Source organism: Carassius gibelio, chromosome A1, assembly GCF_023724105.1.
Source record: "Carassius gibelio isolate Cgi1373 ecotype wild population from Czech Republic chromosome A1, carGib1.2-hapl.c, whole genome shotgun sequence".
NCBI classification, from domain to species: Eukaryota; Metazoa; Chordata; class Actinopteri; order Cypriniformes; family Cyprinidae; genus Carassius; species Carassius gibelio.
In genome coordinates this window covers 5,798,534-5,919,814 of record NC_068371.1, presented here as the reverse complement: position 1 = coordinate 5,919,814, position 121,281 = coordinate 5,798,534, and the positions used below count along the sequence as shown (strand labels likewise).

The 121,281-nt window shown below is 36.6% G+C and overlaps 4 protein-coding genes, 1 non-coding gene and 1 pseudogene across 6 annotated transcripts; 4 read left to right on the top strand and 2 right to left on the bottom strand.

The window, feature by feature from the left end:
• Positions 1–21,376: 21,376 nt before the first annotated feature.
• Positions 21,377–23,989, bottom strand: LOC127969068 (fibroblast growth factor 20-like). The gene is made up of 3 exons (XM_052570727.1): positions 23,096–23,989; positions 22,572–22,675; positions 21,377–22,351 (listed from the first exon to the last, which is right to left on the bottom strand). Exons 1-3 carry the CDS (start codon positions 23,370–23,372, stop codon positions 22,106–22,108), a joined length of 627 nt encoding a protein of 208 aa, XP_052426687.1. The 5' UTR covers positions 23,373–23,989; the 3' UTR covers positions 21,377–22,105.
• A 4,461-nt stretch (positions 23,990–28,450) lies between these two features.
• On the top strand, positions 28,451–50,085 carry LOC127983659 (calcium uptake protein 3, mitochondrial-like; annotated as a pseudogene).
• Positions 50,086–53,746: 3,661 nt separating this feature from the next.
• LOC128021268 (small nucleolar RNA U3) lies at positions 53,747–53,962 on the top strand. Its single transcript, XR_008185503.1, has one exon. It is a non-coding gene; the product is annotated as a small nucleolar RNA U3 (small nucleolar RNA).
• Positions 53,963–54,765: 803 nt separating this feature from the next.
• Positions 54,766–61,835, top strand: LOC127969003 (vacuolar protein sorting-associated protein 37A). Its single transcript, XM_052570591.1, has 12 exons — positions 54,766–55,211; positions 55,986–56,060; positions 56,142–56,259; positions 57,069–57,166; positions 57,273–57,483; positions 58,511–58,581; positions 58,774–58,901; positions 59,190–59,248; positions 59,447–59,515; positions 60,357–60,500; positions 61,155–61,238; positions 61,344–61,835. The coding sequence occupies exons 1-11, from the start codon at positions 55,102–55,104 to the stop codon at positions 61,227–61,229; spliced, it is 1,158 nt and encodes a 385-aa protein (XP_052426551.1). The 5' UTR covers positions 54,766–55,101; the 3' UTR covers positions 61,230–61,238; positions 61,344–61,835.
• Positions 61,836–64,887: 3,052 nt separating this feature from the next.
• LOC127968921 (myotubularin-related protein 7) lies at positions 64,888–78,056 on the bottom strand. 2 transcript variants are annotated; one of them, XM_052570411.1, is made up of 14 exons: positions 77,812–78,056; positions 77,172–77,291; positions 76,492–76,654; positions 75,877–76,034; positions 75,202–75,330; positions 74,139–74,273; positions 73,423–73,555; positions 73,224–73,333; positions 72,879–73,004; positions 70,962–71,011; positions 70,114–70,314; positions 69,458–69,592; positions 66,437–66,563; positions 64,888–66,006 (listed from the first exon to the last, which is right to left on the bottom strand). In XM_052570411.1, exons 1-14 carry the CDS (start codon positions 77,833–77,835, stop codon positions 65,680–65,682), a joined length of 1,938 nt encoding a protein of 645 aa, XP_052426371.1. In that variant the 5' UTR covers positions 77,836–78,056; the 3' UTR covers positions 64,888–65,679. The 2 variants fall into 2 exon arrangements, with proteins under 2 accessions (XP_052426371.1, XP_052426432.1); XM_052570472.1 differs by having other exon boundaries at positions 65,795–66,006; positions 66,409–66,563.
• Positions 78,057–85,179: 7,123 nt separating this feature from the next.
• On the top strand, positions 85,180–119,271 carry LOC127968862 (microtubule-associated tumor suppressor 1 homolog). Its single transcript, XM_052570275.1, has 15 exons — positions 85,180–85,326; positions 91,099–92,601; positions 93,947–94,094; positions 96,434–96,625; positions 97,816–97,956; positions 99,181–99,285; positions 107,958–108,184; positions 114,101–114,167; positions 116,203–116,417; positions 116,714–116,819; positions 116,939–117,012; positions 117,143–117,238; positions 117,853–117,969; positions 118,418–118,515; positions 118,632–119,271. Exons 2-15 carry the CDS (start codon positions 91,261–91,263, stop codon positions 118,837–118,839), a joined length of 3,135 nt encoding a protein of 1,044 aa, XP_052426235.1. The 5' UTR covers positions 85,180–85,326; positions 91,099–91,260; the 3' UTR covers positions 118,840–119,271.
• The last annotated feature ends 2,010 nt before the right edge of the window (positions 119,272–121,281 follow it).

The window sequence follows — 121,281 nt, the reverse complement described above, 5'->3', positions numbered from 1 at the left end:
CCATGTAGTGTGACAACATGCCCCATCAGCAGCTTGTGTAGATACAGTGGAAAAAATCAGTAGGTATAAATCAAAAATAAACCTATTATTCAGTAAAGTAAAACTAGCAGCAGTCTGTCTTGCCTGTATATCAATATACATTTATAATATAGGCCTACTACTATTCATAATATTAGTTTTTAATATTTTTTAAATATTTGATATTTTATTATTTTCATTGTATTTCATGTAAAACAATAGCTTATTTATTTATTTGTTTGTTTGTTTGTTTGTTTGTTTGTTTTTATTTTTATTGCAGTTCTGAAATCCAGTCCTGAAATTTCTTCCACCTCCTGAAAAGACAGATCCAGTTGCAGATGTGTCTAAAAGTAACTGTTTCCTGCTTTACAAGTCATTCAACAGCAACTGATTTATTTTCTTTCACACTACTCCTCATTCCTAACTAGGTCTGCTTTTTATTTATTTTTCTCAAACCACCAGATGGCAACAAAGCCCTTCCAAACTTTTACTTTACATCAGTTTATGCAAAACTGTTTGAGCAATGAATAAATACAACTCAACATCTTACATTTAAAGGGTTAGTTCACACAAAAATGAAAATTAAGTCATTAATGACTCACCCTCATATTGTTCCAAGACCTCCGTTCATTTTCGGACCACAGTTTAAGATGTTTTAGATTTAGTCCAAGAGCTTTCTTTGCTGCCAAAACTACTCCCTTGAACATGTTGCCTCTGAAAATGGGAATTGTGGGATTGTTTGTAGCATGCTTGACTGATAGGTGAACCAATTTGCTTGATAATACTATGCTTATATTGCTAATATCATCACATCTGTATAATTAGCATTAAGCTAAATCTTAAAATACTTACCTAAGTTTCCAAATTTAGAAAGTGGCCTTGGTTTGGCATTCCTTGTCACTGAAAAAGAAAACAAGAGTTGTGGAATTTAGTATACAAAATGCATTTTTTGATATGCGTTTCTGTTTTCGATGTGTAATTGTCAATACACTTAACTTGCATACTATTTAGAATGGAAAGTAAGCCTGTGCTGCCATCTGCTGGTTTGGATTATTACAAATTATTCAATGCGTTGCTAAAATTTAGAAGCCTTAGGAATATTTCTAACATACTTGACAGTGTTGACTCTATTATTATGATTTAAAATTTTGAACAATTGAAAATGAATCAATGACATTTTTTTGTGTCTTGTAAAAAAAAAAAAAAAGAACTATATCTCCTCCAACAGGAACCAATCAGTTCAACATCTCTCATAATCTCTAAACCTGCCACGTCCATGGCATGTCTATGGCAACGTATCAAATAGCTGGGCAGGAAACCATGTTACCGAGATGTAATGAGGCAGCAGGGTCACAGAAAAGAGTGGATGAAGTGTGAAACAGGAGGAACGCGAGAGAGGGAGGACATGGGTGGTTAGGTAGGTCTTCCCCCTCATTTACTGTTCAGTAATTGACAGGAAGAACGGAACAATGGCCTGTTTTAGAAAGGTGGCTGACCTGTTCTCAACTTACATGCAATATACAAACGCGCTCTCTCTCTCTCTCTCTCTCTCTCTCTCTCTCTCTCTCTCTCTCTCTCTCTCTCTCTCTGTGTGTGTGTGTGTGTGTGTGTGTGTGTGAGTGTGTGTGTGAGATCAGAGCTAGAAAAAGCAAAGGCATTCATCTTCATAATGGATTAAGACAGGCAAGGGCAAAACAGACAGAAATATTAATCTCTGACAGACAGTGTGGTCATCAATATCTTCCTTTAAAGGGTACCTCTCTATTTCTGTATATGGGCTTTTTTTCTTTCTTTCTTACTTACTTTCTTTCTTTCTATTTCAGTGTATTATTTTAAAGCATGTGACTTCAACTTTTTAATTCAACTTTTATTTTGTTTTTTTTTAATTATGTGTGCTAATTTTATTTCATTTACATGACCTTTGCTATCATCTAATGCTCACTTAAAGTTAATTTGTTGCAAATATCATAATGTTGTCAATTTTTCATTCACTAAAATACCATGTACCCTAAATTCACTTTGGGGTATTTAAAATAATAATAATTATTATTTTTTATTTTAAAAATTAATTATTTTTTAAATAAAGTTACATTTCCAGCTTTTGGTGTCTCCTGGAATTTTAATATCTGTGCCTATTTATTTGGCAATTGTGATGAATGAAGCTATATCTTGGTGGCATTTTAGTCAGTAGGATGAGACCAGCATTTGAAATTAGCATTTGAAATTAATCTTTTAAATTTAACAATTTAAGTTTAACCGTGGTTGAGCTAGTAATTCCAGAATTGTTTTAAAAAGGAAAAGGTTCTTGTCAAAAACTAGAGTTAAAGAAATAGTTCATCCAAAAATTAAAATTCTGACATCATTTACTCACTGTAATGTAATTCCAAACATGTAAGACTGTGTTTTGTATTATATGTCATGTACATATTTTAAGAGATTTCAATGGGAACCAATACAATTCCTAACGTTCTTTCTTCTTTTTTTACATTTATTCCACAGAAAGGTTTGGAATGACATGATGGTGAGTAAGTGATTTTTCATTTTTGTGTGACTTAAGATGATTAATTTCAGTTTAAAACACTTGTATTTTCTTTTTCCTCTCTTATTCTTCCTCTGTCTCCCTCAGCCCTTTATCTAATGTCCCTAAGTATCATAACTGTTATCTAATGATTCTGTTATCTCATTCTGTCATACTTTCACCCAGTCCTTCCCTGCCTGAAATGATTTCTATCGCTTGACGTCAAGACAATAAAAAAAATCCAATATGCAGGCACCTCCTCAGACAGCCATATGCCACCCATTGGAGGTCAGAGGGAGTTTTGTGAGCTAGCACACGTTCTGTCAGTGTTCCCAGACTCAATGAGGGGCCTCACATGCAACCCAGTGCTCAGGCTAGGACAATAACTGCTCCTGAGGGACATATCAAGGGCGGGAGTCTCCTGGCCCACCCAGTAAATCAGACCTTACTGTACAATATGGAGGGGAGGAACAGGAAATGTCTGCGAGGGTTTGCAGAGGTATGTGTTCACAGGAGGCTAACGAGGAGTCAAGGTCTTCTGAAGAGGAAAGGAATGGCTAGGTCAAAGAATTAGTTCATCGGAAAATTTTAATTTTGTCAGAATTCTCCAAAGCCATATGACTTTATTTCAAATGGAGCAACTGATGTGCAACTCAGTGCAAGTGTTTTAGCCTGGTTTCATACTGGAAATACCGCAGTGAATCAGTCTTTCTTCAGATTTGTCTCTGATGAGGCTCCAGGTTCCCATCTTCTGTCTCACATGTGTACACACTCTCAAGCACACACTTACAAACGCTCACAGTACTCCTCAATGGAAACCATTTACATTGATCCAGCCTGATCAATAGAGACAGAGAGCTACTGCTGTTCAAAAGGTTTTGCTAATACACTCCATGCCAGCCATGACCTATACAAACACACACACACACACACACACTGTTCATAAATTTATACCGGGGTGTGCTTGTCCCAGGAGGCTTGAAGTGACTCGTTTTTAATATGCTTATATAAATTATAAGTATTGGTTGATAGTTTATATAATAGCATAACCTTTTCCAGGCTAAAAACTTCTGGATAGAGAGACAGATCGGGTACCGACTGTTACTATTATATAAACTACCTTTCAAAGGTTTTGTTAATTTGTATTTATTTTCTTTTTCAGCAAGGGTGCATTAAATTAATCTAAAGTGACAGTAAAACCATTTATAATGCTACAAAATAATTGCTGTTCTTTTGAAGTGTCTGTCCATCAAAGAGCACTGAAAAAAATGTATCAGCATTTCCTTAAAAATATTAAGCAACACAATGTTTTCAACAATGATAATAATAAATTGTAAATAATGTTTTCTTAAACACCAGATTAGAATATTAGAATGATTTCTGAAGGATCATGTGACACTTTAAGACAAGAGTAATTAATGATGCTGAAAATTCAGCTTTGTCATCACAGGAATAAATTACTTTTTAAAATATACTGAAGTATGCTATATAAATTGTAATAATATTACACACTATTACTGTTTTTACTCTATTTTTGGTCACATAAATGCAGCTTGTGTGAGCATAGGAGACTTGTTGTTGTTGTTGTTGTTGTTGTTGTTTCGAAAACATCTTCAAAAACTATTACCACTCCCATACTTTCAAATGGTACTGTACATTTTGCAAAAAATATACCTTTATAATAATCATTATTGATTTACAGAATCATACAATTATGTTTTGGTAAATTGCACATGAAATATACCTGGAATACTCATTTATATTGGGATAAAATATGACAAGATGTATATGTTGCTTTTGCAAACAGCATAATTTTTATATTATTATCAAATGTAGTATACAGTATGTTTTTAACAGTTGGATCAGCACTCAAAAACATTAAATGAACCTCTGAGGTGGCATCAGCCAATCAGGGTTGTCATCATCTAAATCTCCAGAATTTACAGTATGATAAGTCACATGACGTGCTCTGGTGATTGGCTACAAAAATCATGTATTTTTCATTGTGCATACAACTGCCATTGAGATGAATGGGAATTATTAGGATAGTTTGCTCTAGGTATTATAGACTTCCTCGATTTATAACCACAATCTATTCCTACTTGAACCCACAGTGGGGCAGCACTGAGTGTATGAGATCAGCTCCAGTTCAGTGTGTGTGTGTGTGTGTGTGTGTGTGTGTGTGTGTGTGTGTGTGTGTGTGTGATCCTCTGACAGAGATTTACATCTCTACTTCATCTGTTTGTATCTCCCATCAAAGAACCTCATCATGTTGGCCTGCGGGAGAGGGAGATTACCAGCATGTGAGTGTGTAAAATCACGAGAGAGAGAAAAAATCACTAGCCTGTGGGTAAAAGCAAACCTCTTCAGTAATGACAATCCACAACTCCCATTTCTATTCTGAGTCATAATGTGTGTAAGTGAGCGTCTGTGTCCCTGTACATCTGTATGTCTGTGATATGGGTGTGCGTGTGCTTGTGGGAGGACGGCTGTAGCCAGGTGGGTGGGCAGTCGAGGCTCTCTGAGAACACACTCAGCCCAGCTGTTGATGTGATCCTGGCTCTCTTTGAAGTGCGGCTATCATCTGCCCCTGCACACACCCTCATCCACACACACATACACACACTCACTGGAGAAACTTCCAGACCTCTCCATGCCAGTCAAAGCACTAATAGCTGTTTTGACGTTATGTGCAGTTTTGCATGTGCATGCATGTGTTTCGGTTTGTTTCTGTGAATTTGTGAGTCATGTGTCTGTCTAAAGGATAAATTACCACTAGTGTTTGGGGGCTGTATTAATATTGGCTTATATTAATAATATATAAGCCTAATGGCTAATATTGACACTGAAAACTTGTGTGATGACCTGCCATCAAATTAATAAAAGATACTTTAAAATATAGTTAATATTAAAAACGTGTTCCATGTACAAAGAACATTTACACAAATACTTCTGAGAAAACTATATGCATTTAGTTTAAATGGGGGGTGAAATGCTATTTCATGCATACTGAGTTTTTTTACACTGTTAAAGAGTTGGATTCCCATGCTAAACATGGACAAAGTTTCAAAAATTAAGTTGTACGTTTGAAGGAGTATTTTTGTTCCAAAAATACTCCTTCCGGTTTGTCACAAGTTTCGGAAAGTTTTTTTCGAGTATGGCTCTGTGTGACGTTAAATGGAGCAGAATTTCCTTATATGGGTCCTGAGGGCACGTTTGCCGGAAGAGCGCGCGCTCCTGTATAGCAGAGCACTGAGAGCACAACAGACTTCACTGATCAGAGCGAGAGCATCGCGAAATGTCACAAAAGGAGTGTGTTTTTGGTTGCCAGGGCAAGACAACCCTGCACAGATTACCAAAAAAAAAAAAAAAAAAACATCAAGGGACCAGTGGATGGAGTTTATTTTAACAGAGCATCAACGGAGTTGTGCAAGTTTTTGTGTTTGTTCCCTCCATTTCTAAAATGTTTGTTTTACAAACAAAGCCCAGTTTGACGACGGATTTGCGTATCGTTTATTTCTTAAGGATGATGCAATCCCAACGAAAAAGGGTCACGATTGTGTGTTGGAACCACATGCGGTGAGTAAAACTGCTTAAAATATCTCTGCCTCCTTGTTAGTGCGTCCGCCTCCCATGCCGGAGACCCGGGTTCGAGCCCCGCTTGGAGCGAGTCGTTGCTGCTGCTGCTTTCCTTCAGTTTCAGCCTTCACAGCTGTCACAGCTTCCAAACGCTCTCAAAGCAAAAGCCTACTGGCGCTCGTGATTCTTTAGCTCCGCCCACACGTCACGCCTTCAGGCGCTCGTGTTTCTCCGGGAAAAATCGGTACAGACTATCTTTCTCTTATGAATATAATAAAACTAAATACTTTTTGGAGTTATGAAGGATGCAGTACTACTCTATAGGTACTCAAGTTTAACATGATATTGAGTGAAAACAAGCATTTCACCCCCCCCCTTTAATGACCCTTGGTCTAATTAGAGATACACTGTGACTCCTTTCCATGAGTTGGTAAGATATGTTCAGGTCAGCAGTGTGTGTGTAGTCTGTCCATTCATGTTGCTTCATGCATGCATGTTTTTGTGCACATAATTATGCTCTTAGTGTGTCCTTATTCCCATTTCCATCAACTGTATCTGCTGCTGAAATCTCTCCATACCTTCCAAGCATTAGGGTCTTATCATGTTACCATGCGCTTCCAAAAACTCTCTTATCTCCCCCTCAAATTCGGCACTAGCAGTGCATGCTAATGTAGCTTTAAAAAGCTCTTCTCTGAGCCGACATGATACCTGGCCTTACCTGGGCCCCCTGGCTCCCATCTGCCAGTGGTTCCCAGCCTTCATAACCCCATTGAAGAGGCCTTTTGTTGGGTCGATAAACCCATCATTGTCTCCCATCCCTCTGATTTGTGAACCACCGGGGGTATCAGCATTCAGTCGCCCCCCTTCATCCACAACAAGCAGGATTCCCTTGTTGCCTCTGCTTCTTTTTCACATTCACCCGTTCCCTCCAGAACTCTCAGTCCAACAGGAAGTGATGATGAGATAGAAGGGTAAGGAGGGAATGAGAGAAACATGTCTGTCACAGGCCTTACGACAAGTACCAATGGTGTACCATGATACTCCAAAAAAACTTCATTACCATGCTTACTCCTTGACAGGTAAATCCAGTGGATTTTTAAATCACACACACTTCTCAACAAACTGAACAGTTAAGTATGAGCAATATTTAGGTTGACAACATAGCCTCTTTTTCTTGGACATGTCCTTGCCACAATTCTAAATTGCCTAAAATGTCTGGGTTTTGGCTTTGTTTTCCTATTGTTTTCATACCTGCTAAGGGTATCTATGAGGAACTGTGAGAGCATGTCAGTGGGAAAACAAAGCCAAAACCTGGATATTTTAGACAATTTAGAAATTGCAGCCAGGACATGTTTGAGTAAAGAGAAGACATTATAGTATATTTTATGCTGTATAGCCAAAAGAGGTAGTTGCTGATTGGTTGATTACTGTGAAAGATATGCCTATGATTATGATTATGATTATGTTGCGGATCAAGTTAGAACCAAAGATCCAGCTTGCTCTTAGTTTGCTTTAGCTGGCCTTAGAAAATTGGCATGTTGTGACACAAGAATTTTGTCAGTGTGTGTTCCTGGCTTGTGGTAGTACAATAATGCAACTAATGTATCATGTTAGATATTTTATATATTGTTGAACAAACTTATTTTGGTATTATTAGGAAATAATTTTTCTGTGCAAATGCATTTCTATTTAGAAATAATATAAAAAAATAATAATTCAACATGACATTTGCTGTTGTTTTCTGGTTTAGCTAGTGTCAAGTTAAACATTTTATACTGATAAATCTAATAATAATTTAATGCAAATACAGTTCTTCGAAAATGTGAATATTACTGCATTTCCATGTTATTTGTCTTTGTTTATTTTTGTATCATTAACTACTCTGCTGTGTTGGGTCACCACTTGATTAAAATAATAATAATAATCAGCAGGTTTAATTGAATAGCTTATTCTGTTTCAGTCATTTAAGAATTTGGCTATTCTTTCTCAAAATCAATCTAAATTTACACCTCCGTTTGACCTCAAAAGCCCCAGTTGAAGTCATTGCAAGGTCAAAATTCACAACATATCACAGCCCCATCAAACTTTGCAATCCCAATACTTCAAAGCAAATAAATCCATACATGTAACCAAGACTGATCACTTTTGGCATATCACCCATACTCCTGGAGGAGCCCCACTGGGCATAGACTGTCAGTAAGACAGATGTGTTTAACAGTCTTTTCCTTTTGTGAGTGACTAGTACACTAATGTTTGGAGGACATTTGACACTGTCTGAGTCTTGCTCACTCAGCGTTATTGTTATACGGCTGAACAAGTTCTGCTCAAAGGCATGAAGCATGCTGGACGTCTCTCAAGAGTGCGCAAGATTGGCATTTATGCCCTTGGGTGACTGTTATTGATAGGTGCCTTGTCCAAAGAAATTAAATATTAATGATTTCAAATTGGAACTCCATGCATGTGTGTTTTCAGCCATTGAATTTCTTGTTGCCTACACAAAGCTGTCCCCACCCTCCAGAAGCATCTACAAATTTCCATCAGCATAGCATGTTCTTTTGTATATTTCCATTAGAGCAGCTCTGTTGTACAAGATATACATATTCCCTTGTTCTGCTCATCCTCGGGCTTTGATTTATGTGTGTGTTTAAATTGAGATCTTTAAAAGCACTGTGTGTGTGTGTGTGTGTGTGTGTGTGTGGTTCATTACGGTTTGTTTTAAGATCTGCAGCTCTCCAGGGCACCAGGAATTTCCCTTTAGACACTGATGTACCTCCTTCTCCCTCCCTACGATCCTTTCTATCTATCTCTCTTCCTCACTTCCTCTGAGTATTTGCATTGGTGGTTTGGCAGGCTGCTGTGTTCTTGTATCTGTTTTCGGTGTGATTTGTTTGTGTCTGTGTGCGCTAGGGTGCATGCATGTGTATAAGATTCTCGCAACATGCCGAGACCGTGCTGAGGAATGTTATGCGTTCCAGTCAATAACACGTAGCCATACACACAGAAAGCTGACATCATTGCTCCTGAGAGACGAAAAGTGTGATTTGCAATGTTGTTTGAGTGCTTGAACTTCTTGAGTGGTTCACTTAGCTTGACCTGCAGCAAAAAGTCTGGTCTTCATTGCAGATAATTTTTTATTACACTTGATTGACATGGAAATTGGCCAATCATGGTTTCTTCTGTTTTTATGTGCCATTTAGGGGTGGGGGTTGTCTGAGATGACACAAATAGACAGGCAAAAAAAAAATATGGATGCACAGATGTTTATATTTTATCCATATTATTTAAATAACACTACTGTTACTGACTTTCCCACGTTCCCATGGCTCTCGGCCCCGCCCCACTCGTCAAATACCTCCATCGCCTCTCGCTGGCCAGGGGGTACCCACAAGACTGCGCTCTACTACCCATACCCCCCTCCCCCCACCCCCATTCACTGTGGCAGTGTGAAAACCTGGGGGTAAGGACAGACAGACGAGGTGAGAGAAAAGGAGATGAGGAGCGACAGAGACGAGAGAGGAAAAATAAATAAATGATTGTTCCAGTTCCCAGACGCACCGCTCGACCCTCCACCAACTGGCTGAACTACTCCGCGGTGCCTGGCAGTGGCCTTGGACGGCCCTTAGTGGACGGCATGACACACCTCCGCCGCCCGGTGGAGGGCAATGGCTCTTCCGGTTTTGGGCAGCCGGAAGGAGTCACCCGTTCCCTGCTCCTCCCCATCATGGCGTCCCTCTGGCGAACGGCACCATCTCCTCTGCTCCCTTATGGACGGCAGCTGCCCCTCCACTTCATGGGTGGCCGGCAGCGAGTTCGCCCGTCCCCGGCAACTTACTCCAGCCCACTGCCTCGCTCCGTTCCCATGACTCTCGGCCCCGCCCCACTCATCACAATTACATATAACTAGCTGATGTTATTGAAGATACATTTTAAGTAATAAATTATGACAGTTTAAGTGTAAATATAGACTGACCATGAACAATTAAATATCTATAATCGACCAATAAATCTACAAAAAAAATAAAAAAAATAAAAAAATATTATATTGGCCAATAAACAATATTTTATTCACCAAGCGTGTATAACCAATATATCGTGCACCCCTTAAAAATCCAAATAATCATTTCAAATACTGTTAACAATTGAGAAAACTGAATGTATGCTTCATGAATCCAGTGATTCGTTTTCCTGAAAAGAACTGTTAGAATCTGCACTCTTACTCCCTGAAGTTGCATAAAGCCAGCCAATCAAAACAGAACTGGTGATTTCAGCCAGCGCTCGCCATTTCTGTGTGTGTTTTGCATCAGAAGGGCAGTGAACTGACTGTGGGTGTGCCGTGTGAGGCTGAGACCTCTGCGTACTTCACTTCAAAAAACTGTCTGCGTATCTCTGTGGTCTCTCAAAATCGCTGTCCTTTTTTCTCATCTCTATTTTGATCTTTCTTTTCTTAACCCCATCTTTTGGTCTTTGTCTCCCTAGAGTTCTGTATCTCTCTCTCACCCGCATCCTGTCACCTCTTCACTGCTTGTCTGTCTCGGCAGCCGCATCTCTCTTTGATATCTGAGACCAGTGAGTCTCCTGCACAAACAAAGGCCTTCTTTGTGTGCTTGTATGTCTGTATTCGCAACTCTGTCCTTCTGTCTATTTGTCTGCAAGTGCGGTCCAAACCCATGCTGAAACACAGCGGTCCAGAATCACATAATATCTAAGCTGCATGGGAGAGCTGCTACCGAGCAAGATTGGGATCTGGAAGTGCACAGTCTGAGCATAGAGGAGTGTGAAGGAGGTCAGACCACACCACTGTGTGTGTGTGAGTGTGTGTGGTATAAAATAGAAAAAAATAGTATGTATATATATATATATATATATATATATATAATTATTATTATTATTATTATTATTATTATTTTATTTTATTTTATTTTATTTTATTTTATTTATTTATTTATTTTAATGTTTTCTGAAATCTGTTTCGTTGCCGGAATTAATTTCTTTAAAAAATTACTTTATTGACGAAACATTTTCACTCAGAAATTTCTAGTAAAACATCTTGAGCAGCAAGTCAACATATTAGAATAATTTCTGAACGATCATGTGACACTGAAAACTGGGGTAATGATGCTGGAAATTCAGCTATCACAGGGATAAATTACACATTCAAATGTATTCAAATGTGTTTTTTAATATTTAAAATAGTTTTATTTCTGGATATTCTTGTTTTGCTGTATTTTAATAAATTCAGACACTTCTATCCCCAGTCCAGTCCGAATGAGTTCATGGAATAAATTATGTTAAATAATTGTATTGATTAGAAAATTATTCCATATATAGTGTTAAAGTTAATACCTCAATGAAACATATTTGATGATGTCATCAAGTAAGAAAAACCAATGTTTGAGCCATCTAAATTTCCTTTAAGTTCATGCTATGCAAAACATTAGAATAATCAATAGGTGTTCAGCCTCTAATGTGTGTGAATGATGCAGAGAAGGAGGACGAAAAGCACATTGCTTTGACTGTCTTGTTTGATCTGAAGCAGTTTCACATGGTTCATACAAGCTCTCTCTCTCTCTCTCACATACACACACACACACGCAAGCTCTCTTCCCTGAGGCTAAAGGTTGTGCAGAATGGAGGTGGAGTAGTGATGCTGAGCTGTTTGCTTCCTCTCAGATAGACATGTTTGTTTTCACACGGCAGGGCTCAGTTTGAAAAGACCTGTACTTGTCAGAGCAAATATAACGTTTATCCAGTCTGTCCTCGCACACACACACACAGGTACTCACGCATGCCAGCACACAAGCATGCACTCACACTTGGATTTCTCGCAGTAGTTTGAGTTCAGGAATGTGTAGCGGGATCCAAAGGTCTGAGTGTGCATTGACAATCTGGGATTCGATATTTTATGCTATATATAGTTTAGATCTGGACATTTCAAACTATTTATAGGTTACTAATTGAAGTCAACTAAAGGGGTCATCAGATGCAAAATTCACTTGTTGTTGTTTGCACCAATCCCCGATCTGCCTAAATGCATCTATGTTCACACAAATCATTCATGATCGAGCTTCATCTACAGAAGAACTGAGCCTTTCTTAATAATGTGCTAGTAAGAAAACAGAACTGCTCTCACCCCACAGAAGAGAGGGGCGGGGTCATGAGAGCTCATTAGCATTTAAAGCAACATGCACTAGAATGGCTTGCTAAAAACAGAGCTGATTTTGACAGGATAAAAAATGTGTTTTTTACACTGCCATTGAGAAATTTGAACCAAAGTATATTATATACTTTTCATTAAGATCCTAAAGTACCATATCAACGACTCCTTTAATTAACTTCAATTCATTTAAAATTAGCATCATTCTTAAATCATTTTGGATAACATAATCATCAGGTTTTACTCAAACTTGTTGAGTTCATGCAGCTCAAGTGCTGTTTTTTTTTTTTTTTAGCAAAATAAAGATAAACCAAATACTAATCCTGAAATTCATGATAATATTTCAGTGAGACAATTCACAAATTTTATGCTAATGCATATTTTATCCTATATACATTTTTGTTTTGACATATTTTATATAATGTATTTTTCAGATATATTATTACAGATATTTATTACATATATATATATAATGTGCGTGTGTGTGTTTGTGTGTTTTGGAGAACTATCCTGCATGTTTATAAAAATAAAAAAAAAACAGTGCCACGTGCATTGAGAGAGATGGAGCGTGTGAGAGATGTTTTCTCCACCTGGCTCTTTGCAATGCCTTTGGAATGAGATGACAACATCAAATAGGGATGGCCACTGCATAGCTGTCAGGGCAAGAGAATGGAAAGTGTGGTGCTTACTCGGGTTTATGTGTGTTTGTGCAGGAAATACACTGGATGAGCTAATGTGGGTGTACGTCAGAACAAATGCATACAAAGGGTTTGTGATTCAGGTCCTTTGCACACTTCTCTATCACACTCATCATCACTTATGTGTTTGAGATATATGACACACAGAAACACAAGCGTGCACTCGCACACAGCACACTTACACACACACAATCAGTGATATCTTTGTTGCTTATCACAACATCTAATTGTGAGTGATCCTTGGTTTTCCCAACCAGGGAATTTCCTCTTCTTGCTGCGGCTTCTTTGAACAAGTGTGTATGTGTCTGTGTGTAAGTAGAAGCGGCCGCACGCCGCACCACCAGATGCTTTTGAAGTGCACACACACTCACACACACACACAAACCGCATACAAATCTGAACCAGATAATGTTTGCTTTCCGACAGGTTACAGCAGCCCCTTATGGTACATGTTGTTTCCCTTTGCACTCGCTGACACACACACACACCTTTTTAAAGAAGTGATGACACACCATGGCAGGAGCGGTAAAAAAAGGCTAGAGCACTTCTTTTTCATTATTCCTCTCAGAATTAGTTGCTCTCCCATGTCACAGCATTTATTGTGAACAGTGCCTGTCCTCTTAAAACCTTCTGTTATTAATATATTTTAGACAAATTTTGCCCGTCCCAATAATGTTAGATAAGAAAGAGTCTGTAGTTACCAGATGCGTGCCACAATTAGTGTGACTTATAAAGTGATGAAGAAAGCATGCACAGGAAGAGTTACCTGCGTCAGCTGTGTTTCTGCAGACTTGCTGAGACTCGCCCTCCACCCCATCCCCTCCTCTCGCTCGCTCACTCACTCTCTGATTGTCTGATTGATCTCAGCACTGTCTGCACGAGCTTTCATTACTGACTTTGGGGCCATCCACATAGGACATGTTCTTTAAAAACAGCTAGACGCAGCACAGCGGAATAGAATTCAGTGCAGGTTTCTCAAGACATGTTTTGAGCTCCCTAAAGATACCAAGAAATCTGTTCCTTGTGGTGAAATTTAATAGCACTAGAATAAATGATTTACACAGTTTTTTTGTAAAGGTGAATCAAATATGATTCAGTCAGCCAGCTGATGCTATTTGTATTGTCTGATCAAACAAAATACATGCATATAATAGGATACAAGTTTCTATTTCAAATGTTATGCAATTTTTTTTTACTTTCTATTCATCAAAGAATCCTAATATAATGTATCACCATTTCTGCAAAAATGTTAAGCTTAAAACTACTTTTTAAAAAAGTAAGAATTTAAGTATGTTCCTGTGGCTCAGTGGTAGAGCATGGTGTTAGCAGGATGTGGTTTTGATTCCCAGGAAACACACAAACTGGTTAAAAAAATAATTATAGCTTGAATGCACTTGAAGCTGCTTTGGATAAAAATGTCTGCTAAATATAACTATTTCTTGAGCAGCAAATCAGACTATCTGACCATGTGACACTGAAAACTGGAGTAATGGCTGCTTTTGATCAAATAAATGCAGCCTTGGTTAGCAAAAGATACTTCTTTTAAAATATTTTAAAAATCTAATATACTTCTGAATGGTAGTGTATAAAAACATGCTACTGAACATTTTCATAGGGATCTGGAGGGGGTTTCCTAAAACCTTTTTTGAAGTTGAACTACTTTCAGTTTGACACACAAAAAATCTTAAAAACACAACCCCTGCCCACTTAAAATACATGCTTGTGTCATTTAGCAACACCAGTATTCCGTAGCTTTTTGCATGTTTCGCAGCAGTTTCAAAGTGAAACTGCATGCTGATGCAATATATGTATAACTTGCAATATATGTATAACACACTTGTGAATGCTTGACCTCACAAGTGTGAGGCTGGTGTGATTGTCTTAGTTTTAGTGCATCTAGAGTTCATTTCAACTGGAAACTGCAGGGATTTGTATGCATAGAAAGGTTTTTTTTTTTTTTAGTTTTGCAGAAATGTAAGGTAGAGGCATGTATTTCCAATCAGCCTGGATAGTAAAAACATGGCGCTCATTGTTCAAGGTGCTTAAAAAACAGCGATATGCAATGCAATGAGTACAGACCTCAATCTATATTATGTCAACAGGCCCTTGCAGCTTTTGTCACACGCATTCGCATGCGGGTTGTTGTCACCTTTTCAGATTTGCTTCTTGATCTCACTGCCCTGATAAACTGCAGGCCAGCAGAAGTAGAATCCTAAAGACAGTCTAAGTAGAGGATATAAAGACAAAGCAGAAATAATTTTATTTGAACATTTGAGTTATTATTCCTAACTTCTTATTGCAGACTTGGGTATATTGACCGATTTTATTTATTTATTTTTTTTAATAATGAAGATTGAATTATTATTATTTTTATATTTTTTTGTAATACGACATACACAGTTGAGCCAGAACTGGTCCCCCACATTTCGGGACATTACAGCTTTACTGAAACTGTTGAGTAGAGAAAAAAGGAGTCAAAAGAGAGCAAAAGACTCCACATTCTCTCCATTTAAATCTCATTTGTATTTAGAAGAAACCACTGAGATGTTAAAGCAAATCCCATTTGTGATTTTCTTTTTTTCTTTCCTGTGCGTAAATGTACGTGTGTTTGTGTGTGCAGATGCAAAAACTCCTTAGTAGCATTGATCGGATAATTGTAAGGAGAGAAAACGCTCCACAGAATCAAAGGTAGATGGTTTGAAGGACGTACAGATGATATACTCATATACTTATGAAAATTCAGAACAAACCTCTTGTGTTAAAAAAAAAAAGAAATACTATGCATGCACAGCTATATGTGTATATACATTATGCATGGAATTACTTGAACCCCAAGGGTAAACATATCAACTCATACAATGTCATACACACACACATCCACATGTAGAGACACACTGCAGCAGCTCTGAGATAATGCAGCAGTGAAAGGGTACTGTCTGCAATCAATATACCCTTACAAGCCATCACTCAGTGGGGAGTGTGTGTGTGTGTGTGTGTGTGTTTGTATGTTTGTGTGTGGGAGAAAGACACAGCGAGAGAGAGAGAAAGAGAGAGAGAGAGAGAGAGAGATGAGTTCAATATTCTTCAGTCCCCCTTTCACTCTAACTAATTACTTTGTTTGTGTGTGTGTGTGTGTGTGTGTGTGTGTGTGTGTGTGTGCGCGCACTCATCAGAAGCTTAGACAGGTGCCTCAGGACACTTCTTATGAGACTGTTTATTCTGCTGTGTGAGAGCTTCAGTATTTCAGGTTGTTTACTGTGATCAGAGAGGAGGAGTGAATAGGAGGACACAACACAATATAAAAACAGAACAGTGGTTGTGTAAAACCTCTTCTGTCCTCTACACATCCTCAATTCACTCCTAGATGCAACTTCAACACAAAAGGAGAAGTTTAGCAAAATGTTTAAGCTGCTCTTTTCCATAGGTCTCAAAACTGAAAAACTGTATGGATAAATTACTACACGTAAAGTTAAAATTTCACATTATTTATAAACTATTACAGTATTTATTACTACTTTGGATTAACTTTATATAATAATTTATAATTAATAATAATTTATGCATTTAGCAGATGCTTTTATCCAAAGCGACTTACAGTGCATTCAGGCTAAAAAAATTTCACCTAACATGTGTTCCCTGGGATTCGAACCCAAACGCAATGCTATACCACTTGAGCCACAGGAACACCAAATATATATACAATATTTATATTTAGCTTTATTTTGTTTATGTTTCAGTTAAGTTTAATACTTAGTTATTATATTTCAGTTAATGTTCCATTGTGCTTACGTTTTTTTAAGTTTTAATTAATCTTATGTTTATATTTTATTTTATTTCAACTTTAATAATTTCAATTAACATTAAAAAAAAAATTTAAATATGGAATCATGGTACATTTTTCTGATCTTTTTTGCACACTCTTTATATCTATTTTAATACTTAAACTCCTTCACAATTTACAGATTTCATACCACTTATATAAAAAATATTTTTGAACGTAAGATAATTTGAATAATTAATAATTTGAAAAATAAAAATAAAAATTATCATAAGTTAATACTTTTGCTTTGAAACTACAATAAAACTGTGTAAAAGTAGTCCATATGAGTTATGCACTATATTTCACATTTTCTGAAACCATATAATATCTTTATGTAATGAAGAAACTGAAGTCTTCCCCTCCTTTGTAGCTCTTTCAACATATTAGATTTTGTGTACATGATGTTGTTGACATCAAAACTGGTGCAATGCACGTTGCAATGCCATATTTGAATATTGCATGAATGCTGCATTGACACAAGGCATGTTCTCAATAAGTCATGCAAATTAGAGGATGGTCTTATGGGAGTGTGGTGTCAATTAAACTGAATCCCCAAGGCAATACTCAATCTCTCTCTCCTACCAAAGCCTAAAGATGAGTTCAGGATGGGGAGCACAGACTTAGTCTTCTTCATCCATCATGCTAAAACTGGCACTGTCACAGCCACAGCCAACTTCCTCTCTTTAGATAAATTAAACTTCTTTATCACTGTACGTCTACATCTTTTGGATTAAATTTATCTTCAAGGCAAAATATTAAGCTGTGATTTCTTGATAGTTTTTATTGGGTGGTAGAAATTGACTAATCATTCAAATAAAATCTTGCTGAATCTAAGCATTTTAATAAAACAGATGTAAAGTCTGTGCAAAAAAGAACAGCAAAAAGTAATATGGTGTTACAAAGATTTTTGGACATCCATGGTAATGTCATGTTTTTGGGACAATGTGTAATGGAAGGGGGTTTATTTATTTATTTAATTATTTATTTTTGTGAACCCTATAATAACCATATTAATAGTTTATTTTTTTTCTTTATTTTTTTTGGACATTAATCAGGGTAATACCTTTTTTAGTACCATGGTAACACCAACTTAAGTTACATGCATAGATTGAATTTAAGTAGAAATGTACAAAAAACAAGCAAAAAGTTATTTAACATGATAAAGAACATAGTGATTTAACGTGTGTCTTGTGTGTCTTTGCTTTGGGTGGGTGTGTGTGTGTGTGTGTGTGTGTGTGTGTGTGTGTGTGTGTGTGTGTGTGTGTGTGTGTGTGTGTGTGTGTGTGTGTGAGCGCACGCTAGATGAATTAGTGGTTCCACTAAAATCATAGAAGATATGAAGGCACAAACAGTGATTATGTTAACACTGAACATAACTGCACTAATGAGCTTGTCAACCTCAAACATCTACAAACATTGTGGCAGAATGAGGAACTCACTCATTTGTTTAGTTTTTTTTTTTTTTTCACTTTCTCTCTGTACCTTCTCAGAAGACATTATTATAGCATCAAGTTTTCCCCTAAACATTATTTTTCAGAGCTCTTTTAGCGCATATAAGAATTTTTTTTTTTTTTTTTTTCTCAGAATAATCTGAGAACACACAATTTAAGCAGAAGTCTCCGTCTTATCTCCATTGAATTGCTGTCTTGGAGATACAGCTGAAAGATTAAAGATCCCGTTTTTGTGTGTGTTTGTCTTAAAATTGTTTTAAATTAGTTCTTTTTTCTTTCTTTTTAATGTAACTTTTAGTAATTTGAGATGCCTTCATTATGCTGTTTAAACACAATATAAAGGAAGCAAACATTTTTTTTTTTAAATTAAAAGGTAAGTATATATTTTTAAAAAGTTAAAAGCTTCAGAACATTTTTTTTTTACTTTATTTTACTTAGTCATTTAAGATGTCTTCATTTTATTATTTATATTTTTTTAAACAAAATAAATGGTACCGGTTTTAAACTGATAAACAAAAACACAACCTAAAGAACTGAATTTTCTGCTTAAGAGCTTCCACTTCTTTTCTCATTCTCATTATCAGTGGAGTGTGTATGCGTGTGTACCTTTGACGTGCCTCATGAACAGCTGTGCAGATTTTACCTGAACCACAAAGTCATGCAGGTGAAAGATCACTCACTTCAACACCTATCTTAGAACAACATGTGTGTTGTAACTGTCTAAACACACACACACACACACACATTCTCACAAACACAGATATGTGTCTACAGTGTCTCTCTCCCTCTCTCCCTCTATCTCTCTCTGAGGTGAAAATAATGAAAAGTAGATCTGTCGATCTGGCCACATCAGCCTCACCACATCTTTTAGCTGTAGGGAAAGCCCGTGTGTGTGTGTGTGTGTGTGTGTGTGTGTGTTTTGTAGGCTGGGGTGTGTGCAGGCAGACTCATTTAGGAGAACCCCTGGCTCATCATCACAGAGATTTAGACATCACACAACATACAGAGCTTGCTGATATGCCTGCGCACACAAATAGAAGTATCATCCCACCCTCCAACGCCCTAAAAAGGGGAAAAGGCACACAGTTCAGACACTCTATACCCCACATAATGTCAGTTATGTAAGTTGTAAAGTTCTGCTGTCAACCTTTCTTTTACACTGCAACTCATCATTTAAAAAAGCAATGTTGAGATAGACTCAACAACTCAGTAAAACATAGTAACCTGTAATTGCTACCTTGAGGGATAGTTGTGTCATGAAAATGTTGCATTTGATTTACTTTTACTTTTATTTGAGGCATAATTAATGTTAAGTGGCTGAATTGGTATTATTAGAATTTTCATTTGATATATAACAAACAAATAGGTTTTGTTATATTCAGTGTATGTTTTGTTTCCTGTCAGCTCTTTGTCTTTACTATACTTTACTTTCTTTTCTTTTTGTTTCCAAAAAGTTATTTTTTTTCCTCTTTGTAATATAGTTTGATCTTGTAGGATCATTAAAAGCTAATATTGAGAAATATCCTCTCCAGACATCACTTTTGGCCATTACTGCTTTTTATACACTACCCTATATACACTATATACAGTATATACTGTATATATAATTATTATTACTATTATTAATATTATTATTTAGAAAGAATAATCTCTGATGCTCACAAATGCTGCACTTATTTAAACTTAAATGCAGTAAAACCGTAATATAGTTAAATATCATCGCAGCCCACGAGAAGATCCTTCCCTTAGAATAAAGAAATCATTCTAATATGCTGATTTGCTGCTCATGAAACATTTCCTCATATTATTATCAGTGTTAAAAACAGTTACTTAATATATTTGTGGGAGCCCTGATGCATTTTTATAACCAGGAGTCTTTGATGAATAGAATTCAAAGGAAAAACATTTATTTGAAATACACATTTTTTGTAACATTATGAATGTCTTACTGTCACTTTAATACATCCTTGATGAATAATACATCCTACACTGACCCTTAGAACAGTATAGTGTATTTCTTTCTTTGTTTTCAACCATTTTATCTGCTTTTTTAATTAATTTTATTCATAAATGGCATAATTTTAGTGTTCCAGCTGGCCCCAGCAACTGATAGTAATGCACGTACTTGCACTTATTTACACTATAGTATAGATATAGTATATTTCAAAACTATTTAAATGTGTAGCATTTAAAAGTGGAAATATTTTATAAAAGTTGGAGAGAATGCAAAAAAAAGGATTACAGTGCTCCCCATCTCCCCTATTTCTCTGTGATCAAGAGCCCTTATACCAGTGTTGTTTTGGAAACGCATGTGTGCCCCAGAGCCACCTCTCCCCTTACACTACTTAAAAAGTAACATTTCCTTCCTTAAACATGCATACAGTCACCTCACTCTCACAGACAGTCAGATTGACAGGCAGCCAGCTCATCAGGTGTCATCAAAGCCAATGAATCACAACCGTAAGGGGGGAAAGGAAGTGAAAAGCATCAAACAAAAAAGAAATAAGAGATGGGAAAAACACAAAGCACTTGCAAGCCAGTGTAATTTAGGTGATTCAGACCACACGTGACTCTGCCTGTCTTGAAATGACCTCATGCTTCCTAAGAAAACTTCCACCTGCACTGGCTCAGCAAATGTATACCCCACAATCCTGCATTCTACAACAGATTTGAAAGCTCCTAGTACATGGCATTCAAAAGACACTTAGCAAAAGAAAAGGCCACTTTGTGCAGGGCTTCCTGCAGGCCAGAGGTGTCACTTGAGAAGGTTGCCTTAAGAAGAAAACGGGAGGGGAAATTGTTTTTAGGTCATTGTGTTTTAATTTTAGCATTGTGCTGCCTTTTTAACAGCAGGGTAGAGAGAGAGAGAGAGAGAGATGGAAAGATCCTGAAGCATGAAATGAACATTTTTAGCAAATTGTATTATTGCACACTGTTTAGCATAACAGTTTAGGCTTTTAAGTGATTTGATTTCATTTAAGGCAACGGGATCAATGAGAATCGGACAGCTGAAGACACCTGCTGTCCCTGCTTACGTTTCCCTAAAAGTCGACCTTTTTCATCCAAATAGAAATTCAATAACCATTCACCTCTGACAGGTGACCTTATGTTTCTACTGAAAGGACAGACACAACGAAATGCAGTCATTTGAACTGTTTAATTCCCCAGTGAATTCTGGAACATTCTCAGGCTCTTAAGGATCTGGTTTAATGACATGAGAGATAAACAAAAATGGAGGGACACCATGGTGGATCACATACAACCAAAAACACCAAAAATACTTTCTTCAGTAGTTCTGTCTCTAGAAGTCATGTCTCTATAGTGTTAGAAAATAAAGCTCTCATGACGTTCCTGTTACATCTTGCATATATTCTTGTAAAAATATATTTTCAAAATAAATAAATATATAAAATAAATATCTTTCAAAAACATAAATTAAAGGACCTAAAGAGATATGTTTGGAGGAGTTTGTCTCCTGTTTGTCCATGCCAGTGTTTGGAAGAGAAGAAAATCTCAAAAGCATTTCACAGAATTCCTTCAGAAGCCTTTTGGTATTTTCAGTAGTAGCAGATATCCATCATCCTCTGGCAAGAAGTCCACCAGTGCTCTCTTTTAATCCAAAATCCCTTGTGTCCTACAAACAGCAGGTGTGAATGGATCTGTTCATCAGGAACTATCCAGACATTTGGTCCCTGCAACTCCAATCCAGGGCTTTCCATCTCCTGCTAATGGTCCAACTTCAGCCCGCAAATAAGGGCCTCTTTCCCTCCTCGTCTGAGCAGCTTTCTCCTGACACAGGTTTGTCCGAGGGGGATAAGGAGCATGCAGGTGCTTTTTGGAGGGGGTTGAATTTGAGGTTCAGTGGCTTCAGCTGTGACCTAGTATCTCCTTGTAAAGCTCAGGAACACGCTCTGGATCCACAGGCCGAGGCAAGAAATGCGTGAAACGCTGGTGCCTCCGAGAACGAGCTCCACCTCGAGACGTTCCATCTTTGTTGAGGGCTACGTAATAATGGGATCCTCGCTCGCCGTGTCGATAAAGGTTAGAAGAGTAAGTGTTGTACCAGTTCTCCTCAAACTGCTCCCTGAACACACACTCCGCTGTCAGCTTTTCCTAAGAGAACAAGAGGGAAGGCAAGGGTTAATCACACTGCAAATGCAAGAATAAACTGTGTCCAAAGGCTATTTGAAATTACACCATAAATCACTCTCTCAATTCAGCACGGCCACGATATGAATGAAATGAATTGTTGCATTACTCAAAATAATATACCAGTAAGAGGAAGAACTGGAAACTATAAGAAGAAAATATATTGGAGCATTGCTATACTTACAGAGCCATACAGTTCGCCACTGATGTTCATTCCCAGATACAGTCCGCTGTCCACACCACGGATGCTCACCATCCCCACAGCGAGGCTAATGAATTCCAATATACCTGTGAGAAAAGCACAGCTGTTAGTTCCCCGTTGTTGAGACAGCAGGATAAGCACATGCAATAGTGGCATCAAACTACCCTATACTTAATTCATGACGTCTTTCACACTTAATCACTGTGTTTGCAATATGGTACTGTTATTGGAACACAGGTTTATGAAAATAATAATAATCACTGTCTTCATAATAATATAATCAGAGTTTAGATTGCATTGCAATTATATATGCATATTATATGTTTTTATTTAAATGTCTTAATATCAGAGTTTTAACCATTAAAATAATCCTCAGTCCTTGTCAGTCTCTGCATGTGCAGTTGCGTTATGGATATGCTTGTGAATGCACAGTGTTGTATGGTTTATTACTATAGTATATTAGCAGCACTGGCTGTATTAATGAAACAACAGTAAATAACACTTACCAAATCTGCTGTGGTCTTTTCTCGTGCCTTGCACCGAGCCGTTCGGTAATATCTCGAGGTGGTAGCCGGTCCTGCAGTAGAGCTGCCGGCGGCGGAGGATCCCTTTCAGATGCGTCAGGTCCGGTGGAGTGCTGCGTGACAGGCGCTCGGCGGAGAAGATGTGCTCGTTCATCGGAGCACCGGAGTCCCCGGGGGGCGTGAGGACGAAATGAGACCCGTGCGCAAAGCTTTCCAAGCCGTGAGAGAAGCTGCCCACCAGCTCGCCGACTGCACCCATCACCGACACTCGAAGAAAAGTTGCCGCGAGGAGAACCCCTGTGGTTTCCCTTTCCCTAGTGTTTTGCGCAGTCACTGCTTGCGGCTTTGACAGACAATGCGTGTTTACATCCGATTCTCTCTCTTTCTCTCTCTTCTGGTTTTAGCACATGCTCTCTCGACCTTCCAGGCTACTCCCCTTTGCTCCGGTCCCCTGTGTATCCAATACTCTCTCTTACGCACTCCAGCACACAAGCTTATGCGGCTTCTCTCCTCTTGTGCTCTCTGGATGCGACTGGCTCTGCTCTGAGACACCAGCTTAAATACGGCCCTTATGTAAATGCCCTCTTGACATATGCTAATTGAGTCCTTTATAGATTACTGTTTGAAACAACTCCTGGATCGTTTGATCCTCTTCTTGCGTCTTCTTTAATTGGTCGGTTTCATCTTCCTCCACGCTTTCAATCCATTGATGGATTATGATAAAAGTGCAGAAAGCAACATTGTGGAGATCATTATAGTCATACAATTCATTGCATCGAGGAAAATAAAAGTGCAGTTGGATGGAGAAGAGGGATGCTCACTGTGTACCGATCCGTTCCGATCCCCGGGGTTTACGCGCTCTGGCGAATCTCTAGTGTGAAGCAGGTGGAAGCCAAGGAGGGGAAAAAAGGAAAAGAAAGGGGGCGGTGCTCGATGGAGAACGAGAGAGAGAGAGAGAGAGAGAGAGAGAGAGAGAGAGAGAGAGGCAAGACTTCAAGGTGTGTAGTAATATCTGCGTAGGCTATGCGTTATCATTAGCAGTTCGTTCCCTAAAGTGTTATCGCAAATCACGATGAAAAAAAAAAAAATTATAATCTTTTTTTTTTCAATTAGAAATGTTCTAGTTAATTAATTATAAAAGAAACGGCACGTATTTCATTGAATTAAACGTGAAATTCTTAAGCTGAAATACTTCTATATTCTAAAACGCAGCCTACTTTTACTTACAACTTCGAAAGGTAAAGTGTATCGTCATTCTTGGATTTAAGCTTCGCTTGGCTGCCTCAGCCAGGTGTAAATTTATATGTCCTATAAAGCGTGCATGTAACTGGCTTTAAAAGAAAAAAAGAAGGAAAAGTCAAAACAACCTAGCTGCACATCTGTGCAAACGCGATCACTGCTCTGTCAGCCCTTACTGATGTCGAAGTGCCTTTGAACAGTGCAGCATAACATGAGATGAGATGAAGTATCAAAGATATCAGAGATCAAAGATTCATTACGCACAAAAGAAGGGTCATTAACACAAAGGAAACGAACTGTTTGATGGCAAATCGTTGATACTATGAATGATTGATATAGAAAATTTTCAACCCAACAGCTTAGTGCATGCCTCAAAGTAGATATTACATGAAAGATAATAGGTATTGATCTGATGTTTTCTTGTGAATTAAAATTGACTGCTCTTAAATGTAGCCAATGCATTTTGTTCATAGTATAATGTGTCTGTATGTATATGTATATATCATTTTTGCAGTATAACTGTATATCATCTAAACATTTAAGTGCCAAACCCCTTGCTATCTCAGGATAGATCACTTTAACGTAGGTGATTTATCAACGGTTCTCTCAAGAGATACGTTCTCCCACGTCGTCCCCCTTAGCTCATTAGTATTTATGATCTCCAAAAATACCATAAACCAAAATCAATGTGGTCAGCTAGAGCAGGATCAATCCACAGGCGCAGTGGATCGATCACTTACAATAGAGATGTCAGTTATGTGCCAGATTTCGTGGTGACATTGACAGTTTGCTTAACTGTCATCCTAAAACAAGTCAAAGGAGTTTGGCGTTTTTCATAAAAGATTCATATAGACTCTGATCAGACTTTGGAGTCGAACTCCAGATGTGCAAAGCAGATGTGCGCATTCGACTTCAATGACTGCAAGAGGCGAAACTGTTTGCGTATAACACTGCAATAGGGGTTGTTGAAATAGCCTATGTGTGAATGGATGTTACAATTGTCTAAACATGAAAAGGCCTAGTTTTTTACTTAGTACAGACTTCTTAAATACATTTCTGTCACTAATATACATTTTTAGTACATTTGCTGAGGTTCATCTCTATATTATAGTTCGTTTATATTATCTGTTATGTGTAAGTATATAAGTAAAAATTATTTGTATTATTTCCTGTTGAACGCGACTTGTTTAGCTCTTTTTAACATAGATTAAACATAGATATAACTTATTTGAAACGCATACTTGTTTGTAAAAGAGACAACCCAAACTTTTATTTTGACTACTTTTGAGGGGTTCAAGCCTGGGAGTTAGACCCGCCCCATAATTATAGTCATACATGTGAGTTACCAATCGCTTTCATTACATTTTATGTACATTTTTCATATAGGTTTAAAAATGAGCAGAGATAGCATACTAAGTGGACTTTCTGCTGCTCTGGTCTGGGTGATACCGGTGAGGGAACCACAAATCTCGCGATGTATGAATCGGTAATCTTGTACAAATTCTGTCATACCAACAATAATGGCCGCTGTGCGCAGACTGGGAGTCATATTTAGGAGTTTGTTGGTGTCGTCGGCTCCGCGGAATGTGCTTTTTCGTTCTCCAGTGAAGGATAACCGATGCAGACGCCGAGGAAAAGCGGTTGTTGCCGGAGGAGCGGTGTTGTATTATGATTTCTCAAAAATGAGCGGATTTAGAGGGAGGGAAGCCCCGATAAATGAAATAGGCTGTCGGGCTCTGATGCCCGCTGTAGCCGCAAAGAATAAGGTATGACTGTTCCTGTTCTCAGTGCCTTGTAAAACTGCTTAGTAGTTTTTCTATTTCCTATTACTTTTCCTCTTTTTTTTTTTTCTTGTGCACTCAAACAGTCAAAGCTCGGATGACAGTGCGCATTTGTGTGAAGCTGCAGCAGGAAGAAGGGCGCTTTCCTCTGTCATGGTGCTGAAATGACCAGTGACTCACGAGTGACTGTTTCAGATCACATATCTAAGCGTTAAGGTTGGATAAAACAGTTATGCACCTATCTGTGATGCATCACAGAGACCTGTCAAACAGTAATCTGGGTAACACTTTAGAATAAGGTTCCATTAGTTAATGTTAGTTAACTACTTTCGTTAACATGAACTAAGCAAGAACAATCCTTCTACAGCATTTATACGTCTTAGTTCATGTTAATTTCAACATTTACTAATGCATTATTTAAATCAAAAGTTGTGCTTGTTAACATTAGTTAATGCACTGTGAATTACCATGAACTAACAATGAATAACTGTATTTTCATTAACTAACATTAACGAAGATGAATGAATACAGTAATAAATGTATTATTCATTGTTTGTTCATGTTAATTAATACATTAACTAACATTAACTAATGGAACCTTATTCTAAAGTGTTACCGTAATCTGTATAGCCTGTCCGCGTTGAGCTGTCGTATCTAAGTAGAATTCTTTAGCACGTGCATCTAAACATATTTTTTGGGATTTTTGTTCCTTTGGCAGACAGTCAGGTTTGGTTTCCATGAGCTGCCAGATGTTTTCATCTGACTGTTCCACTTAGTAACTAAATGTTTTCCTGATTGGAGTAAAATGTTGCAGTTTAAGTGCTGTGTGTGTTACCCTTTAAATAACAAATTTCTTTGACTTTTGACTCTAGTCCATAGAGATAAATGATTATGATTTTCATACATATAAAATTCAATGTGTTTTTCAAGTGTTGTTTGATCCTTTAAAATGTTATGGTCATTTTACACCATACAAATACTTTATCCTAAATGACAGCATAATGCTGTGGTCATGTTTTGATGCATTAGTGTATTTCAGGGCAGAACATATTAACACCTTTTATTTTTAATGTATATATATATATATATATATATATATATATATATATATATATATATATATATATATATATATATATATATATATATAAAATGATAATTGATTCCATAGATAATTCCTTATTCAAAAACATTTTGAATGTTATTACAAAAAAACAAACAAAAAAATCCAAATACTTAACTTTAGTAACTTTTATTGTATTATAAAGGTTATTTTATAAGGGATCCAGGTATTAAAATATTATTTGCTTTAATAAATAAAATCTAAATCTGGGTATATTTTATACTTGTGTGTATAAAAAGTTCTTTTAAATTGTATATTTTATTTTATAACTAAATCTATGTATTTAAGTATTTTAATATGACAGACACTTTTATCCAAAGCAACTCACAAATTAACAAGAAGGAGATTTCCAGGTGTCCGTCTTTGACTACATTATTTAAATAAGATAAAAATGGTAAAACGACAATCATTATGTAGGCATGCTATATAAATGGAAGATATGACTGTCCCCAGTACTTCATAGTGCACATTAAACAGCATTTTTGTTAAATATTACAATTTTTATGTAGATCTGATGTTTAATTAAGACATCATTATGAATTAAATGGTTTGTTGTTGGGCCTTAATCTAATAAATGATTTGCTAGTGGGCTAATTAATACATATTAGAAACAAACATCATTAACGGTTCTTAATGGAAAAGACCAAAGCTGTGCAAGAGAGCCACAGAAGTGCTTAATTATTACGTAGTTGCACATGCGTCTGTGGAATAGTCATTAAGACATTTACAGTTTACAGGTAAAGTCACTGAAATAAAAAACTTAAGATATTAAAGAGACCTACTGACTCTGACACCCAGGGTCTCTGATCACCTGCGTAAACATGCTTTAGTCCTGCTATGGGGTGACATGAGGACTGGAAATGTGGCCAGAGCAATACAAGGAGACAGGAAGGATGGCTCATTGTACTTGAAGTAAAAATCTCCATATAATCATGTGTCCGACCAGACATGTTCTAGACCTAAAAGTCTTGGTGGACGATTTTTTTTTTTTTTTGATAGTTGCATTGTGTCTGAAGCAAAGCCTGTAGGACAAACTGAGCCTGGCTGGTTGCCATGAGACTGTTTAGCCCAGCTCTCCCTCTGTACTCTGACAGTGAACTGCATCTGCTCAAAAAAGGAAAAAAGGCTACACCAAAAATCTTGTTGTTTTGTCTGATTGATAAATATTATGGTATGAGACCCCCATCCTGATCTTATCTCACCGGCCACCCTTTTTCTGTTTCTGTCTGTCTGTTATTCTTAGTGAAGAAATCTTGGAGGTCCCTCACCAAACAGGTATGTTGTAAATGTATTTGTAATGCATGGTGTGTAGATATGATAGCAAAGTTCAATTATTATTTATAGGTAATATTTAGATTTGCATTTCATTGTATGTACAGTCCTGAGAGTGAATCATTCATCCCATATAGCATGTTTTGTCATGTTTTACAGGAGTTGGAGAAGATCTTGTCCGACACTCCACCAGTGTGGAAAGGAACATCCAAGCTGTTCCGGAACCTTCGGGAACAAGGTGAGTTTTGCATTCCAACTCATTAGAAATTAAACACTTTACAGGGGTCATACGCAAAAAAAAAAGTTTATGAGGCTGCATCTATGCATCTATCAAAAATGTAGTAAAATGGTTTGGGAGTCTGACTTGTAACCCAAAGATCGTGGATTAGAGTCTCGGTACCGGCAGGGATTGTAGTCCTCAGTGTCACATGATCCTATATAAATTATTCTAATATGCTGATTTGAACAGTATAGTGTAAAATGATATTATGTAAAAAAGATTTTGTTATTATGCTGTTTTTAAAAGTACCATGGCATTATCATTCTTTTTTGTTTGTTTGTTTGTTTCTTCACCACAATATCTTGACCTTCTTTGAATTATCTATTCATATACCAAGTAGAGACCATGGAATATGAATATAGAATTCATTTAACCTTTAGTATCAATGTACCGTGATATTACGACCTGATCAGTGTACCACAGTATCATCGTTTTATTTTATTTTTTTATTTATTTAAAGAGCATGAGAAGAGAACAATAGGGCTAAAAATTATTTCTCAGTGTAGTGGTGGCTGTACAGAATCATATGAAATCAAAGCCAGTCCTTCAGAGTTTAAATTGCCCATTCTTGTCTCTTTCTCTTTCTTGCTTGCTCTCTCTCAGTAGGTACCAGTCAAGCACAGGCCTGAGGCTTTCACTTCCTGTGAGCACTCCTAAAAATAGCTTGGTTCACTCTCTACATCTCGCTCTCTCTCACTCTTTCCATTTCCTCTCTCTCATTCTCTCGCTAGGTCCAGTGCAACATACATTCTCCGGGCAAAATACCTGCTTGCTAGCCAAAATGAAGATTGAAACCTAAAAACAGGGTGCAGAATTGCATTAATACTTAAATATTGTTGAAATAACAGCAGAAGCAAGCAGTTCTTCAGCAGCACAGCCACAATTAAAGGATTTGCTTGTGGCATGCGTAAAAGAACTTGCTCACACCACCAGCTAATTCCCAGTGGTGATAATTATATACACACACACACACACACACACACACTCCACCCTCTTACACTACAGCACGACTTTAAAAATAATCCCTCTGAATTCTGTTCTTCCTTGTATTATAGTTTTTTTAAATCATCACCTTAAATTGGCAGCAGTTCATTTATCTTGTTGGTTTCACTGATGTGGAGCCATGCATCCAGAAGATGCCCGTGCACAAGAAGCTTTTAGTTTGAAACAGCGTCAGATCTCAAGCTGTGGTAATGATAGCAAGCAAATGTTAATTGTGGAAGCTATGCTAACAAGATCCGTGAATGTGCTCAGGTCTCTAAGGAGCAGTTTCTAAGAGGATGCAAACTAAAGGGAAATCTTGGTGTAGAACTAAAAGGAGGCATGAGAAGTATGACTTTCAGTATGACTTCAGTATGACTTTGAGAAAACCATATAGTTAGGAAATTAATACAAATTAATGATTGTTCTGGTCCCACAAGCAAATACATGTTCTGTTTCCAGATTTTATTTTATTTAAAAAAATATTTATTTGCATTATTTTATTTATTAAATTGTTTATTTATTTAGATTTTATTGCAAACCATAAATTAATAATTTTATTGCAAACCATAAATTAATAATTATTAATATAAAATAAAAAGTTATGCAGTTATGCATTGATATGATAACTAACTAAACAGGCTTTTTTAAAGAAATTATGAGAAAATACTTCATGTCAAAAGTCATTCATCCATTTAAATGGTTTGTTTGGAAAAAATCTATCAGTTGCTATAAACCAACCAACCAAAGTTTCTGCAGGTCTTAAAATGCAGGTCCAAAAATTAAGGCCCTAAAATGTGCACTGCAAATAAAAATAATAATAATAAAAAAAAAAAAAATATATATATATATATATATATATATATATATATATATATATATATATATAAATGTCTTCCTTTTTGTTTTGTTTTCCAATCCAAATATCTAAACATTCTTAAATCAAGATACATTTTCTTAAGATGCAAAAAAAAAGACATGAATTCTTGTTTCCTTAGAAATTAAACAAATTTGATATATGCTTAAAACAAGAATATGAAAACTTGTTTACTCTTTGAATTAACTGTATTTTGTAACCACACTGGCAGATATTTATTCTTGCTTTAATAATAAACTCACTTTGTTTTAGTCAATTTCTCAGAAAACAAGTATTCTTATATACTGTAATTTTTCTTCTGAAGGTACATTGATTTGAAAATGACTGAAAAACAATTCCTAAATACCAAGGAAGAACATCACTTTTTGCAGTGTAATCAGAAGGTATAGAAAATATTTTCCATTGATGTTGTTATGCATCAAGTTCGGGATCCAGACCATTCTTCTCATGCCAGTGTTTTTGCATTGTAAATTGAGAACACTCGGTATGTGAACCTTTAAAAGTACGAATCATCTCATACAAACACATCAGATTTAGCATTTAAACTTAATGCATCTCTAGGAGCCAGGCTAAGTATTGAGACTGTGTTGAACAAGAATGAATAGAATGTAAAACAGCGCCAACGAGACCTGCTCAAAAAAAGATTTACTACATATGTAAGCACCATGTAAACATTAACAAAATTTCTACAACTAAATAGCAATGTTTTACTAGTTTAAAGCAGCTTTAGACATATATTGATGTCTTTAAATTTGTTTTAGATCTCCAGTGATAACCTTTGACCCCTAGTCTTCAGCTCTAATGTCAGCCACAGAATTGGCAGGGTACTGTAAAGGAATAGTTGCCTAAAAACAATTATGAACCCTGTTTTATTCCATGAAACACAATAGTAGATGTCAGTTTCAATTAAACATCTGGTCTGGCAAAAGGGAATAACGTCTTCTAAGGAAACTAGTAATTATGCCCAAATGTTCTAATCTGATTGTCTCTTCTGGCTCGAGTTGTCTTGCTCAGTGGACTTTTGAATGGCTCTGTATTGCTTGAGTGAGTGTGTGAGACTGCGGGTGTTGGGTTGAATTTTCAGTGTCAGGTTTTCCTCCCGAAGGCGCCCAGGCAGTGTCCCGTAACACTCAGTCCACTCACCCTGAACTATCTCTATGCCTGCTACTGTCTCCATGTCCCCCTTCACACAGAAGCTGTGGAGAGGAATACTTTCAGTGGAGGTGTAGGGAAATGTACCCCTTCTCTCTGCCCTCCCCCAGAGCCTTTACATAACACAACTTCCATCTTTCCATCAGCCCACCTCGCTTTGTCTCTTTTTGGCTTTTTCTCTTACCCTCTCTTTCCTTCGTACTATACTTTGCCGCTTTTCTCACGAGTCTAACAAAAGCAAGGACAGTTCCCTGTCTAAATGGGGCACATCTCCTGGTCCTGACGGATGCGTCTAGAACACCCTTATCCAAACAGAAGCCTTTGAACGCATCCTCCGTCTCCATGGCGGTCACACACAGTGTCAAAGTCTTCAGCTTGAGTGTGTGGGCCAAACGCAGGGCAAATGTTGCCTAAATGTAGACGGACACTTTAGCTGAGAGGCACCTTTTTAGATGTTATCATCATGAAAGTTGGTATTACTTGTCCATTTTTTGGAGCAGGAGAAGAAGGGAAAGGGGTATGTGACTCCATCTATCTCTGGAGGCCCCTAGCTTTGAAAATCAGTAAACATTTTAATCCAAGCTTCAGATGAGCCGCCTCCGGAGGTTTCAGTTTAGACAAAGAGTCAAAGAAAAAGGAGAGATTATAAAAAGGGAAGACGAGGCCATTTGTAGGTTGTTAGTGTGTAACTGTACATTAGGAGAATGGATGTGACCCTTTGATTTTTTCTTTTTCAGGCATCATCGCTTACACTGAGTATCTCTTTCGGCTCTGCATTCTGACAAGTGAGTATATGACCTCTATCCCTCTGTCTCCCTCCCTTAAACTTGCATTCTTATCCCATGCTTTATTTTTCCTTTGCCCCTCTTTTTTTAAATAAGCACAATATGCATGTATCCTATTTTAAGCATGAATTAAAGATCATCTAGTCCATGGAGGTTTTACTTCTAGTGGCTCGCAAGGCTTCAGACTTGACTTTATTTAAAAGGAAGATTTTACTTCTCAGGTTGCAGAGTTCTTAGGAATATCTTATTTAAATGTCAAATGTTTCTTATAAAATGATCTGGAAGAAATATAAAAAATATATTTGTTTAAACAAAAGAATATTCCTAAATTTACACATTTCCTAGTGTTTATCTCCAATTGTCAGTTTTTTGGTGTCTCGCATAACTATTTTAGATTCTTATATATCAGTAATTCAGTATTTCATATCACAAAATTTAACTAGTGGGGGAGAAAAATGTAAATTAAATATTGCATTTGTAAAGTATGCATTTTGCCTTGTGCACATATAAAGTTTCATGCACATTTATCATAGACACAAATGACACCTATGTTGTATTACACTAACTAAGATATGTGCATATGGATAGAATAGCCAAGATAACTTGATGGAAGAATTCCATGTTCATATTGAAATCTCAAACTTTGGTGTTATGTTACATTGTTGAGATCTAATCTGAAACTTTTTTTTATTTTATTTTTTTTTTAAGATAAAAAAATCTGCAACGCAGGAGGCATGATTAAAAGTCTTCATGTGATCTCCATTCAGTGTTTAGGAATAATAACTGATTTTGTTTAGTAAATCTAGTTTATGATTTTACATTCGTGCAGAGTTGTCTGATTAAGCTAGTGGTAACAGAAACACGCATGTTCTCACTGCTGCTGTTACTTGGGCAACATAACAAAGTGAAGACATGTTGCTCTTGACGGGTTCAAAAACATCTGAAGAGAGTGATGAAAGCTAAAGTGTATTGCGAGTTTTCAGAGCGATAACAGGTTCATAGAAATGTGGGCCTGGCCTCTGATTAAGCCACCTAGTGGTTGAATGTTTAATGGTGGTTGGCAAATTGACTGCAACATTTCCAGTGCTTGATGATATATATAAAATCTAATCTTTGGTTAAATTCATGCCGCAGCTTATTATAATAATATGACATTCTTTTCTCAACTGTTCTTCAGAGCCTCATGCAGGCTTTAAGATTGCCTTTAACATGTTTGATGCTGACGGTAACCAGATGGTGGATAAAGGGGAATTTCTTGTGGTGAGTTGATAGAGTATTGATTCTGTCCATAGATGTTTGTTTTTAAAAATAATATTTTAACTGACCATTATTTTTTTCAGGAATTTAGTTTATGATAATATTGTAATCTGTTTTACAGTCCCAGTTCTCCCAAAATGTAAATAAAAAATCACAATCCTGTATAAAAATAGTAACGTTACATATTTGCACATTTATAAAAACTCTTGAACATGATGATCAACATTTTCAGAAATGTTTTCCTCCTGTCCCTGAACCATTTGTTGGGGGGGATAAAAATCTTTGTTTACAATAGAAAGTGTCATAAACAGTATTTAAATATAAACAGTATTTAAGTGTTAATAATTATTGAGGTGTTGGCATTATCTGATTGGAGCATATTTATTTAGTCAGAAAGGGATTAATAGAGATACAGTTAATGTCTTTATAAAGCTTGTAGTTTGTTGTGCCAAATCATTAAAAGCGACCGCGTCGCTTCCATTGTGAGCGCGCATACCGCGCTCCTACATTTGAAATAACGAACTTGAGCACGCAAAAGACGCGATATGTGAACGGCCCCTTATGCGTGTGCATGAGCAGCGCTCGTTCTTGTTGTGTGTGTATGTGACTGACAGACAGCCCCCTGTAGCATGCATGAGATCTCGCAGATTTCACGGACAAACGTCTTAATAATATCGCAAATTAGAAATGTTTGGTAAGATAAAATGTGCATTATTACGCAAATCTTTTCATCATCGTCACTCTTTATTATTAAGCGGGAGTTTTCATACTGTTATGTCTTTGCATGGGCCGCACTCGTTGTGGTGTGTGTGTGTGTGTGTGTGTGTGTGCCCATCCCTATATACAGGTCCTTCTCAAATATTGTGAAAAAGTTCATTATTTTCCATAATGTAATGATAAAAAATAAACTTTCATATATTTTAGATTCATTGCACACCAACTGAAATATTTCAGGTCTTTTATTGTTTTAATACTGATGATTTTGGCATACAGCTCATGAAAACCCAAAATTCCTATCTCAAAAAATTAGCATATCATGAAAAGGTTCTCTAAACGAGCTATTAACCTAATCATCTGAATCAACTAATTAACTCTAAACACCTGCAAAAGATTCCTGAGGCTTTTAAAAACTCCCAGCCTGGTTCATTCAAAACCGCAATCATGGGTAAAGGCTGGTTCACACGGCAGGATAATTGGGCCGATTTTAGCCCCGATTCAGCCCTTCCGACAATCTTAGGATGCTCCGATTATCGTAAAATAATCTGATCAAATATTCCTGCCGTGTGTGGTGTGTTAAGACTAATCTCCTCTGCTCGGAAGAATGTCGGGACCGCTCCGATCTCAAATCGGGGATATCCAACATGTTGGATTTATTTTGCCCGATTTCTTCTCGTGTGTGGTGTCCCCCGAGGACAAATAATCACGCAGCCTGTGGACTGTGGCGTGTAGCCAATCAGAAAGCGAGGTGACGAGGCAGTGATAGTACCGGGAAACAAAATCAAAACAGCCGGCGTATATAATATAACAAATACAAATAAAGTCGATGGGCATAACTACATCCACAACTGCAGTCCACCAGAGTACATGGAAACTAATATATGAATGTTTATTTCAACGGTTATTAATCTGTGTAGTACGTAACAACATTTCTATGAGATAAAACAACAACTTATCTCCATATCATGATATAGCAAGTATAGTCCATGCTCGCGTCGTCTCCACCTCTTTGACCATCGCCTTTTCTTATTTTTCTTATGTTTTTTTCCCCGTTAAAAACAAAGCACAAACAATGGCCACTGCATCCTCTTTGTCCGCCATTATTGTTTACTCTAAAGTCACGTTTGATCTCGAGGGATTTTGCGAGATTTCCCGTCTGACCTGGGAATGCTCGGGAGTCAAATCGGTTCGTGTGTGATGTGTTGATATTGCCGTGTGGCTGCACACCACACACGGAGCGACCAAAACTGTTAGACCCGTGATTTTTTATCGCCGTGTGTGGGGTCTCTCAGGTTTGGAAAATCTGCCGACAATTTTAAAATCGTCCCGTGTGAACCAGGCCTAAGACTGCCGACCTGACTGCTGTCCAGAAGGCCATCATTGACACCCTCAAGAGAGAGGGTAAGACACAGAAAATTTCAGAATGAATAGGCTGTTCCCAGAGTGCTGTATCAAGGCACCTCAGTGGGAAGTCTGTGGGAAGGAAAAAGTGTGGCAAAAAACGCTGCACAACGAGAAGAGGTGACTGGACCCTTGGGAAGATTGTGGAGAAGGACCGATTCCAGACCTTGGGGGACCTGCAGAAGCAGTGGACTGAGTCTGGAGTAGAAACATCCAGAGCCACCGTGCACAGGCGTGTGCAGGAAATGGGCTACAGAGAAGCAGCACTGGACTGTTGCTCAGTAGTCCAAAGTACTTTTTTCGGATGAAAGCAAATTTTGCATGTCATTCGGAAATCAAGGTGCCAGAGTCTGGAGGAAGACTGGGGAGAAGGAAATGCCAAAATGCCTGAAGTCCAGTGTCAAGTACCCACAGTCAGTGATGCCATGTCAGCTGCTGGTGTTGGTCCACTGTGTTTTATCAAGGGCAGGGTCAATGCAGCTAGCTATCAGGAGATTTTGGAGCACTTATTGCTTCCATCTGCTGAAAAGCTTTATGGAGATGAAGATTTCGTTTTTCAGCACGACCTGGCACCTGCTCACAGTGCCAAAACCACTGGTAAATGGTTTACTGACCATGGTATTACTGTGCTCAATTGGCCTGCCAACTCTCCTGACCTGAACCCCATAGAGAATCTGTGGGAAATTGTGAAGAGAAAGTTGAGAGACGCAAGACCCAACACTGTGGATGAGCTTAAGGGCGCTATCGAAGCATCCTGGTCCTCCATAACACCTCAGCAGTGCCACAGGCTGATTGCCTCCATGCCACACCGCATTGAAGCAGTCATTTCTGCAAAATGATTCCCAACCAAGTATTGAGTGCATAACTGAACATAATTATTTGAAGAAAAACATGGTTAGGCCCTAGGCCCAGAGGTTCTTACAAATGCCAGCACTGCAACGATTGTGCTAATGTAAGACAAACCAAAATTTTTCATGATGTTGGTTCTCAAAAGTAATTCACTATTAACCATTTTATAAACTGCCAAACTACCTTTGTCATTTATAGATTGGAATGTCCTATGTGTGAAGTCTTTTATGTAGGAAGAACTAAGCGGCGTTTATTGGACAGACTGGCTGAACACAAATACGCAATTCGCACAGGAAACACCAACTATCCCATGGCAAGACACTATATGGAACATCACAATAGTGACCAATCCACCTTACAGGTCTGTGGGATTGACCACATTCCTTTGTCCTTAAGAAAGGGCAATAGGCAAAGGTAGCTGAATCAACGGGAAGCTTTCTGGATATTTCACCTACAGGCTACGAAATATCCAGGCTTGAATGAGGAACTTGGCCTTAGTGTATATCTTTGATGTTCTGTTGTTCTATGGTGGTTTGAAATTTATATACTATGCTTGTATTTTACTTTTATGGGTCACTGTGTTGGGTACAGGTATAGTCCTTTCATGAAGTTAGTTTTTGTGTGTACTTAATTGATTTGTTAAGAAGTGAAAATGATGACATCTGCTGTCTCTTGTGTGTACTAACAATTATAACCTTAGCACAACAGTTGATAGATGGAGGCTTCTGATTGGTGGACTGTTAATTCATAAGAAACTTTGTTTGTTTGAGATCTGTTTAACTCCCAGAAGAAGGCATGTAGCCGAAACGCGTTGGAGTTTTTTAGAAGGTTAATGTGACCAAGCCATAATAATAAAGGCTTTTTTACTTTTGTAATTGAGAGTGCCTTGGAGTTCCTTTTTCATTTATAATTATTTGAAGGTTGACTGTTTTTGTATTAAAATCACTTTTCTTCTATTGGTCGGATGAAATATGCTAATTTTTTGAGATAGGAATTTTGGGTTTTCATGAGCTGTGTGCCAAAATCATCAGTATTAAAATAATAAAAGACCTGAAATATTTCAGTTGGTGTGCAATGAATCTAAAATATATGAAAGTTTAATTTTTATTATTACATTATGGAAAATAATGAACTTTTTCACAATATGCTAATTTTTTGAGAAGGACCTGTATAAGTCGCATTTATTTAGAACCAAGCACCAAGAGAAAACATTACCGTCTACAGCCACGAGAGGGCGCTCTATGTTTTCAGTGTAGACTACAGGAGCACAGAGCAGCATAGAGCGCCCTCCCGCGGCTGGAGAAGGTAATGTTTCCTCTTGGTTAATTTGTCTTAGGTCATTTCTCTTTGTTCATGTCATATTAATTTTGATAAATAAGTCGCACCTGAGTATAAGTCGCAGGACCAGCCGAACTATGAAAAAAAGTGCGACTTATTGTCCGGAAAATACGGTATATCCTGAAAACATCAATTGGCCACCCACTGTAAACTTCCTCTAAACTTATATTTGTTTTGCCTGTCCCGGATGCATAACACTTTTTATCTCATTCACATGTCCAGTTTATCAAGGGCTGTCTGAGAGGGAGCATCATCCTCTCTAGGAGGCTTGCGAAAGTGTGCCGGCTGTCATGTGGTTAAACCACTTTCTACCCTTTGCATGTTTAACCTGTCTTTGTCCATCTCTTCTTATGTTATTATCTCCTTCCTCTCCTCTTCCGCATGCTGTGACCTCTCCTCTCGTCTCTGTGTAGAGTATACAGCTCTGTGGATATCAGGTTGTCCCTGTAAACAGCGTATGTATCTCCCCCAGCTCTCTGACCTGTGAACTATAACCTCTGTGTGAATTTTGGATGATGGGTAAATGAGAGAGATCTGCAGATGACTGAATGAAAACGTGGAGGGAGGTGGAGTGGACCTCAGAGGTCAGAGAGCATGTGTGTGTTTTGCCACAATCAGTCTAATTTGATTCTCATTGATTTTAGTTTCTTTAAACACAGCGTGTCAGTTACAAACTTCATCAGTGGGCTATAAAGAACAGGTTAGGGTAAGAGTGGGTGAAGATGTTGGTGTAAAATGTGTTTTCTATTGAGTTAGCTCTGGAGTCTTTCACATTCACTTACGTTTAGTCACTTGTATTACATCTCTCTTGTTCACTGTGTAATGTTTCTAAATTCAAAATATCCCTGTTGGGACTTCTGTCAAATTTAGCTCACTTTAGTGGACAATTCTGTCCACACAAAAACACATAATTCCACTTTCACATTTAACTCCTGCACAAACGCTTTTGTATATCAGTGAATCTGGTACAGAAAGAGAGACAGATTGAAAGACCTTGGTCCATTATAGTGACTCCTTACAGCACAAGACTGATGTGAGAAATATATTTCCTGTTTTCCTTATCCTGATGTGACAGTATTAGCCTCTCAGCTTTTGTATTCAATAAATCGGTACAAAATAACTGACAACAAATCAATTGTTGAATACTTGAATGCGCTGCCATGTTGTGAAGCACATATGAAGTCATTTGTTTTAATTACTCAAAAGTTCAGAAGCAGTTATTCTGCTGATATCATGGTCAATGTGTATCACACACATACACACACAAACACACAAACTACACACCATATAACCACATACAATTAGCATTTGGCTAACATCAACAAGTTCCCCCTCCTAGTCTTCATATTAATCCTTATACAGTATATTTGACTGGTTTAGGTTGCTGAATTTGCTATATTTTTTCATGGTTGAGAAAATGACTGAGAGACCACCCGACACATCCTCTTATTAACCATGTCAAGAAACTAACATGATAACAGCTTTCCATCTCATGCTAAACCCTCTGCAGGTGCTAAAAAAAAGAGAGTCAGGAGTTAGTGCCCAGGAGCTTCTGGGACATGCTGAGACGTGGTGCGAGCCAAGCCCTGTTTTCTGACCTGGCAGAGGTACAACCATAGCCCTCTGTCCTCCTGTCTCATTCCATGTTTTTATTCATCCCTAGCTATCCCTAACACAGTGTTCTCACCGGTAAAAAAAGGTACATCATATCTGTCATTCCTCCTTTTACCTTATAAAACATCATTGTCATTTAATAACCCTGGAATATTCTTTTATTTAATAAAAAAAAAAAAAATCAGTTTCTTATTGTGTATTTTATCAACTGCTGATCTGCTAGAAAATATGTCTTTGATGCGCCATTCAAAATAAATAAAAACACGACAAGAGATGTTTGTTACTATAAATTCATCTGTTAGAAAAACATTAGACTGTGTGTTTGTGTGTGTTGGGGGGGGTGTTTCTTTCAGTGTTCATTTAGTATTATTTTTACATAATAATGCTATACATTTTATATATACTTTTATATACACCCTCAAAAAAAAAAGGTTCAAAAGTTGTACCTAAAGAGTCAATATTAAAGTGTACCTTTCGAAAAAAGATAAAGATAGGTTTAATTATTATATATATTTTTGTTCCATTTACATTTTAGTTTAATTTATTTTTGAATTACCTGTAAATAGTTGCATTACATTTTAATTTTAGTTTAATAAAAAATTTTTATTATTATTACTATATAGGTTTAATTTTTTTTTTATTCATTTATGTGTGTATAATTTGTAAATATATGCCATATTTCAAAAGGAAGTTTTGATTATGCTGAATACTAAGAAACAATAAAAAGACCGGTTTAGGTTTCAGGTTTAATATGATTTTTTACAGAGAATTTTGCAGAGAATTGCTGTCTTTTTTAATACTTCATCATTAACAGTTTTTTGTCATCTCAGCTTATCGATTTCAGATTTTTTTTGCATGTGCAGTTTTTGCATTTAATCGACTGTGAATCATAACAAGCTCATATTGTATGCTCTCAGCGGTGAGGCACATTAAAGGCCTTTGTTTATGCACTGATTCAGAATAAGTCTGCTCATCCTGACGGTGTGTTTGTGATCTGATGGCTAATAGAGGGCGTCAGTAGGAAGCAGGAGTTTTAATGATTATGGAGAGCTGTGTACAGATGCCCTGTATTTACTTAGTCTGTTTTTCACAATGAAAGGGTCATTTCAGCTTGGCTTCCTCAGATGACACAGCAGTTAGACAGGTCTGTTTGTCTGAGTTGACAACTGCAGGGTACCAGACATTGTGTATCTGTGGGCTAAAGGGCGCATGCTAGCATGTGTGGAAGTGTGATTGGGGTTACTCATCTTAAAAGTCGACAGCAGTAATGACTGTTTTTATCGCTGTTTTTAGATCAAAGAGTAAATCGCTTCAGGCAATGTCTAAGTCACACTGTGGGCCCGGCTGTGGTGCTACATGGAATGATGACCTCACATTAATGGTTTCCTGTAACCACAGTGTTGTGATGTCACACTTCCAGCAGATTGATGATGAAATTGTGAAAAGAAAAAAAATAACAGCTGTAAATGTTTTAGATAAATGAAAGATTCATCAATCCATCTGTTTCAGTCACATGACTTTTATGCTTGCCTGCCATAATTATGACCATCAGCGAACAAAGTAATAGGGTGAAAACAAAAAATGCATGAGCAAAATACCAAGAAAAAATTAAAATTGGACTTGATCCATTCCTGTGTATACCTACACTTACATATGCATCACACTAATAATGTTCTTTACCATAAACTCGTCTACAGTTGTATGTACAATGTACAATGTTGCAATATGGTGTTTTTTATTAATGTTTTTTCTTATCATAACACTATGTTGATAAAACAGAAAACATCTGCAATATGTGTCTGAATTGATCTGGCTAGTGAAATGGAATCATTCCTTCTGTCATTTCCTGTCTGTCTTTAACTTTCCACTGATTGTCTCTTCATGGATAGGATTTTAAGCTAGAGGTACAGCAGTGGCATGGACTTGCATTCTGGCTGACTTCATTGCACTGAGGCCCATGGGGAAAAGAGCTGTTTAGTGTTTTTGGCTGGTTTTACCTGGTTTCAGCATGATATGCTCTTCTTGCAGATGAGGGTGAAGCATGAAAAAAAAAAATCAACCACCTAAACTGGCCTTGCACTTTTCAGCCACCTTCCTCCAGAGGTTTTATTGCACTAACTTTTCCTGAGCTATGCTTGAAAAAGGAATCATGATACTTAAAAGATCGCTCAAATTGATCTTGAACATTAGCTTTAAACAGTTTAAACAATCTGAAGATTAATTCCAGAGAAGTAAAGGTGGGATTTGCTTACATGTGTGCATTTCCTTCACAAATCTCTTGAACGTTTGCTGGGGAATTGCATGCGATATGGATGCTTTGTGTATCTTTTGTTGTCATGTCTTGGTCTATGTGCTCTACATTTCCCTTGGCTTGACACTGTGTACACCTGGTATTCATGTCCAGTCCTTACAAACGATTTTAGTGAACGGCTCTCTTAAAACACATTCAGCGGTAATTAAATAAAACAGATGTACACAGGGAGTCTATATAAGTGTGCACATCTGGCATGTTTGTGTGCATTTCTGTGTACAATTGCATCTTTGTTGTGTTTCTTTTTCAGTCTAATATACAATCTTTATGCCATTCTAATGCACGTCTTCTCAAAACATGTCCTCTGTAGGCTCAGGAGAGAAAAGATAAATGAATGCACAACTTTAGGCTCTGGATGGCTGGTACTCTGAATGGCTACGCAAGCCTGTGATAGACTGATTTCTTATTCAGACACAAGGATTTTGTCATAGTTACTTCTTTCTTGTTTTGCTCTCTTTATTGCCGCTCCTCACCAATCACAGCGTGCCAATGAGAACATGATGATTGACAGCAATCTGCTTGTGCACTTCTTTGGCAAGAAGGGGAAGGCTGAGCTAACATTTGAGGACTTCTACACGTATGACAATTTTAAAAAAAAGCTCTAAAAACATGACATTTATTCATCTCCATTTGGCAAGGATGGATGCATGACAACTAATGTCCATCAAGCAGGTAGAAGGAAATGCTGTCGCATGAAAGCTGGATGTGGCATGATAAAATGAAAAAAGTCTTTAAAGACATGTCTCATGCTCACTACAGCTGCAAAATACAACAGAAACAGTATTGACATAAAATATTATTACAATGTAAAATAACTTTTTTTATTTTAATGTAAGACTACAGACTTTGGTTTCATCATTCTAATATGCTGATTAACTTTCATTATATTGATATATATATGTTTTGTAAGATCGTCAATGTTTTACTATTTTGTTCAATTTAATATATCCTTACTGAATAAACATTTTCATTTCTTTATTGAATAAAAATGTAAAAAGACTTACAGACCCCAAACTTTTAAATGGTAGTATAAATGTAAAAGGTACATTTATCATGGCCAGTCATTACAAATGACAGAAAGTTCAATTTCATTGGTCCACATAAATGTACGTTAAACTTTTTAGATTTTTACATGGGCAAACACCATCGACATTTTTAATTCTTTCCACTCTGACTTTTATTGCGGTCATTGGTCTTTCAGATTCAAGGATAATATGCAAACTGAGATGTTAGAGATTGAGTTCCTGGCCTATTCCAAAGGCATGACCACCTTCAGCGAGGACGACTTTGCACGAATCTTGCTGCGCTACACTAACGTAGAGGATATTCGCAGCTATCTGGAGAATGTGCGCCAGAGTGCATACCTAATGAGAAGGTAATGAGTATTGTCACCTAGCCACTAACTTCTCCCCCACGCTCATACTTTCACCCCTTCAAACGACTCATGTTTCCCCTCCTCCAAACAGCTTTACATGTACAAGAAAGTTTCTAATTCAACACTTCTGTGCCCTATACAAGGAAATTCAATTATTAAATTAAAATTAAATTAAATTAAATTAAATTAAATTAAATTAAATTAAATTAAATTAAATTAAATTTTAATTTTTAATTTAAATTTAATTCAATTATATTATTAAAAATAGACCTACAAATTAAATTTACACATTTACACAAATTTGTTCTATCCATTTATAAAATTATCTTATCCAGAGCAAAACTGCACACATTCCCCCAACTTGAGTGGTCATGCACCCTTGAATGCTCAAATGCCCCATAGTGAGTGTGTGACATTTACATGTGGAACGCAGTTTAATCTTATAGTCTCTCTATTCTCAACCCTCCACAACTAATGTAACTCGTTCATCCTGTGTATAGTCATTTTTCTTAATATTACCATGTTTGTATAAAGGATCAAGTATCAATATATGAAATTCCTTTATTTTTAAGTGAAGTGTTCAAATCCCTTTCTGGCCCACTGTAGTTGTGTAGGTGTGGTGAGTATGTGCTTGGGGCAAAGTTTGTGTTTGAATACAGATTGTGATGCTGTCCATCTAGAGGGTCACCTGATGTCGGTTTCTCCATGCCTGACTGCTCTCTTTTAGCTCTTTCCCATCCCATCTGAGGGAACTGTTTGTGTTGAGGATATCAGGTTTTGGGGCCCCTTTTTGAGCAGTTTGTACATTTGGCTAGAATGACTTCACCCTCCTCTGGAATTCCCACGGAATAGACCCCTAAACTCACCTTTATGGTATTTTATGGTTTTCCAACTCAATCCAACAAAATCCAGCTTTAAATATCAAACCTATCCAACAGTTAAGCCTAATATGTAACTAGAACTATGTTAAATACTCACCAGAGAGGTTTATGTGGATTACCGTACCTGTGACAAGACTTTCCTGTGTTTAAGGTATTAGCTACATAATAACCATTTATCTTTTTTGCAACCAAAAAGCAGGTCTGTGTTAATACATCTGACACCCTCGGGTGAAAGATTTAATAACTAGATTTTTGTTTTGACAGGCAGGACAATATGCTGCAGGTTTTGGTTCACTCAATTCCAAAATGCAAAAAAAAAAAAAAAGAAAGAAAGAAAGAAAGAAAGAAAAGAAAAAAGTATCATAAATTACTCACCCTCATGACATACTTGTTTACTTTTCTTTCTTCTGTGGAACACAAAAGACGATATTTTGGAAAACGTCTTGGGTGTTTTTTGTCCATACAGTGGAGGTCATTCGGGTCACATGTCATTTGGATATAAAGTTCTTCAAATTGTTTCGCAGTACAAAGATATGCAGGTCTTCAGGGTGAATGGCGACAAATTATTTTGGGGTTAAATATAGCAAAACTTTGGGGGTCAGGATTTTTTCATTATTGCAAAATTTTCTGTTTCAAATATTAAATAGCACAACTGTTTTCAACACTGATGATAAATATTTCCTGAACATCAAATCACCATATTAGAAGGATATCTGAAGGTTCATGCGACAAAATATGCAGCTTTGCATCACAGGAATAAATTACATTTTAAAATATATTCAAATAAATATATAAATAGATATTAGTAATTCACAGTATTGCTATTTTCATTCAAATAAATGCAGAATAGGAGACTTCTTTTAAAAAATCATACTGACTCCAGATTTTTGAGCAGTGTTTTTAAGACATTCTTGTATTGTGTTGTCAGTCAAATTCTAAGTTATCTATTGCTTCCAGTCTATGATGTCATGGTTTTTGGCTGACAATTTTATGACATTGTGCTATAAAATGACTCATGCCTTTCATCATTGCATGTGTCATTGTGTGCTGTGTTGTGCACACACATCATCAAACAAGCATGAGCGGCACAGCATCGGAGTCCTTGTGCATACAGTATATAAAAAAGTTGATTTATTTTTGTCCATCAATGCATTTGTCTGTTCGGTACAGATTTGGTTGTATATGAAATGAGAACTCTGCTTGTGTATTCTGCATGATGTCATGTCACTCACAGATGGCAGCTCTGTCTGTTTGATTGAATATCTCAGATTTTAAGATATAATTTCCCACTATTTCCTATCACTTTTCTTTTGTTTCATGATCAGGGCATCATCTTTGATGAGTTCAGGTCTTTCTTCCAGTTCCTCAATAACCTTGAAGACTTTGCCATTGCCATACAGATGTTCAGCTTTGCCTGTCGTTCCATTGGACGAGGTGAAATACTTACTAATACTTAATAGGGATAGTTCACCCAAAAATTACAATTCTGTCATTGATTACTCACCCTTATTTCATTACACACCCTTTATTCATCTTTGAAACACAAATTTGAATTCACAAATACCACTGATTAATGAAAATGTAAAATGCAAGTGTCATGATTCTGCCCTCGTGTCCTTGATTTTTCCTAGTCTTGAGGCAGGATCATGACAGACCCGTGTTTTGTGTACAAGCACATGGCCTTGCCTTTGGGCCATGTGCTTGTGTTGTCTCGTTCCCTTGCCCCGCCCCCCTTGTTAACCTAGTCGTGTCTTGATTGTCCCATCTGTGCCACCTGTCGTGTCTTGATTGTTTCCCCTATTTAGGTCTCCAAGTGTGCTCTGTCTTGCGTCGGTTCATTGTGATTTGTGTACCTCATATGTGGTCATCATCCGTGATTGTACTTTGTCCTTGAAACTCCTCGAAGTCTTTTGTCCTGCAGTGAGTGTTTGTTAGTAGTTAGTGTTCAGTCTTTGTTTACCTTGTTTATTGTGTTTAGTAGAATTATTTAGTGTTTACCCTAGCCCTTGTTTTCCCCCTCGTGGGTTTTTATTTTCCCCTTTTTGTGAATAAACCTGTTTGTGTTGTAAATCCTGTCTGCACCTGAGTTCCTCCCTTACCAAAACCCTGACAGAATGAACCGACCACCAAGGAACTCAGCAGACAGGAGGCAATGCTGGATGGCATCAGCCAGCCAGCGAGATTGTTTTGAGGGCTCTCGCCTTGTGGTGTTCCGGGGGACCAGGGGAGGTCGTTCCGGAGCGAGCGGGCGAGAGGAGGAGCCCCAGAGGTCCCCACCTACCCAGCTGCCGGCGATCCCGGAGGGTCGTGTCCTGGCCGTGGCAACCCTGGGGGGTCAGGCAAGCCCCTCCCAGAGTCCTGAGGTGCCCTCCTCAGCCAGCAGTCTCCCCATGAAACGAGGGAGACGGTTTTCATGGGAGTCAACTTCTGAGTCTTCGGCGTCCGAGACTGCCCTGCCCGAGACCAAACTCCCCCAACCCGCCTCTGACCCAGCTGTGGCCTCTGCACCGCGCCCAAGGAGGAAGAGGAGGAAGAGGGGGCCTGCCGGTCCTGTGACCCTGTCTCCTCCCGTGCCAGCAGCGGAGAGCGCTGGCGTGCCCGTGCCAGCAGCGGAGAGCGCTGGCGTGCCCGTGCCAGCAGCGGAGAGCGCTGGCGTGCCCGTGCCAGCAGCGGAGAGCGCTGGCGTGCCCGTGCCAGCAGCGGTGGGGGCTGGCGTGCCCGTGCCAGCAGCGGAGAGCGCTGGCGTGCCCGACCCAGCAGCGGTGAGCGTGCCCGAGCCAGCAGCGGAGAGAGCTGGCGCGCCCGTGCCAGCAGCGGTGAGAGCTGGCGCGCCCGTGCCAGCAGCGGTGAGAGCTGGCGCGCCCGTGCCAGCAGCGGTGAGAGCTGGCGCGCCCGTGCCAGCAGCGGTGAGAGCTGGCGCGCCCGTGCCAGCAGCGGTGAGAGCTGGCGCGCCCGTGCCAGCAGCGGTGAGAGCTGGCGCGCCCGTGCCAGCAGCGGTGAGAGCTGGCGCGCCCGTGCCAGCAGCGGTGAGAGCTGGCGCGCCCGTGCCAGCAGCGGTGAGAGCTGGCGCGCCCGTGCCAGCAGCGGTGAGAGCTGGCGCGCCCGAGCCAGCAGCGGTGAGCGCTGGCGTGCCCGAGCCGGCAAAGAAGAGGGCAGTATGCAAGTCGGCAGTCGTGAGAGCGCAGGAGAGTGCCGCGGCCGACTCTGCAGCAAAGACTTTAGTTCAGTGTATCTCATCTCGTAAGGAGATGCCAATTGTCTTAGCGGCTAAAGCCTTTTCTGATTATTTGTCTAGTCTTGTCCGTATCCTAGAAGTCCCCGTCAGTCCTGTCTTGTCCTCAGACCCTGTCCCCAGAAATCCCGAGTGTCCTGATGTCGTCTCCCCGTGTCCCGTGAGTGTTGCCCCGTGTCCTGCTGATGAAGTCATGTATCCTGTTGATGTGGCCCCGTGTCCCGTAGATGTCCCGTGTCCTGTTGTCCCCCCGTGTCCAGTAGATGTTGCCCCGTGTCCCGTAGATGCCCCGTGTCCAGTAGATGTTGTCGTCCCGTGTCCAGTAGATGTTGTCGTCCCGTGTCCAGTAGATGTTGTCGTCCCGTGTCCAGTAGATGTTGTCGTCCCGTGTCCAGCTGTCGTCTCCCCGCGTCCCGTAAGTCTTGCCCCGCGTCCCGTAAGTCTTGCCCCGCGTCCCTTGTCTGCTCCTATCATGCCCCCTGTCAGTTGTCCCGAGACCCCTCCCCGCCCCTCACCACCCAGACCTGCCCGTACCCCCCGTCGTCAGCCTTCGTCCTGTCCTCCTAAGATTCCTGCACCACCCACCCACCCTGGTCTGTCCCCCATGAACTTTGTGGTCCCGCCTCCTCCCCTTCCCTGTTTGTTTTTTTTGATTTGTCACCCTAACCCTGCCGTCGTGTATTCATGTCTGCCTTTGTTATTATTTGTCATGTCTTGTTGGTTTGTGTCGGTGTCCCAGTCCGTCATGTCTCGTGTTTGATGTTCCCTTGAGGAGCGTCTGGAAGCCGCTCCTTAAGGGAGGGGTTCTGTCATGATTCTGCCCTCGTGTCCTTGATTTTTCCTAGTCTTGAGGCAGGATCATGACAGACCCGTGTTTTGTGTACAAGCACATGGCCTTGCCTTTGGGCCATGTGCTTGTGTTGTCTCGTTCCCTTGCCCCGCCCCCCTTGTTAACCTAGTCGTGTCTTGATTGTCCCATCTGTGCCACCTGTCGTGTCTTGATTGTTTCCCCTATTTAGGTCTCCAAGTGTGCTCTGTCTTGCGTCGGTTCATTGTGATTTGTGTACCTCATATGTGGTCATCATTCGTGATTGTACCTTGTCCTTGAAACTCCTCGAAGTCTTTTGTCCTGCAGTGAGTGTTTGTTAGTAGTTAGTGTTCAGTCTTTGTTTACCTTGTTTATTGTGTTTAGTAGAATTATTTAGTGTTTACCCTAGCCCTTGTTTTCCCCCTCGTGGGTTTTTATTTTCCCCTTTTTGTGAATAAACCTGTTTGTGTTGTAAATCCTGTCTGCACCTGAGTTCCTCCCTTACCAAAACCCTGACAGCAAGTCTGGGACTTAAAATCTAATTTTAAAAGAAAAAAATTAATACCAGTTTTTGAAATCAGTGTTTCACTTAAATAAATACACCTAAATAGTTTTAAAGCAAATGGAAAATATTTTGAAATAGAAAAATTCTAATTATTTATTTATTTACCCCCCCCCCCCCAAAAAAAAATGTAATGTTTTGACCTGCCATTGTATCCTCAAAATGTATTACAAATTAAGAATGAATGTGATTTATGAATGTGTGTGTTTGTCTTTTTCTGCCTTCCAGATGAGTTTGCTCGTGCGGTATATGTCGCAACAGGCCTCAAGCTGACCCGTCACCTGGTTAACACCATCTTCAAGATATTTGTTGTGGATCATGATGATCAGCTCAGTTACAAAGAGTTCACTGGTATCATGAAGGACCGGCTGCACCGTGGAGGCAGGGGAAGAAAGAGGTGTAGGGGAAGAGCGGTGCATCATCCTTTTTGTGCTTTCAAATTTCATTGTGATATAAGGACAGTAGCAGTGCAGCTGTAGCGCCACCTAGTGTTAATTATGTGTATTATGTGTAATCTGAACAATGAAACCTATAGCTCCCTGTAGGTTTTTCATTATTATTAGGACTAGTTCTAAACCCACTGTCAAGTAAACATAACATTTTCTTCGGATATTCTACTAGGCATAACAGCATTATTATTTTGTTGTTGTTGTTGTTGTTGTTTCTTGTAAAAAATATTTTTTATGAATTAAAAAAAAAAAACGTTTCCATTTAATATAGCTAGTTATTGTTTGTTGATAATAACAAATTAGGATTTTTTAATAGTCATTTTGTCAACTACTGAAGTAATGAATAATTCTCTCTTTTTGTTCCTGCAGGGTTATAAGGCTGTAGAGCGTTTTACTTCATTTAAACCATGTCTGAAGAAGGAACTGGCAGGCAGATCTACGTTTTTCCAAAAAAGTATCTCATGACTGTATTTGATCAAAAAATTGTAAATCTGTAATATTGTAAAATATTTTTACATTTTAATATATTTTTCTTTTGATTCTTGAATTTACTGCAATCTTCAGTGTCACAAGATCCTTCAGAAATCATTCATGCTGATTTGCTGCTAAATAAACATTTCTTATTATCAATGTTGAAAAACCGTTATGCTGCTTAATATTATTAAAGAACATCTTTTATTGGAAATAATTTTTTTTTGGAACAATGTAAAAGTCCTTACTGACACTTTTGATCAGGTAAATGCATCCTTGCTACATGAAAGTATTAATTTCTTTAAATAATACAAAATAAATAAATAAATAAATTTAATGGTAATGTATTCTCACCACTTATCTCACCATCTATTTTATATATATTGTACAGGAAAATCTTGATTTAATGAGTGAATATATAGGTTTAATTAGCCCCCCCCCCCCCTTTTTTTTTTTTTTTTTTTGCACAAGGTGAACGGTGTTCAGGATGTGTCTTTTCTTTCTAAGAAAGCAACTGATTTATCTGCTCTGCAAATGTTTGAGAGAGGTTCCCTCATGAAATCTACCTCTTCTTCTTCTGATTTTGAAACCTTGGGAATGAGATGATGTCCCTGCGATCATTGCTTTGCACTGCTTGTTCTAGTATCTGCACAGCCCGGCTTGATCAAACTTTATTCTGTAATCTGCTCCAAATACAGTATGCTTATAACCTGGGAGCTGGTACAAGTTCAATGTTTTGTATGTATTAAAGTTTCACGTGGGTGTTTTAGAAAGGTAAAGAGATTTTTAAATGCATTTGTAGTTATTCATTAAGGCCTTTTATTCATTATATTTATACTAGGCTATTATATTGCATTGTACCTTATATTTTATTATGCCAGTTATAAACAAAGCTATTATTATTATTATTATTATTATTATTATTATTTTGTCATTGTCAGGATTGTTTAAATGTACAGAATCATCCTGTGTGAAAAGGGTAATACTTTATTATCATAATCATAAACTGGGTTTATAAGAGATTATGGGGCTCGTGTAGCATTAATTCCAATAGCATTGCCTTAATCTTAAATTTTTTTTTTTTTTTCTCACACAATTGACTTATTTTTAACAAAATGATTGTGCAAGATTGGTTTGCCATCTAAGGCAATTAACATCAAAGTATTGCATTCTTTTTAAGACTTTGGAGTGTTACCCCTTACAAAAGGAAAATATATACCAAAATATTTCTTAAAATATATTGTGATATATTGTAATATATTATTTTCCCTTTTTATTTCCATATATGTTATATATTTGAATACATTTAATAATATATTGATGATACATATATAATATATAGCAAAATATACAAATGATTGCCGCTTTCAATATATTGCAATATATTGGAAAAAATAAATATATGCTTAATATATTACATGATATTTTCCGATATACTGCAATATATTTTTGTTTCATAAGGGACAAGCTCTTGGTGCATGAATAAGATCAATAAAGTTGCGAAGACTAAAGTCTCAAATCCAAAGAGATATTCTTTATCAAACTAAAGACTCTGCCACGCCCCCTAAAACGGCTCATTCAAACACGCCCCACATATCTAAGTCAGTATGTGGAAATATTTGTGTAATGCCGCCCAAATGAAGAAGGCGCGGTTTCAATAACCACAGTGTTGAATCATACATGTCAGGGAGATGCTGTGTTTACCTAGGCAAAAGCAAAAGAACTTTTTGGCCTTCCGAGAGTACATGCATTTAGGAATCTTTATGGTTAACGTACTTACAACAGAACAGCAACACATTTTATGGACGACCGTTTCGTGAACCTAGGAGAGGAGGTAGCTAATTCTGACTTTGCTTGCTACGACAATCTGACGCTTCTGAATCAGCTACTGTAAGTATGTTATTAGTTTAAGTATTTGATATTGACCGTTCAAATGCGGAGTTTTGTGCGTCGTGTGTGTGTGTGTGTGTGTGTGTGTGTGTTTGTGCGCGCGCGCAATAATGATCTGTAAAAAAAAGCATCGCCCTTATGAAAGGAAAATATATTTACCAATATATTTCTTAAAATATATTGTGATATATTGTAATACATTATTTTCCCTTTTTATTTTCTAATATCTTATATATTTGAATACATTTAATAATATATTGATGATACATATATTATATAATATATTGCAAAATATACAAATGATTGCCGCTTTCAATATATTGCAATATATTGGAAAAAAATAATATATATAAGAATATATGCCTAATATATTACATGATATTTTCCAATATACTGCAATATATTTTTGTTTCATAAGGGCGTACCCATTTAAGATGGATGTCTTCAATGATTCTGCGTGACATATAATACCCATATAGTCGGTAACGTTACTTAAATCCTTATTATAATATAATTTAGCCATGCATTCTGTCATCTGTGCATATTTAAATATAATTTATAGAAACAAATCATTTCATATTTTTATAGAAAATTTTGAGAAGTGAATGATTAACCTACAATTATTATGATTACAATCACTAACTGAATAAAACAATTCATAAAAAAATATGCCAACACCCTGATCATAAACTTCCAGATAAACGACATAATTCGACATAAAATAATTTGCAATGGCATAAACAAGTATGTTTTCATTAACTTTCACAATAAATTTTTCATTTGTGTTATACGTTTTCTTTTACTGTCTATGTTTGAGCCCCGTCCCTGATTTTTGAAACGTGCCGTTGGCTTTATTTGGATTTTACATTTATCTTAAAGAGTGTCTTCAGAATAACGCAAGGTCTGTTTTCTGACTTATAACAAATATTTTTAAAAGCTTAACTGGATGAAAACAAATCTAAACAGAGAGTTCTTTCCTCAGAACCTTTATAAAGAGTGTTCGGTTTCTCTCCGGACATTTGTTATTGCTGTACCTGCACTGTACCAGAAATAAATACAAGGTTTTTAATTTTGTTTTTATATTTATTTTTTGGTATTTTTAAAATTCATTCACACATTAGTATTGTGTTATAGAAATTTAAATGTGTGACGTTCTATTCGGCTTTATTTGAATTTTACATGTATCTTAAAGAGTGTCTTCAGAATAACGCAAGGTCTGTTTTCTGACTTATAACAAATATTTTTAAAAGCTTAACTGGATGAAAACAAATCTAAACAGAGAGTTCTTTCCTCAGAACCTTTATAAAGAGTGTTCGGTTTCTCTCCGGACATTTGTTATTGCCGTACCTGCACTGTACCAGAAATAAATACAAGGTTTTTAATTTTGTTTTTATATTTATTTTTTGGTATTTTTTAAATTCATTCACACATTATTATTGTGTTATAGAAATTTAAATGTGTGACGTTCTATTCATTTTTATTGAGAAACGCATATGCTCTCTCTTGATTGGTTACTTTTGTCTGGCGCTGTATCTTGAGCTTGACGTGCATTATGGGTAACTGTATGGTTGTTAATAATATAAGTTTATATATATTGTTACTACTTTAAAAAATAAAGTATTTAATATTGTTTATATTTTATATATATTTATAACAAGAACGATTAGAACCATTTTAATAATTCCAATAGAATTTGGTTTTGACTGTTGTTTTTCTCATCGATGATTAAATGTGAGCTCATCAAATATGTGGAAATGTGTCATTTTAACAGAGAAACCGTGTTAATTTTATGTGAACCGACATAATAAGTCAATATTTGTGTTATTTACAAGTGTTTTATGCTTCCATGATTATGAGAATGCTTGTGTTTTAGATGTTACTTTCCTCACCGCTGTTTCGTGTGCAGTAAGGTCGCTCGACCGTTGAACACCGTCTGTGAGACTCGGAGTATCAGGATTGACTCGAGCTGCTTCTGCTGAGTGAAGATTAAGACTATACTTTCAGGGATCATTTCTATAGTTCTTAACTAGGAAATGTGTTTCGAAAGTGATGCGTCTCCCACACCACGATGAAGAGATTGGATACTTTCTTCTGAGCGTGAATCGGATGTAGAGTAATGATTTGGTTCATACGCTTTACATCATTGATGAACGTTCCTTGCTGCAGTCATGCGGTTTGGAGGAAGAGAGTATGATCAGAGTGGTTTGCTATTGGTTAAAATAAGAGTGAACTATTATGGCTATTAGTTTTAATGGGAAAATCTGAAAGAAGTGTTAACTGATCAATTTGACGTAAGCTGTTACATTGTTTCAGTTGGCGTGTTCAGTAAGAGCATGAAGTTAAATACGTACCGATGATTTTTTTTAAAAACTCATTGCATCGAATTTGATGCATATAGAAATTGGTATAAACACGTAATTCGTGAAATAGAAGCTTTACATACAATTAAGAATGTTAAAGAATTTCAATTATTGTAAACATGCACGGGTTATAGAATTATTCTAACGAGATATATCTAAGTAATGTTTTAAAAGAAGTAATTTCTGTATTATATGAAATATAATTAATGAATAAAAATATTGAAGACAGAAATTATATGGAGAATTTTAAAAGTAGGAATACTTAGGAAAACGTACATTACTGCACTAATGCGGTCTGGAGGAAGAGGGTATGATCAGAGTGGTTTGATAGTTGTGTTTGATTTGAATGTACGTAATAATTTATTAGTAAAAGTGTATGGTTAAAATTAATTATATGATCACACGTGTGAATTATATTGAGTGTTATAATCGTTGTAATTTGGATATTTAATTTAATTAGTTTGATAATTCTGTGACTATTTGGAGTGGATATAATGCACGTGATTTAGATGTGCCTGCGGGTGCTTGAATATCCATTTAGTAATGTTTTTGGCATACCTTAATCTCTGTAATGCCATATATCTATATATCCATATATATCCAGACACGGGCCTAGATAATAACAAATTAATTATCTAGGCCCGTGTCTCTTTAAACTGCTCCCTACTGAGAGTGATGACGGGTGCAGCTGACGTCACGATCACACGGGTTGTTTTCCTGCGAGCCAGTGTACTTCAGACTACACAGTGTTACTAAAACTCAACATATCTTATTCAGCAGTCATAAGCGTTTCTTTTAGATTACTGTTCACCAATTTAAATGACTGTTAGGTCGCTAATATTAATACAAGGCTAGAAAGGGTAGTAGCTAATGCTAATGGTGGCGTTGGGTATTTCTTGAATATTCTGTTTGACATCGTCAGGCCTCTTCAAACTGACAACGCCGAGACATTCAAGAGTTAGTTTTCGTTTTGGCCGGCGAGAATGAACTGGATTTTCCCCCTGTCCAAGGGCTCTGGATCGATCCCTCCTCTTAACAGTCTACAGAAACAAAGACAGAGACAGATCGAGTCGCTCAAAGCTGCCCACTCCAAGTAAGTCTCTGAATGGCTGTGTCCCAAACCTAGAGAGACGAATAACGTTACCTGGGACAGCGATTAGGTATTCAGTATAGCAGTTGAGGGCACGCTAAGATTTGAGACAGCCTAAATGAACTCTACATCACGATTTCAGGCTTGATAACATGTGCTCAATGGTACGATCAGTGAAAAGAATCATCTGGAAAACCCGATTTGTGTTGTTGACCTTTTTGTTGTTGTTGTTGCGTGTTCTGGATGTGCTGTCCATGTTTCAGATTAAAGTATTAGCTCTTCATAGTTTATGAGATCCCTTCTTACTCAACAGGGCGTGTTAAATTAGTGGCATGTTACACCTTGTATCATATTTAACAGAATGACAGAGCCATTGTCTTCTTGAGCAGGTATAACTTCCCTAAATCTGATTAACTTAAACTTAGTTACCAGTCATTAAAAACACACAATTTTTGACCCATAAATGCAATGGTGAGTTCATCAAAATCTGAACTATCTATCTTTCAGTTTCTAATATGAAGCTGCCAATGTAGTTAACCATATACAGTGATTTCTGCGCCAAGATACCAAAATATAATGTAATACCAAATATATAATGACTGTTTTCTAACACGTTTCCCCAAACACTGCTATGTCCTTCATTGGTCTGCCAAACAAGCAGTCCCACATCCAAATATCACAATTGGCTGAGACGTGGATGTCACACTCATTTGTTGTTATTTTAAGTGAAATTCTTCTTTATTTGTCTGACTTAATTCTTTTCATGATGTCTCCAAGTCTTGCAGAAATTCAGAAGGATGTAGAGTACAGACTTCCTTTTACTGTCAACAATTCAACTATTACTGTCAATATGTAAGTATAAAAATAATTAGTATGGTGTATCGTGGTTTTGAGTGTGTGTTATTATAATTTGATATTTGCTGTCACCCACAGCTTGCTCCCACAACAGTTTCCTCAGGAGAAACCAGTGGTCAGTGTTTTCCCACCAGTAGGTCATCATTTAGTAGACAGTAACAATGGAACAATGGTTACCAGTCCACTTATAACTAATGTAAGTTTTTCATCATTTTAAATGACTTGGTTGGAATCTGAAAGTGTTTTTAAAGTCAACATTACAACAATGAAAAAAGTTTGTCTTCAGGATCTTTCATTTGAGTACTACAATACTAATTAGAATTTTCTGCGATGTCACCTTAGCCAGTGTTTCCCAACGTAGGGTCCGCTTGAAACTTTGATTTCAAATATGGATGCAAATTACTTTTCAGATGTAGTTCTTAACGGGGTGTTTGCACAACAGTTTTCAACTTAAAAAAGAAAACATTTAATATATTTCGGCTGTTCATTTACAGGACGATGACGTTTCGGGTGCCATTTTCATAATGATATCTTTTGAAAATGGGTTTCAAAGTGCCAGTTTTTCAAAAACATTGTTATTGTAGTGTTTTTTGTAAACGTGAATCTGTGAAATCAAAGACATCATATGCATGTGTATTAGGTGTTCAATAGGAATAAATATGTGCATAAGTTCATAGTGTGGAAAGTACATAAAACTTTTCAAAAATGCAAACGAAAATCGTTGTGATGTAAATGAATGAACCCTACTGATCAAAACATGCTGATAATTAATTATTTTGATTCGATGCATGCTGTCTCAGCTTGCTGATCACACACAAACTGATCAGATTTTTTCATGATTTAAAATGAATCTGTCAATGTCATACAAATTGAAAAGCCAGAAAATCAAGTCACATGCTGTTTTTTGCTGACTTTGTCTATCTAAATTGTATTACAGAACATTCAGAAAAAAGTTCCATAAGCTCAACTGTTATACATTTATTTCTTTTTCCCTTTCTAATCAAGTTTGGAATGCATTCAGATTTAGGCAAAGTAATTCAGAGTTTGCTAGATGAGTTTTGGAAAAGTCCTCCTGCCTTGATGTCGGGTCCCACCTTTCCTTAGTGAGTATTTTTCACCATTTTACTAGAAGTTAAATCGAAGTTAAATGATGTCTACCATAATAAAGAAGTTAATGTGTGCTTTTGTTATCTTTGTCTTTTGGCTCAGTATGTACAAACCATCGGGGATGCCTCCTTACCCAACTCAGAGCTTCCATTTTGTTCCTGCCTTCCCACCACAGGATGGTCAACGGCCAATCGGCCCTGTCCCTGTGCCACATACAGGGATGGAGCCTCAACAAGCCCCTCCCCGACCAGCAGCACCAGCTTTTGGACTCATCACTGACCTTCCTCTTCCGGTACCAACTGCTGACTCACAGGTACCTAACAGGCATTCAGTCCTAAAATCAACCAAATCAGTCTATTAAGATTACAGTTTCTGTATTTTTACACAGCTCTGTCTACTAGAGACACTTGCACACACTGTATGTGTTGCTGAGTACTTGTGTTCTTCTGAACAGTGAAAAAAGACTACTTGAGTTGAGTTCTGATCTGATAGTTCAGACTGCACCTGGCTTTTATACAATAAATGTGTTTTGGCTTGATTTGGTAAAATTAATATTTTTTGTTCATTTCTCATGTTCAGACTACAAAAGTAGGATTCAGGCTGTAATGCACAAAATAAAGCAGAAATTTAGATTTATCTCATATTTATGACTTATGAACCATATTAAGAAGTTACAGTATTCACACTGTTGGTTAAAGCAGAATTTAGCAAAAACTGTTGATAAATAGGACACTTTTTATCAACATATCATTTCAATACTCTGTTCAGTTTGATATCCCTTATGAAGGGCCATTTCTGCTACATGTGAAAAAAAACATGCTTTTGTAAATTATAATTGATAAGTAGAAATTATGAGATAAAATTTGTAATTAAGACAAAAAATAAATATTTTATTATTTCAGCTTTCTCATAATTCTAATGCTTTATATGGCATACTTTTCATCTGTTAATCTGACTTTCATCTGACTTAGTTTGCCATACCTTTTTGTCTCGTTATGTTTTAAAAAGTCAAAATTATTTAATACCGAGTCATAGTTATGAGATAAGTCAAAAGTATGACTGAGAAACCAACTGTCCATGTCTCAAAATGAATACACAATTGTGACTTGTAATTTCTTATCTTAGAATTTCAAAATTTTTATGATTGACCAAAGTGTGATGGAATAGAAATGAGCTTCCTTAAAGCATGTACCACTGAATTTATCAAAGAAAATGCACTATATCTCATTAACCAACAAAGACTTTTGCAATATGACATGCAAAAGCCTGGAAACAGGATCATATGTAATTAAAGCCACAATAACCCGTGAAAGCTCACTTTTGATGTTCTTCCTCTGTAGTCCGGTCTGAATGGACACATATACAAGATGCCTGAGATCCCAGATACCTTTCCAGAACTGTCTGAGATGAGGTACAACATGTCAGGGCATTTGTTTGTTAGGAGAATTAATTAGATCTGATTTGTCTGATCTGTTTCAAGTATAGTATTTAAAATAAAAAAATATCTGAAAATATATATGTATATTTTTTTAAATAACATGCATTTGACATTCGTCTCATTCTCTCTTCTTTCTGGTGGGTTTGTCTGTTTGTAATCTGGTAGTGTTTCTCAACTGAAGGACATGAGCGATCAAGATGACATGCTCTTGGAGTTCTTCATGTGTCTGCCTCAGCTCAAACAAGTAACCTCTGACAAAGAGGAGCTGGTCAACAACATCGTAGAGATAGCCAGTGAGTTTCCTGAGCAGTTTTGGACTAAAGTGGGATCAGTGGAATTTTTCTTGTAAACAAATATTACACACATCATTTGAGTCAAGTTTACATTTACATTTACATTAAATCATTTAGCAGATGCTTTTATCCAAAGCGACTTACAAATGAGAACAATAGAAGCAATCAGATCGATAAGAGAACAACAACAGTATACAAGTGCCATTACAAGTCTGAGTTAGTCTTTAAAACAACAAGCTCATACTCTCACACAGTTCGAATAACAGATGAAATATGTCTTGCTTGCAGAGAAGAACCTACAGCTCGAGCCTCAACTGGAGGGCAAGAGACAAGAGATGTTGTGTAAAGTACGTACTTTCCCAAATACTGGCCAAAATAATTGGGTCCAGAAGTCTGTGATTTAAATGTTCAATTCAACTTCATTATGTTCCATATGTTGCATAATTCAAAATAGTAGCATTTTCACAAATTGTCTCAGACTTTTGGATCCCACATTACAGTCTTGTCAATATGCTAACGGTTATCTGCTGTTTTATTTTCTGTAGTATGAACAGTTAACCCAGATGAAGTCGGTATTTGAAACCAAAATGCAAAGACAACATGAGCTCAGTGAGGTAAAACACACATGCACATGATTGGGACAAGAAGCCTGTTGGACAAGGAAATGGAAAATATAGTATTCTAGTTGTCAACTATGCTATTATTGAACATTTCAAACCTTTTTTACATACCAGTGTTGTGTTTGTGGTTTTTCTGCTTCCGTATTGCATCTTTTGCCTTTTTTTTTTGACTTTCAGCTTTTGTTAATCCAGGAACATTTTGCCTCTGGTTGTTGAATGGACTTGACAAAATATTATTCATTTATTAACTTATTTAATCAAAAATACAATAAAACAGTACTATTTTTATATATTACTACTTATTTTATATTTTAATATATTTTAGGATGTAATTTATTCTTGTAATTGAAAAGTACCATTTTCAGCAGCCATTACTCCAGTCTTCAGAATTTGTGCTTAATAATTATCAGTTATTGCTCAATTATTAATAACTAATTATTAATAAATATATATATATATATATATATATATATATATATATATATATATATATATATATATATATATATATACATATACATATATATTTTAGCTGCTTATAGGGTTTTTTGTGAAAACCGTTATGCATTTTTAAGATTCTTTGATTAAAAACATCATATTTGCTGTCAATTTTTATTTATTGTGTCCTTAATGAATAGTAATTATATTTTTTTTTCTTATTTTTTTTATGCACAACTGTTTTCAACAATGTTAATCATGAGAAATGTTTCCTGAGCATCAGATGAGCAGATTAGTACAATTTCTTAAAGGATCATGTGACACTAAAGACTGAAGTAATGGCTGCATTTCCTTTTTTTTTATTTTTGTACTGTTTGATGTGATTTTCCTCTGCCAGAGCTGCAGTCTGAGTGCGCTGCAGGCCAGGTTAAAGGTGGCAGCCCATCAGGCTGAAGAGGAGTCTGAGGAGACAGCAGAGAACTTTCTGGAAGGAAAGACAGAAATCGATGACTTCTTAACCAGCTTCATGGAAAAGAGAACGGTATTAAAGCAATATTATGTATGAAACAATAAAAATATTTCTAAGCATGTCCAGTAGAACTCTATAGGCAATTCATACAATTTTGAAATTATACATGACTTTATACATCTCCGTGCAAGGAACATTGGATACAGTCTCTTTGCCAGACATCCATTTACAGCAAGCCTTGTTTGAAACTAAAAATCAGTTAACAAAACTGTTTTAACTAAAAGGCTTCTGAATGTCAATTCAGATGACCATTACAAGTGTTATTGTACCTAAGCTAAATCTTCCTGAGAAGTTAAAAACCTTGAATTGGAGACTCTCTTATTTCTTACTTGCGATATCTCTCGAAAGCACAAAATCATAATGTAACCAATTATTATGATTAAATGGAATAATGAATTGATTAAATGAATAAAAACAAACAAAATAAAAACACAGATGTATGTGTGTTGTCTTGAAGAAATACACCGGTTCTATTGAGAATTGTTAGATTCGTACATTTCATAAGACTAGTGTGATGCTCTCGAGTCTTATGACTTCCTGTTACAATAGAAAGTTATCACAGTTAACTTGTCAACTCATTTCACTGGATCTTCTCATAAGGTCTGAAATTAAAGACTTGTGCACTTCCTGAAAATTAACACAGTGATCTAACTTTCTTTTTTTTAGCTTTGCCATTGCAGAAGAGCCAAAGAGGAAAAGCTCCAGCAATGCATGACAGTTCCCTACCATACTTTAGATTAAATGCCCCAAGTAGGTCATTTATATTTTCTTCAAACTCAATAGACTGATTTACTGATATTAAGAAAGTGTTTTTATCTCTGGTGTTAATAAATAACATAATATTCTTTATCACAGGTTTGGGATCAATCTACCAGCAGAACGGTGAGCTTAAGACAAGCAGCTCATCATGTGGCCTACAGCCTTGAGTGGGCAAACCTAGATACGTATGAAAAAGAGATTTCAGCATCATTTCCTGAAATCAAAGTGATTTTTGCACAGAATTTCCAAAAGCATCACATTCCCCTGGTCGAGTAGGCCAGATGCGAGTACGTCTGGATGTGGCCAGTCTGGCTGTGACTCAAAAGCTGTAATCAGAGGAGAGCAATCTGTTCTTAATCGTGTTCAGAAACGGGATGAGTTCTAAGCTTATTAGTTCGGTTTGAGTTTATGTGACAAATGGGGTTGGGCCTTGTACGCACTTGAAGATAATTTTGAAAAATGTTAATGCTGCCGACAAAAACATACTGTATTTAATAATGTTGATAAAAGCCTTCATTATAATTAGATATTGTATTATATGTTTATTTAATTTGATAGGTTAATAAAACATTTATCTGAAAAAATCAACTTCACCTACTCTATGTTGTGATGCATAAATTAATATGTAGCATTTATCCCTTGTGCTATGCAAAAAATGATTGTTCCAGATGAAAAAATTATATTTTAAAACCTTCTTGTAAATCTTTCATTATGCAATTATCTCAACTTTTTGGATTCAGTCTTTTTGCCAACTTTTTAATTTAGCTAATTAATTTAGCACAGATTCTGCTTCATTGATCTGAGTTTATGCACCTCAGTTTTTGACTGAACATTGCCAAAATGATCTACAAATTATGCTTTTTTGAACTCAAAAACTGAGGCACATAAGCTCAGATCAGTGAGGCCTATGACCAATAAGTTCCAAAAAACACCTATGCTTAACAAGATTTATCCAATATTTGGTTATAATATATCACACAAAATTCATAAGTGTTATTTTTTGAGTGTAGTCCAGGCATTTCTGACCAGGAGTAACACACACACACACACACACACAAAATCAACCTTTTTATGGGAAGTTTTATACCCCATGTGAGAAAAGTCACTAAGTGTTAGTCCAATGTGATTACTAATCCATTTTTGTAGAAAATAAAATAATTTTCTGGTCAAAAATTACTAGAGCACATCTTGAAGGTTAAAAAGGAAAGGGTGCTTTTAATATATGTTAACAAAAAAAGGTGAAATGTGCCATTTTTCATTGTTAAATTGCTAAAGATAAGTATATGTAAGACATTCGTAGGTGTCTTCATGAAGTGTGTGAACACTTTGTAAATACTCCTTTCAAAGCACTGCAGGGGTGTGTTTGATTTATTTGATCAACTGTTAAAGATAAGATGGAAGTGTTTAGAAAACTACTTCCACATTAAAAAAAATTATGTTGATCAAAAATTGTAAACAACAACAACAACAAAAACAGTTCCAGATATCCTGTTATTTTGTTTGCTATTTGGCAAACATTTTATTGAGAGCATTTGCCTTAGAAATGTAGATATTCATATGTTCTAGACAAATTCTAGAACATAATTTACTGTTGCAGCTGAAAGGTAATGACAGTGATGTGATTTGTGAGGGATTGATTGTCTTTATGTCTGAGTATGCCTACAGTTAGAAATGTAAAGTAAATGTAGTGTGGGTGCCATATAGCTCTTGATTCCATATAGTTCTTGTTTTCACATGTACAGCAAATTCTCATAATTTCGCACACAGGTGGGAATCTGATGGTTTTCAAAGGCAAAGGCCAATTTCCATGAAGATCTGAGCTAGAATTGGAATGGAATACTATACTAGCATACTCTACTTTGCCTATTGTTTTTACAAATAACATTACATTAGAATTAGCATAATGCCGTCCAATATTGACAAATAAAATGGTTGCATTGTATTTCCAAACCCAATTATATATATATATATATATACATACACACACAGGTGCTGGTCATATAATTAGAATATAATCAAAAAGTTTATTTCACAAATTCCATTCAAAAAGTGAAACTTGTATATTATATTAATTCATTACACACAGACTGATATATTTCAAATGTTTATTTCTTTTAATTTTGCTGATTATATTTGATAATTAAGGAAAATCCCAAATTCAGTATCTCAGAAAAATAGAATATAACTTAAGAACAATACAAAGTAAAGATTTTTTGAAATCTTGGCCAACTGAAAAGTATGAACATGAAAAGTATGAGCATGTACAGCACTCAATACTTAGTTCAGGCTCCTTTTGCCTGAATTACTGCAGCAATGACGCGTGGCATGGAGTCGATCAGTCTGTGGCACTTCTCGGGTGTTATGAGAGCCCAGGCTGCACTGATAGTGGCCTTCAGCTCTTCTGCATTCTTGGGTCTGGCGTATCGCATCTTCCTCTTCCCAATACCCTATAGATTTTCTATGGGGTTAAGGTCATGCAAGTTTTTTGGCCAATTAAGAACAAGGGTACCATAGTCCTTAAACCAGGTACAGTAGCTTTGGCACTGTGTGCACGTTTAAAGTCCTTTTGGAAAATGAAATCTGCATCTCCATAAAGTTGGTCAGCAGGAGGAAGCATGAAGTGCTCTAAAACTTCCTGGTATACGTCTGTGTTGACCTTGGACCTCTGAAAACACAGTGGACCGACACCAGCAGATGACATGGCAACGCAAACCATCACTGACTGTGGAAACTTTACACTTCACCTCAAGAAACATGGATTGTGTGCCTCTCCTCTCTTCTTCCAGACTCTCGGACCCTGATATCCAAAGGAAATGCTAAATTTACTTCGATCAGAGAACATAACTGTGGACACTCAGCAGCAGTCCAGTCCTTTTTGAAGCAAGATGTTTCTGACGCTGTCCGTTGTTTAAGAATGGCTTGACACAAGGAATGTGACAGCTGAAACCCATGTCTTGCATACGTCTGTGCGTAGTGGTTCTTGAAGCATTGACTCCAGCTGCTGTCCACTCTTTGTGAATCTCCCCCACATTTTTGAATGGGTTTTGTTTCACAATCCTCTCCAGGGTGCAGTTATCCCTATTGCTTGTACACTTTTTCTACCACATCTTTTCCTTCCCTTCGCCTCTATATTAATGTGCTTGGACACAGAGCTCTGTGAACAGCCAGACTCTTTTGCAATGACCTTCTGTGTCTTGTCCTCCTTGTGCAAGGTGTCAATGGTCGTCTTTTGGATAACTGTCAAGTCAGCAGTCCTCCCCATGATTGTGGAGCCTACAGAACTAGACTGAGAGACCATTTAAAGGCTTTGCAGGTGTTTTGAGTTAATTAGCTGATTAGAGTGTGGTAACGGGTGTCTTCAAAATTGAAATTTTTCACAATATTCGAATTTTCAGAGAAACTGAATTTGGGATTTTCCTTAGTTGCCAGTTATAATCATCAAAATTAAAAGAAATAAACATCTGAAATATATCAATCTGTGTGTAATGAAAGAATCTAATATACAAGTCTCACTTTTTGAATGGAATTAATTAAATCAATTGATGATATTCTATGACCAGCACCTGTGTGTGTGTGTGTGTGTGTGTTTATATATATATATATATATATATATATATATATATATATATATATATATATATATATAATAAATAAAAATTGCTTTGCAGGACATAGTATTTTTAAATGTTGTATTAATTTTGTATAGAAGCTTCCATCCTGTAAGAAATTTCCATCGTGGGATAAAATAATAAAAAAGGTAATTGCAACTTCATCTCACAATTCACATCATATCTGATTCAGAATGGCAAGTAAAAAAAAAGTTGTGAGAAGAAATTGTGGCAGAAAAAAAACTGATCTCAGTTTTTAAGAGAGTAAGTAAACTCAGAATTCTGAAAAATAATGTAGTTTCTTAAAATTTTCAGAATTGCGAGAAAAAAAATGTCAGAATTATGGCATGAAGTTGAAATTGTAATTTTTATATTTTGTGTCTGAATTGTGATGAGAAGTTACAGTTACCTTTTTTTTTATTGTTTTTATCCCATGGCTGAAACAAGCTTCCATACTACTGAGTATCTGATGTATGTTCTGTGTATTAGTGTGAGAAGTATGATAATATGCTGTTCCGAACATACAGACACTATGGAAAATTTCAAGACTAAAATGACCAAGGGCTTGAAGGATCAGACAGTGAAATATACAGTCAAACCAAAGCTTAAAATACTATAGAAGAAATAAGATTTTACTCTAATGGAATAAGATCTTATTGCCAGACCATCTTGGATATGTGTACTTGTTAACATACTTAAATATAAATTCACACATATATAAAAAAAAATTCAAATGACATTTAAAAAATAAAAAAAACAGCAGTTCCTAGTTTGGTACCCATTACTGTGCTTTTATCCCTCATTGCCACCAGTTCTGTTTTAGTTCAGGTGTTTGATTTGACCGCCTCATCTGAGTCGTGGTCCTTAGTGTCGTCTCCAGCACTAGAGGAGTGGCTGCTGAGGTCAGCCACACCTGACTCGAAATCACTGCAGGTTGAGAGGTCATCAGGGTCACCGTTCTTGGGTGGGGCTGCTAACTCTAGTGGCAGTGTGAAGGAAGGACTGTGTTTCTCACTTCTTGTGGCGGTGAAGTAGTCTAGTGGGCTGCTGAGTTTGCTCTCGATTGGAATTGGACGGCGGACACGTTCAGACAGCTTGTTGGTCTTCTTCCTCCCCCCTGAAGTTTTCTTCTCCTTCAGTTGGGCAAGTCTCTGTAGAGGTAAGTTTGAAGAGGACAAGGTTGGTGAGTTTTACATTAGTGTAGCAAATAGAAGGAACACATTTGATTCTCATGGCCTAATGTTTGAAATTAGGGTGACCACACATCCTGTTTTTTCTGAACATGTCCCTAAGTGCCTGGGTTTTTGGCTTTACATGTACAATCCCTGCAGGCTATTAGTCAAACTACTTTTCAGCCATTACCTTTAGCAAGTATGAAAGCAATAGAAAATCAAAGAAGACATGTGGTCACCCTATAAAAAAGGAATATTAGTATTCTGCATAGTGTACTTGTAGTGTGTGGGAATGGATTATGCATCCATCCCCTACTTCTACTTCTGCATTTTAAAATGCTTGATGATACATATGTGATATTTATGCATGCGTGTGTATGCCTTGTCCAGCGTCCGTCTCCCGTGGTACCTCCTGGTGGGCGCTAAGCTCCTCCTCCAATTGTTGTGACTCCTCCCTCACCGCGTTCAGGCAATCGGCTGGAGACTGGTGTGAAGCCACACTTTTGTCGGCATGGCCGTACATCCCCTTCCAAAACCTAAACCATAATTTCCAGTTGGTAAATCCACCAATTGCACAATTTTAAAAAAACAATCAAATTTTATTCATTTTACTAAAACATTATGTATTTAGGATGGCTGTAAAATGGTTAATAATGCAGGAATGACTGGGGATGGGGGAGAGCTTTGTCTTGGTCACAACGTCATTTTCAAATGTTTATGCCACGGTGCACAATGTGCAGTTTTACTGATTTTCAGTCTTCAAATGTGATTAGGATTTTCTAAATGAGTTAACAGAGAAAAATGGTAGGTAAAAATGGTTGTTGTATTCTGTTTATCTCATAGACAGTAAAAGAAATGGACACAGCGACCCCATTGGAACTCAATTGAGACAAGTGAAGCCCATTTTTAGCTATTTTTAGCACTTCCATTTCTGACGCGCAGACTCAAACTAAGCTTGACGACGTCAGCAACCTGTCTGACATATGTAAATCTTCTAGTAGCTGTGCGTGCAAACTGCCATCATTAATCTTGCAGAGACGGCGAGCTTGAGCGGGGAGTTCTTTGGCGTGAGTGAGCAGGAGTAGTATTCTGATTAATTATTTTGTATAGTATTTTAAAATGTAACACCAGTATGCCATATTAAGTTAATTGCCTTTGAGCTTTTCCTCCTGTCTGTATGGTAATTTCTCTACTGTGCGACAGAGAGTCGAGTGGTTATGACGCAATCGTTAGCCTATTTTTACAAAAACTGTTTCTACGGAGCCATAATGAAACATAGAAGCTAATGGAGCACTTTATACATTGTTGTGTATCTTTAGAAATAAATAATGGACAAATGAAGTCTTTAAATGCCTCAGATGTAAAGTTATTCGCTGTCAAAGTGATGCCAAAATGAATGGGAGGTCAATGGGATGCTAACACAAGTGAAGTTCTGCTACAAGATGGTGGCACCCAGCCGACTTCAACTTCCGGTCGACTTCCTTGCCGCCTGGTTTATCTAAACTGCTAGACTTTTCTCCCATGTTGGTGTGTTGTTTAAGTATTATTTACTATTATAATGTTATTACTATTAGTACTATTATTCTATTATAAGTCACACTTTAGTTTGAGGACCAATTCTTACTATTAACTAACTATTAAATATGGCTTGCCTCAATTAAGCTAATTTTCTGCTTATAACGTGCCTAGCATTTTCGACTCGTACATTACATGTCATGCCCTGATGTCACGTGTCGTTACGAGATCTTTACGTGTTGTGTGTGAAAGCATGCACATATCCCGGGTAATCACTGGAAGTGTGAAAGTGCAAAATCTAGCGACCCGGGAACAATTCCCGGAACACTTTACCCGTGTATTTGCCGGAATGGCAGTGTGAAAGGGGCTTTAGTAAGGATGTTTATGTATGGGGTAGGAATAAGGGATCTAAAATATGGTCATGCAGAATAAGGTATTAATATGTACTAATTAACAGCCAATATTGTATATTGTTTCTTATGATCTGTTAAAGGGGGGGTGAAATGCTATTTCATGCATACTGAGTTTTTTACACTGTTAAAGAGTTGGATTCCCATGCTAAACATGGACAAAGTTTCAAAAATTAAGTTGTACGTTTGAAGGAGTATTTCTGTTCCAAAAATACTCCTTCCGGTTTGTCACAAGTTTCGGAAAGTTTTTTTCGAGTATGGCTCTGTGTGACGTTAGATGGAGCGGAATTTCCTTATATGGGTCCTAAGGGCACTTCTGCCGGAAGAGCGCGCTCTCCCGTATAGCAGAGCACTGAGAGCACAACAGACTTCACTGATCAGAGCGAGAGCGTCGTGAAATGTCACAAAAGAAGTGTATTTTTGGTTGCCAGGGCAAGACAACCCTGCACAGATTACCAAAAAAAACCAGTGGATGGAGTTTATTTTTACAGAGCATCAACGGAGTTGTGCAAGTGTTTTTGTTTGTTCCCTGCATTTCGAAGATGCTTGTTTTACAAACAAGACCCAGTTTGACGCCGGATTTGCACACCGTTTATTTCTTAAGGATGATGCAATCCCAACGAAAAAGGGTCACGATCGTGTGTTGGAACCGCAGGCGGTGAGTAAAACTGCTTCAATTATCTCTGCCTCCTTGTTAGTGCGTCCCCTAACATGCCGAGACCCGGGTTCAAGCCCCGCTCAGAGCCAGTCGTTGCTGCTGCTCTCGTTCAGTTTCAGCCTCGGGATATGATTCTGGATCATAAATAAACGGCTGAATCTGACTGTTAGCCATGGTTTTTTTGGATGTTTTTTTCCTCACGGTAATGCCACAGCTTCCAAACGCTTTCAACGCAAAAGCTTACTCGCGCTCGTGATTCTTTAGCTCCGCCCACACGTCACGCCTCCAGCCGGTCGTGTTTTTCCGGGAAAAATCGGTACAGACTATCTTTCTCTTATGAATATAATAAAACTAAAGACTTTCTGGAGTTATGAAGGATGCAGTTCTACTCTATAGGTACTCAAGATTAACAGGATATTGAGTGAAAACGAGAATTTCACCCCCCCTTTAAGCATGCTTTCAGTTCAGATTTTAGCCTAAATTAAGTAATTAAAAGTTAGAAAACACCTTAGTGGTTAAGTCAAACGGCAGCTCTTATAAAGTAACAGTCTTTCACAAGTCCACTAAAGTGCCTTGGTGGAAAGTACTAAATTAACAAGTGTGTTTATTCCCATTTAAAGAAATCAACACCTCTTTCTGTTTCTACATTAGCTGAAAAAAAATTAAGTAAAAAAAAAAAAAAAAAAACATGAAAGTGACACTGCAAGCTATTTTGTGTCCAATATACTTTCACTTCACTTTCTCATTCTTACAGTATGGACCTTTGTCATCTCTCAGCCAATTCAGCAAAGGGTCACAAGAGGAAGTCTAATGATTGTATAGAGGCCATTCTGATCGGTTGACTTACTTGAAGCAGTAGGCAGTGGTGAGAGGTTTCAGAACCCCCTGTGTCTGGCTGTGGTCTGTCCTGTACAGAGGGTTAGTGTATTCGGCCCTGTTCTCCCATAGGTGCGGCCACAGAGAGTGTGTTCGCTCCTGTAACCTGCACAGTTCACAAAGAGGGAGGCTGGGTAAGTATACTAGCGCATATAGGTAATGAAACCTACATAGTCCAAGTTATAATGAGAAGGTTCATCACCTTTTGTTTGGAACAATATTCTGTATCAAGGGCTTACCACAACCATAAAAAAAACTAAACATTGGTTTTGTCATTAGCAAAATGTTTTGGATATTGTTTGAGATAAGAACCCCTTTTTTGAAGTAGGTATACTTTTGGCATGTTTATCTGGTCTACTTTGGAGGTTAGTCTTTCAGGATTCATATTAACCCGGTACCCTTAAAACATGATTTGGCTTCCTGGCTGGATCAAGCCAGTAAACAGACTGTGGTCCATCTTTACCACTACATCTATAACCATCTCAGTTTAAAAAGTAGTTGATTTCTAGCCGTTTGCCTACATACATACACTGACATGTAGCTGCAGGTGCTGAAGCAGCTTGTACAAGTAGAAGCTTTCTCTCAGCAATCCATTTTCAGAAAAATGGCCAAATGTGTTTTTTTTACCTCAAATCTCTCCTCTCTTTCTGGCAATTGCCGATGAAGTTCCCGTACTGGCAGGAGTATATATGTGTGTGTAGCTGTATGAGGAATCGCTCATTAAACTCAAACGCACAGGGGAACTGCTGCATCAGCTGCCACACACATTCCAGAAACTGGTCCATGACCGGAGAAACCTCCTTGGGGTCACCGTCAAGGTGAGCGTACCTGTAGAACGTGTTATTCATAAATGAAGATGTAAATAATAATGATATAGTTAAACATCCAAAATATCTGTCATCGTTTAACCTTATTTAATTCCAAATCTCTCCGATTTTATTTCCACTTTTGGACATTCCAGCTTGTGTGACTGTGTCAAATTACAAAACAAGTGAGAACAGTGGTTTGTAGTCACTGACATCACACCAAGACATGCCAAGTTTGAATATGCACATAGGCAAATCACTTTCGATCAGTGAAAAACAGTTTAAACATGACACCGAATTAACGTATGGCTTTAGAAGACTTGCTATATGGAAAAAAGCAGCTTGAACATTCTTCAAAATTTCTCCTTTTATGTTCCATGTAAGAAAATTTTCATATTTGTTCACAAATTTTCATTCTTGGAGCATAGAGGCTCACCTAAAGCTTAGCGATGCAGAATAACATTGTGCACTGCATGACTGATGGTTTAGTCACAGCTTTGCTATGGACTTTTGAGGCTTTTCTGGTCTCGCATGTTATCCATACACAAGCTACACTGTAGAGGATATTCACAGAAAGCTTCAATTCAAGAACTAAAATTAACTGCAAGTTGGTCGTGGTTTCCATCATCTGAGGCCAGAAACATGCAAATTGAAAGGAAAAACACAAACCTATGAGAAAACTTGTGTCCAAATGAAACCCATTCCTTCTCGATCAGAACCTACAAGCAATGAGACTTGTGTTCAAACACTGGCAAAAACAAAAAAAAGTTACACATTAAGTCTTAGATGATGTTGGACTAGGGATGTCAAATTTCGATTATTTCCATGATCGATCGTCGTTTAAATTAACGATCAATTAATCGATTAATCGTTAACCATAATACTGCAAAATGCGTCTATTGCAGGCACACAGTCAGCGGTATGACAGGATGTGCAAAAGCCACACACACACACAAAACGCTTTCTCACTTGAATTAAAGAGGTTTTAGTCTGAATAAAATGCTAGTAGCAGGATTATAAAATGAATAGATGCGATTATGATCATTTGATAAAATGAAGAGAGCGCGCCATACTTTTGAGGTCATTTTACTTTGTTGACAGTTTCCAATCCCGCACGGAGAACGCTGAACGCGCCTCTTTAAATGGTTTTGTGGTGCTCGTTGTTGTATTTTAAAGCACAATTGCGATGTTTTCAACTGACATTATTGTATAAAATTATCCGAAATGTGGAGCGCGTGTGACTGCGCTGCACATTAAGTGAACTACATCGGCGCTGCTGCACCAAAACACAGTTGCTCACATTAATTTGATCCTGCTGGATTCTGTCCTAGAAAATGTCTGATTTTTAAAAATCCGGCATACAGCGCATTAGATCGTGACAGTGCCTGCGTGCAGTCGAGGATGAGCGAGCGCGGATTTGGCTAGATTTATTTGGAGGTTATTGCTCATGTCTCATTCGGCACAAATCGAAATGTTTCCATATTCGCAATGTATTTGAATGTTAAACTATTATTAATAATGTAAACTAGGCTTGTACTTAAGACGCATTCGCATATAGACGGAAAAGATGATCCTCTTCATATGAGCAAAAACGTCCTTGGCATAACAGCAGAGTGGACCGGTATACTACGGTCTATTTAAACTGAATGCTCCAGGAATGTGTCGGTCACAGCGCCTATTAATCGCTGTTTTGAATCCAGCAATTATTTATTTAGAAATGATAAGATCTGATTATGACAAGTGTGGTATAAAAGCTTTGTTTATTAGAGGAATAATAGGTTAACTGGAAAATGTTACATCGCGACCATGCATTTGGACCCCATAGTCTTCATTTACGCGGCTTTGTTCTGGTTTGCCGGTTGGTCACGAATTTCCACAAATTCAGTATATTTAGGCATATTTATTTTTCTTTTCCTAAATCTTCATAGTCTAACCCTCTAATTTCCCAGGTTTATTTTATTATCTTTCGCTTTTAATAACTGTTTTCGCATCTCTTACTGTGGTAAAAATGGGAAGGGAAATTAAAGATTTCATGAATTAAGAATTCGTTCGATTTATTAATTTGTTCCCTTATTTCACTTAAATCATGGGTTATTTAGGGAACAAAATTAATGAAACATGGACAATTGCCACATTAATAATTCGTAGGAATGAATTAACAAGTTGTAGGAATGAATAGACTACCTGTCCTGTCACTGTGTCCCGCAGCCCTGCAAAGCGCACGATATAAAACAGTTATCTGATGAAAGGATTAGTAACTACATTTCTATTGCATTTAATGTTGAAGAACTTTTATGTTGTTTCTATTTTAATGTACTTTAAAGTTTAAATCACATTAAAAGCTTAATTTGTACATTGTGAATGAATGATGATGCTTTTATATATCGTCACCGTCACTCACAGCCGCTCGCACGTGTTGAGTGCGCATGAGCCGCACGCAGCCCAACATTGAATCGGTTAACCGACCATCGATAGCCTTAATCGATTGCATCTCTTATCGACAATTAATCGATCATCGATTAATCGTTGACATCCCTATGTTGGACTATAGCAAAATGGATCGGTCGTAATCAAGGTTATGATTACCATCAGTCCTTTGATAGTTCTGTAGTATGGATCTAGTAGTACACTAGCCAGCGAACAGGCCTGAGCGGTTCTGTCCCAGCCGTCTGAACAGTGCACCAGAACACTCACCCCATCCTCTGCCACGGCCTGGAGACAGACAGGAATACAAGAATACATGTGGGATTATATCAATCATACTTAGGATTTCTACTATTTTTTTGGACATGCTTCCAACATGATAATGCCATGTTTTTAGACATGTCTTAGCAATGAATTTCCATGATTTTTCCACGTCTTTTCTAATAACTTCTGTTAACAGAGATTGCCTTTTTAAAAATCATCTTAAAACTTTCTGAAAAGTCTTGCCTTTGCAATAAAGACTCCAGCATCTAGTACAGCTTTGATGTGTTTCAGCCACCCAGAGTTCTCCAGACCCCACAGGAAATCACTCATTGAGGGAGCCGGGAGTTCGCCAACTGCAAGACAGAAAAGCTTTCAGTTTCCATGTGGACAGCAAGTGAACACCAGACAAGTATCTGCTGGTATAAAAGTAGTACGTAATTACCATCTACAAGCTTCTGTTGGCTGTTCCTCATGACATGGATGTTTTCTATGCCAACGAACTGCAGTTTTATGTTAGTGTAATGGTCTTCATTCTCGTAGCCTTTCCCTGTAGCACGATTAGCCATGGCATTTAGCTGGAAATAGTTACAAACAGTGTAAAAAACTGGTATTTATGATTAGTTACAAGATATCAACATTATATTAAAGAATAGTTCATTATAATAATTGGAATGTCTTGAAGTTATATGGACCAAGCCAAAGCCAACAAACATGTCTGGATAGAAAAATGTATAAATAGGCTACTTCCATTTTAAAGTTGGTGGTCAGTATGAATTTGTTTTTGTTTTTTTGGGGGGTGGGGGGGGGTGTTTGTTGTAAAAAAAACTTACTTAGCAAGTACAAATTAAAATATTATGAAGCATATTAAAATGAGTTTTGAAGGATCATGTGATCATTTCAGCGTTGCCATCAAAGGAATACATTTCTTAATACATTAAAATAGAAATTTTTGTTTTTTAATTTTCCTCTCCACAATATTAGTTTCCACAGTTGAAAAGCAGCTTTGGTGAGCATCAGATATTTCTTTCTAAAGAAAACATATTAATAAATAATGTTGACCCCTTTTGCATGGTAGTATATCAGACAACTTTCAAATTACTGCATCTAAAACCGATTGTCCAGCCTTTCCATCCACTTATTTGTTTTGTGATCTCTCACCTTTGGCCTTGTGTCCACCACATACATTAACTCGCTGACGGGGTTTGACTTCATAATGGCGTGTAGCATCTGCTCATCGTCTGCGGAACGCGCACTGAAACCAGAAAGAGGCTGACTGCTCCGACAGATCGACGCCTTGAGAACCAGTGGTGTGTCAATTCAAAGAGAGAAAAGTGGGGAAGTGAAAACAATGAAAAGTTCTGGTTTAACATAGCAAGCTTAACATGCGTGGGAACCGGAAGTTGCTGCCCGCTTTTATTCAGTATAGTGATGTACTTCCAATTGAGATTAGATTAGATTAGATTAGATTAGATTCAATTTTATTGTCATTGCACATGTGGGCACAAGGCAACGAAATGCAGTATGAAATGGAATGGAATGAATAGAGGCCGGGGTTTTATTTTAGCACTCCACCTCATCTTTCATTCATAGGAAACTAACGGTTAGATTGAGGATACCCTGCCCAAGCAGTCAAACAGACGTCATCGGAGAAGGAATGCCATTCCAGAGCGGAAGCGAAGGTTCAGATTTTGTTTAAAGATTACCAAGACAAACTTATTTTTTCTTTCAGTGGATAAACTTGCACTGATTAATTGTTCACCTCAAGACTAGCAATACGTGCTAATAAAGTAAACAGAGTACATTTTTATTTCGTGAGGACTGTAATATAACCGTAAAGGTTACACTTTATTTCAATAGTCCACTTTAGACATTCTACTGACTATAAGTAATTTTGTAACTACATGTCAACTACATATCAACTAAGTCTCAGAAATTTGCAACTACTTGTCTACAAACTCTCAGAGTAGACCGTTAGGGTAGGTTTAGGGTTAGTGTTAGGGGTAGGTTTAGGCTTAGTATAAGTTGACAAAGAAAGTGTTAGAAGATATTAAGCAGACAGTCTACTAATACTCTACTAACTGCTAGTTGACATGTAGTTGCAAAGTTACTTGCTGCTAGTAGAATGTCTAAAGTGGACTATCAAAATAAAGTGTTACCAAAGTAAAAGCCTGCAGTGGGTTGATGCTGATCTCAGATGAGTGTTATTATTTGTTGCACTTACACTGGTGTCTCTGTGGAAGTAGGAGAGAACAGGAAGACGTCCTCGACTCCGGAACTTGGCACTGCCCACAATGACAGCAGGAAAGGCTGACTTTGGCACGAACAGCTCTGACGGGTAAGTTTCACACAACTGCCAATCAAAATATTCTGATCAGAACTATTGTTTTAGGTTCTTATGGTCAAAAGTGGCCCTGTTTATTTAGTAACACACATTCTTGTGCTTTTTGAGAAAGGCTCATTGAAAATTCATTAAAATATAATAACTTGCTCTGCTTCTGAAACAACTTTTCTTTTATGCTGACTTTACAAATCCGAATAACGCATGTACCTTTAAATACAGACCTGCTATCAGCTCTGAAATTGCCAAGCAATAATAATATTATTTTGTAGAAGCCACATTTCTATGTGAATCCATTAAATAGCCAAACTTCCATTGAAGAAATGTGTCACAGTTACTATAGAAACTTATAGTTACTATGGAAGTCGCATAGGTTCGGAACTACATGAGGTTAAAACTACACGTTTTGGGGGGAAGAAAATACACATATCATGTTTAATATTGTTTTTCACTGTAATTTTAGACATAAACTCAAAAACCGATTTCTGAGATTTTTTGTGGGTAAGGAAAACATGGTTATTGACCCGGAGTATGAACAGGCATTTGGGATAAACTTACTCTGTACTCATGGTTGGCTGCTGTGACATGCCAGAGGTTGCTGGGTATTCCCATTCGACTGAATTCTGCCTTCAGGTCGATGAAGCCCCAGGCCTTTTCCCTTAACTCTTTATCCAGGTTGGGGTTAAAAGAGAAACAAAACAGCTCTCCATAGCATTCTGCAGTATAAAGAGAGACATTAGTAAAAATTAATGAGTGTACCGCTCACATGGACAAAACTCACAAAGCTGCAGCGAATTGTGCTCTGACGTTGTCTGGTGTATTATTATAATGAACTATGATGCCACAGCTAAGACCTTGCATTGTCTAAGCAATGTGCAAAGCCAAAATGGTCACTATTCAGAGAAGAAAATGCTAAATGCCAACGCACACACATTTTCTTTTTAACCATACATTTAACAGGATATGATTATTCAACTAACATACTTTGACCATGAAAAAAAAAACACCCTAAATTGCATTTCAGTGCTAAATTAAAGTAAGATGAATGAAAGCAAGCATATATTCCACATAGCCTATTCATTTGGCTTTTTAAGAACACTCTGAAAGCAACATGTTTATGGCATTTACCACTCTTTTTTGATTTTTCCAAAGTATAATATACATTTACATCACCTGGGCGTGAAAGTCGAGTGAGGGAGGCCAGCACATCTAAACAGTCCTTCTCTTGTGGAATCAGCAGTCGATAAACATGGAAGTTCTTACAGCGGATCAAGAGAGGACTTCCTGATGGGTTTGTCGGGAGTCTCTCCACATTATACACCAAACTGTGCAGAACCTAGAAGAGCAAGAGAGATCCTTAGTGGCTGCAGAACTCTTCGTGTTTAAAAACAAAGTTTAGAATTTTACGATGAATTAATGGCTCAAATAAACAATTAATAACAAACTAATATATATAAATCAACTGCTTGATTGCTTGTAAGTCACTAAATGTGAACTATATTATCGCCCACCTCTGATATGCTACATGTGACTATAAAGCATAAAGATATTAATTTAATTTATTATAAACATTGCCATCATGATTTTTTTTAAAGCTGCTTTAAAATAATTTGTATGTGAATAGTGAATAGATCTCTAGACAGATAAATTGAATTAGTTTATATTCAGCAAAAAAAATAAATAAATAAAAAATAAGATAAAAAGCAGATAAAAAGCAGAATAAGGCAACAACAAATGCAGTTGATTGTAGTAATTATCCAGATAACAGTGACTCGTGACACTGTGGTTTTAACAGTCGGGGTCATTTTCAAGAGGAAGCTTGATTGTCTGCATGAAAGGGTTTCAATTCCTACCCAAGTCTCTTTGCGGGCCTCCGAGTTCTCTACAAATATAGTGTGAGTCGAAGAGAGGTATAATGTGCCCACCGTAGATTTTCTGGGGGTCAGTCTATCAATCATATGCACATTTTCCACCTGGAAGAAAACAATGTAGTATTTTTTCTAAAAACCGACCTTGTGATGTACATAATATGTTGTCAATTGTAAAACAATAGCTTACATATATATATATATATATATATATATATATATATATATATATATATATATATATATATATATACTCTGAAGGTCATGTTAATTATTGTGCAATCATATAACAAATTAGCTTGGCATTATTCTGAAAAATGCATGTAGTAAATATAAAATGAGGGCTAGCTAGAGACAGATCACATTGTCCTAACCTCAATTAATGTGCTCTTGAATACACTGATATAGTCAGATCTTGTTACAGTGCTCTAGATGAAGGAAGATGGGGGATGCATTGTGGCCTATGATTTGGGCTTATTCTGTCAAACCATTTATTTTACATAAAATTAATTAAATATTAAGCATATGACATTCAAAACGAAAGAGATCTAGAGAATGAACGCTGTATTGCGAGCGTTTTTTTTTTTTTTTTTTAATAGCCAAATATAAAGGACATCAGCAGTACCTTCGGTGTTCTGATGTGCTCCATCCTAGAGACGATTGTCCAGATGATGCGCAGAAAATGAATCCGGACCGACCGGGGTATCAGGTCTTTTTTAGGTCAAAAGAACAGAGCAAGTCGTCGCATGTTGGTTAAAAGACCATCATTAGATAACGAAAAGGCCCGTAGTTGCTGTAATTCAAGCCATAGTTGTGGTCTAACCGTGCGCTCAGACTGGTACACTGTGGACAACACAGAGCGCACACGCACATTACGGACCACACTATGGCGAACTATCGGCTTATGAATATTAACTAAATTTTGTGACGTTAATCCAGTAGTTCTCACTGATTGGTTGAAAGGCCGACAAAGATAGGCGGGCTCTAGTCAGAGGGAGAATTAACTCTTCTCACTTTGAGGATGGTTTGGTTGATTAATTTTCATGAAGGTACGTGACTGGCCGCTTTAGGAAGATAACCACGCAACGTCACAAATGACTGTAATATTTATGACACAATCCCTCGCCATAGTAGGATTCGTATTTTGCGTTACCTTGGATTATTTTACAACAGCGCATGCGCAAACATCTCGTCTATATCGTCCTTGAGCAGACAAGGTGATAGATGATAGTTGTATTTTAAGTGACACGGTAATGAATTAAGAGACCATTTCAGGTGTTTATAAATATATATATATATATATATATATATATCTGGAAACAGGTTATCATATATATATATATATATATATATATATATATATATATATATATATATATATATATATATATATATATATATATATATATATATGATAACCTGTTTCCAGATTTTCTATGATTTCCGATAATTTTATTAACATTTGCGGTCACACGATTTAAAGAATCAATCACAGGGTTACAGTTTTGTATTTTATCATTTGACTTTGCTGTTGCATTTGTAGCCTACATATTGCGATATGCATGTTTCACTATTTAACTCTTATGTAAATTCTCAAAGTTTCTTTAACTTAAAAATAATTATTTTTTCATAGAAAAATCTCAATTTACGTGATTACGATATAGAGTATTGTTTTGTAGTTACAACATTTGTCCAGAAGGTGGTGATAAGTTACCATTATGATGTATTCTGTTTGAAACCGTGAGAGGCGATTTCAGACAGACCCATTTGTTGTTTACACAGGTGTATACTGAATGAGGTAACGTTTTACCTTTTACAAAATGTTATTAAAAGTTATTAAGTTTCACCGTTTTTAATTGAAATTAACTCCTTGCCAGGCGAATTTCTTCAACCCAGTACCCAGTTTATTATTATGGGGCAGCAAAACTGGTAATAAAACAGCTTATGGCTGTTGTTGTTGTTGTTTGTTTGTTTTTCTTAATTAAGATGCAATATTTATTTATTTATTACAGAGGTTTTACGTTCCTGTAAAACGAAGAGACTGCAAGATTGCTTCAGCTGTGGGCCGGACTGTGTGTGTGTGTTTGTGTGTGTGTGTGTGTGTGTGTGTGTGTATGTATGTATGTATGTATGTATAGCTCTTCATGCATCTCGTTTCCTTCTGGAGCATCAGTGAATGTTTGAATCTTTTTAAATAGTTGTGTTTGAGTCCCTCAAATGTCCTCAGTCTGAAAAGATGTATTTCAAAATCATACAGTCACTGCTGGAAAGGGTTCAAATATGCAAAGATACTGGAAAACTGAAGAATCTGCAGGACTTTAAAGATTTTTTTGAAGAACGCTGCTCAGTTTAACTGTTCAGAACAAACAAGGGACTCATGCACAACCATCACAAAACAGAAAGACAGTCGAGGATCATCAGGTAACAGAACACAGTATTAAGAACCAAGGGTTCCCAAACTTTTGAGTGGGGTTATTTTAATAATTTCAGCAATTTTTTTGTCTTGTGGACTAAATGTTAATATCTTTTATGTACAATATCTTACTCAGGACAGTACCAAATAAAAAATAACATGCATTTAGTATGATCTCTCTTATTTTTTGAAAATTACTAATATTTTCACAGATTCTGCAAGGGGTGTCCAAACTTTCGATCCCCACTGTATATATATATATATATATATACAGTACAGACCAAAAGTTTGATCACACCTTCTCATTCAAAGAGTTTTCTTTATTTTCATGACTATGAAAATTGTAGATTCACACTGAAGGCAACAAAACTATGAATTAACACATGTGGAATTATATATGGAATTATATACATAACAAAAAAGTGTGAAATAACTGAAAATATGTCATATTGTAGGTTCTTCAAAGTAGCCACCTTTTGCTTTGATTACGGCTTTGCACACTCTTGGCATTCTCTTGATGAGCTTCAAGAGGTAGTCACCTGAAATGGTCTTCCAACAGTCTTGAAGGAGTTCACCGAGAGATGCTTAGCACTTGTTGGCCCTTTTGCCTTCTGTCTGCGGTCCAGCTCACCCCTAAACCATCTTGATTGGGTTTAGGTCCGGTGACTGTGGAGGCGGCACCCCATCACTCTCCTTCTTGGTCAAATAGCCCTTGATGCCTTCAGTGTGACTCTACAATTTAGATAGTCATGAAAATAAAGAAAACTCTTTGAATAAGAAGGTGTGTCCAAACTTTTGGTCTGTACTGTATATTTGATATATAATGCATCTCTGGCCCATTGTGCAATAGAAGATGACTTAAACATACAATCTCTATATACAGTTTCACTGTGAAAGTGAACAGGCCCTGGCGATCATTTTATTAATGACTTGTTTTTGGTTGAGTAAATATTTAGTAACAATCTGCTGAAGTCTGTGGTCCGGTTGAATGCCCATGTCTACAGGCTCCTGAGAGCACTGATGTTTCTATACAGGTTCTAATACAGGGAGCCTGGGAAACACATGATCTGCAGGCTACTGCAACGTGTGCATGGGTGGTCAAGATTGTGTCTGTGTTTCCGTTCTATGTTTAAGTGAAGATGGATGCTGCTATTTCTTAACAGAATGTAGCAACCAAATACTTTTGAATAATTTTAGAGATTGGACTTAAAGAGTGTTGTGTATGAACCCAGGTATCAGGTTATTTATATCTATCTCTTTAAAACAGAACTAGCTATTGAATGTGTCTGAGTGCATTGGGTGTTAAAATGCTTTGGACAGATAAAGAGTGATATTAAAGCCCTGCTATCTTCAATGTTGGCTCCATGCACAACACACACACACACACACACACACACACACACACACACACACACACACACACACACACACACACATAAATCACAAGTGTGTCCAGGCATGAAGTGCTGTCCTGACTGTGAAAGCAGATTCTCAAACATGGTTACACAAAACCACTTAAATAAATTATACACAATGAAATATATATTTTGATTACTTTTATCTCTACTGACATTGGAAATATTAGGTTAAGAATTCAGAATTACACTTATGTAGTAAAAAAATGTTTTTTTTTTTTTTTTGTTTTTGTTTTTTTAAATGAATCAACACATTTATAACCAAACAGTACTTTGCATCTGCTTGGTTGCTAATTCTAAATTTTACTGCTTGATCAATATGTTTGACATTTAAATTTTTTTTTTATGTACTTATTAATTTCTGTCTTTTAATAAATACATAAATGTATATGTGTGTGTGTGTGTGTGTGTGTGTGTATACAGTACAGACCAAAAGTTTGGTCACACCTTCTCATTCAAAGAGTTTTCTTTATTTTTATGTCTATGAAAATTGTAGAGTCACACTGAAGGCATCAAGGGCTATTTGACCAAGAAGGAGAGTGATGGGGAGCTGCGCCAGATGACCTGGCCTCCACAGTCACCGGACCTGAACCCAATCCAGATGGTTTAGGGGTGAGCTGGACCGCAGACAGAAGGCAAAAGGGCCAACAAGTGCTAAGCATCTCTCGGTGAACTCCTTCAAGACTGTTGGAAGACCATTTCAGGTGACTACCTCTTGAAGCTCATCAAGAGAATGCCAAGAGTGTGCAAAGCCGTAATCAAAGCAAAAGGTGGCTACTTCCACATGTGTTAATTCATAGTTTTGATGCCTTCAGTGTGAATCTACAATTTTCATAGTCATGAAAATAAAGAAAACTCTTTGAATGAGAAGGTGTGTCCAAACTTTTGGTCTGTACTGTATATATATGTGTGTGTGTGTGTGTGTGTGTGTGTGTGTGTGTGTGTGTGTGTGTGTGTGTGTGTGTGTGTTTCTTTCCTTTTTTAAATTTTTATTTTGAGGAGTATAAGGCTCTCTGAGTTACATCAGGCTATTAAGGTAAAGCGTTTCTGTAGGTCCGTACGAAACCTTTGTCCTCTACCACTGATTGAGTAATGTCTGCTAGAATCATTTTCCAAGTGATCCTGTTGTTGGTTCACTGGAACTTATCTTTAACTTGATAATATAAACAGATCAAGCATTTATTGCACGACTCCCTTGTCTGAGGTTGTGTTAAAATGTGTATTCAAATATGGTCTTGTAAGCAGTGTTGTACTGTTATTACTTATCCACTGAAAAAGTAAAGGATTACTGTTCATTTTTAGGTAACTTAATTACAGTTACTTATGATACTTATAATATTTATCATCTAAAGGTATAAATATTTTAAATATTAGATTTTCTATTGTAAATTCTATATATAATTTACTTAGAACAACGTGATCTGACACTGCTTTATTCAGCAGAATTTTTCTGTAGTTAACGTGTTATTTCTTACAATCATTCCATTGGCTTTTCCCGAAACGATCCTGCCAATCTGAAATGAAAGCGAATAAAATATTCTGAAATATGATATGCATATGAAATATGAAATTTCTCGGGCCAACACTGGCTGGTAATATTGCCTGAGTATAAAAAAAGACTCAGAAACACTAACTGTTATTTCAAACAGAATTGCTTTAAACAATGTTATGTAAGATGGTCCTTAGTCTCTGTACATGTGGCCTTCTTGTCATCTCTCAAAACCGTGCTGGAGAAATTGAAGGTTAACAGAAAGATGGACTTTATTCTAACTGTTTATTTAAGATGGTTACAGCGCTCTGATAACATGTACTGAATGTCTGTGGTTCCAGCTGTGGTTATTGATACTGGCTGGGGTATACAGTATGTTCTGTGTTTTTCTACACAATGCATGTGTTATTTTCTTTCCTTGCTGACTGACATTGGGAACAAGAAAGTTTACAAGTTAAATAATATCTAGTTGACTGTGAAATGAAATGGACAGGACGATATCTTTCCACAACTTCCTTCTTTAGTGATGCTCTTAACACTTTTTTGGGTTTGTTTGTGTGTATGTTTTGTCTCAGTCATGTCAGCTGTGTTTTCCTGGTATCTAATATGAGTTTATCTGGAAAAACAGCTGTGAGACTGAAGATACTGTAGTCTATTATTGACCACTTTACCACGGTTCAGTGATAAGTCAGCTGTCTAACACTGCTATTGTGAGCCAGAATATCATTTTTGTTGGTGTGCTATTTTGACTGGCCAGCAAGCAATCACCCAGAACTCTTCAGCAACCGTATAGCATTGTGCCAAAACCATTCTGGACACTTAAACAAGCACATAGCAATGCAAAAGTTTAGTTTCTCATTTTGTCCTTAATGTTTATAATTGTTTTGACTGCATAAGGCAGAGAAAAGTTGTGCATTTTATTGTGTTTTAATCTTTCAAAGTTAAATTTTGAATCATTTTGTCATAAATGACAGGAGATGCTACTTCAAGATCTTTAGTATTTAGCATGAGCAAAGATGGAAACTTTCTGAATATTTAATAATTTGGTGAAACCATTCAAAATTTGGGGTTAAATAAGAGTCTTATTCTCACCAAGGCTGCATTTAAAAGTAACACAAACAAAAGAACAGCATGAAATAGAAACATTTTGTAACATTATAATGTATTTACTGTCAGTTTCTTAGTAATTTAATGCATCCTTGTGGAATAAAATTAAAAAATAATTTGAATTAAAAAAAAAAATTATTGACCCTAAATTTTTGGAATGGTAGTGTGCAAAAACAAATAAATAATAATAATAATCATAATAATACGATGTCACCATGTTTGTGTTCATAAAGTGTATTACGCACTCTCCAGAAGAACTGTGAACTCGGTGAACATGCATTTGGCTGGATTATCACATTAATCTGTGCAGATTTGAGTGAGCTTTTAATCTCCCATTTTGAGTTAAGACCAATCTTAGTGATGTCATATCATCAGCATTTTCCCTCTCTCTCATCCACAGTGTAATTTTAACGGTCAAATTTTGTAAACAAATGTTTATAGGTTAACAGTAAATTCCCATACAATATATGGGGAAAATTGTAAAAGATCAACCAGACAGTTCATGTAATTTTACAGTAAAATCCTGTTAATTGTACAGCTTTTAGAAGTAAAAACTAAATTGTAAACTGATATTCCCAAAATTCCCTGTGTGACACTCCTGAAAGTGTTTTGTTTAAATAATAAAGTTTTTAAATAGTTTGTGTTATCAGTTATGTACATTTGATATTGTTACATTTTCTGTTGTTTAATGAAAGTTTATTGCATTATTTAAGTATTGTGTGTGTTACCATGATGGTGTTTGCATGAATGACTCTTTGCACCTTCCATAAATTAGTATTTACTTCTGCTTGTGATGTCTGATGATGAGCTTTGATTCTTCATGTGGCTTTCTCTTTTACCATTATGATGGTGGTTGTCAGTATGTTAAAAGCACAAATCAGATTTGAAGTAGTATGTGTTGTTGAACTTACTGGTTACATTCTAATGTTATTGATTGTAATTTACAGTTTTATACAGTAAAATTTGCAGGTTTTAACAGTAAATGTGTTTACAGGTTATTATTAATTATTCTGGAACCACAGCTGCCAGAATTATTTTGTAAAAACTACAGATTTTTTTTTTTTTCTTACAAGGCAGGTTTAAAATTACACAGAGAGACCCCTCTTTGTCTTAAAACTTTTTGGCTGCTTAGCAACCTTTCATTCTGATACACACAGAAGGGCCCCTTATTTCTACAGAAGTTGTAGCCAGGAGGGCATAATCTGCCCACCCATACACACACACACACAGATACATTCTTAGTCAGCAGCATTTGCCCTGAAAACCCCAACAGCCTTCAACAGTGTGTTTAATGCAGATCTTTTTTAGATTTGACTGTTTGTATGTGATGCTCGTGTGTGTCGCAGAGTAGAAAGAATGGTCCCTGCTATTGCGTCTGCATGGAGGGTTTTGGGTAAGAGGAGAAAAATGCATTCCAGGGCTGCCTGAGAAAAGTAACTGGCTCTCTTACACACACACACACACACACATACACACACACACACAATTCTGGTTGGTTACTGCAGCACAGTTAGGCTGAAGCTGAAGACAGAGGGGAGGGGTCTCTCTCTCTCTCTGAGTCTCCGCTCAGACAGAAACTGCTCTCTTGCAGTGCTTCTGTTAGCATGATCACATGAAACAGGACGTTCTGTCCGGGACAGACTTACCTGTGGAAAGTGTGTGTTTTAAAAAGATGAAATACACTCTAGGATTGATTCAAAAACAGTGGAAATGCAGGTAAGTGTGTCATTTTAAAATCATTATTTGTGTAGTTGCTTGAGAGAACTTTCCTTCAGCTGTATATATATATATGAGAGGGATGTTTGTTTCAAGTCAGCTGGGGTTGGTAGCTTGTTTGTATTGCAATCTGTTATACTTCGCATCATATGTATTTGTGTGGTGCCACACTATTTCCATGTATAGTTATGTTATGTAATGTTCATTTGTTTGTGCATGTGATGCTGGTATTGATAATTGTGTTCTTTGAATCTGAATCACTGCGGTAAAATGATGTAGGTATTAGAGCACGTCCTCTTTTTGGATGCTTTCCAGCGTTCTCTTTGACATGACCAGAGTGATCTATTGATCTGTTTATGCTTGTTACCTTGCCAGCTTTACATGTATCAGCACCAAAGTCAGAATGCTCCAGAAACCATCGCTGCTTATAGAGGGACGTGACTCTGTGTGTGTTTTAAGGTTATTTGCTATAGTGAGCATATGCACCTGCCACTATACCTTACCTAACCTAGCCTAATGAGATTCAGAACCACATTGTTGCTCTTAATTGAGCTGTTAATGTTGACAGTTCTTTTACTGGAGTACTACAAAAATAATGTTTGGAGTCAGTCAGGTTAGGAGTGATCTGTAGAGGCTTGTGGGTATTTTGGTATCGCAGACACTGCTAATGACAAAGTAGACAGCTCATCTCTATGGCAACTGTTTGGTTCTGAAAGCAGCGTTTGGTACCCGAGAGAAATCCAGAAAAATTGATGGTGCCTTTACCTGTTTGAGAGGATTCGGAGTGAAACTTTATCAATGAGTTAATAGAGATGGCTTAAAAAATCGCTTGTTTTTCTGTGAAACTGTCTCAAGATTAAAATTATAGTTATAATGAGACTCGAAATTTATCAGACACAATAACGTCAAATGAGCACAATCAGACTTTCAGTTTTGTCAGTATATTGCAATTAAATTGTAGGTATAGTTTAATGTTTGATTCTGAATGTAGTTCTTATTTTCTATTTGTTCTCTGTGCTAAAATAAATGTAAGTATGTGATAAAAAATCAAATTGTCTCAGAAATCCCATTAGATTGAGCTGAATTTAGCAAAAAAAAAGTTAATTTGTTGCCTCAGATTTAATGATAAAAATGATTAGGTATGGTTAGAAGAATTAGTCATTTCACATGTATAAATTAGCTGACAAAACTATGTGCGTGCAATAACATATATTTGAATCAATTTTGTGCATTGACATAAATTAAAATGCTTTTTTCATGGCCGTTCTCATGTATTGAAGCAGGTCATCTTCCTTATTAAGATGAACATTATGTGTGGTTGCATATTTAGTTTTTAGTTTCTACATGGCATAATTACAGCTCACAAACTACCGCACTTTGCATATCTGAGCATTTGTGCAAATAAACAAGATACAGTATTTTATTTTGTGGAATAAACCAACATATGATATTTCATGTGAATGTTTACAGATAGATGGTTATTCTTTTGAAGATAATATGACAAATAAATAGGTTTGCTTTAGGGATACCATTATTATGCTTGCCAGAAATACTAAATCAATATCAACTGAACCTTTGACTTTTAGTTCAGTAATGATTGCCTATAAGAATGCAAGCACCAGTAGATCTGTAGCTCTTTCTTAATGTATTTAAAATGTAGTATAATCAAATTAGGGCCTAAGCAGAGTTGTGGAAATCTGGACTTGTTGTTAATTTATTAGAATAAGCCTATGAGATCAGTTTTGACACCAAGTGCTACTATGGGAAATAAACACCATTTCAACCACTATATCTCCAGCCTGCTAATGCTCAACTATGTAGTGTAATTACACAGAATGGAGACAGAGGCGCAAATAATAGCACTCATTCTATATCTATATTTAATTATATAGTTTAAAGAGGAAACTGTTATTTTAATATTCAATATACAAAATTACTCATTGTTTAAATAGGTTTATTAGTATTGATATGCTTGTGCAATCCTACCAGACTGTTATCAGAATGCATACACATCACAAATGTCATGTGCAAAGTCCTTGTAGTCCCGAGTTTGTGCTGTTTGGCAAAAAAATGTTCTAATAGAATAGCTTTAGTCCTCACTCTACGACTATGTTTACTCTGCGTCTATGTCTGAGCAGGGCACTTAGACAGGTGTCTGGTAGAAAGAGAGACCTCGCTTCCGTCGTTTGGCCTTGAGACTATTTTTAACACTTATATTTGAGGCGGGAAGAAGAATGTTAAAGAATTGCCTATATAATTTAAGTTTCCGAAATGTGTAGTTTCTGAATGAAATATTTGACATTTTATTAGGGTTTTGTGTTTTTGTGCATGAGTAATTGTTAACAGGGGAAGTAGATGAGAGTGCTGTTATGAGGAGACAGAGAGAGAGACCAGAATGAAAACTGAGACGCTGTTGCATAATCACACCAAGTATCTAGGAAAGAATGACATTTATATGGAGGTGTAACTGGCCATCTTAATAATTTATGTTATTTATTCTAGTCATCATTCTGTGGGCTTTTTGCACAGACTTCAGTCATATGTGGATATTAATGGTAAGGCAGAGGATGCAAAAATAAGGAAATGCATTTTGTCTAATTTTTAATATGGCCAAAATAGTTGCAATGCAAAGAGCTTTGTCAATGAATGCTTGGTGGTTTAAGAGGACATACCAGCCTTTTGTCCTCACATGCTGAAATATTTTTGTTCTAGGTCATCAACGTAATTCCTTGTTAATGGGAATACTCAGCTAATTACTAAAAACCGTGTTACAGAATGGCTGCAGTTCACAAATTATGAATAATAACCTGGGGAATTATGCAGGTGCTAAATGTGAAATTATGCTAAATGTTCTGCGCAGAAATTTGATCAGATGTTCTGTAATGTTATAGAGGTGTTGTCATTTTAGTTTGGGAAAAGCTACTGTATTTTGTTTCACACTGAAAAAGAAACACTAACTCTTTGGAAGGTCATACTGAAACTTAAGTCCTGGGATTTTGGATACCGAAATGGCTCAGTATCGATTATATGAGTTCATGGGCATCTTCTGTTGGGCCCTATAGGCGTGTTCTACTCAGTGCAGTCCTAGAACATTACATTCATTCTCTGGATCATTCTGTCAGGGAAAGAAGCATTAGCCACTCTTCACTTTTCACCCAGAGGGCCAGTGGGCGGACTAGAGAAAGATAGCTGGGTTGATGTCAGTCATTCACTGGTGTGATGATGCCATAAAGCACCATTCTGATTCAAAAGCATGTGCTACTTCACATTTTGAAAGCAGGTTCTAGAAAAATGTACATCTCTACATGCAAATATAAATAGTTTAAAAATATAAAATAATAATACAAAAATAAACACAAATCAATAAAAAATGTATATAACTGTCACCCCCCATTTTTTTATATAGTGCACTATCAAAACTTTAATTATTATAATTCATGAATGCTTTAGAATAAAGACCAAGATAAGGTTGGTTACATTTTAAAGAAGACAATCAGCAGATTATTGCAGAAGTGAAATCATTTTTAAAAAGTTATAGAAGTTTTATATTTAGTGTAAAGAAAACGGACTGTACTAAATGTGTTTGTTTTATGTAATTCTAATTTTACAAAATATTTTTAATCTAAAATTGCTATAAAATTAACACCAATTGCTTAATAAGTTGTTCCAAATTAGAAACTGATATATATATATATTATATATAATGAGGTTACTATTTAAAAAAATGTACGTACCTGAAATAGCCACTGGGTGACCAAACTTCACTGAATTTTTTTGATGCATTTTACCGTCAGTTAAGGAGTTAAATAAATAGAATTACATATAGATCTCACTGTTTGACAGCTTACTCCTGTCTTTTTTCATACACTACTGCACAAACGTTTGGGGTCAGTAAAATGCACTGATTAAAAGTGACAGTAAAGACTTTTACACTGTTACAAAAACAAACAAAACTGTTTCAAATAAATGATGCTATTTTTTATTTGTTTCGTTTTTTTTTTACTATTTTACGATTACTATTTAAAATCCTGAAACAATATATCATGGTTTACACTAAAATATTAAGCAGCACAACTGTTTTCAACATTGATAAAAATAAGAAATGTTTCTCGAGCAGCAAATAAGCATTTTAGAATGATTTCGGAAAATGTATTTTGCAGGATTTGTGTTAACTTTCTAGCAAATTTGCTCATTTAGTTAACATAGACAAATATATATATATATATATATATATATATATATATATATATATATATATATAATTGACTAATATTCTTTAATAGTACTAAAGTATGTTATATAATAGTTTGTTTTTAATTATCTCAGATTTAAATGTGAAGATGACCAGATTGTGTCTCTGTTTTGCATCATAAAGTTTGCTCATCTTGTCCTCTGGAGTGATACGGTGATCTTGTGCCGTCAGCAGCACTCTCATCAATAGTAGCCTTATCTGTCGCATAAGGATGTCTCTAGAAGGTCAGCGGAGGAGAATTTGGCCTGATACTGATTTATTTGCATGTCACTTAGACAATGCAATTCACTGCATCATCATTTGTGATCTTTTTAAAAACTAACCAATGTTACATATATACAGTTGGGATCCACAGCTTAATAACTATATAATAAAGAATTTTATAAATAATGCTCGTATTAATACAGGAGTGTCATGAGATCATGCACCATCCTTCCGACCCGGCTTGATATCAGCCTGTTCCTTGTATTAAAAGATGACTTCTGTTGTGGTCAATGACAGGTTTTTCTGAGCAGAACAATCAGCTTCTTGGTTTGTACCACTCAGCATTTGTCTGTAAACACAAGACCACCATTGTGGCTGTAACTATCACCATCGCCTTGTGTGTGTGTAAGAGAGAATGCCCTGAATATCAAAATAAAAGCCTGCTCCTTTAATTAGATTTGATCTGACCTACATTATCATCCACATTTGATTAAAAAGCGTGACACAGGCTTGATTGTGCAGGTGCACTATCATGTGCATGCCTAAACTATGGGTTTAGGCATGTTAGGCATGTTAAGGCATGTTACACACACACACACACACACACGTTTGTTTTTGTGAAAATTGGGGACATCCCATAGGCGTAATGGTTTTTATACTGTACAAACTGTATATTCTATGACCCTACACCAACCCTACCCCTAACCCTAACCCTCACAGGAAACTTTGTGCATTTTTACTTTCTCCAAAAAACTCATTCTGTATGGTTTATAAGCGTTTTGAAAAATGAGGACATTTCCTTGTATTACCTGTGTCATACCCATGTCATTATAGTGATTTGTGTCCTGATATGACACAAAAACAACAGCACACACACACACACACACACACACATATAAAACAACCCTAACAAATAAACTGAAAATACATTAATGTGTAATGCAAGGCTCAATAACAATATAAAAGAGTTTTTCAAGTTTTGCACCACATTTTCTTACTCTTCTCTCCTTTGACTTTCCCCATATTGAACAGAAGGGAGATAAATTGCCAGTAGGGAGCAGTAATGCTCTTTTTAACCTCCCTAAAAGACAGTACAAGACAATTTCTTTTTATTATAGAATACTAGTCTGACTTATTGCCATCTCATCTAGAGAATTTTCGTTTTCTCCAAATTCAGCATTACAGATGGGTTTGCTTCTATGACTCTGTTTTCCCTGTGTTTATCTCAGGCTCTATTATCCTTAATTATGTAAACCAGTACAAATGATGAGTAGAGAAATGCAACTGACATGCTGTTGTCTTTTCTTGTTTCTTAGAGTCATTAAAAGGGTGTCAGCCAAACAATGGACGTCATCTTCCGAATGATCAATGGAATAGTCTTTCTATGATGAGAAACGCTTTAATCCCTTCTTCTTCGAAGTGGATTATTTCCTGTCCATCAGTGCTGGGTTGGATCTAGCAATGGGGGATATGGTTGTATGATTGTGTCTCCATCCACATTTCTCGTGAAACCACCAACAAACATGTCTGAGCTTCCATCAGCTGCACTTCCAAAGAGGCCTTTGCAGGGATCTCAGCATGGGATGTGTCTCCCGTTACACAGCAGTGAGCAAAGTAACAATGCTTTCACCTCGGAGTCCCCATCATCACCATCATCGACTTCGCTATATGAAAGAGGTGAAACGTCACCAGACTCTATACGTAGCTTGAGTAGTCTGAGCAGTGCCAGAACAGATAGTCCTCTGGATGTGGACATGCCAGAGATGGAGATGGGAAAAGCGAAAGCCAGCAGTGATGATTCAGGCATACAGAGCCCAGAATGCAGACCAGACTACAGTGAGGACAATGACAATTCTGTGTCTGTCTATATGGATGCTACTGAAGACTGTTGGAGTGACAATGACAACCAAAATGTCACTTTGGTGGTAACACAGAAGGTTGGTCAAAGTGATGGTGATGATACATTCTTGTGCTCTTCAGAAAATGGGGGTGATGATGATGATGATGACACTGAAGAGGAAGAGGACACTTTCCTTTCTTTACCCTCAGTAGGATTATTAATGAAGTGCCAAGTTGTTGTTTCTGCTCTGGAAGTCTCCACCAGCTCTGAAGTGCCAAACTGTGTTTTACCTGACATTTCTGAAGGCCAACCAGCAGAAGGGCCTAACATGGTTGTGGTGAATAAAACCCAGAGGGAAGTAGTCTCTGTTGAGCTGTCCTCAGCCATTCGAGAAACTGACAAAGTGAATGAGACAGTGGTGTCCTCTGAATATACTCCCATAACAGATACCAGAATCACAACATCTTCTCGCACATCCATCTCAAAAGCGGACAACCTGCCAAAGAAAACAGCGGAAAAGACCAGTGATCTGGAAGGATGTGTTCTTGCCAAGCCTCCTACAAGGGCTGTTTTGACCAAAGCCACAAAACCTGAGGCGAAGAGGTTCCCCAGGCCAGACCTGAGGAACGTGAAGGCCAAAATCATCTCCAGGGCTGCCTCTGCGCCAAGATCAGCCGATGCCGCAAAAACAAACACTAACGTTAACCAGTCCGCTTCAGGGAGTGTGAGGGTTCATGCTAGTAGGAAGGTGGAGAATAAAGCTGTTGGACAAAACAGCATATCATCATCAAACCATAAAAGAGAGAATGAAACAATGATGGTGGACAATGGCAGTCAAGAGAAAGACGTTAACACTTTATCCTTGCCAACACAAGGGGAAGAAACAATGAAGTCAGAATGTCCTCCTTCAATTGATTTTAAAGGAGAACTTCAACTTGAGAAAGAAGCAGGGGAAGAAAACTCTAAAAGCACCAGCAAGGTCAGTGATTTAGTTTTCCACATATTCCCTTAGGTTCAGTATGAAAGCAATAAAGTACTCGAGGCCTTGCTGTATAGTGACTAATGTTTATTTAAATTTTTACTATTAATAAAATTGTGTTCGTATTCAGTACATTTAGATTTTACATTTCAATAAAATCTGAGGTTTATTTCAGTTTTTACTATTATTAAACCTTTATTTTTTTTACAATAAGAAACATTTTTACATTTAGGCATTCTAATAAAGCATCCTATGACTAGTCAAGTAAGTTATAAATATACCGGGATTCACAGATTTGTGACTTTAACCAGGGGAGACATGCTGACTTTTTATCACCAATGGAAGAAAGTTTGATTAGGAAGTATTCTAGATTTACACCCAGGTTATATGTTACCAGTCAGACCTTTCATGTTGTTTGTGTCCTTTATGCACATATACGTGCAAATTTAGGTATACTCAAACTGAAATGTTCATTTAAACTGACTTATTAATAACAGCTGTGTGATTCCATGTCAATTTTCTCCTTATGAGAAGAACTGCTTCAACCAGTCCAGCTCTATACGTGTTGTCACATGATTGTGCTATGCTGTTATTCAAGCTTAAATGTGTTATTAGGTTGGGTCTAACCAAATGTCAAGAGTAAATGTAGTCCTCAGAAAAGTTTTTAGAAAATAAATACTGTGATTAGAGCACTGATCTATATTATAGATCAGTGGATTAGAGACAAACACAAATACTAATTTGTCATTTCACATCTTGTTTTCTATATCTGTTCACAGTCATACAGCATGTCAAAGTGCTTACGCTATTGTTCATAAATGCTTTTGCATGTTTCTGCTTTACTATTATTGTTAGGTAACTTCCAAGTGGTTTAAATTCCAGTTCCCTCTCTTACTTTCCTGCCTTTTGAACATGAGTGAGATGTTTTTGCCAATAATACTGTCTTGGAGGGAAAAGTACAGAAAGAGGAGGGAAACATTTCTGAGAGGAGTCTGAGTCATATGAACAGTGATTCAGACAACAGAATCTTTCCACAAACTCACTCCATGTGCTTGTCGAGTGTTCAAAAACAAGGGGGAGAAAAGGAAAAGATCTGGGCAGGTCCTGGCATCAGAAGCCCTGAGGGAATAACACAATAGAAGCGTTTTCCCTTTGCTTTTTTTCCTTCTGCGTGTCTTATTTCCCCTCCTTCCTTTCCGCTCCTCCTCCCTCTCCTTCTCTCTCGGTAACGCTGCACATTTTCTGTCTGTTCTGTGGAATGGCTAACACTATGGTTACCCTACAGCGTCCAGAGTTGGGCTCTCTTGCTTGGGATGCTGTCACTAACCAACGACTCTTTCTCCAGACTGTGTCTTCCAAGTTGGGACCATCTCTGGGGACTAATAAGACATCCACCTCTGGACCCCCAGAAACCAGACTGAAGCCCTCTAACCGAGAAACCCGACCCACAGGTAGTCTGGGTCCACTGGGAGGCCGAGTGGTTCAGCCGGCTGGTGAGTTTTGCTTGTTTAACACCCCACATGCACAGAAAAAAATCTCAAAGCATTGTTTAAGGAAGCAGACAGAGTGAACGCTGCAGCGGCAGAGCCGTAGATTTGTTTTGTTCAGTGTAATGTTTCCTGTAAGCTTATACAGATATTGTAGGTGTCATTATTTTAGCAGCATCACTGTGACAATAAAGAAACTGAAATTTGCTGCCTGACGAACATTTTCGAAACAGTTTGCAATGTTGTGGTTTTTAAATGTGTACATGTTGTTTTTATATAAAGTTGATTATAATTTCTCTCAACTACTATACAATTATATATTTATTAATTTACAAATTGCACACCTTTGTTTTTTTACACAATCATTCAAAATATATGTAGATTTTAAGAAGTTGAATTATTCAGAAAGGACACATTCAATTGTTAAAGAACAAGTGACAGTAAAGACATTGATTAAAAGTGACCATAAATATTTCTATTTCTAAATAATTCTGTTATTTTGAACTTTAGATTATTCTACGATTCTTGAAAAAATATTATTACACTTCCCAGAAAAAAAAAAACATTCTAAAATATAGACACTGTTTTCAACAGTGATGAGTAAGAAATGTTTCTTAATCATCAATAGGCTGTTGAAAATCCAGTTTTGCCACAAATTAAAATTTTAAATATTAAAATATAAAACAGGTAGGCTACATTCAATAATAATAATAATATTTCACAATACTGATTTACTTTATTTTTGCATTTAGCATCTAGTAAATGAAGCCTTGGTAAGAAAACACACTTCAAACATTAAAAAACATGACAAAATACCGACCGTATATATAATTACCTAACCCCCAAGGTTTTTTTCTTTTTTCATTGTTTTTTGTAAAAAAATAAAAATAAATAAAAAACAAAAACAAATTAAGACTTTATTTATGACTTACTTTAAAAAGGCTACGTTCACACCGACAGTTTTTGGAATTGAGAACGGTATTTTCTTTACAGGTGTGAAGTCTCGAAATGTCCTGTTCGCACAGCAGCTTACAGTTGTGGTTAACAGCAACAGCTGCGAATGGAACAGCTACGTTGACCGGAAGTAAGCTAAGCAACCGTAAACCAGACGGCGCAACGCAACATGAGTAGCTTTCAGTTATTTATTGAAGTACAAATTTAATTTTAAAAAGCCAGAGAATGATTACTTTTGACATTAAATTATAATCTATTGTCAGAAGAAGAGTTTTTTTTTTTTTTTTTTTACTGTAATATGTTAATAAATCTAAAAACCAAGATTTACCGTCAAAAGCAAAATTTGCCTTTTCATCTCGATAATGCTGGTATTCTTCTTTGTTAAAAGTCCACTGTCTGTATGAACGTGCAGCGGCAGTCAAGCATTAAAAGTTACCATAGCAACCGTGACCAAAGTAAAATCAAAGTTAAGGTGCCGTCCATAAAACTGAAAGTCGTATCACTTTCTGATAAGATAAGAGTCCAGTCGAGCCGCGAGTTATTTTCGTTAAATCTCCATTTAACCGACAGCAGCTTTTAAATTTGAGTGGAGAGCGGAGCATTTGAATCGCGCGCAGAACACACAGCTGACGGAACGGCTCCGGTAGAACACCGACGGGCTCTAAACGTTCAGATGACACGCAGCTCATTTCTCTGTCCCTTTATTTTACCGAAAACACACGTTAGACATGCGTATGTGCGACAGAGCGGCTCGCTCTCGCGATGTACAACTAGTTGTCCAATCCGGTTCCGTTCACACGGTGCGTGTCTTCCGAGAATGAGTTTTTGAGTGCTGAAAATTTAGGGGTGTGAGTTTGGTTACAGAATGCGGTTTGTCACGCCGGTAAATATCCAAACTGTGTGTATTCATAACCTATTAAGGATTCAAATACAGGACTGACAACCGTATTCTACTGCTGTGTGAATGTGGCCTTAATGTATGCAAAAAAGAGGTTTTGTCAGATTTAACTTCTTTTATTTTTTCCCCTAACACGTCAAATATATATATATATATCCCTCCCTCCATCCTGTCAGATATGTCTGTCCATTCATTTTGTGTGTGCAGCCTAAGGCAGTTTTCATGTTCTGGTCAGAAAAATACATGTCTTATTGTACTCACTATGTGTGTGCCTGACTACACTTTTGAAAAGTTTTGGGCTATCCTGTAACTTAACCTTCCTCTGTGAGATACCCTTTCTTTCTCCGTTTCTTTCGTGTGTTTGCTCTTTCTTTAATTACAAGGTGATGCAGGGATATGTTTGGGTGAATGTGGTTTCAGGGGCCATATTCTACATGTCTTTATATTAACACTTTCATTGGTTTGAATTATAACTTTTCCTTTTGTCTTTCAGGTATTCCCAGGATGCGAAGCACAGACAGGACCGCAGTGCCCTGCAGCCCCTCTTCTGTTTCCAGCCCATCTTGTAAGGGTCCTCAGAGAGCTGCCTCTTCCAAACTGCCTGTCAAAGGCCTACCCACAAGCCCCAGCTCCTCATCACTGGGAAGTACAGTCAGCGAAAACAACAATATTGCTGTAAACAAAGGTGCGTGTCTGTGAAGAGTTCAAGTCACCATCTTAATCTCAAGGGTTTTAAGTGCATACTTGAAAACCTCCTTGTCCCAAACTACTGTACATGCTTTCCATTTTCACATGCTGAATAAATCAATTTTTTAATCAGTAATTTGAAGAAACAATAAACAAGATACATTTACTTGAGTTGCAGATGAAACATGAATATGATAATCAGGCATTGCCATATTCATATAATATATAGTACTTTGGTTTCTCACACTTTCTGTTTGAGCCTTAATGAAATCTTGAGAGCTCCGACTGCCCTCATTCCTTTCCTCAGGTCAAAGGTCACATCTGCTCTGAGTTTAGCAGTGACTGTGAACAAGTCATATACAATGCAACCTCTGCCATTCACAAAGCTTGTAGACATTAATCACAGCATCCTCTGCATTACACACTCTCAGTTTATTCCCACCCTTTCCTGATGTCCCACAAATTCAAATATAATCAAGATAGCCACTGAGTTGCCATGGTAACTTGGAGCAATGAGATCTAGTTTCAGTAGGAATGCATGTGAATGTGTTTGGCTAGTGACTTAACCAGGGTTTCAAAGGAAATTCACAACAAATTACAGTACTCATGTTGTTGTGTGATTAATTGCTTGGCTTTGTGAGTTAGCTTTTGTTAATAGCATTTTCATGGACATTGAATCATTTGAAGAATTAACAAATTGGGTCTTTATTTGAGTTCCTTAATAGGTGGCATGTTTTTGCACATAGATACATTGTTTTATTGTATTTTAATTTTGTTTACCTGAGAAGAATTTAAACATAAACTTAAAAACAAATATTAATACATAGAAAGTTAAAAAATAAAAAAGGTCTTTATTTGAGTTCCTTAATGGGTGGCATGTTTTTGCACATAGATATTTAATTTAATTTAATTTTATTTAATTTTATTTGTGTTTACATGAGAAGAATTTAACTTTTTAACTTAAAAACAAATATTAATACATTTAATAATAAAAAGGACATAGTACATTTATATTCAAGACATATTTTCTGAAAACAAAACTTAATACCTTATGCAATTTTGCCTCTTATGTAAATGTTTAATTTTGTGGACGTATTGAAATTTAAAACAAGGCAAAATACTAATTAAGAATAATGCTTTATTGTATTGTTGTTTTATGATGTGATGTGATGATTTCTCTTTAATCAGTTCCGGCTGAAGGGATAAAGATTGAGGATAAGTCTATCAAACAATCACCGCCATTCCAGATTCAAGGAAAGTCTGTAGTTAGCAAACCTGTATCAGGTCACCGCAACAGAGCAAGCTCCACGCCGTCTAAACCAGTGACAGGTGAGAGAAACATGCATGTTGAGTTTAGTACCTTCTAATCTCACTAATTCTCTCTAACACCAACACTTTGTTTCATATATGTATCAGTCCACGTTCATTATTTGTTATTTACACATCAAAACAGCCTCAACTATATTCATTAATCAGTGGGCAAGTTCTGATTGTCTTAAGCTAATGACTGCATGATGTCATTTTAGTTCAGAACCACAATCTGATTACTGCCATATACCCCTCGTAATAGGTTAGATTAGATCTTTTAATATGGAAATCAAATCAAAACATTGTTTAAAACATCCTTAAAAAGAGATAAAAACTTACTCTAGAAGCAAACTTGCCATACAACGTTAAGATGCTTTTGAGAAAATATACCTTGGATATATAACTGTATGTCACGCGGATTAAAAAAATCACTTATTTTTTACGTTTTGGTTTCAGCACTAGTGCAACAAATTCTCTGAAAACAATTAAAACATAATCACAAATATTCTTATTATACATTACCAATGAAAGGTTTGGGGTCAGTAAGATGTTTTTGGAAGAAATTAATGCTTTTATTGAGCAAACACATTAAATTGATCAAAGGTGACGGTAAAGACATTTATAATGTAAAATATATATATATATCTATTTGAATTAGATGATGTTCTTTTAAATGTTATATTTATAATAGAATCCTGAAAAAATGTATCACGACTTCCACAAAAATACTAAGCAGCACAACTATTGATAATAATAAGAAATCAGCATATTCAAATGATTTCTGAAGGGTCATGTGACACTGAAGACTGTAAATACATTCAAAATATATTAGAAAACAGTTATTAGAAATTGTAATAATAGTTGACAATATTAATGCTGTTAACATATGATTTTATCAAATAGATGCACCCTGGGGAGCATAAGAGGCTTCTTTCAAAAGCATAAAAACTAACTGACTCCAAACTTTTGAATGTAGTATATTATGCACAAAATAAGTCAAGATATTCCTTAAAAACATGATTTTTTTGCAGTGCAGCTAAAGATTGCATGATTGATTGTTTAAAGTGAATACTGATTGACTTGCTAATTGCTTTGAGTCATTCATCAGCGTTCTTTCTGCCCCCCACTGCCATTAAAACACTCTTGCACATACAGCCTCTACAGTACATCTGACTCAGTCACTGAAACCCACCACTGTGCAGTCTGTTAGCATGAAGTTTGATTTCTTCTGCACTGTTTCATTAGGGCTGAAGGCCCCAGCTGTGACCAGCCACATTACAGCTAAGACTAGCCAGAATCCTTTGCAACGCAGTGGATCTGCACGATTTATTCGCTCATCATCAGTAGCAGGTAAGGAGAGAATGAATTTGATTGTGTGTGTCTGTATCCATACTGCACACTCTACCTCTGCTGCATCATCAAAAGTAGCCTGTTTGCGTCCGTGCTGTCACTTTTAATCATCGCCTTTTCATGTGTCTTGAAGCAAACTCCCAAAGCTTTGTGGTGTGTTCTGTATATGTAATGTGAAGAAGGTTTAATTGTGGGTTTAATTCACTCACTGTGCTACATTTTGGAAATAGTTAGGTGATTAAGCAAAACAAAAACATGACCTTGGAAATAATGTTTATTGAATGACTGAACAGTGGAATCCTCTGTATCTGTGCTTTATGCATTTCTCTCACACACATATGATACAGCAGCAAGAAAAACTGTGAATCCATTGGAAGGACACATATATAGTTTTTAATATTCATATATGAAAGTAAGTGAATGGAATAATTTATTGTCTGGTAGAGGAAGGAAGTTTCATGAGCAAGAGGACATTTTATTCATTTTTATATATGTTTTAAATGATTATAGAGTGCTCTAGATATACCAATTCCCTTGATTTATTGTAAACCTTATAGCACCCTATAGTGTGGCTTTCTCTGTAGTGTTTCGTTCTTGAAAATAAATGTCACAGACTTCCTCAAGCCAAAATTCTAGTCACATTCACAACAAGTTTACCCAACCAATGCTCATTTCTTGGTATTTCTGGCCTTTCTGTCTTGTTATACTTAAAAACAACTTGACTTTAACAGAATTTTACCCTCAAGCACCACCTCCACCCCATGACTGTTGCTAATTTATATTACCATGCAGCTGTTGGCCTAGTGGTGAATAAGGAAGCACAATAGTGTCAGGACACAGCCGTTCATGTGCTGCTTGACGTCTCTCTATTCAACAATGTCACTCATCAGTATTCCGATGCGCTTGCTTCTCTCTCTCTCTCTCTCTCTCTCTCTCTCTCAGTTTATTTCTTTATCCAACAAAGGCATCCATTCAGGAAGCCTGCTGCTTGGAAGATACATACATGTTAAATAGATGTCTGAGAGAAGGGGTCTAAAAGAGGGAAGGAAGAAGAAAAAAAGGAAGATAAGATTAGGAAATAATAAGGGCTTTAATCTATGAAATATGAAAAATGACAAAATAATTCTGAGAGAATGTAGGATTTCATTGTTTAAGTATTCAATACATTTAATTAGTTAAAGGAATACTTCACCAACAGATTACAATTCTGTCATCATTTTCTCACCCATGTGCCATTGCAGACTTTATGGCCTTATTTTTAATGTGTATTTTTACTTTATTTTTAACATATATTTTGAAATGTTTATTATGCCCACATAATAAAAGTCAGTGGGGGCCAACGTTGGACTCCATTAGCTTTCATTGTTTGGTGAAATTCTGTTCAAGTCATCTAAGCATCCTTTAAAATAGATTATATAGTAAGATTTTTTTTCAGAGAATATATCTTGAATTACATTTTTTCTTTCCTCAGTGGTCTTTTCTTGTTGTAATTAAGCAAAATCCTCACCAAACTGTCACATTTAAATCACTTAAAATGAAAATCTTTGCTACACTTAATACATTTTGTTTTAATAAAGTTTAGATGTATTATTCAAAACTAAAACACTGATTAAGAAATAATTTTTTTTGCAGTGTAATTGTAAATCACAAGCTCTTATCTTCAGATGCTGCATCTTCCATCCTCATACCACATTCATACCCATACTGTAGCTGAGAGAGAGGGAGTGAGAGAACAACTGTGCAAACTCCCTCCCCTTCCATCTTACGTTGCCTCTGTCCCTCCATCCCCCCTTCTGAGTGCACGAGTGTGTGTCAAGCTGCAGAGAGCTTGGCTTTATGTGTGTGTGTGTGCATGTGCAACACACATAAAGGATTAGTGTGTGCACATTTGCGAGAGAGAGAGAGAGAGAGAGAGAGAGAGGAGGAGGAGAATATATGAGACACTGGCTGGTTCAGCATCCAAGAGGATACCGCTGAACCGAGTGGCTGTTCCCTCAAGAGCTACACATTCTGTAGCAGTAGCAGTATTTTTAGCATTTTTTGAGAGATTTGAAGATTTAAAAATAGCAACATTGACATTTTCTTCTTATTTTTTGCTTATATTTTTTTCCCTACTTCATATTTGGAATTTTCCCTCACACTCTAAGAAGACGTTAGCATTGGAATGTGGCAAGAGGTCAGAAACGTTTTATTTTAATATTTATGTATTTTTACGAAATTTCTTGATTTTTTCCCCCCCCTATATTTTGTGGAGGATTTACTCTCCCCCATTTGGACGTTGAAGGTCATGTTATGGTCTCCGAGACTTTCCCTTTCAAACTTCCACGTGAAGCTCACGGCAAAGGGACTATTCCGCAATCTCCAGCTACTGCCGGGATGTAAAAAGACCACGGTGGTGTTCCATGCAGGTTGGGAAACCTCTCCTCTCCCTTCCTCCATCTCTCAATTTCTCCCTTCATCTCTCTCTCACCATACGCCCCTCCCCCTCCCATTTCTCTCTTTTTGACACCCGTCTCTCCATAGTAACCGTTGTTCCATCCGTGCTTTGAAGACCGTGTGGCAGCCTTCACTACTGGTTCTTTTTACAGAAGATGCTTACAAAGAACTGTGTGTGTCTGTGGGTTTGCGTGTGTGTAATGTAGTGAAAGGCCGTTTGTGTGATCTTTAGTGAGTGATGCCCGTGCCAGAGGGCACCATGTGCAGTGCCATAAATAGAAACTTCTTGCTGTGTTTTGAATATATTTATCAGTGCTATGTCTGCATCCTTAAAGTAATACGTAAACAACATATTTATTAAGTGTTTACATAAACAAGTGGAACCATATTCTGTATTGATATACTGATTTTTGCGCTGGGAGTAAATAAAATGGAGATTGATGTAATAGTGTGTGTGTGTGTGTGTGTGTGTGCGTGTGTATCAAGACAGGAAAGGCATGGATGCTAGGATGTGTGTTTCATATCTGAATTCAAATGTGACCCAGTTATGTTCCTAAATATTTCTCTCTTCAACACCAGTGGTATAGGTTTGGTAGTCACAAACTTCACCTGCATCTAATGGTAGATACAGTGAATAAAATCCTGAATATTCTTGATACATATACATTCAGAGTGCAGCATCTCCCTATAGTTGTCTCCATAGAAAGTAGCATGTTGGATCATGTGGTGCTGTTATCAACAGACCTGATTTATGTGACCTGAACAGCCGGTCTGAGTGAGCGTGTGCCAGTGAGTCTGTGAGAGCATCAGCAGAGAGAAGCGTTTGTACATACCAAACACTCCTCTACACACTGCTCCAGATATTCGTTTGGATTAATCTTTATCTGAGAGCACAGCCTCTCTAATCAGACCAAATGCTCTGGTTTTAGAGTTATAATATTGCGTGAGCATGTGTATATATGTGCCAAATGCACAGGGACACAGTGTAGTCAAAGTGGGCCAGCAAATTTAGACATACATTGCAGCCTTCTTTTTTAATCTATTTATTCATCTGGATTTGATGGCATACTTTGGGCTTGTAGTTTTCATCCCTCATCAAGCGATTTAATCTAAACACAGCTGCTGACCTCGATTTTATAATTCCAATCCAGATTATTTTCCTGGATTCTGTGTGTATCTCAATAGCTGTCTTATGTGTGCATGAGAGTACTGCATCTGTGAAATAAATGTGAATTATTATTATTATTATTTTTTTTACAGTGCCTAGAAGTAGAAACATTTCTTGTAGTAAAAAACAAGAGAAATTCTGTGTTTGTAATCACACTTGTCATCTTCAGATACTCCCTTTGACTTTCCAGTGAGCCAAACCTCTTGTTTATCCCATTTCTAACTTTCATATCTAAAGAATTAATAAACAGTAAAGTAAAGCATTTTGATTGCTATTGTGATGGTGGTATGTCATTCTACCGCAGGCCCTGGATGTCGCTCACTCGGTGCAGCAGACTGGCCGCTTTCTGTCTGTCTTTCCAGCCCTGCTTGGATAGGTAACATGACCAAAATGTCATGACAGATCTCATTTAGTCAACTTTGGACTGAAAAATGGTTGCTCAAAAGCTATATAATTTCAAATGTTTAAAGGGGGCATGAACTGCCTTTGTTTTTTGTTTTGTACCGTTCCTGAGGTCCACCTATAATGTTATCAAGACTTTTACACCAAAAAGCATCAGAATTTAGAAGTAATAGGCTATTTTCTTTCCTGCTTTGACCCCGCTCATCAGAATGCTCTGTTTGAAAAAGCTTGGTGGATTGTAGACTCGAAAGTAAAGACCAACTCCTATGATTGGCTAACAGTTGTGTATGTTTACAGCCTACAACCTTCATAGATGGATACTGCTGTGATTTAGGTTAAAAACACATAAACACTCAAACAATCTGTAATAACAGACAAAGCAATAGTGAGCACATTATAAAAACAGTTACTCTCATTACATTACTATTGGATCCAATATATTCGGCATATAGTCATCTTTCAGTTTCAATCTTTCTGAAAATCCTTCATCGAATTGTGTTTTGTTTATAAACGATTCCCTGATAAAATGTGTGTGAAAGGGACCAAGTTCTTACTGACGTGGTCTGGGACTTCATTAAAAATAAAGTTAATCAAATAAAGTTTATCGTTTGGTTTCTGTGTAGACCTGCGTTTGGCTCTATAGTGATTAACACTACACATGTGAATCGGTGGGCGGGGCTAAACAGGCAGTGATGTAGAAGCAGGCGTTGATCATCTTCTGTGGAGGCGTGGTTTTAGCCACACTAGTACGTCATAAAGTGGCACAGAGATTGGCAGTTTTAAGACTAACAAAAATTTTTTGAGTTCTGAAACTAACAGTATGATTTTATAGCACAATGACCTCTTATATCTCAAAAAATCAACGAAAGTTTGATTTCTCAGTTCATGACCCCTTTAATGCTAACAAAAATAGTACATGATAATGTTGCCATTAGATAAAATTAGTTATTTAATATTACTCAGTCAACCAACAAAGTGAATTCACTATGTTTATTTGAGCATTTACCCATTTATTTTTTTGGACATGGTTGACAGAATATGTAGCATTCAATATATCGAGGTATCATGCAAATGCCATGGTATACGGTAATCATATATCTAAGTAACACATGGTACTGTGTCATGGTACTTCCACAGTACATTTCAAATCTGACTTTGAATTAAACTGAATTAACTAAACAGCAGTTTGCTTACGTTTGAAATATTTACACTACCATTCAAAGTTATTATTATTATTATTATTATTTTTTAAATAAATACTTTTCTTTTAAACTTTCTTTTTATCAAAGAATCCTGAAAAAAAAGCATCACAATTTCCACAAATAGATTAAGCAGAACAACTCTAATTGTCAACATTGATTTCACTACATTACTCAAATAAGGTTTTGATCAAATAAAGGCAGCCTTGGTGAACATCTTCTTTCTTTTAGAAACATTCAGTCTTATGGACCTCAGACCTTAACAGTAGTGTATGTTACTGCATCATTAGAGAGTTTTCTCTTCCTAGATGTAACCATGTCGCATTGGTCACATTTGGTCTCCTTCTGAATGTGTGGCATGGCTTCTAAGTGAGATCATTCTGAACGCTGAAACATTTATTCAGGCTTTCCTTCAGAATGGGTGCATAATTTCCTCATCTGCCTTCCAGTAATTGTGTTTTTTTTTTGTGGAGGCTTGTGGATTGGTTGTGTGAGTTTGTCTGTGTGTATGTGATGTTTTATCTTGCAGTGTAGTGCAACGATGATTGCTTAGAGAAACAACAGCATCAAAGGAACACCACTCTGTCTGTTAGTTTAACCATGAACATATCCGGCCTGGGTGTGGACACGCTTGACAGAGCTTGTGTTTGGACACCTGTGTATGTGTGTGTGTAGTTACGGTCTGTCTCCAGTGGAGTGTTTCGGGGACAGCAATCACAGCGTGTCTCCTGTCACAGTAGACCACCATAAACACCTTTTATTATGAGGCCTAGACTGCATACTGATTACATGCCACTCATGGACTTATCCTGTTCAGTCAGTGTTCAAACACACACACACACACAAACAAGCGAATACTCTAAATACTCTCTCTCTCTCTCTCTCTCTCTCTCTCTCTCTCTCTCTCTCTCTCTCTCTCTCTCTCTCTCTCTCTCTCTCTCTCTCTCTCTCTCTCTATATATATATATATATATATATATATATATATATAATTTTTTTTTTTTTTTTTTTTTTTTTTTCACACATATCAATATACTTTTAAGAAACATCCATGAAACACTAATAGTAGCTAATCAGATAATAAAATGCAGTTCTGTCCTGTGGCAGATGTGGCAAGGGCACTGTTTAACACTGAGATACAGTTTTTAAATACATTACATTTCACCTCAAAGCACATATTCTCTCACATCACTTTGAAAAAGACGGGCGAAAAAAGACAGCAGCAATCTTTCTATTTCAAGCCTGTGTTTAAAAGATTTTAATTTTTTTTAATTTCTCATTGTTATTTAATCCACGAGTGTACTTATTCTTTGATGAAGATATGAAGAGATTAAAGGCTAATATAAGTACAGGCTCTTGATGCTATATTGCTATATTGACACTTCACCTCGAAACAAACTCCTTTCATTAAGAGTGATACATGATTTCTAGATGATTTGTTTTGTGTAACTTCATTTCCAAAAAAGCTATAAGAAACTATGGTACTGTGAAAGCTGAATCTGAGGGTCAACTCCAATCTAAATAATATGTGCCAGCAGGGGGCATCAGAGAGACTAGCTGATTCATGAAAGGTGCTTTAAAGGCATAGCCCACCCAAAAATGTGAATTCTCTCATCATTTCACACAAATCTTACATATGTATTCAGCTATATTCAATATTCTGAAGCCACACTGATCATGAACCATGGATTTTTGAATCGTGAATCATTTGTTTTGGTGGTCAAAAAATTGATTAAAAATGCTAAAAATCTGATCAATTGTAATTCGGTAAAATATCATTCAATATTTTAAAATATATAAACACTACTGTTAATCAGATTAAATCAAACAAATCTGAATGTACAATTTTTTTTCCTGAATCAAACCAAAAATTTACACTCTTAAAAATTAACAAGACGAAAGCGGTCACTTGGGTGGTTCCCTTTCAAAGATACTCATATGTGTCTTTTAGAGACTTATATGTAAACTCTAGGTATGAAAAGGTGTACCCAGTGACAACTTTTGTTTCCTAATTTTAAAAAAAAAAAAATTTCTGAGAGTTTATGAATGGTGCTTCAAATGCATTTTCTCTCTACCTTAAAATCCACACCCCTATAGTGATGAAGCAATTTTCACTTTTTGGGTGAACTGTTCCTTTAAGGCCAGCTGTCGAAGAAGTCCACTAGGGAATGGGAGTTATCTGCAGCAATAGCTAATATTCAGATTGTACTCTTCAACTTTTCCTGCTTTTGTGTCTGTTGTGTTTACTTGGCAGATTTGTGTGTGGGATATGTCAAGGTTGCTAAGTAATACAGATTGCATTCAAACAAAGACTAAATTACCATCTAAATTACAGTTCTTGTTAAATGTCATACACATTCCTAGAAGTTTGAGAGAAGCCAACTGAATACCAAATATATCCAGCCTTTATCTGTCTTTATTCTCATGTTTATGCTTTAAATATCTGCTTAAGACATAAGAGAGATTATGGAATTTACATGTGATTTTTCTAATTCTTGTATAATTATTATACATTTTATATCGTCATATATTTGGAGACTACATGGTATATTTTAATATAAATGATAAATATAAATATAATTTATTTGGCTATTTAAGTAAACTGAAAAATGTAAAAGGTGATTAATAATTGTGGAACAGCTTGCAATCATATACATATATACACTTCTGTGTCTTTTGTATAATTGATAGTATATAATGTTTTTTATATTGTATAATGTTTTATAACTTTGCAAAAAAAATGTATTTGGGGTGGAGTATGAAATGCTTTTTATCTAATACCTTCTTAATTGTGGGGAATCCATTGTATGGTTTTCCTTGTCACTAATATACGTTTTTTGTAACCAGCAGTCCCAGCAAACAGGATAAAAAATGGATATTTCTCAACATTTCAGATGTATTATTGCTCAGTAGGCAGTTTGAGAATCATTATATATATATATATATATATATATATATATATATATATATATATATATATATTTTGTTTTACTGTTTTAGCAAGGTGAAAATGTTTGGTAAAGATGATATATTTTTATGTGTTTTTTCTCTGTATGAGAAATCTGTTCTATAAGGATGGTAAACCTTTGACTTCAGTTAGCCAGTAGAAGATGAGACCAAAACACATGCACACACACACACACACACACACACTCTCTCTCTCTCTCTCTCTCTCTCTCTCTCTAATGCACTCTTAATGTGCTCTCTGGACCTTAGTGCATTATCATCAAGATTCAATCCAGTTTGCACTAGGACTTATTACAAGAAAAGGCGCATGTTGTTTGTGTGACTGAATTTCTTACTTAAAGCTTTTGTTGCAGTGCTTTCCTATAAGTCATGTTTATTTCTTTCTTATGATGAGTGAATGCAGTTTTTTGCTTACTGGTTGAACTGAGGAGAATATGTGATTCTGGACTGTGAAAACATGCTGAACATAATGATCACACTGAACACGCGCTCTTTTACAGTGGACAAGAGCTCCAAGGGGCCCAAAGCTGCAGGGGCAACAGCTGGACGGACACAGCAGCACAGCCCGGCTAGTCAAGGAGGAGTGACGGAGGAAGAGGACGGGAGAGGTCTTCGTCTTCAAAATGAGAAGAAGAGCCAATGCATCCTGCACCTCCGTAAACTCATCGCTGACGGCAATCGCCGCCTGGAGGCTCTCGCCCTGGTTGTGCAGCACATCTTCAGTGAGGTTGGAGAGTTTTACTGCTTTATATTTTTGATTTATTTCTGTGTACATATTTCTTTGTGCAGGTTTTCTCCCCATTAATTTTCTGCTTTACTTTCTTGTAGTGGTGTGATTATATTGATATTGACAGCACATTATTGATCTTTTAGCAAAGTGGTCTCTAACAGAGAGCTACCCAAAGTGGTGTTTTCATATGAGAGTGTTTGAGATAAAGCATGATTTATCATCATTTAAGAATTTTATTTAGTACGATTGATTTTCCTTCTCATTCTACAATTAAAAATATCTAGAATTCTATTGTGGCTCTATGAAATTGAATTCCAGATGTCTGCACTTAAATTGTGATGTAAATTTATGTTGAGATTTGGATAGTCATAATTGAAAATAAAGATATTTTATTTCATCATCAGTAAAGATACCTAAAATGCATTTTTGTGTAACCTATGAAAGGAACCTCCTTTTACAGATATCAGAAGCATAAATGCGCTTACATGAACATTTTTTTGGATGGTTACATTTTGGCTAGATTAAAGCTGCGGTAGATAACTTTTGACGCTCTAGCAGTTAATGATCAGAACTGCTTGCGTCTTGCGGAAGAACATCGTAGCCGGAACTACTTCTCTCTGTTTATGTCTATGAAGAATCACAAAGGTACTGGGTTACTCCACTGTGGTGCCCCCGAAGCAATCTAAAATAGTCCAAATATAAACACTTATTATAGGTGCACCCTAGTGATTCAGGACAAGCTAAAAACACGGTTTGGAAAATGGATTCATGGTGTACTCGCTTATTATATAAATTTTTCTACATTTTGAACACAAACAAAGTTACGGACCGCAGCTCTGATTGGTTGTTTCTTACCGGGAGCGGATGAATTTCTGCTAATGGCAATAGGAGCACTGGGAGGAGCCAGAGGAGCTTTTCACAGATTATCTGTCTCATATTCTACTGTCAGGACATAATGACAGGTTTAATAAATATGTAAAAATATATATTTTTACAAAAGTTACCTACTGCAGCTTTAAATTTCAGTATGTGTAATGAATCAAATTCAAAAGTATGGGTTTGGTAACTCACTTCTACAGTCTCTAAAAAAACACAAAAAAAAATAGTAATATTGTGAAATCTTGTTGACATTTTTAATGTCTTTACTGTCACACTTGATCAATTTAATGCATCTTTGCTGAATAAAGGTAAAATTTCCTTTAGAAGAAAATAAATCTCACTGACCTCAAACTTTTCCATTGTAGTGTAACATGATTACATGACTTAGATGATGATGTTTGACTGTTTGAATTATCTTCAATCAAGATATCTTTGATCGGTTTTCCTATTAGTCCAATTATATTTGCAGATATCAAATTATTTCATCCTTTCAAAATATAATGGAGTCAGATGCAATTATTAACATCTGAAATGTAATTTTGGATAATCAAGCATACTACAAGGACTTGTCATAGTGTATGTGTCTGCCTGTTTTGTCTACAAAGCTGTGAAGTAGGAAACGCTTTATATGGTGGTACCATGAACCAGCATTTCCAGGTGTGTTGGAACTAAGAGGGCTCCAGGGAAACATCCGCTCACATTCACTCTAGACGTCATGCATGATGTGTGGTGGTCAATAAGCCAAGCTTGACCTGAGCTGTACGTGTGATCGCCATCAGACCCACATGCTACTGGACCCGTTTGGTTCATGTTTCACTTGTGCATTGATCTTCCTCCGTTAATTTGCTTCTTACCTCCAACCATTGTTCTAGAAATTAAATGTGACTTCAGCTCAGCTTCGAGTTAGGCTTAAATACATCCAATTGTATAATTTCAGCTTTGATCACTCTGAAACGTCTGTGGTAAACTTAAAAGAGAATTGTGAATGTGAAGTGTCACAAGTCTACTCTGTGTTTGATTGGGGTGTTTAGTAACACCCTACCATTTTGCATTTTGGTTTCTCTGACGGAGTAAGTATGAGTGTAATCCTGCCCTCATTGGACCTGAGGCAGTAAAATCATCTTATTGAGTCATATACTACATTGTCTGTTGATGTGAGATTAACTGAAGGCGTGAGCTGTCTTTTTTTACTGTCTGCATGATAGGCAGGAATATTTCTCGGTTTTGAATGTTGAAATTGAGAGCCAAAAGTGAGCAAGAATATAAGTAACATCCACTCGAATAGAACTGGATTAAGATATTAGATATTCAACAAGAAAATTTGATTCTGATTCTTTCTCCTTCTAGAATTGTTTAGATCATGCCAAAGTCCACCAGAATGGACTGCAGATTGGAGAAAGCTGAAAAAAATAAGGCCTGGTAACGGCTCCCAAAAAGGCGTTTCAGAGAGGGAGAAACGCTTTACATTTTGTTGAAAGATTCTGACAACAAACTATTTTTCTCTGGAATAATGTGCACCCATAAATCATGCACAACCCCAGGAATGTGTTTTAGCAAAGTGAAAAAGGTGAATTTTGATTTTATGCTGACTTTAAGCATACTCTATTCTGCCTGAACCCAGCCGTAGGTAAACACTATCAGCTAGCTTTGAAGTTAGGAACTTATATAGGCTTATGTGTGCTAATGTTAATGGGTTACTCAATGTGCACCCCACACCCACTATAGTAATCTTGAACCCAGACGTACAATTATACTCAGAAACCAACAATTTCTTTCTTTCTTTCTTTCTTTCTTTCTTTCTTTCTTTCTTTAATACTTTAAGTCAATACTTTTTCCATTTTAGCAATCCCATTCCATCCATTCCTCAGTGTCCTATATATAATACAAAATGTGTTATCTTATCTCCATATCTCTAAGTAATAGCAACCCTTCCCACCATCTTATCCAAACAGCTTAAAAAAAAACACCTGGGATACTTAACAAATTATGCACTTCTACTCCAGAAACCAAACACAGTCACATACAGTTCTTTCTAGGACACACAAAACTTTCACTTCCCACTCATGAAAAAAGAGACTTTACTTTGGGGCAAGTTGACAGTTTTAGCTCTTGTGTCACCCAGTGTGATTGATAATGAGTACAGAAGAGGTGGGATGTTGCTGTGAGGAATACACCAGCTGCTACTGAGCCCCAGGGGGTGGGATTTGGAGAAGGGGTGTGGTTTATTTCCCCACCTCACAGCTGTTTGGCTGATGACAGTAGGGCAATGTTTCCCTGTACCCACCTACCACTTTGAACTTTACCATATTTCATAGAATATAGTTACATGTCATATTTGAGACTGTTTTTAATTAAATATCACCATTTAATTGTCCACCAAAAAGTTATTTTTCAAGTAAAACTAGTAAAAATCATAGCTGGAAATATCAAATGGATTCAAGCCCATGGAAATTGGTTATTCATATTTGTTTGAACTGCCATCAAAACTATATATATATATATATATATATATATATATATATATATATATATATATATATATATATATATATATATATATATATATATATATATTTGATCTTTTTTTTTTTTTTACCGGTACTCATTTGTCCCAATCCTTCATGTATTTTCCTCCCCCCTTTATAGTGAACAGCATTGCAGACCTGTGGTTTTCTGCCATGTAATGGTTTGCATGTTGACCATACTATTAAATAAACACTAATACACCACCAAGCACAATCTCATTTATAGAACAGTCATGTTATGTAACTCTGATATCACCTTTTGGACTTTCTTCTTTCCATGTTCCCTGGTAAAATATGATTCATCTTATACTTTGGTCTCAGTATATCATGAAAGTATGAATCAAATTGTTTGACCATGGAAACCAATTTTTTTTTTTCCACCTACTCAATCCTTCAGCGTTCATCTTTCCATTTCCTCTCATCTGAGTTTCCACTCCCTCTCTCTTAGGAGGAATATGGGGGCAGGTCTTGTGATAGGGAGGGGATTGTTTCTAATGTAGCATGCCTGGAGACTGATGCTGACAGACCAGTTTTTAGAGTAGAGAAGGAGAAAAGTAGTTGAAGATTGGGCTGTGTGACTGGTAGGGGAGAGGAGAGAGTGGGAGCGGGGCTTTGAGGTGAAGATGGGCTCCTCCGGGAGCAAACCTGGCTTGAAGAAGCTTCCTGGCTCCAAGAAGAATCAAAAGGTGCTGTTTAGTTCCTCTTCTTTTTGAATGCTCATTTTGTAACTACTGTTACTGGCAGATTTACTACTTGCTTCTCTGTTTCTCAGTAGCTCCTTTTTCAATGTCTAATTATTGTTGGATTGTTAACTTCCTGTTCCTCAACCAAACCATTGTTAAGCTTGTTAGGTGATTCATTATGGTTTGTGATAAAGTCCTATTTGATTATGTGTTGTACATACAGTATGTGATTAGGATTAAAGTAATGCATTTTGTTAGTTATTTTCCATGGTTCAAACTCCAGTTGACTTTTTCCCTGAAGTTATGAGTCTGTAGGTGTTCTTTTTGTGTTTTGTTCATGCAAAGTGTGTTTTTGTATAGTTCAGTGGTGTAAACCCCTGTCCTCTTATTGCAGGTCATGAAACTGAGTGTATGTGAATACAATAATCATAACAGGGAGCATGATTCCTGTATGGACATGAGATTTGTAGGTCAGGCTGTTATGTTAAGTTTGTCTATCACATGTATGACAGTTTTTATCATAGAACATTGTAATCTCTCCCAGGCCGTGTGATCTTGTAGAGGTTACTGTAACATGCCACTTAATCAGAGACACACACATGCTTCTTTCCTGGAACTTTTACATCAGCCTCACACTGACCCTTGATCAAGCCTGCTGATCAGAAACTGATTGAGATGGTTCTTATCCAACAACAGCAATCCATTCTGCCAATACTGACAGTGTCTAGCTGAGAGTCACACATAATACATCATTGCAAATGCTTAGGAACTCTAGGGTGTTTTATTCATAGCTACAATCAAATGTAATGTGCTGGCTCTTTAAAGTATGATGAATAGGTTGAATTAAAGCACATGTGGAAATTTTTCAAGGTTTTGGGGAAAATCTAATGAATTTCCTGCATTTCAGTTGTTCTCAAGCTGTGCACCATTGAAGCTCCATGAGCAGATTTCAGGTGGTTGGCTGATTAAAGAACATGTGTCTAAAGAAATAATTTGAATAGACAAAGAAGTAACAAAAATTAATGCAATTACTTATTAATCAATTCATAACGTGAAGTTCACAGTAATTTGTGATTAAAATGTGTTTAATACGATGTGTTTAACAAACAGTCGGCTCATTAAGCTCATTGGCTGAGTAGAATCTAATGTCAATAAAATAAGATTTTTTAAAAGGAGGGCATTTGTTTTATATTATTTGCTCCCCCAGCAGTGATTATTTTACCATCTTATGTAATTATATACTATTATAGTATTTATCATTATTTTAAGATGGCTTTTATTTTGATTTACATTTTACTTTAATTTTGAGTAAATTTATTGTGTTTTACCCTCTTTTTTTATAGGTTCTTTTAATATATATATATATATATATATATATATATATATATATATATATATATATATATATACTTTTTATTTTTTTTATTTTTAGTGCTTCAACTTTAGTATTTCAAAAGTTCTGTCCTAAGTTGTTCATCTATTTTATTTTATCTATTTCAGAAAAAGTTGAGTTAAAATAAAGCTTTTGTTTAGTTTTAGTTAAAAACCTTGGTTTGTATTCCTTCATTTTTGTTTTCCAGATAAAAAATTTTTGGACACCTGAAAACATTTTAATACTATATATTTAAAATTAAACATTAGTTTTTGTATTAAGCATTTCTATTATACAAAAATTTTTTATTGTAATTTTAATCTTATACTATATATTATTTTACCTAAATTCTTTTAGACATTTTATTGCCAGTTATCCTTTTAATTTACTTTTTTTTTTTTTTTTTATCATGTTGACTGATTTTTGGTTTTGTTTCTTCTGTCATTTGAAATAGCGTGAGGCGGCAATCAAACAGAGGGAAGAATTTTGCATCCAAATCAACAAACTGCAAGAGCAATTGGGTAAGCATACACAGTGGCTTGGTTATTATGTATGTACCTTCTCATGGCTCACAGACCGTGTGCTTTCCTCTTGGTTACATAGCTGTCATTTAACAGGTGCTTTTATTCAGAGTGACTAGAAACACTAATTGTAGGGAAAGCCTCTGTGAGAAACCTTGGGATAACAGTCTTGCTCAAGGGCACAATTCTGATGAAATAGGTCTGTGTGAATAGTTTCTGGGTCACACCTACTTAGAACCACAGAATGAGTTTTAGCATTTTTTTTTCTCATAGATAATTTTAGGCTGCAAAAATTAGCTGAATTTAGGCACCAGAATATCACCTTAGCTACAAATTTTTAATGCACTAATACATGGTACAACATCCTGATATTGTACCAAAAAGCGATACTCAATTTATTATAATATATATTTAGTAATTCTTTTTGTCTATGTTATTAACACCATTTAGCATGTGTTTTAAGCTATACTGCCTTGCGTGATTATATGTGTGTGTGTCTTTGTGATGATGTTATTCCCTACATTCCAGAGGGAGGTTGTTTCGTGTTTTATCCTGTTGAGTGCTCTGTTCTGATGAGCATCATATTGATGAAACTGAACAGCACATCGTTTGGGAAACCGATGATATCAACCACACGGCAATCACACTCTACCTGTTTTATTATTGCCTGTAGACATTTGACAGCCTTTCATCGTGTTTGGAGTTGGAACAAAATATGACTCGTCCTCGATGCGTTTGTACGTTGAACACAAATACACACGCATTCTTGGCAAGCCCGGACACACACATTTCTAATGTTGTAGAATGAAAAAGATGTGCAGCTTGTTATGTTTAATTCGTCTGGCCTCACTGTCATGGTCTTTGGCTTCGGGACAAGTGTGAAGGATGTGTGTGGCGTATGAGGAATGTTTCACTCACGCAAGTCAGAAGATGCAGCTGGCCAAATGACAGTCACTGCCCTTTACCTCACAGAACTCAACAAAATAGCTGTCCTGAGGTATCAAAAACAGAATTATTCTGCTAACACATTTCAGAAGAATCCTATCGGTACTCTGCAGATTTTAAATGTACTGTTGGTTCAGTTCTTCAGAATAGAATTCTTCCTCCAGTATGTTCTAGATTCAGATTTTGCGGAATTAAATAGCTCATGAAATAAATTCCATTCTAGATAATATTGATCCTTTAGAATTGAATGTAAATTTGGTTTTAAACAGTATTATTTATATGATTTTATAAAATTTATGAATTTATCAATATATTCAATATAGTTTTTGTGTTTATGTTTTAAGTTTTTATTTTAGTTTAAGTTTTAGTTTTTTGTGTTTTTTGTTTTTATTTAATTTTTAACTTTAATGTGTTTTTAGTCATTTCAATATTTAACTTAACATTTTTATTTCAGTAAGTTGTCAAGGATGCATTAATATTTATTTATTTATTTATTTTTACTAGAATTGTCTCTAGATTTTTTTTCCAGCTTTATTTTAGTTAACTGTTTCAGTTATTTCAGTTTAGTTTGAAAATGAACTGTTGTTTAAATTTTACGTTCTGGGTTATGTTCTAATTTTGTATTTTATTTTTAGTGAATTGAACCACTGGTTCATTCTAGATTGTGTTAGATTCTACTGGCTCTTTAGAGAAGTACATTGTAGGTTCTTTTCTGGACTTTACTGACTCTTTAGAAAATTGACGAAGTGCATTCTAGATTGAAATAAAAATGACATTCTGGATTAATTATTATAAAAAAAAAAATCATTTACTATACAATAATTCTATCAAGATCAGATTCAAGTTTGTGTCCAGATCAGGCTATTTTAAGACCCAGACCAAGACCTGTCTAAAACGTATTGTAGTGAACTTTAAGATAGAAGGCACAATTTATTTCAGCAATACCATGTTAGATAAAGAGTAGTTGGAGCCAAGATGTAGATCCAGACCAAGTACCAAGACAAAGCCAAGTGTGTGTCGTCTTGAGAGTTTCACAATGTCAAGAGTCATCTCCTTCCTAACGTGCTCCTCTCATTCGCTTAATTCCCAGGTAACTCTGTCTCGTGTTGTGAGCAGTTGGAGAGAGAGAAGGAAGAGGTGCGTGCATCTTTAGAGGCATTGTTTCAGAAACTACAGGAGCAGCATCAGAAAGAACTACAGCAGCTGGAGGAAAGACTGAAGGACTTCTACTCCGCAGAATGGGACAAGACCCACGTGGCCTATCAGAGGGAGGCGGATAAATGCAGGGCCTTCATGCAGCAGCAGGTAGGATCTCACCTGGACTTCCTCTGCTTACATCACACAGAAATCACAACGTGTAATGTAATCATGTTTAACTATGCAAATCACACAGCTCTAATCACACAATATTATGTCTGGTTTTATTGTGTGTGCATTTGTTTGTCTTTTTAAGTTCATCGTGAATGACTCTGAATAAATGGCATCAGTTACTGAATACATATTTTTGCATAATGCTCTGCAATACCAACCAGTTCAACTGCAAAAAAGCAGGTTTAGTGTTTCTGTTCTTATATGATGATGAGTATGGTTTCCACTAACAGGTGGAGGATGCGAGGAACAAACAAGAAGCACTGAGGAGCCAACAGGAAGTGGCACACACTCAGCAGATATCAACACTGAAACAGGAACATGAGACGTCACTTGCAGGTCATTTCACTGCAGACATCAATAGACCTTTTGTTTATCCTTTCAGTTATATACTATATTTTGAATTTGATCTAATCTTTATGTCAGACGAGGAAAATCACATTTTTTTTCTTTTTCAGAGCTCAGGAAGATTCATGAATTGGACATGCAAGACCTTGATAAAACACTCAAAGAGTCTGAAGCCATGCTCAATGTATGCATCACCGTCTAACTTAAATATGAGTCAACTCACTTTTTAGCTTGTTTCGCATTTTTATTTACTTCATTTGTAAATTTAAAATGTTTAGTAATTGTTTATTTAATCACTGTTCCCTCCCCTACAGGAGAAAATTCAGTCTTTGACAGCAGAAAATGAGGCTTTGAAAGAAAGAATCAGAGAAGAGGAGGAATGGAGAAGAGCTCTGGCAGACAAAAGCCTGGTAAAATTTGCAAGACTTTTGCAATGTTATGTATTATTCTCAGTATAAACACAGGGCTGGTTAACAGTTAGTGTTATTGAATTTAAATCCTTTTTTTCACTGATTTTATCTATGTACTTTGTATGACAGGCCCAAAACTACTGGAAATATATTATTATAATTAATCATATCTTGACTTGGCTTTTATTGTCCGATTTTTGATTTTCATTTTTAATTTAAGTAATTTTTTTTTTCTACTTGGCTTAAGTTCATTTTAATTTTAGTAATTTTAAATACTTCAGTTTATTTTATTTCACCTAGTTTACAAGACATTTCTATTTTTTGTTGAAGTTTTTCATCTATTATTTATATTTTATTGTAATTCAGCTTTATTTAAATGAACAAAATGACTTCAAAATAACAACGCTGACACCAGGAACTGCTTTCTAATACAGTCCATCAGAAATGTTTACATTTGCGTAGTTCTTTTGCAAAGTGGGACGTCTGATTAACCATCCTGACCATGTAAAGTTAGTTACATGCTAAGCCTGTGACCCACAGAGATGCTCTGTGGACGTCTTTGTAGTCCCAGATGGCGTGAAACACAAACTGAGCACCTGTTTCTCTGTGTGCAGAAGGACGCCCACACGCTGTATTTGGAACAGGAGCTAGAGAGTCTCCGAGCCGTGCTGGAAATAAAGACCAACCAGATACACCAGCAAGACAAGAAACTCATGCAGATGGACAAACTGGTGAGAATATGCACAGATATAATACATAAATATGCCTTAGATGCCCCAGTAGCCTCTTCATGCCATCGTGAGCCCATGACATTCTAGTTAGATTTGCCTGTGTCACTGTGTCTATAATTAGCCTTCGCCTTCATGACAAGTAGCTTCATTTTATTCCTATTGCATAATGTGAAACGCAAAAGAATTCCTAAAATTAATGTCATTTATTTCCAGAATCACACTGGACACAACTGGCTTTCATTGTATGCACAAAAAATGCTGAGAAATTAAAAATAATTCTGCATAAAAATATTTTTTTTGTGTGAACTATCCCTTTTAGTACTGTAGTCCTGTAGTCTAGAAATCTAGAACGACAAAAAATATATATATATTCAACTTAACTTTGGGTTTACCACAGATATGAGGTGGTTTTGATAAATAAATAAAAGTTTTTTATAATTGCTCACAGGTTGACGATAATTTGAAACTAGAAGAGTGTTTAAAGAAAGTCCAGCAGGAGAACGAGGACTACAAGGCTAGGATGGACAAACATGCTGCACTTTCAAAGTAAGTCGAGTTTAATTTGTTATCTGTGATCCAGATCCAGATCCATGTTTCTAATATTAGCGTATTAAATTATCAAAGCAGATTTCAATCTTGTTTTTTTCCCTGTTTGACTGTAGGCAGCTCTCCACAGAGCAGGCCATGCTTCAGCAGACCCTACAGAAAGAGTCAAAGGTCAACAAACGGCTATCTATGGAGAACGAGGAGTTGCTGTGGAAACTACACAATGGGGACCTTTGCAGCCCTCGACGTCTCTCCCCCTCGCCCCCCTTCCACTCGCCCCAAATCTCTGCCTCCTTCTCCACAACTCCAGTATCACCCAGATAACCTCTGAACTCTGACCACACTCACTCAGAGGCACCTATGGACCTTTTGACCATTTCTATTCCTATAATAGGACTTGTACAATTTGTAAAGACTTGTAACGTTTATAAATGTTCCCTCTACAGTGAAAGACAATGATGCACAGTTGCACTTCTTGATCAAGGAATTGCCTTGTTTAGTTACATGCTTATTTGTTATTTAATGTCGGTCTCTCCCTCACTTTTTTTTTTTCCTTTAATCTCAAACATATACCGAATTTTCTCTGAGGAGGGAACATACCTCAGGGATTGTACAAAGAGTATCTCTTCCTTGGACTGCCATTTTCTGTTACTTTTATCCTTTTTTATTAAAATGGTCTGTGCATAGTAAGTAAAAGATGTAAAGCTGTCCTTTTGTTTGTATGTCCACGATAACAATATATGATATGTGCAAAAAGGATGGAAAACAGAAGCCCTCTTTTCACTTAGATTGACTTTTATTGATTGTTTAGAGCATTTATACAGAAAAGAAAAAAGTAAATTCAGGAAAGAAGCTTAAATCTCAAGCTCACTGTGTAAATGGAGCGCATATACAGTAGATCCAGATCTCTGCTCCTAATATTGTGGAATGTATTAACTTCTCTCCCAAACTGTGTCCAGTGGCCCTCACATCCAGGACGCCTTAGATGTGAGTGTGTCCTCAACCGCAGTGCCCTTCTTTGCTTTATGTTATTTTTTAAGGTTTATCCTATTTTGTACTGTTTATTTTAATACAAACACAAATAATAAATTAATAAACAGTTTTATTTAAAATAAACACAAGTTTAAGTTTAGAATTTGTTTTAATAGGTACTACAGATATACCGTACATTAGACATACACAGAGAAAATGTAAGTAAAATTATGGCAAAAAGATGTTTTTGAATCTATGTTATGAATTTAGCCTTCCACTCATCAGTTTTATCTTACAGTTTGACCAAGATAGCATGGGGGGTTATACTTTCTATATAATTCTTATATAGAAATATTATCATTGTTCTTTTTTTTTACAACCCCCTTAGTAAAAAAAAAAAAAATAGAATGTTTTCCTTTTTTCCATACTTTCATACTGGTGTGTTTTTTGTAAATGCAGTAAGCCAATCGGAACCAAAACATTGGAAGAAAAAAAAAAAAAAATAAGAGGAAAGAAAGTCATACAGGTTTAAACCAACATGAGGATGAGTAAATTATGAAAGACTTCATTTGGAGTGGACTTTCACTTCAGCCTTCTCTGACGCCTTGTGGTTAAACATTTTCATTGCAATGGAACGACAAATCATACAAGAGCGACATCTAATGGACATAATTGGAAATGCGAAGTGTTGTATATGCGTTTGGAGAATCCTGATTACAAACAAAAGTATATATTTTATATATTATATAAAAATAGTCTTTATTTTCAAATTTTAGCAAGTCTAAAAGTGCAAGTGCTTAGGAGTTGAAGACACATAATTTAATTTAGCTATTTTTCTATATTTTTATAATTCTTATGTCCATTTTTTTTACAGTACGAAGACTGCAAAACTATCTGCAAGTAGAAACATTTTTTTTATGAATTACAAAGTAATTGAAATCAACTGGAGACTGCTTTAAAACTTTGAGGTGTTACAAGACATTTACATTTAGAGACCATAATGACACATTCTTTTCCATTCAGTTAATTAATTACTTTTTTTTAAGTATTACGTTTACTTTCATAAAACCAGCAGTAACCCTGTTATTACTAATCACATATAGTAACTTTCAAGCTATAGAGTTTACAAATTTCTTACGGTGCGTTTAAAGAGCTTGATAGTGCAGGAATGACAGATTATATAGGGCATGTATGTGCATGTTAGAGCAGATGCATACGTGTGCATATGTATGTGTGCATGTGTCAATATTCATATGGCCACTGCTCACAGACTGCATTAGATTTAAAGTATCTGCTTATTGCACTGAGAAAATGCATATATTCTTCTCGCTGCATGATATCAACAGCCTACTCTGGGTCAGTAAAATATTTTGCTGTATATTGAGTGGTTGTGCAAACTACCCAAAGTTCAGCTATTTCAGTAAACATGTTTAACAATAAAAATCTATAAAGATACCTTTTCAAAAAAGGATATCATTCACACTGGTAAAGGTCTAAGTAACCAAATCAAAGATTTAATGCCTATAATCATGGTAACACCATATTTAACAGTATGCTTATTACATGTTACAGTAAATTATGCATTATTACAAGCAATTAATCCTAAATCAAACCATAGCATTATAATAAGCACATTCACTTTGTAATTTAGTTCTCATTATCCAAGTAACACTGTGCAGCAAAACTACAAGGATACTAAAAGGATTATTAGGATTCACTCATCACCATGATTCCATCAATGGCATTCTGAAACTGCGGTTCTAAAACTGCTGGTACTGCGGATCTATATTGGCA

What these genes read in the sequence shown, in the direction of transcription:
- LOC127969003 (XM_052570591.1), top strand. Translation starts at nt 55,102, where the DNA reads ATGAACTGGATTTTCCCCCTGTCCAAGGGCTCTGGATCGATCCCTCCT. An exon ending in CTCAAAGCTGCCCACTCCAA is followed by an intron (nt 55,212 to 55,985) that starts GTAAGTCTCTGA and finishes GATGTCTCCAAG; the next exon opens with TCTTGCAGAAATTCAGAAGG. An exon ending in CCAGAACTGTCTGAGATGAG is followed by an intron (nt 58,582 to 58,773) that starts GTACAACATGTC and finishes GTAATCTGGTAG; the next exon opens with TGTTTCTCAACTGAAGGACA.
- LOC127969068 (XM_052570727.1), bottom strand. Translation starts at nt 23,372, where the DNA reads ATGGGTGCAGTCGGCGAGCTGGTGGGCAGCTTCTCTCACGGCTTGGAA. An exon ending in AAAAGACCACAGCAGATTTG is followed by an intron (nt 22,676 to 23,095) that starts GTAAGTGTTATT and finishes CTTTTCTCACAG; the next exon opens with GTATATTGGAATTCATTAGC. An exon ending in GTGGCGAACTGTATGGCTCT is followed by an intron (nt 22,352 to 22,571) that starts GTAAGTATAGCA and finishes TTGTTCTCTTAG; the next exon opens with GAAAAGCTGACAGCGGAGTG.
- LOC127968921 (XM_052570411.1), bottom strand. Translation starts at nt 77,835, where the DNA reads ATGGAGCACATCAGAACACCGAAG. An exon ending in AGCACATCAGAACACCGAAG is followed by an intron (nt 77,292 to 77,811) that starts GTACTGCTGATG and finishes GTTTTCTTCCAG; the next exon opens with GTGGAAAATGTGCATATGAT. An exon ending in TGGTGGACACAAGGCCAAAG is followed by an intron (nt 73,556 to 74,138) that starts GTGAGAGATCAC and finishes AACTATTTCCAG; the next exon opens with CTAAATGCCATGGCTAATCG.
- LOC127968862 (XM_052570275.1), top strand. Translation starts at nt 91,261, where the DNA reads ATGATTGTGTCTCCATCCACATTTCTCGTGAAACCACCAACAAACATG. An exon ending in GGGCCTTCATGCAGCAGCAG is followed by an intron (nt 116,418 to 116,713) that starts GTAGGATCTCAC and finishes TTCCACTAACAG; the next exon opens with GTGGAGGATGCGAGGAACAA. An exon ending in CTCTGGCAGACAAAAGCCTG is followed by an intron (nt 117,239 to 117,852) that starts GTAAAATTTGCA and finishes CTCTGTGTGCAG; the next exon opens with AAGGACGCCCACACGCTGTA.